Source organism: Microchirus variegatus (genome assembly GCF_963457635.1).
Source record: "Microchirus variegatus genome assembly, chromosome: 14".
Classification (NCBI taxonomy): Eukaryota; Metazoa; Chordata; class Actinopteri; order Pleuronectiformes; family Soleidae; genus Microchirus; species Microchirus variegatus.
In genome coordinates, this window is record NC_139815.1 from 12,374,172 (window position 1) to 12,483,704 (window position 109,533).

The following is a 109,533-nucleotide window of genomic DNA, read 5'->3' on the forward strand; positions in this document are numbered from 1 at the left end:
CACTGTGCGTGACACTCCATATTATCCACTGTGGTCCATTTGAGCTATAACCCTCAGGCATGCACTAGCTGAGAGAAGAGTTGGACAAGCTTGATGATATACCTCCTCAGAGTGAAGCCTATCTGATTGCAACTATGTGAGGGAGCTGCTGAAGTGATCCCTGTAAGATAAACAGTCGGTACAGGCTAATATGACACCCATCAGTGAGAGTCAGGCTTTCACAGGGGCTTATCCAAGCACATGAATTTGTTTTATGAATGCAGCTCCCATGCTTGAGGAGTTATGGCGAGTAATGGTGGTACCACTGTGTTAAAATGCAATTTGTTATGAGTTATGGTGAGACATGTTTTACTACAACACATGGAATCCTTTATTTTGGCATAAAGTAAAAAAAAAAAGGAGTGATTATTATTATTATTATTATTATTATTATTATTATTATTATTATTATTTCTCGGTCAGTATTATCGGCAATGTATATCCCCTCTGATGAATTATGACCTCTGAGTCAAAACTTCCTGCCTGTCACTCCAGTGGTGTGAGAAATAGGAGTGGACGTCTTGGTGTGAGTGGGGAGTGATCTTCCTTCTGACGTCCATGTCCCATGTAAAGACATAGAGGTGGTCAAATGTCGTGGAGGAGCGAATCAGTGAAGAGATTCAGGGGAAAAAAACACAGATCCCACGTTGGCAAACAGCTGCAGTTGCTGCCAAAAAAGTATCAGGTGTCCAGTATCTAGACAGCGAAAATATACATTTGACTGACTACGTCCCGGGCGAACTCGCACTCCAGCTTGGCGTTCAGTGTGGTTCGGACGCTCCGATCCTGTCTTCCAGTTTCTTTTGTTTTTGTTTTTGTGCGCACACCCCCGCGACGCTAAGCAGCCATGGATGCCATCAAGAAGAAGATGCAGATGCTCAAGCTCGACAAGGAGAACGCCTTGGACAGAGCCGAGCAAGCCGAGTCAGACAAGAAGGCAGCGGAGGACAGGAGCAAACAGGTCAGCGTCGCTCTGGAGCCTTTACGCACGCGGGTCGGGTGCCAATGGCACAGTGCGCAATAGCGCTGCGTGTTCGTGCATTGTCCAGCGTCTTGTCACTGAAGACTCATCATTAATGAAATGTACAAATGTAATCATATGATTAGAATCACCTTATAATTAACTAATTGTTATAATTATATCTTATATTTACTGATTTAATAAATAAAAATGTAATTATAATGTCAGCTAACGTGCCTGTTTTAATAGCCCAGAATAAACGTCTCTCTCTATTATTAAGGTTATTTTACAGACACTATGTAGTGTATTTGTAGTTATGATGTCTTTCATATTTAGTACACACTCTTCACTTCACTGTGTCCTAGCTTGAAGATGACCTGGTAGCACTGCAGAAGAAACTGAAGTCAACTGAGGATGAGTTGGACAAGTACTCCGAAGCCCTGAAGGATGCCCAAGAGAAACTGGAGCTCGCTGAGAAGAAAGCCACAGATGTGAGTTTGGATTGACAGCACCAGAGTGGAGAATGCCCGTGTTGGGTGACCCTAATGGTTTGACCCTGACCCTGGGGGCATCCTAGATTGCCAACCCCTATACAGATCTTATGTGACTTTTAAGTTATGCAATAATCAATTGTAAGAGGCCTAGGGACCTTAGACCATGATTATAGGGATAGGTAAATTTAGCTCTTGTGCTGTATATGGTAAGGTCACAGCTCAGAGGCCTACCAGTGCATTCCACAACCATTTGGACAAATCTTAGGGCCAGTATAGGGTTTCAGTGGGGCATTTTACAAGCATATTTTGGGCTATACATCCCCTAACAGAATTGTGGTCCTACTGGTTCCAGTAAGCTTTCTGCAAATAGGCCTGGCTGCGCTTAATTGCTTCACAAATGATGCCTAATTGACTATGTCACTCATTATTGATAAACCAGGAAAATATAATGTGATCTTCTTTGACCCTGAACATGGATGGAGGATAAAATCAGGGCACTAATACGTTACATTGAACACAAACGTAAACAAAATGAAATATTAACATAACTTTAATATTAAATAGAATTTATCACACTCTTGAGCTCCTTATAAACATTTCTGCCCCCTGAATGTCATTAAATCAGGGGTGTCAAACTCATTGTTCTTCAGGGGCCACATACAGCACAACTCGATCTCAAGTGGGCTGGACCAGTAAAATAATAGCATAATAATCTATGAACAACAAGAACTCTGAATTAAAAAATTTATTTAATGAAGTATCTTTTTACAAAACATGAAATTTATGGAGAAATATAAGTGCAATTTCAACAATATTATGCCTTAATGTACCATTTACACATCACACTGGATCTATAAAGGCACAAGCATTTAGTATTTGACATTGTCATTTTAACAAATTCATCCTGTGGGCCGGATTTGGACCCTGTGGCGGGCCGTACATTTGACACCCCTGGTTTAAATTGAATCCTCAAACTGTCCTGACAAATCCTTTGAGATGTACTGAATAACACAAGTAACATGCATACAATATAATAATAATAATTAATATTATTATTAGTAGAAGTAGTACCAGAAGTAGTAATAGTAGTAATAGAAGCTCCACAATTATAACTTTGTTATGTTTTCATTTCTGACTGGACTCTGTGATGTCTGGCGCTGACTCTCATAGGGTGAGCTCAATTTATCAGTAGGGGATACACTCAACTCAGTTTATAGTTTGAATATCTGCGTAACCGACAAAAAAACTATAAAGAAGTGGCGTAAGTGGATTTAAAAGAAAGGTCGAAATAAGCAAAACCCTCACATTGTTTTAATACATTTTAGAAAATTCACAAATTTCCCGTGTAAAATCATTTACTTCCGGGGTTTATGGCACGTCCCAATCCTCATCAGCCGTTGATTAAAGGCGGTGGGGGCAGGGATCAAACGCGCCGCATCTTCAACTGTGTGTATGTGTGTGTGTGTGTTGGGCTAGCCCGCACACAGCAGAGGGACAGCTACCTTGGCTGAGAAGGAGGTAGAACAACACTAAAATAATAATAAAAAATGGCCGGTGCGAGCTCCCTGGAAGCTGTGAAGAAGAAAATCAAGTCTCTGCAGCAGCAGGCCGATGTGGCGGAAGACCGAGCGGCGCTACTACAGCGGGAACTGAACCAGGAGAGGAGGGCGAGGGAGTCTGTAAGCTAAGCTGCTGCTAATGATTGAAGGCAATTAGTGCTCCGGCTGCCGTCGGCATTAGGTGTAAATCTGGTCAAAAAGCGTGACGGCGCGGCCCAGACAGCGACGATGCATGTCTGTGTTCGATTTATAACAACCACGTTAGCAGGTAGATGTGTTTGATATTAGCCTAGTGCAGGATGCTAGAATGGGTGGATGGTGCGTGGACACCACCCCGCTGCATCCCCAAATAAACAACCCGCCCTTTTTTGTAACAAGTGCAGGCTAAACGCTACCGCATCAGCACCATGTTCAGCAGCAGGTTATTTGATATAAACCCATATCGAACTCCAGCTGAGATTTAGCTCGTTGACTACAGAGGTGCTTTTGTTTCCCTCAGAATCGCTGAAATGTAGCCATGTCCAGGGGCTTATTATGGGACAAGGCAAGTGTATTTGTGTAGCACTGTATCATACACAGTGACCATTACAGTGTGCTTCACGTAAATAAAAGAAGCACAGGAAGTGTGCAGGAAACAGACTAATATATTTAATGAGTCATACAATGTGGAGTATCACATTTGGAAACGGTTAGACAAAAACTTGTAAACAACCGGATAACTTTCAACAGTCTGCTTAGTAACCTCTTTTAACTGGAATATACCTGTAGCCATAGCAGGGCCCATTAGCAGCGTCATGCATGGATCAACTGAATAAGCGAAAAAAGCTATCAACAAATCACAGATTAATTGGAAATAATTTTTAAAATTTCGATTTGAATGCAATATAACTATAATTTATTTCAACATATGTTTGCAGGACACTGATCAGTGAGCAATTTGTAGACGAGTGTAACTGTAAAGAGAACAATCAAAGTCATATGGGACCTGACAATTGTTGAGATTTAAGTTTTGATCATCAGTTTTATAGTGATTTCACCTTCTTAAATGTAAATATTTTCCGGGTTATTTGCTCATCTTTACTTTCTGTGAGACACAGTAAGATACTGACATGAGCTAGGCTTAAACTGTAAAGAGCCTTTTAGAGCTGTTCATTGGCTCCTGAGCCCAGGACATGCTCTCTGGAGTGATTATAATGGGTTGGGGAAGTTGTAAGCCTGCAAATCTGATTTAAACACGCATGTTTTTGCGGTGTTGTGCTGTCTTAGGCCGAGGGCGATGTAGCTTCCCTGAACAGACGTATCCAGCTGGTTGAGGAAGAGTTGGATCGTGCACAGGAGCGTCTCGCCACAGCTTTGACCAAGCTGGAGGAGGCAGAGAAGGCTGCTGATGAGAGTGAGAGGTGGGTATCTGCTGTTGTATCTGATGTAAATGTATGGGAAAAGTATCCCTATGAAATAAAATGAGCTCAAACATTCCACTTGAATATACACTACTCCATAGTTTTAAGGTTTGTTTTCAGAACCTTAACAGTATGGTTTCTGGATGTTCAGGCCAATCAAAAAACAAATAGTCTTTTAAATGGGCCTGAGGTAATATTGCATATTTCAGGCAGAGCCTTAATTACGATGCTGCACAAAGGGCAGTTTGAGATTAATAAAGACTGTCTATCAATCATGCTAAGCTACTCCATAGTTTTTTATAATAAACACGTAGAGCTTGAAATTAGCATAATAGGTTGCGTAGAACTACAAAGTCCCATATCAAACTTCAAAATCAAAGATTGCCTGATAAATGTACATCCACCAGTTGCTGGAGATTAAGTACCTAAACTGAAGATTTGCATGACTATAAAAAATGCTTTTTATTTGTTACAAATGTTTTGTTATTGAGAGAGAGTTGCTCACTCTGTGACGAGCAACCATGTATAAGCATTATGATTATTTTTTTTTTTTAAGAAATCCATTTCCAGACCTAAACTACTCCATTTATTGTCGTACTTGTTGAAGCGCTTTTCCTCACACTCCTGCTGAACCAAGCTGCTAGGTTACTGTACTGACCTGCTCTACTGTTCTCCTCCCCTCAGAGGCATGAAGGTCATTGAGAACAGGGCGATGAAGGATGAGGAGAAGATGGAGCTGCAGGAGATCCAGTTGAAGGAGGCCAAACACATCGCTGAGGAGGCTGACCGCAAATATGAGGAGGCAAATTCTTCCGCTACTCACTACATTCTGAACTTTGAGCTCTGCATTTTGTGCATTCTTCCACTTAAATGTCACATCAGTGACTCTTAGTCAGACTTATGCTATTGCCATTTGGTCAAATAATTTATGTAATTACAACCATCAAGGATTTAATTGATTTGAGTGTGTATCCATTTGAGGGGCTAAAGTTTGCTTGTTGTGGGATTTCAGGTGGCCCGTAAGCTGGTGATCATTGAGAGCGACTTGGAACGTACAGAGGAGCGTGCTGAGCTCACCGAGAGGTAAACGTTTCCCACCTCCTTCGCTCTATCGTCTCTTCCCAACAATGACAACAATGTAGTTTTTATTTTCTCAAGTTATCTTTCGTTTACTTTCTCCTTTTTTATATTTTCAAACGTGACATGAATCGATAGCAAATGCTCTGAGCTTGAGGAGGAGCTGAAAACCGTGCAAAACAACCTGAAGTCTCTGGAGGCTCAGGCAGAGAAGGTAAGACAGCTGACTGAGAAGATTCACTCATTCATAATTAAGTTTGAAACTGCCCTGTATTAATTTAATGCTTCTCTTTGTATGTAACCACAGTATTCACAGAAGGAAGACAAATATGAGGAGGAGATCAAGGTTCTCACAGACAAGCTGAAGGAGGTAATGTCTATAATAAGTATTTTAAATATAGTTATTCACCCTGCACATTTTCAGAGTTACTTTGTGCATTAAAAGTAATTGATTCAGTAGCAGCTGGACTTGTAGATTAAAGAAATCTACAATTGTCCAGTTACATTGACTATTTTGAGAAGTGCAACTTGAATAACTGTATCAACAGCGATATTTAACTTAAGCTGACTGTGTGTTTTTATTCTAAGTGGTTTGATGCATTTAAGTGGTTCAAGTGTTGTCGGCTTGTGGTTATTAATATAAACCTCTTATTGGGAGTTGCTAATGTGTGCCTGTATCCCCCTCCACTCAGGCTGAGACACGTGCTGAGTTTGCCGAGAGATCAGTCGCCAAACTTGAGAAGACCATTGATGACCTTGAGGGTATGAATCTTAGTTTTTCTTTCCCCATATTTCAACAAAATGTAAACTTTAGCAGTTGACACAAAAACATTATATTTTGTGAACACAAGACTTTCATAAACGAGAAAACCTCCTCTTGCCTGTGAACACAGTAAGTGTATGGTTGTTTAACTGGTCAGCAGGTTGTTATAATTAATTAATATTTGCACTGTCAACCAAGCAGTGACCCACAGAGTTGGGCATGATATTATTCATGTTAGCAAGAGCATTTCACACGACAGTGTGGTTTGGCATTCTAGTGTAGTGACTGTTCAAGGCCAGCGAGTCCTCCACACAGGGTCATGGAACGTATGAGGCAGTTTCTCTGTGACTCCTCAAGAATCTGACACAATATTAGCAGCTGTTCCATGCTCCCTTCCTATTTCTGTCCTGCCCTGTTTTTTCCTTCTCAGTTTGTCCATTTGTTTTCTTCTTTGACTTCAGTTTTCTTACTACTGTTATTTTTTTTTTCTGTCTTTCTGTTTTGTTACAAATCCTTCACTTCCACTTCATAATAATCGCCACACAATAGATGAGCTGTATGCCCAGAAACTGAAGTACAAGGCCATCAGTGAGGAGCTGGACCACGCCCTCAACGACATGACTTCCATGTAATTCACCAAATGCTTGCCTCTGCTCTGTACCATAGATGTGGACACCTAACAATACTTACCAACACAGTAGCTCCCCCTTGTGGCATGTTTGGGTGTAGTTTAAAAAAAAAAACTTTGTTAAATAGATGTTTTTGTTTCCTAAATCCTCCCGTTGCATACCACTATTTTTCATACGAACTAAATGGCTTTGTAGGAAATGATAAGGTCCTAAAGTTCCCTTTCCTCTTATTTCTTGAGCTTTTCTAGCCTACATCTGCATCCCTTTTCCGACTTTGATTTTGCATGACATGCATCTTCCATTTCTCCTTTTTGTTTCGTCCTCCAACATCTTTATTTTGTTCTCCTTTTTTTCCGCAGCTAAATGTTTACACCCTTCCACCCTCCAGAAGCTGGTTGAGCGTCCTTACCTCTGCACTTTGCAGTGCAGCCCGATTCTGTTTTTCTTGTTGCTGTATTTCTTTACTGCCCTGCCACTACTGTACAGTGGGCTGTTGCTGCCATCTTTTTCATCATTTGTCCACATCTCATACAGAGCTTTGAGCTGTGAAATAAACATTCTTCCATCCATGTCAACCCTTTCCCTTTTCTCCACCATTGTTTCTTCATTTCCATTGCATTTCATGTCCCATCTTTTTCTTTTTGGATGTCTTCTATGTGTTTAATTTATTTTATCGAGTGGCTTTTGAATAAACTCTGAAGCTCCTCTCCCATTCACTGCTCTCTTTTCTCTTTGAGAGGACTGTTCACTTGGCAATCTTGGAGTTTTAACTCATTCTGCAAGCTAGTCTTAAAATATAACGGATAGCTGTTGTCTTCTCGGTTTTTCTGACTTGAAAGCCTCTTGGAAAAGTAACCAGGCATGACTGTTTACTTGCTTTAAAGTCAGTTTATTCAGTCATTGTGCTTTTGTCTCCAAGGATAAACAATCTTTGTTTTTGGTCACAGATGTGGTTAAAACATAGCAACAGCAAATGCAGCTTAATGCGATTGCAGTTATTATTCATTCTAAGAATATAGAGGAAAATATTTTCAGTGTGATGCAACACAAGACACTGAATGTTTGAATTGCAGATATTGGTCAGATATATCAGTAGTGAAAGCAGCTAAAAGTAAATAATTGAGTTGGGTAACTAGGAGAGTGGCATAGTGACAGCTTGTGAAAAACTGTGAATTTACTGTGAAGTCAAAAGTTGAACAGTTTGAAAACAGACACTTGTTTTATACTGAGCTTCAAAGCAGCACTAACTCTTTGTCGTCTGTACTAACTTGCCTTCTGTGTCTTTTCCCTTTCTCTTACCTGCTTTCTGACTGTCAAGACCATCTATACAAGCAGCTTGAGAAAAACCGCCTCCTGTCCAATGAGCTGAGAGTAGCCTTAAACGAGGCATAAACTGGAGTGGGCTCATGTATGCTTTACGTTTTTCAAAAAAAAAAAAAAAGTCTATTGCTGTTATAGAAAATAAGCATAGACAATTGTGTCCATGACACAAAACTTAAACCAAGGTTTTGTTCGCCAAACGGTACTACAGATGGAAGAATTTCACATTATGCATGTTCAAGCAGCCGATTCAGAGGCTCGATGACCTCAGGTGACGAACGTCGCGGAGAAAGTACTTTCTCAGTCATTTTCAGGGCTGTAGCTCATGCGTCTGGTGTGAAGGCTGGTCGTGATATTTGAAGCCCACATCTGAGGAACATTTTAAATCTTGTAAGTGGTCCAGAATTCCAAAATCCATGTCTAAAAAAACCTGTGCGAAACAAACAAACCCAGAAATAAGAAGTGTTCATAGCTAAACTGAGAATAAAACTACACATTTGTTTTGTTCCATAGTACATTTGACTTTTTTGGTGAAGTGGTTCTGGGCCCTGTGATCCTAGAGCACAATCGGAGTGAGTTTGATAGGCTGCTGTTCTCACAAACGCATTTTGGCAGACCACTGACCAGATCGTTTTGTTTGTAATCATGCCATCAAGAGATGGAGGAAAAACTAAATCTAAGAATTTTTTCCCCCCTAAATTTCAAGTCACTTTATTTATTGTTAGAAACCACAGACGCAATGGGCCACAACTCATTGGAGCAGATGGACACTTCCTGTGGGCCAATGAGTGAGTTGGATAAAGATAAAATAAAGGGAGAACTTTACATAAGGGATGATTTAATTTTGGGTCAGATTTATGGATTGGCCTGTCACTGTATTGGTGGGTTGTTTGAACACTAAAACTATGAGCGTCATTTAAGTCGGTTTTCAAACCATGGACTTGGGGAAAAACATTAGCCCTAAACACAGCCCGTGCAGCCATGGCTATAGCCCTGTCTGTAGACTGAACATAATATTTACAATATCATTTGAATATGGTATACCAAACTGGAAGATGAGTTTGTGGTTTTGGCTCAATATCTGAATTGAAGTTATAGATCTGCTTACTGAATGCTAACTTACACAAGGCTGAAATGTCTCCCACTCGAAAGGTTTGCCAGAATAATTCAGCCAATGTCTAACACTGTTATTAACCTGAATTAGAGCTTTGTCTGTTACAGTCTGAATGTGACCCGTTGTTGCTTCTGTGATTGTTAACCACTGCGATGCTGTAATTAACAGATAAACTCACAAGTGCTAAAGAAGAAGGCCTGAAAATAAAACAGACGCTGGATCAGACTCTAATGGATATGGTTAACATTTGACCCCCCCCACCTCTGTTCTACTCCACACATTACCCTCATCTGCTCTGAATGTGGCTGGCTGCCATAAACGGCTACGACAGATAATGTGTGGAGTTGTGTTCGTACGTCTCCTGACCTTGTCGTCCTGAAGAACCAAGCTCTTCTCAAGGTAGCACAGCTTCTAAAGCTACAGTCAATCTACACTGTTTTTGTCTGGAGGATTAGCACTTTTTTTGGGGGGGAATACTGCACACAACCATCATGAACAAAACCATTGGTTAAGCAAGGGTTACATAAAAGGTACTTTTATTATGTGTACTTCTGTAAAATTGCTACTGTATTTTTGTTTCTTCTGTATTGCAAACATTTATTCAGTGTTCAAGGAATAAATTCTTAGCACAGTTGCTCGAATATACTGTTCTGTTTCAGCTGATTGAAAGAATGTGCACTGTTCTCCCTTTTCACTGTTCATTTTGAAACCGTTCATTACATGTTTGTCCTTCCCATTTTATCTTGGAAATGTAAAGATCATAAATAAATGGTTCAAGTATAATTTACCCCACTGTGGCATTATCGCATGTTTATTATTGTGAAGAATGATTACTGTGGCTCTTAAAATATAAGTTAACTTTCTCATGCTATTAGTATGTGTTGAAACTGAAGCGCCACTAGCATTTTTAATAAATTAACAATCTAGTATTGTGAGCTGCTCGGGAAAACACGTTTTATGCGAGTTCAAATGTGTAACAGGTCAACATTTAGTAGTGATGGATAGGTGATTTTCAATGTCTTATCAATTACCCTATTATGTCAGTCGTGGACACAAGCAATTGAGCCAAAAGAGACTTTCATCTCTTGACAGAAAAAAATAAAGCTGTATTCAGAAAAATCTCTTGAACGACAGAAAACATTAAGAGAGCACACATTTTCACCATGGCATACAAGTTTCTCACATTTTCAGTATACTCCCCTATCTTGCAAGGTTAACAGGAATCTGGATCTTTATTGGCATCAAAGTCTCACGATTTCTTCGTTGGTCCATGACCTACATCCCCAGAAAATGTTATATAAATCTGCCTCTTACTCTTTTAATTACGGAAAGAAATGTGGCCAAAACATCACATCTTGGCCAAGAAAGTAACAATATTGTGTGTGTGTGTGTGTATATATATATGTATGTATATATATGCGTGTATATATATGTGTGTATATATGTATGTATATATATATAATGTTTTTGTGTAAAAACCATTCACAAGAAATGTGCTGTACTCTGCTCTTAATGAACAATATTGGGGTTGGAACAATATTGGAGTTACAGTTGCTGCGCGCCCCCCTGCCGCAGGTGGCGCTGTGACAATACAGTCACCTCGGCAGCGGTGGAAAAACAGAGGTGAAAGTTCGTATACGAGCGACCGACGTGCTGCTGTGGAAATCCCAAGACGTGAGAAAGAAACATGGATGAAAATGAAGATTTTACCTTTTCTCTACAAGGCAGCAAGGCCACATATGTCCTCAGCAATGTCGCCGAGGTGGTTGAACGTATACTGACTTTTTTACCAACCAAATCGCTACTCCGGATTGCAAGGTAATGGAAACTGGTAAACAAGTGAACTTAGCTAATGCTAATGGCTGTTCAGTGGAAGTTAATGCATTCTCACACACAAGTGGAGGAGTTAGGAATATAGTGAGCTGCTGTACCTGGTGTGTACTTGTTAACGGTTACTCTGTTGTGTTTGTGTAATTGTTTTTATTATTTCTGACTGAAACGCGAAGTGACGCGCTTTCTTGAGGAGACGGTGCTAAGCTAGCAGGTGAAGCTGACTGTGTTTGTTTGTGTTGTCTCAGTGTGTGCAGGCTGTGGAGGAACTGTGCTCGCAGGGTGCTGAGGACTCAGCAGCACCTGGCCTGGGTGTCTGCATGTGGACCGTCCAACTCTGAGGTACATGCCCTGTGCAGCATCCTGACTGAGGAGGTGGAGGTAAGTCACAGCACACTGGATAGTAGAGGGGGAGTAGATACTGGTGTGTGGGGGGCTTGACTCACGTACACAATAATATGCCCAAGTATGGTGTACACCATTTGACAGTTTCACATTTGCTCAACTATTATTTAATAAGGAAATACTCATTGAGAGTTCACACAATGTTGAATAAGTCTTATCAGCTCCACATTACTCTCTTGTTTGCATGCCAAGACGGATGCATAGAGCACTATGGCTGAAAACACCAAGAAGTGCTCATCAGAAGTTTAGGAAGTAGATTCTGCTGTTAAAATAATGCTGGACATTCAATAAAACCACACAGCCACAGTATAGTTCCCAGGATGCAGTGTGAATTTGTTAATAAAGCAAATATACACTTAACTTACTTAAGTAGCTCAAAAACGCACATCATAAGACTGCATCACTTCTATCTCATCTGTCTCCCACTCTGTGTGTGAGTGGGTACAGCAGGGAGCAAAAACTAGGTCAAAGAGAGACTTCAAACTGTTTTGGTATTTCTTCAGAAAACCACAGGGAGGCTGTAGAGGTTCTGCACTGGATTTTCTGGGAGCGAAGAATTGTAGATAAAAAATATGCTAGTAGGCAATGCTGTGCAAGTGCAGGAAATTTGTAAGGAACAACAGAACTCCATAATAGACTGTGTCCTGCAGGTATAAACCCTGGGAGAATGCTAGCACACAAACAGTGTCACTGTAATTCAACACAGATGGACGTGAAAGGGCCAGTAGCAAGTCTTGTTTTGTCTTCAAAAGAAAAACAATACCCGACTTAAACAAAGACCCAACATTAGCTTTATTTTATTTTTATTTTGTTATAAATTGGAGAATGTGAGGTTTAAAAGAGAGAAAACCATTTCAGTTTTTACACCATGGAAATTAAAAGGAAGCTTGAGAAACACTTTTTTTTTTCTTCATGGTTGGCTAAATGTTGTCATTAGCCATTTAGACACATTGAGCACCTAATGAGTTGTTTTGTAATGGTCAGTTTTATTCATTTTGTCTTGCACTGTTTTAACACATGGCCATTGAAACTTCTTATTTCCAGAAAGTATTTCTCCTGCCTAAAATGGTTCTGGTGATGGTTGACTGTGAGGCTTTTACTGGACAAGCTTATTGCTACAGACAGAGTAAAGGTTGGTATTAAACTATGTAATGCAGTGCTTTAGAATGTCATTATTTGGTGTTAATTAAACAGATTATGTCTCCCTTTGATCATGTACATGTATAATAAGGTTTAGGATCTGCTGATTAGTGGTCTAACACAGTCCTTAAGATTTTCGCCATTCTCATGCTGGATCATATGTTTGTATATGTGGGTTAGTTACACATGTAGAAATACATTATGAACTCAAAGTGCACACCGTATTTCAATAATCTGTACACTGTGCTGTGTATTGACATTCTAAATGTGTCCCTTTTTGGACAAGGTTGTGCCCTCTTGAGTACATGCTCTTATGGTTTGAAACTCAGGTGGAAGTTGTGAAGTTTAAAACACTGGCTAATATCAAGATTTGCTCTCATGTCTCATAATTTTATCTGCCCACCAGATAAATGGTATTTATCACAACTTCCTCCATCCACACAGCAGGCCTGTAATAACAATTTCCCTGTTGTTAGGTTAGGCCGTTAGTCTAAGAGAGTTGTGGACATCAATATTTGAGATTTTTTATAGCTTACATCCACAGCCCAGTCCTACAGCAGCTACATTTGGGGTACAAAGAGGTGACTTGCCCTGCATGTTATTGCTTTCACAAACCTCATAGCACAAAGTATAATATTTATGGAATGGAAATCAGCAACACCACCAAAAGCATGCTTTTAAAGCTTGAAAAAAAGAAAAATATATATATATATATTTTTTTTTTTTGACAAGCTTGCAAAACTTCCTTCACAGTAATAGAAAAGCACCAGAACTACATAATTAATCACCATTAGAGACAAAGTTTAAAAAAATATATATATAGTTCCTTCTTTGGCATAAGGGGTTGTTGTGGGTTCGACGGTTGTTATTTAGGTGACATGAAGATATTATTTTGCATATGATGCATCATAAATTGTATTGTGCACCTTTTTTTAAATTATAAACATGGGGGTTAAAAGCACATAAGCCTTTCAATACAAAAGACATTTCTGAACAGCATCCACATTGCTTTGCTACTCTTTTTTTCTACACCCACCACCCAAGTATGGGGTGTTGGATAGCACTTTACCCCCATACTGTATGTAACAACTGAGTTGATGCAGTTTAATTTACTTTGCACACCAACTGACCTCCTCATCAACTTGAAATATTGTTTTTATATACTGTCGATCTTAATTTATTGAGTGTTGCAACATTAAGAGTCTCATCATATCACAAAGTTGCTTGACTGGTATAAATGTCTCCAAATGTTTCAGTGTCTGAATGCTTTACTTGTGACTGAATTGATGAGAGCGTGAAACATTTCTTTCTCCAACTTCTGTGCAGCAAAAAAGAGTCGCCACAGTCCAGACACAGTCGAAGAACTCAACCTGCTCTTCCCCAAAGGTTGTGACATTATGGGCGTCGCTACACCAGGAATAGTCCGTAAGTGATCCTCTCTCTACTCTCTTCTCGTTCATATTTCGCCAACACCAATTAAACATACAACTCATCTTTTAAATTCAATATTAGTCGTTTAATATTATGCATATAAGAAGCTCTGACGAAAACCAGGTTTCTTTAGTTCATGCAAGAGGAACGGTTCACCTTGCAGCAATGGAGACTATGTATTAATCCCTGCTGCTGCTGCCTAGTTGGAGAGCATCACTGGTGGTTGGCACTTCACTCCCTCTGCTGCTGATAGATTGCCTAGTCTGCCCGGTGCAGCGCTCCCCATTTCTCCATGTAATCACAACCCTCCGGAGAAGCGACTCTCCATCAGCTATGCTCTCGTTCTTCAAGATGATGGCTTATCACGCTCCCCATCGTCTATCAGGTCTAATGGCAGCCACGGCTGTTTGTGATAACAGTCGTTTTGTGATATTGCAGCTGAGGGTCATCGCGGGGTCACGACTCGCATCCAATTCAGTTGAATTAAATCTTAGATTGGATGAGGCTGAACCTATAGATTTGTTGTAATTGGTTTGTCAAATAGCCTCGAGTATGTCTAATCATTTATGCATGTTGGTTGTGTGGCAGCACAGTATTAAAAAGATGAGTTATGACACACCTAGGCATAAGATTTCTGTAATAATTCTTCATGAATTCCGTAAACTGTAATGTGGTGGTGGAGGATGTGGATACATTATTTACTAATGTGCAGTGTTTGCTCATTTTGAGTTCAATTCAAATCAGGGGTTTATTACATCATCATCATTTTAAACGCTTAAAACTAAAAAGAGTGAATAGTGACTGAGACTTTGTTTATGATATTACTTTATATAATTTAGTTTGACTTACTGAACCATTCGCGCTTTTCTCATTTGGAAGTTCATCTGCCTGTTTGTATTCAAAATTATACAAATGATTAGCCATTATCTTGTGTGTTGCTTTTCCTGAGGTTTATATAACTTACTGCTCCAAACTGGTGTTGTGCCTCTTTTGTCCATGTTTGCTACAGCTTTGTGTGGTTAGTATTTGCTGTCTTGATATTAAAGGGGAATAAAATCCCAGTGCAGTGGGTAAAACTACATTTAACGGTCAATCCTGTGCCCACTGTTTTGAGCTGCAGTACATCCAATGGCCACTAGATGCCGACTCATAGGTATCACTGTTTTCCACTTGCTTGTTCTTAAAACAGGGTTTCCACGGGTCCTTGAAACCTTTGAAATTAAGACCTAGTTTTACCTTATCATCCAAACCAATCACTTGTGTCCCAAAATACTGGCTTACTTCAGTTACCAGGCTCCTCTCCTGTGGAACCAGCTCCTAATGACAGTTCGGGAGGCAGACACCCTCTCTGTGACCTCTCTAAGCTCAAAACCTTCCTTTTTGATAAAGCTTATTGTTAGAGCTGGCTCAGGTAAACCTGAACCGTCTCTTAGTTATGCTGCTATACATAGACTGCAGGGGGAAATTCCTGTGGTTCACTCCCACTTGGTATGAATATGACTTCATTATATGTCATTAACCTTGTTCTTTATCTGCCTAGTTTGTCTTTCCTTCCTTTCCTATCTCTCTCTGTCTGTGTCCTCATCTTCCAGGTTGCAGGATCCAGATCCAGTTTCGAGGCTACTACTATTATTATTATTATTATTATCATACACGCCATCACCATTATTATTATGCTATAATTAAAAGTCGATATCAGTATAATTTTTTATCAACAATATCTGCTGCTGCTTACTTAATTTACATTGTAGTTCTATAAACATGTCATCACTGACTCAGAACTGTCCTGTATAAACTTATAACATTATATAGTTGTTATATTTCTGCTCCTGGTCTCTTTCTTCTGTCTCTATCTCATCTCCCTCCTTTCCTCTTGTCCTTTCTTTCCCCCATATTTCCTTTCACCCGAATCGGTCGAGGCAGATGGCTGCGCATCTTTGAGTCTGGTTCTGTCCACGATTTCTTCCTTTTAAAAGGGAGTTTTTTTCTCTCCACTGATACCTAATTATTGCTCATTTTGTGAATTGTTGGGTTTTTCTGCTCTGCATGATGTTGTCTATGTACAGTGCCTTGAGACAATGTATGTTATGATTTGGCGCTATACAAATAAAATTGAATTGAATTCACTGGGGTAACAAAACCTTACTTGGGTAAATTAAATTAATCGTTTGTACGTTCTTGTTCTTCATATTTTTAATGTGAACCAATTGTGTGCAGTTTTCTTCATCATGACACGATGTAAAAAAGACACTGGTCAATGTTGCCCTTTTTGTCTGTGTGCAGTGACTCCCAGTGGCTCTTATTCCAGCCCACCTCAGGAGTACCAGGAAGGAGAGGCAGGCTTTGCAATCATGTTCCCAAGCATGGAGGGTGTCCGCATTAAGCCCTTTCACTTTTGTAAGAAGTCCATGTCACCAAGTGCGCTGAAAGAAGCAGGTGAGTTAAGAGACATATTCAGTCATCTTTTCTTTCTCGAGTCCTTCACAGTTTTTTATTTATTCATTTTTAATTCTTGTAATTGCTCTATGTTGTCTCCAGGACTAGTTGATAACCCAGAGCTGCGTGTGGTACTGCTGTTTGTCTATGAAGCATATAAACCAGGAGGGGCACGTTTCCTCAACCAGATGCTGGAGCTCCTTGGCAAAAGCAAAGCTCTCATTGCTGGAGGACTGGTAGAAAGTGTCTTCTCTCCTCCCAGACACTGGTGAGTTGATGCCCTAGCACCAAAATGATTTGTAGACAAACTAGGTATGTAGTTTTATTCTAAAACATAACAAGCAAGTGGACGTCTGGTCATCCACACCTCACCTCCCTCTACTTCTCTATGGACAAAGAAACTATATGTTGTGAAATGGGATGCTATTTTTACTTGCTAATAGTAACCCAATATAACTCGGTATATTGCATTGTCACCCCTGTGTTGGGATTTGAATTGTATTGCCAATATAAATCCCTAGTCAGCAGTGTTTTTTCCCTGTTCTTACCCTATGTGCCTCTACCCTCATCTGTCACTCTGTAGCTGTAGCCAGGGTTCATACGGTGTGGTGGGCCTGGCCCTGAGTGGTCCAAAGGTGCAAGGAGCGTCCGTGCTCTTAGATCAAGACATCAGCAATCCGAAGGCAGCTGAAGCCACAGTGCGGAGGCTAAAGGCAGCTAAGCTTCCAGAAAGGAACACCCTTGGGTTCATGTTTGCCTGCGTGGGGAGAGGCCAGAACTTCTACAACAACCAGACCAACGTCGAGGCTGACGCTTTCCGCAAGGTGTTCCCCAACACTCCGCTCTTTGGCCTGTTTGGCAACGGAGAGATCGGCTGCGACCGGATCATCAAAGAAGACTACACGCTGTGCGACGCCGACACGGACAGCCTACAGCACGAGTACACCACGGTCATGACCCTGGTCCATCTAGGTTGACGGATCGACCTTCAAAACACTTTGGACAAACAGTAAGAGTGATGACCGGTCACGCTCCTGTTAGCAACAGCAGTCGGGAACAACGAAACATTCCCATACTCATTACTCACATTGTGGTTCAGAGAATCTCTCCACCGTTTCCTGCTGATGCAGCAGGAAATTAATCCTTAAGCTATTCATGCATTGGCGTCTTTTGGGGAATTACAGTATATTCCTCCGAGACCGTGTATGAAAACAACTTCATTTTAAAAGTAGTTTCACAAATTGACCTTAAAAGACAAACTGATGATCTCTGTTAAGCTGCAATATACTGTAGCACCCTTGTAATATATATACAGTATATATATATATATATATAAGTGGATATATACTTCTCAGATTGTGCACAATGATGGCATATCTTTCTCACCGTCTGATATGAACCCGATAGTTTGTTTCTGCTTTGCAAGTGAGTAAATTATACACACTTGAGTATGGCGAGCTCTTGTTATAGTTGGCGATTCAACAAAAGCACTTATTATATGTGAGTAGGCCTGTGGTTCTTCTTTCACAGAATCAAGATGATCTTGATTTGAATGTTCTTCCTCCTTTAGGTTTTACACTTGAGGTTTTTACACTTGTCTTATCAACGGGAATATCAAACTCCTACAAATGAACAAGTAAGATACCTCCCAACTGTGGTTCAGTTTGGCACCGTCTTATGGTGCTTCTTTTCTATGTCGGGTCATATGTATGACTTAATGTAATGTACCTGTGAGCTGTGAGACTTATTGGTCACCTCCAACCCCTCTTGAATCATGCTGGTGCTTAATGTGGAACCAGTTCCTCACATTTACACATAAAAAAGTCTGGCTTTTCCACAGAATTTAGTTGTTGAAAGTTGCAACCATAAAAATCAGTAGCTACGGCAAGAAATGATCAACGTGAGCAGCAAAAAAAGCTTTCCTTGATTATTCCTTGGTAAATTTTTAGTAAGAAAAGTAAAGGCAAAATAATAGTAAGAACCTTAATATTTGGTTGACACAGGTATTAGTTTTTCCAAACTCTGCACTGTCAGAGAAACCTGAATCGGGAAGAGTCAGTACTGGATGTAACCAGTTATTGATCTTCTACAATATCTGACTGACTGAAGTGTTGGTTGTTGGAATTGAATTGTTAAAGGTTATGGACTTGGATTGGATTTGATGTTCTTCACTTAAGTCGTAAATAGTCATTTTTGAAATATAGAAGCAATCTTCACATTTGAAAAAGCTTGTACCCCTTATACAGGAGAATACTATCTCAGTTTAAATGCTGCTCATTTCACTAATCTTTTTTTTTTCTCCCGCTCAGAAGTAAGTTGAGGTGATAAGGTAAAGTTTCTAGTTTATGTTATGTATGTCCTTGTTGTTGTTTAAGTTGGATAATAACTTTAAGTTTAGAGTTTCTGTAAAATCTGCAACAGTAATAATTGTAAAATCAATATTTTTGGCAAATATTTCCTACATTTTACTTTTTATTATTGGAGGTCAAACGGGCAAGTGCTTCTTTGCCTGCTTTCTTTCATCATACATGTATACATCTGCAATTAAAATACATGTTGTTGGTTAGTTTAAACTAACTAATAAATGAAACAGTGTTTTTTTCATGTGCCAAATCATATCGCTTTTGCCCATTTTCCTTAAATAAAATAAAGGCATTCGGTTCATGCTCTTCGTTTTTCGTATTTGTGTTGAAAACTATGTAAGCCCGTTTCTGCCACTTGGGGGGGAAAAAGTAGCCAGATACCAAGTCGAAATTATGAGATAAAAAGTCGAAATTATGAGATAAAACGTCATAATTATGAGATAGAAAGTAGAAATTAATTATGACTTATCTCATAATTATGATTTTATATCTCAAAATGTAGACACTTTATCTCATAGTTATGACTTTTTATCTCATAACTACTACTTTTTTATCTCACAATTATTACTTTCTATCTCATAATTATTACTTTTTATCTCACAATTATTACTTTCTATCTCATAATTTAGACTTGGTATCTGGCTATTGTTTCCCCCAAGTGGCGGAAACGGGCTTCCATAGAAAACACTACAGCAGCATCTTTTAAAACAGGCACTTCCTGAGTCCACTGGGCGTTTACACACGTCCTTCCTCGGGTTTGTAACTACACGCCTCCTCGGATCCAGATCACCACTTTCCCCTGATTTGCTCACACAGCCTGAAACTCCATTCTCCGCCTATAACATCGGCGGCAGCTCACGTCCAGGCGTGTTTAAATAAAAAAAGAGGAGATGTTTGCGATTGATTGATGTGTGCTTTAACCATCGACTGGCAAATCCCGGTGAATGACAAACGGTTAAGCCAATTGCTGTGAAGGCACTTTATATTCCCATAGTATCTTTATTTTGGGAAACCAGAAAAAAAAATAAAAACACGGAGAGGGACGAGCAAGCAGGCGCAAAGCTAATAAAACCATCTGTGGCGATAATAATCCCTCACATTGGCCTCGATTGAGAAGTGGTGGCGGATCTTCTCTCTCGGGCTCTCTCTCTCTCTCTCTCTCGCGCACGCACGCACGTTCACACTACGACCAACATGTTTAGATTGCTATGTCGTGACCGGAGCGACGCAAAAATGTCACACGATTCATTGGCTGCTGTCAGTCTCCGGCACCGAAACGTCAGCGATTTGATGGCGTTTGCCTGAAAAAAAAAAAAAAATCGCCTCGTGCTGTTGCTGTGGAAGGAGCCCGGAGCTTCAGCACCTGGACAGCTCCTGTGGCTGGACTCCCCGCTGCGCTCGCCGCGGATCCACTGAGCAGCAGGAGCCTGGATCTGGAGAACCAGTCACAGCCAGGGTCTGATAGCGTCTATACAGCTAATGTGCTCTTTCCGAGTGACTGATGCTTGTTTGGTTTTTGCACTGAAATCCAAGCAGCGCAAGTGGACACAGCAGCAGCATCAGCAGCAGCGGTGGTGGTGGTGGTGGTGGTGCTCGTCCAATGCAAAAGTGCTAAGGAAAGCTGCAGCCTACACACACTGCGAGTCTCCTGCTGCTGCTGCTGCTGCCTCACTTACTCATCACCACCGAGGGAGACATTACTATCAGCAAAGGGGGCAGCGGGAGGCACAGTTTACCCGTCAACAATGTAAATCTCACACAGGTAGGTCCTCTGCTTCACACAAATAACTCACTTATGTACAGATTGCAGCTCTCGCACAACTTCTAGGTTATAGTTTCTACTCTGGAATCTGATCCAGCAAATGAAGTCTTTATCACAGATGCCATTTTTGTTTTGCTCTCATGTATCTAAATAGTAAACAACTCTCTTGAAGTTTGCTTTATACTGGATTGTTGTAATAACATGGATGTAGGTTTTTCAAAAGAACACCACCTAAAGTTTGAGATATCTGTCAAACACGGGACAAGCCCTTATTCAATATCCTGATTAGCAGTGGTCTTTGCAGAGTCACATTTTTTAAAAAGCACATTTTTCTAAAAATCTGATATATGTCAACAGGTGAGCAGGATAGACTTCAACCTCCAACCTCTAAGTTTCCAAGAAGCAGATTTGAATTATATAAACAAAAGTTATAAACGTGAGTCATCAGTTTAAATTGATATTAAAATGGAACAAAAATGGTGTCCAATCTTCTATAGCCTATGATGTAAATCAGGTCTGGGCTAAATTAATACATACACTGTCTCCACGTTCAGTCGTCACTGCTTAGCATAAGGCTCAACAAAACTGAGCAGGCGATCAGTTCCATCATCTATCAAAAGATCATTTTCGTGTCACGGTGTTGAAAATGTTCCACTTATGCCCATTTTTCCTCCCCCAGGTTCATCATGAACGCGGCGTCTATCAGTTGAAAAAGTGAACTGCATCTCTCTAACAGGCAGAACTGAGTGGAAACCCTGTGACAGGTGCGATACGACGTCGCTCTGCTCTCCATCACCCAGCATCATGGCTAATGCTGAGTAAGTACGGACCACACGTGTGTTAACCACTGACTGAAGGAACGACATTATTAAGAGTTTAGTTTGTACAGTCAATGTGTTAGAAATACAGAATTGAAATGTAGGTTAAGTTATTATAGCATGCTTTTAACTTTTCTTGATCTTCTAGACATTTTTTTTGAGTCATATTTCTTATATTTCCCAGGTGTCTGCACTTCATTTTTTTTTTTTTTTTGCATTAATGACCCGGTTTCAGTTAGACTGCTGCTACAGCTGAGATGTCTCTGACCCTCATTCACTCTAAATGCTAATCACAGACATGCTGAGATGCAGATTCATGCAAACACACCTGCGCGGTCGTGACTACAGACAGAGCATCCATTCTGCTGCCGCTAACACAGTTTGCGATGTTTATTTGCTACGTTGAGTGCTCTCTGGAATGCTGTATATTGATGATGATTATTATTATTATCCATAAAAAATAATAGAACTTAACACCGTTTCCTTTTCCACCTACAGTTTTCTTCCAGCATTCCATTTTTAATCTGCACCCTCTGTGTGGGCACTGAGAACAGCTGATGCATTACTGAGGGAACATGCTGTAGCCTGTGTGTACGTTTGTGTGTGTGTGTGTTTGTTTGTGTAAAGAAGCTACAGGGAAAACAGTGAAAATCATTCTAATCTGTCAGCACGTAATTCTGCTGGCATATAGCATGACTCCCTAATTTGTCGCGTCTTAACTAGCTGCGTTTATTCTCTTGACCCAGATGAATAGCACTAAATCAATGCTTCATTTGTGCACCAGTTCTGCTCCTCGTCCCATACTGCGCTCAGCTCAGTGGGTCTCAACAGTAATGCCATGTCATGCTGTGTTTTAGCTGAAATGCTTCCTAAAACATGTTCGCTTTGCTCTCGTCACCTAAAGGAGAGCTGATGATCACGTCATTAAGGGATATATAAAAAAAGAGAGATATAAGTGTTTCATTTCTAATTTGTATCACTAATCTTTGTGCAGAAGTTCTCTTTTGACCTTCTTAAAAAACCTTTGTTAATTTTTGTCTCATGTCGCTTACTCACTCTCAGCCAAACATGTCCTGTCTGCATAAACTGCAATCAAACAGTTGTTTTCCTTTAGGTGAATTGAAATAAACATGACATAAGACCCCCAAAATTAATGAATTTTCAGTATTTTTTGAATAGGTTTCCATCGGGCATTTATAGTTAGGATTACCAGGAAAAAGTCAAACTGAGTCAAGATAATGAATGGTAAAAAAATATAAATTTGAGGCTAGGACCTCAGAATGAATGAATAATAGATTAGATTCCCGTCAAAACATTATAAAACAAATCAGTTTTAAGTGACTTTTGCTTCTTTTTCTTTTACAACGTTTCTCAAAAAAACAAAAAAAAGCAAATATAAATATTCAAATAAAAGCTCTCACTCATGTGACTGATGTAGTGTATAGACGGCAGACTGGTGATCTGTCTGCTGTAAACCCTGGTGTTGGCTGTAGCTCCTTTTGATCCTCGTGGTCAAGAGACAAAGTGAATGGATTGATTGTCTATATTGTTTTATCCATGTGAGTAGCATTTTATATTTGCGGTTAGTTGGGGTCGAACTAGTTTTGACAATTTGGTAGTTCAGTGATATGATACTCGACTCACCTCGGCACAGCACGGTTATTTTGAGTTTCCACTAGCGATAGTACCTGGTACTTCTTACATCGCCAGACTGCCGGCCGCTGATTGGTCAGAGTGCCGTCACAGGAAGAGGCATGAGCAGGAACACAGGCTATCAGGGTCACACTCTTGATGTAGTGGTTAGCACTCTTGCCTTTGCCGTCAGGACAAGGACCTTTCTGCCTGGAGTTTGCATGTTCTCCCCGTATGTGCGTGGGTTATCTCCGGGTTCTCCGGCTTCCTCCCACAATCCAAAGACTTGCAATATGGGGATTAGATAAATTGGACTTTCACAATTGACATTAGGTGTGAAAGTGGATGGTTGTTTGGCCCTGTGAGGGACTGTTGATCTGTCCAGGGTGTACCCCGTCTATCACCCGTCTATTTTCAGATTGGCGCAGCACCCCCTCATGTGGAGGATAAAGTGGTAGAAAACGGATGGATGGATCATCTTCATCATCTTGTCCAGGTGTTACATTGCCTCATTCACTCTCACTGAAACAAACATTCAGAATTAAATGCAACAACTGCTGCTTCAAATTCTGCTTATCATGCATCCCAGAGTCCCTCAAACACAGACATTGCATTTCTTGCCCTATATGCGAAAATGCAGTGCTAGGGAGAGAAAACAAGCCAGTCAGGTACAGTGTGTTTCACAACTCTTTTCTCTCATTAAGTCTTTCAAGGCCCACATTCCATTAAGTGGCTGCTGAAATTAAAATAATCTATTATTGGACACTGACACATAGTAGAAAAGTCTCTCCTTCAGTGCGTCTCCTGTCTTCTCTCCGCCCCACAGTAGTCTCAATGTCTCCTGTGTCTTCCACAGCTTGTATCTGTAAAGGTCAGATAAGAGACTGGTCACACCAGGGCCAGAACACGCCATTGTTCAGTCCACCAATTCATCAAAGTTTAATCTGGAATATTCTTAATGAGCTAAATGTGCCTGACGGACTTCATTAATATCCACTGGCATTAAATCACAAAACTTTCCCCTGCAAGCTGAAATGTGTATTCTACGAAATTACCTGGAGCAGAGTGTGAACTATGTAGACATGACAGGTGTTGAGTCAAACAACGTTCGAATTTGTGTTAAACGCCACATTTTCCTTTGCCAAATAAATGCCTTGAAAGACCGAGGAGATGAATAGAGTGAGGAGCCGAATGCACACGCACAGTTAGAAAAGTGAATCTCCTTTTTTTTTTTCTGCTGGCATCACTGTTTTAGTGTAGTTTGCTGGATGCAGATAAAATCCCTGAGGTAAAACGTGAGAGAGACTTTATTTTGCCTCATTGTCATCTTTTGATGTGAAATCCATATTATGTAGCATGTGAGTCAGCAGCAGAGAGCAACATTATTCACTGTCTTTACTTTCATAACGGCAACAGAAAAGGCTATGATGAGCTTATGATGCAAAAATATAACGGGTAAAATATTTACATTTGGGCATGTAGACATGGTCGGGGTGAGCTGAAGTTCAAACCCGAGAGAATCAGAATGGCCGTGAATGTGGCTTGGCTGTTGGTGCCAGACGGGGCTCGTCTGAGCATTTCAGAAACTGCCGATCAACTGGGATTTTTACACACAGCCGTCTCTAGAGTTATAGAGAATGGTGCAAAAAAAAGAGAGAGAAAATATCCTGTGAGTGGCACTTCTCTGGGCAGACAAATGCTTTGTTGATGCCAGAGGTCAGAGGAGAATCACCAGACTCTTTCAAGATGATAGGAAAGCTTCAAACTTGAAGCAGATGGGCTACAGCAGCAGAGAACCATGGAAACTATTTCTACACATAATATCTAATTAAGTGGCCGGTGAGTGTATTATGCTACTATGGACAATAAGCGCCCCTGTCTGGTAACTCTTTACATTAGAGTACAGTAACAGCATGGTAATAGTATGGTATTAACTTTGTAATAGGGACATAGTATTATGAAAAATACCTAATGCAAAATTGCATGTAATAACATTGTTATTGCCAATGTAATAACATTGTTGTATCACTTATTAACAGTGTGTTCATAAGGAGATCAGGTCAGGGGGTCTGCAGCCTGCGGCTCTAGCTCGTCTGCAGTGGCTCCCTGTAGCTTCAGAAGAAAAACAAAAACATTAACATTTTTGAATTTCAAAGTGCTCTTATTAACGATCAAGGCAATAAATGAAAGTGTCTTTATATATCGTCAACTAAAAATATGTGCACATGAAGGAAGTGCACATTTGAATCCACATGGCATGTTTTCTTAAGCGTGAGCTCCAGACCATCCAAACATCGATTTTTTTATTTATTTTGTCATAACAGGCCTATATGTGCCAACAGTTTGTGTGTGTTTTCCTTTGTCAACAACTACCCTCTTAGAAATAAGGTTTCCAAAAGGGTCCTTCAACAAGGGCTGAGGTTCTACGTGGAACCATTTGCTTCCTAAAAAAAAGGTGTTTTCAAGAGTTCTTGGTAACACTTAAGGTTCCAGGTGTCACAAACTTTATTTATTATATTTATTTATACAACTTTATACATCATGTTATCTTCATTTCATGGGTCACAGACCTAAAAAAAATGGCTCTTGTGATACTAGAGGTTGGTTACCATCAGTGTAAAACCTTCTTGTTTTTTTGATGATTTTTGAATCATAATTGATAATTACCATAATATATACATTTGAAATTCATCCTCACTCATGATCCCACATAGATTTTCCATTGACATTATCAATCCATTATTATAGACATACTATAGACACTTATTACAATTGCAACATGATTACCACACTATGACCTTTAGTATTTAGACTTTAGATTATAACTTAAAGAATAGTTGTTTTTTTTTTCTTTTTAAATCACCTTGAAATGATAATAAATAAACAATTTCAAATAGTTGTGGCAGTATTTACCTTCTCTGTACTTTGACTTTTAAAGATCATTTAAGTTTAAACAGTTGAGAGATGACACCTGATGACCCACATAGAACAACAGCTTTTGTCTGTATGTGTATACAGTATCTGTATGCCTTTTTTTGTTTATATGTTTATACGCAATGCTACAGGGCAACCTTGAGAAACAGAGAGCTGGCTTTTAATGGCCCACAGAGTGATGATGATGTTCAGCAGGTAGAAGGTCTGGCTTATTTTTACTACATTAGTTACCATATTATCTTCATAAAATGTCCTCATGGGGCGAAACAAAATGAAATTATTCCTTCAGTCTTGTTGCACAGAGGTCATGGAGTTCACGAGTGAGTCTGCGTTCACTTTTCCGAGGGAGAACATTCTTCATCGCCGTTGGCCATAAGTTACATGTGTGACCTTCTGCTTTGGTCACTGAAATCCCTTGAGCAACTTTTGTCACATAATGACCTTTTCTTACCTGGCCCATATATTCACCCTCCACTATTTAATTTTATCTGCCACCCTCAAGGAATCCTGCTCCCCTTAATATCACTTCTTCCCTCTGGGTGCTCGTCTGCAGTTGCAGTCTTGTTGGTCTTTCCATTGAAAATGATTTTTTTCTGAGAATTTTCGCTGTTGCCATTCTGTGTTAGATAAGAACACCGCAGGTGCTCAGAAAGGTCAGTATTTGTATTTAAACGGCATTAATATTTGGACAGAAATAGTCAGTGACAGTGTTTATATTATAGTAAAGTGGATATAGTGAAGAATATGGTGTTATACTGAAACGACGAGGTGTCCATTCACCTATTTTGTCCACATACCGGTCGCTGGCTTCCCTATTTAACGTATCCCGGTAAATTCCACATACTTTTCGGGATTTTAACATCTTTTTTCTTTATGTATTTCTTTTCTTTCTACCAACTATGCTTCTTCTCCTCGTTCACTTGCTGTTTGTTTACGTTCGCGAAGTCATCAACATGGCCGCCACGTCCCAGAATGCAATGCGGTGCCCAAGCCCTATGCGAGCACATATTTATTTAGCATTAGCATGCTACTACTTAGTGGCTAACTTGGCGAACATGTTTCCAAAGGTAAGCTAGCGAGGCTATGGTTAGCATTAGCGTAGGGCTAACATATTACAAACACTGTGCAACCTCATTAGGCACAACGCAATTTTTAAAATTTTCGATTAGCACTAGCGTAGCTAGCTGCTGTGACTGCCATTCACGCCAGTGTTTGTATTATATTAGCTTTTAAGTTCCTGCATCATCATGCATTACCATAACGGAAAAATCTTCTTCAGCTCCCACTGTAGGAATACATACTTCCTACGGGCACTGCACTAATAAATAATAATAACAATAACAATTTTTAATTTTCGAAAATGAAAACTCAAATCATGCAAAAACAAAAACACTTTGAACATTAAACCTTTTTTAAATGTAATTTAAGCACCATCATGTTATGTATCAAAAAAACTTCTCAAGAAAAACAGAAACTGTTTATTCACTGTTTTTTTTCCAACTCTGATGAACAATGCGTTTGACCTCTTTTAAGCACGAACACAACAATCTTAAAAAGATATAATGGATAATATACTGTATAATGTCATGATTGCATTGCATAATAGCAAAAGAGACATTCAGCGTAATTTCACAACCACTACCACGTCTCTGAAAATGCACGACTCTCACCGCCGCGATGCTGAACATTGTACGAATCCATGTGCTGGGTCAGTGTTGATAACTGAACTGGCAGCGAGGCAGAGTGCCAGGAATTATTATTGCAAGCTGCGAGGCACTAGATTCTCTGGACAGCTTGTGTCTGTCATGAGTTGTTATGTGTACAGTCCTGATTGTTTGGGAACAGAGCCAAACATGCTGCTGTGTGCTGTAGATGAGCGGAGCTATGGATGAGGTGTTGTGTGTAGGAGAATGTATCTATTAGAGTATCAACCCACTGAGGCATGATACTGCTGCTGCAGATCCACGGTCTCAGAGAGAGGGAATCAAACAAAGAGAAGGACAATAGCTTTCACAATAAAATGAGTATGGTGAAGATCAGAGGTGGAAAGTACATTTACTCACAGTACTGTGATTGAGTAGGTTTTTTTTTTGTGTGTATTTGGGTCATTTGTAATTTTACTTTTCCTGAAGTATGCTTTTTTGGAAGTATTGTACTTTACGACATTTTAAATCACATCCGTTACTGAGAAAAAACACTTTGGCCTCAATTAGAAATGTGTGTGTCCCCTTGTCCTTGACTCAAGAAAGAACCCCAACCTTGTTAAAAAAGTAACTAAGTAACTTAACATGAGTACATTTTTAGACTAGTATTTTTACTTGTACATAAGTAAAATGTTATCAAACTAGTGGCACTGGTATTGATTTATAGTATAAAACAGACCATCCTGACATACATTTAAAGGTCCCATATTATGCAAAATCAACTTTTTAATCATGTAAATCCTTATATTTGGGACTCTGGAGGCCCTATCAGTCGGCAAAGTGTGAAAAAAGATGACTCACTCATGTTTTTGTGGTCCTCCTCAGTCTAAGTACAGATGAAACATGCGATGTTGACTTCCGCGCTCATTGGGACGTCACAATGCGCTAAATTCCTGGAATTGTTGTCTCGCAGAGCTCCGCTTTGTCTGTAAAACACGTGAGAGTGCTGGCGAGAGCAACAGTATCCGTAAACCAGATGTCTGTGAAAAGTTCTAATCTTGGCTCCACAGTGCAGCACAGAGTTCTACACAACCTTCCAGCCTCAGAGGATTTATCTATCCAGTGGATACATGTTATATATTATAGCACTGTGCCTGCTAGAGCCTCAATGAAGAACCCCAACCTTGTTAAAAAAGTAACTAAGTAACTTAACTTGAGTACTTTGTTAGACCAATACTTTTACTTTTACTTAAGTAAGATGTTATCAAATTAGTGGCACTGGTATTGATGTATAGTATAATAGACTATCCTGAAATACATTTAAAGATGATCTGTCTTGTTTGACATTTGACAATTTTCAAACTTTTGTCTTTTTTTTATGTGGGACACACATTTGACCAGTTTTAATTGTTTTAGTGTAGCTCTGCTTGTAAAAACAAAAATGATTTAACCCTTTAACACCTGACAATGTATGTGAGTAAGTGCTTTTGCCCAGTTTTCCAGAATAACTTTCAATATCTGGCAGTTATTTACAATTTACTGCATGTTCATGTTCAAATAGTGTATACAATGAAGAAAACAAGTTCTATTTAAAGAAAAGCAGTAGTTGCAAATGAACACCAGATGTTTGTGTGTTAAATTTGAACAGTGTAAAACAAATTTAAAATAACACTTCTTGAGTTTTTGTTTTAATGTCCAAAAACAGGCCCAAAATATGGACACTTTGCACAGGTGTTTTTCCCACTTTCCCCCTCTCTGGTGACAAAGACGCTGATATGCTGGCTTCCTGGAACACAGTGAGTGGAATTACCGTAATAAGCACATGTTGGCTTTGACGTGCAACTTCTCAGCTTTCAGAAAATCAGATTTTTTTTTCTGATAGCATGAACTGTTGCGTGATTACGGTAATGCAAAGTGCACTTACGCTATATGTTCGGGTGAAAAACATAACTAGTGTGTATTAGAAGGTCATTAAAACATTGCTTCTAGCTGTATTTTTTACTAGTCATTAAGAACATCCTCAAATGTATCTTATTTTCTCGTTTAATTTCATTTTGTAAAGGTCATTAAAATCACGCAGTTGCTATAAAAGACGCAGAAAGTATAGAGTCTTACTCTGATATTTCCTTAGCTCTCATAGTACATGAGTTGACAGCACCACAGCCTCTTTGGACCATATGGAGTTTGTGTCATCAAAGACATGCAGTGCCCTCTTGTCAAGGGAAATAAACACATCAAATTAGGAAGACTGCAGCAGCTCTTGAGACTAGACTGCAATAACATGTATTCCCTGAAAGCAGAGGGATTTTATTGATGAAATACAAAAAATATAACACTGCTGTTGTGAGATGATAGACTGTGCAAAGCAAGAGCTACGTTACCATCGACCTCCACTCTGTAGAAGAAGCCTTGTCTTGCACCATTATTACAGGAGAAAGATTAATTAGTAAGTATTGTGGGTTATGTCATTTATCTTAATGGTAGACCGTCTTCCTGTGTGTTTTGTGTTTTGAACTGGGCACTCACTGAAACCCATCCCTTTTGGTATGTGAAGGCCACCATAGTTCCTTGAAGCGCTTGGTAACGGGACGGTTGAGAAAAAGAGTCCTCAGTTTTTTGTCAAGTCCTCAGAACAGAATCTCATTTTTGAGGAACTGTTGTAAACTTGATTAGGCAGTAACTGGTTATGGTTAAGTTTAGGGATACGGTTAGTGGTCTGTGTTTGGCCGTGATGAGAACTCAAAGCTGCGCAGACATTCATGCACATGTCCTCATAGGAGAACCCTTTTTATAAAGGTTCCACCAAGAACCCTTTTAAAACCTTTTATTCAGGAAAGGGCTTTTAAAGGGTTATCTAGCTCAAAATGGTTCTTACCATTAGTGTTACCAAGAACCCTTGAAAAACCCTTTCTTCGGGAAAGGGTGTTTCCAGGTTTCCAGGTAGAACCTCAGCCCTTGTAGAATGACTCTTTTGGAACCCTTATTTCTAAGAATGTATGTGCGTTTTCTATCATAAATTGTTCATACCCATTCATGCACTGCCATCAGGATCATTTTGAGCTTAAGTGTCTTGCTTCAGAACACATTGGCACGTTACTGGAGTCAAACTCTTGACCTTCCAGTTGAAAGACAACTCTCTCTACCTCCTGTATGAAAAATATCCCCATTTAATACAGGACTTTATGTCTTTTTCCCTCTAAATAGTATTTTTTACCTTTGGTAAAATAAAAAATAGAGGCATGATCTTTTTTTCTCACACTACCATTTCACTTTTTTAAATTTACTTCAGTGTCTTTTCTTTCCTACTTTAAACACATCACCTCCACATCTCACCTCCCTTTTTCCCTCTGTCTCTTTTCGGTGTCAGCAGCCAAGTATCTAGTAGGGTTCACCTCCTCTTCCTTTGTTGCTCATCACTTCTTTAGATTTTTTATTGCTCTTCTCTGTCCTCGTCCTTGATATCCTTTTCACCCACACCTCTGTAGTCCCCCCCTCTCTCTCTCTCCATCCACCTTTTTCTGACTTCCTTTGACGTTTGAAGGAGAGTGGAGATCCACTCAGCTGACAAAGGGAGAGCGGGATGACGTCACGGCAGATATGATACACCAGCATCTGCTGTGGTCTAAAAATAAACACCACATTGCACGCACAGACACACACATACACGCACACACAGCGAGTGAGTCTGCAGCTGCACACATTTGTTTCCACCTCCATGCTCTACTGAGATGCATGGCCCAGGTTTTACACAACTGGAGCTTGTGGGCACGCTGGCTTACATGCTGCTGACCCACAACTGAGCAGCCTCGGCACAGTTTACACACTCTGACGCTGTGTGACGGCGTCGAGTGGAGGTTTTACTCCCAACAACACAGAGGAAGGTGATTATTATGAGGATTATGAAGGATGTTGTATGTGTTGAAATTCTCCTATAACAGAACAAATAAGTAAAGATGTCCAACACCTACATGGCATTTTCGGGATGCTTGTTATTATACAAAATGGACTAGAAGTGTATGTCAGTTTTTGTGCAGTTGTGAGAATAGTTTTTTTTGTATAAACGCAACATTTCTTGCAAGTGAATAGTTTGACGTATGCAATAGTTACGTGGTGATTTACACACAAAACAATCTTGCATTACAGTCTAAGTCAGGGGGTGTCAAACATGCGGCCCGCAGGCCAGAACTTGCCCACCTTAGGGCTCAATCTCGCCCGCAGGATAGAAATTGTGTAGGCTACTGTACCTGTGGCTAAATGTGTTGTGCCTCTGTAGATCCACTGTTGTAATGCACATACAATTGCACTTATTTTATTCACTTGTTTTTCTGGTTGTTCATAATATGTTTTGTAAAAAGATACGTCATTAAATGTTATGTTACGTCATGAAATGATTACTAACATGCGTTTGATGATATGGTGTAAGAATTGTGGTCATTCTTTAATTGAAATGTGTCTTTCTCTTCCTTATTTCTTCTGTTTTCTTGTGTGGAACTTTTGGCTGCTGCTGCTGCTGGCGTGGAACTAGGGAGGTCGGGCCAGCAGGTCTGTCAGACTTGGAGATCATCTCCCAGCCGGTGGAGGATGAGAACCAGTGCTTGGCTCCTCCAGTCCAGCTGGTGAGTTTCGGCTACAGAGATCTGCCCCTCGCTGCTCTGGACCTCTCGCTGGCCGGTTCGCAGCTCCTCTCCAATGCAGACGAAGATGAAAACAGAGATGGGTGAGTGCAACGGCTCTTTGTGAGCGTTCGTTTAATGTGATACAGACGCATGTTTAGATCACGGGTGAGAAACTTTCATTCTAATTTACACAACCCAACAAGCAACACTTCTGACAAAATGTACACATTTAAATGTAGATAAGCTAGAGTGAGATATAAGCTCTACATATGACCAATACAAATCATTTGCTATACGTTAACTTTTTTTGGGGGGTAATTGGTCAACTATGCATCTGTGACTACTTTAAAGTAAAGCTATGTTTTATCATTCAAGATGGAAATGCAGCAATAGAAGCGGAAACTTTTAGTCTGCACCAGCAGTAAATGAATAGAGCACGATGCAGATACTCAGCATTATCTCATCTTATGTCGAGTTTATTCAAGCTGCTTCTCTCTGAGGAGATAAAGCTGGGTCATACGTTGCCCATTTATGTGCTTTAGTTTGTCTCTAAGATAAAAAAAAGAAAAGTGGAACCATTACACTCTCATTCCCATGTTGAGCCGACAAATTGTGTTTGTTTAAAGTAAACACAATGTAGAGGTGTCAGTAAAGTAAAATGGCACGGACCCAGAAACCAGAAATGACATTGTGTCAGATATTATTTGAAGGTTGAAATCCTTCTTTGTGTTTTAAAAAAGCTTTAACAAATCCGGAAGTAAAATCACTATTTTGAAGAGCATGTATCACAAATGATGTAATATCCTCTTTTCTTTTTATATCTGAGTCACTTTAGCAACACAAGGTCAGAGTATGGTTTTTACTTCTTTGAAAAACTAATTTTGTCATATTCATGCATTTGTTTTCTGGACAGTTTTTGACTTCATATCAACCCTGTTAGTATACCCTGGCACTAAAAACGTTTATTAGGCAACTTTCAATTAAACCAGAAAAACATTATAACTGATGATAATAGACGATAAGGCCCAATTATTTTGTGCTGGTTTAAAAAGAAAACACTACACTGATGTCAAGAGTTGTTGTATAGCTGCTTAAATGCATATACAGTATGTGGTGATAAAAATAAATCAATAATTCAGAACTCATTCTCACTATGAGATGATTACAAACCTCAGCCATTGTTTTTTAATTTTTTTTTTTACCATTTTTACTACTATCCAAGCCCAAACCACCAAATGGTTAAATTTGAACATCACTGTCTGTCTGTCTCACGTTTAGAAAACATGCTCACCTCATCATGCTATCATGCATGATTGTCATTCATCGTGTGTTAAGTCCTTGACTCGGTGTCCCTGTCGCTCTAGGTAACGTTGATTTATCATGACGTGACAACTTCTTTGTCCATAAGTCGACTGAGATCAATTCATCAATTAAAACTAAATATCCACCCTTGTCCTTCCACCTGAATCTTTGTTGCAATAGTTTATAGCCCATGAGCCAGGAAACAATAATATCACACATTTAATGTCCTGTATGTCTTTTATTATGTCTGACTACACATGCTGCCACATTTAATCATATTTAAGCAATTTTCTTCCTTTTTTTAAATTCTTTTTTTATTATTTCCTCTACTTGGCTGTATTTTAGTCAAGAGCCTTGCTTTTTTTTTTTATTTGCTTATTTTAACCATAAAAGTGCCAGAAAATGTGCTGTGATTAAGTGCTTTTGCCCATTTTTTTCCAGAATAACTTTCAATATCTGGCAGGTATTTACAATTTACTGGGTGTTAAAATAGTGTATTAACATTTCAAAATGAAGAAAATGTTTTATTTAGAAAACAAACAAACACTAGTAGTCGTACATGAACACTAGATTTAGCGTGTTAAATCTGAAATTTGAACAGTATGAAACATTTCAAATCACATGTGGTCGAGTCTTTGTCTCAATGTCCAAAAACAGGCCAAAAAATGGAAACTTATGTACAAGTCGTAGCGGCGTTCCTTCTGGACGTCAAAAAAGCCACTCGCTCCCAATTAAAGGTCCTGTATGCAAGTTTTATTTTTCATTCAATCTTTTAACATGATTTATGTAAACACATTAAATCATGATTTATTATCATATTTTTATAAATTGAAATTCTCATGTTGTGGCTCTTACACGGGTGTTTTTTCCAACTCTCTCCTCTTTGGTTGTAAAGACTCTGATTCTCTGGCGTTCTGCAACAGTGCAAGTGAAAGTACCGCAATAACCACATCTCCGTCTGGTACTTACGGTAATGCTGTCGTCTGCGATACGCTCGGTGTTAAATACTTAGGTGAAAACTTACAATGCAAATAGGGAAAAAAAATACGTTCTGCTGTCTCACCGTGAGATGTCCCAAATTCTTACACCCTGGATCCTTAAACATGATGATATTGAATCCTGGTATGGGCATATGGACACCAGGTCAAGTCACAGCTGTTATTTTGATTAGTCACCATATTAACAGATTTTTATGTCCAGGCTTTTCATTCCGTTCAGCAAACCTGACTCAAACTGAGCTCTGAGGTGCTTGCTCTCTCACTAGGATGCACATCCACACCATACGCTGAAGCACGGGCTACTAAACACACGCACGCACGCACGCACGCACGCACGCACGCACGCACGCACGCACACACACACACACACACACACACACACACACACACACACACACACACACACACACACACACACACACTCCACCAGGTCCTCAATTTGACACCAAATCAAGCCTTCCTCCATTGGTTCCCTTCAGTTGTCGAGTCATGGCCAGAGACAGATGGATGTCACAGACGCACCATCAACAGTGGGCGATGCTGACGCTCACGCTATTGCTGTATCACAGCCAGTAAACCTCCCGTGTGTCATGGTGCGTACCAGGGTTAGCGTTATTTGGCACATGTTTTGATCCGTTTGCAGAATGTATATCCAGTGTGTATGTTCCACGTGCTCCCTGTTATGGGTAGGTGTTGTTATGAGAAACCATGCACGCTGCTGTTGTTCAATGGGTATATACTTCCTGTAAGTGTGCCGTAAGTCCGCCGATATCTGGGTCACTGGCTTGCTGTTGTTGAGTAATTATAAAATATCAGTATATTCAAATGAGCTTGGGTCTGAGGGCAAGAAACTAAATTTCTCCCTCTGGTCTCAGAGGCTGAAAAACGGAGCCAAACCCCTGCTGCAAAAAGCTCTAACAACAGATTTACCAGTCACTGCGGTGAAGGTTATTTTACCAGTGAGCTCAATTTACTCAAACTGTGCTTAGTGCGAAGGGGTCACTATTTCATATTCAAGTCATTAGTGCAAAATGTCTGGCAGTAAAAACGCTGCCAGTGGGAGTTGTAAAAGTCATCCTTCTTTCTTTTGGCTCTAATGAAATTCCGTTTTATTTCACCGGCCATGAGAACGTTACATCTTCACCATATACCGTAAATGCTTAAACTAATCTTTCAAATTAATCGCTATTATCATGCTGCATTATTATTAGTTTTTTAAATGTCAAAGGTGAAATAGATAAGATCTGCACCTTCCTGTGATGTTTTTAAAGAACCAGTGCTATGATACATTCAAACAAGGCCCCACATGACATCACAGCCGCGTCATTAGAATCAGAGCGATTTTGCACAATGAGAGCTTCTCACTGAACGTGTCAGTCTTCTTACCTGCAGGACCCAAGCCTATCTTATTCTGTGCAATTCAGCACCATTGGGGTTTTGGTAATTACGCTTGTGCCTCCGTCTGCTCATTACTGTATCGATCCACCTTTCAAACAGACAGATGCCGCCAGCCTCCTTAAATGACATTCACGGATGCCACGCCCCTTGCACCATCATCATGTTTTGCAACACCATGGTTTCCCATGTCAGCGCTTTTAAAGGAGACATATTTTACCCAATTTCTACAAGTTAAACTAGTTCCCTGGTGCCCTAATGAACATGTCTGTGACATGCTTTGGTCAAAATACCTGCCAAAACAGCTCTGTTCAGAACGCTTTTGAGTGCCTTTCTCTTTAAATGCAAATGAGACGCAGGAAGCTACGTCAGCATCACTGAGGCTCCGGCAGCTAACAGGAAGTTTGCATTTGGAAAAGCAATCATTTGCTGACTCTAGCCGGCACATTGCCGTCATATATAACATGTATTCACTGGACACGAAAATCCTCTGAGGCTGGACGTTTGTGTAGAACTCTGTGCTGCACTGAGCACTGTGGACAAAGCGGAGCTCTGCGATACAACTATTGCAGGAATCTCTCATTGTGAGCGTCTCCAAAGTCCCAAATATATGTATCAAAAATTATTAAAAAGTCGATTTTACATAATATGTCCCCTTTAGCATTCGCTGTATGTGAGTTGACTTTGTTGGGCCGTAACAGTATGTTAGCACCGTCAGGCCCATGTCTGTGTCCACCTGCAGAACGCCTGGAGAAAACCTGAAGAGCATGTAGCGTGGATGGATCGCTAAACTCACCTTTAGGGAAATAAAGCAGAGGAAATGAATCTTTTTATGGGTGTGTGGAATGATAAAGTGAAGTTGCGATGAGGCAAGATGTGGACAGCAAGCCACAGTCATCACAATGGAAATGTGGCAGAGGAATCTGCTGGCAGACACTACCAACCCACACACACACACACACACACACACACACACACACACACACACACACACACACACACACACACACACACACACACACACACACACACACACACACACACACACACACACACACACACACAGAGTGGCATTAACTGGCTCATTGGTTTTCTGAGACAGTGAAACAGCGTTGTGCACGGGAGAACGCTTAGACATGTGGTCGCTGGTGATGTTTAACAGACGGGTCTCGTACGCTTCTAAAACATAGGAAAGTCACAACCTTGGTCGAGGTGTTGCATTGCCATGGCGACAGGTTGTTGGGTGAGAGGTGGAAAGTTATTTTCACAGCCAATTTGGGAATGTTTCCATGTCAGAGTGGGTGTAAATGAAAACTATGCAAACTAAACTGGGATTTTCTTCTTCTTTTTTTACTGTAGCAAAACGTTGTGTAATATCAATAGAAAATCTACTGTTTTTACTTTTAAAGACTACCCAAAGTAAAATAGAATGTCATTGAATAAACGTGCGTTTAAGAACATCCCATTTACATGGTGGGTACAGGAAATGTGACATGTAGCCTGTTAAAACAGCTTTTTGCTATCGCGATTTTCCTTCAGCGTGAGGCTGCACAGCAGAAGTGAGCAGAGGGGATTAATCAAGAGAAAAGGCTCCTGTGTCAAACTGCCACCGTGTGATGAAGCACCTACTGTCAGCCATGTTTGCATATCATGGCCTGTAGCTTTGTGAAGGTGGAGCTGACCTTACTGCGCTATCTCGTGTAGAGTGTGCTAGCCTCACTTCACATGATGGCAAAGTATAGTCTCGCACACGCACACGCACGCACGCATGCATACGTATACACACACAGCACTTAGAGTATTTATACATCGAGAGAGAGAAAGAGAGAGGGAGAGAAGAAACAAGGCCAGGCCTGACAAGCTTTCTTACTGCTCTGCATAGTGGTTGTTATCTAATCCTCAGTAATCATGGTTCACTTCATATCCCGGTTTATACTGGACTGTCACACCTCATTAGAAACAATCGCCTTCCTTCATTGATGCTTCTGCACACTTTTTTTTTCTTCTTTCATCACCTTTCGACACATTTCTGTAGTTCTACTGGTGTTTCCTCTGTTTCTTTTTCACTTTCTCCTTAAATATATTGCTGCCTTTGGTTTTTCCTTATACTGAGTTCTCTCTGATACAAATTAACTGCCAAGAATCTTTTCTTATTATGTTGCCCACACTTGCCAGTACATCAAATCATCTGACCAAACCTAGCGCAGGCACCTTCACAGGAAGCTTTCAGAGGTCTCAAGGTGAAGATAGGCAAACAGGTTGACTGGAGATTACCAGCGCCTGTTTACGACATCTTTGCCAAACACTGTGTTTTAGTATCGGTAGAGATGTGGGCGACAATGTGGGTGGTTGTTCTATCTACCATCGGGGGGCAGTTGCAATGTTAGCAGTTTAGGCGCCATGGTAAGTGGAGTGTGCTTATTAATAGAGTTGGGCCCATCCATCTTCCTGTCTAGGAAAAATGCTGGGAGGACCAAGGTGGCACGGGCTTGTGTTCAGCACTTTCATGGCCGCCCACTCTCCTCCTAGTCATCAAGCTGCTTTTGTTTGTTTGCTCACTTTTTTTTTTTTTTTTTTTTTCGGTTGAAGGATTTTGGTGTATTTCAGCTTGTTTTGTGTAGGATGCTGCTAAGTGTGTGACTTTGTCGGGGGGCAAAAGTCTGGCCTCTCATTGAAGTTGCTGCTATGGCCCATCTGCTTCATGGTTAGATGTGTTGTGCGGGGATTTGATTTACTGTTTCCCTCTTATCATTTCAGATCAGTTTGGCCATTCTCCTTTGACCTCTGGCATTAATTAGCGAGGCATTTTTGCCCAGAGAACTGCTGGATATGTCACTGGATCTTTTGTCTTTTTTGGGACCACGCTCTGCAAACTTTAGAGATGGTTAAACGTGAACATCCCAGTAGATCTGCAGTTTCTGAAATACTGAGATCGGAGTCACCTTCAAAGTCACTTAATCATCAGTTAAATCACCAATTTCTTCCTAATTTTGGATGCTTGGTTGAATTGAAATACAGCTTGACAATGTCTAAAAGCAGTCAAACATGCACCAAACTTGTAAGCAACATAAACTATGTAAACAAGCTTACTGTAAACCTGCATCTGTGCCGTTTACTCTGTTTACAGGAAATGTAGTATGAGGTGGTGAAGGTGCCACTGCATGTGCACACCTGAGCATTTGATGACAGTGATGTCACCTCCCGTCCTAGGGTTTGTGGTTGACAGACGAGGAAATGGAAGCATATGTTGCCTATGGTGCTCTTCCAAATGTGCAAGGAGTCCAGGGTTAGGTACCAACACCAGATGGTTCTTCCAAATCTGTAGTGGGCAAGAGGGAACAACAGGAGCTCATGCACTGAGCCACCAACAGGCTTTAGGCCAAGGGTCCAAATGTACCATTTTGAAATAAGCACTGCTCAATTTGCAAATTTGAGAAAGCGGTCAGTGGAGGGAAATAAGCATGGCTTCATCACACAAACACAACAGGTTACTACCACCATTATTTGGTGGAAATTATACTTATACTAACCCTAGATAGATAGATAGATAGATAGATAGATAGATAGATAGATAGATAGATAGATAGATAGATAGATAGATAGATAGATAGATAGATAGATAGATAGATAGATAGATAGATAGATTTGCGTTAACGCCGTTAATAATGTGTTTAACTGACAGCACTAGTTTTTACACATATGTTTTTGGTATCCACACATATTGCAGTATCAGTAATGTGTTGTACACTCTTAGAAATAAGGGTTCCAAAAGGGTCCTTCTACAAGGGCTGAGGTTCTACCTGGAACCATTTGCTTCTGAAAAACCCTTTCCCGAAGAAAGGGTTTTTCAAGAGTTCTTGGTAACACTAATGGTTCCAGTAAGAACCATTTTGATCCAGAGAACCCTTTGAAACCCCTTTCCCTAAATAAAGGGTTTTAAAAGGGTTGTTGGTGGGAACCCTCCAAAAGGGTTCCAGGTGGAACCTTTATAAAAAAAAGGTTCTACCTGAAGCCAAAAAGGGTTCTCCTATGAGGACAAGCCAAAGAACCTTATATGGTTCTAGTTTTTTTTCTTTTCTTTTATTTCTAAGTGTGTATAATATTAGCCACATACAACTATTTGTTGCTCCATTTACTCCTCACCACACTCATCGTCATCTAAGAGAGGGAGAGCATAAACAATAGAAGAGAGTGGTTAATATTCAGTGACATGAAATGTGAAAGATTGCTTTCCTAGCCAAAGTGGAAAGGGAATCAAATTCCAAAAAAAAAAAAAAAAAAGTATATACGTATATGTTGTTCTCTCTGTGATAACTTTTGCATTAAAAACTAACAAACACATCCATCTCAACACATACATCACACACCTTTCACACTATGTGAGCTTGGTAGCTGTTAAAAAGGTTGTTGTATCCAAAAAAACATACCACTTTCTTGATAAATCAACTGACATATTCTTCTATCTATCTATTGGACACTTAAGAAACTTCCAAATCTGAGCTATTAAACTGTAAAAAATCAATAGTCACATTGTGTAATTAACACATTGTAATTAATATCTGCCAAATAACCACTTTATGTTATGAAAGCATATCAATACATAAAGCTGTGGAGAGGTGATTTATGGCTCCTCTCGTCCTCGATGACATGACTCGGAGTAAGACTAAGAAGCAGTTATATAAGTGCTGCACATAAACGGATGGAGTATTTGAATTAATCATGTGGTTGCCTAACAATACTGTGACTGTAAGAAGATACTATGCTAATAATCCTTTTGTTAAATCAAAGATTTATAATTTCTTTTCTTTTTTTAAAGGCCAGCCAGCTACTTCATGAGGAAATTGCATGTTAAATTGTGGATCCTGCTAAAAAACAAATTCGTCTTTCATGGGATATGATAGGAATCTAGTGTCCAGTTTATCATAATCTGGCAGGTAACCCTGATTTGCAATTAATCTTAAAAAAAAAAAAAAAAAACTTGTACTGAACATTGATCAGTAAAAAGATGATTTTAAATCTAAACAACATCTAAATTTGTGAAAAATAATTTTGACTTTTTAGTGTCATAATTATGACACTTTTTTTCATCTCATAATTTCAACTTTTTTTATCTCATAATGTTAACTTTTTATCTCATAATTTCAACTTTGTATCTCATAATTATTACTTTTTTAACCTCTTTTTTTATGGCAGAAACAGGCTTCCATACAGATTAAGACTCAAATTAAAACTTAAAATAAAATAAAATACAACCCCCTCCCAAAAAAAAACAACAAATAAAAAAAAGGAGAATGAGTGGTATAATACAAAGCTTGTCTTCCATTTTCTATTCATGTCGACTAGATGAGCATGAATAAATGTTTGAGCAAAAATCCCCTCTTTCACTTTATCTGATGAAACCATTGAGTGCTGTGAGGCTGACGGTCTCCCAGTGTGTGGTGGCTCTCTCTCTCTCTCTCTCTCTCTCTCTCTCTCTCTCTCTCTCTCTCTCTCTCTCTCTCTCTCTCTCTCTCTCTCTCTCTCTCTCTCTCTCTCTCTCTCTCTCTCTCTCTCTCTCTCTCTCTCAACATGGTGGTATCGATTACTTTCCCTGATTAAATCTCACTCCTCTGTTTCCCTGTCCAGCTCCGATCAGTCTCACCGGCAGTGGAAGACACTGACAGCTGTATCAACCTGCTCAATACACACTGGCAGCAGAGAGATAATAGGTGGACAGAGAAAGTGACAAAACAAGAGAGAAGAAAAATCAGAAATATGGAGGGACGTGCAGAGCTTTTTCTAGGGTCTCTGGGGGGCCGAGGAAAAGAGGGACCTATATACTGACCTTTAGATACGCCAGACTTTTGACATGTTTTATTGTTCTCTGTAGTGTCATTGGGCCTGTATCAGTTGCCTACCTTGTTGTTATGGCTCTTCATAATGTGGGAAATCACTATTTAGTTGTGGCAAAATGTCACTGAGAAATTCCACGGTGCCAAGTTGGAAAACAAAAGATGACCTTGTCCATGAGCAGCTCATGCCTGGTGGTTCTTTCAGCCTGTCAGGACCAACTGGGGTTAAGGAAACAACATTTTCCTCTCTCCTCTTGCTTTAATAAGACTCATTAATATACTGTGTGTGTCACTGGCAGTGTCGGTCTGTGTGTCCCTTCTGGTCTGGGCTAGTTTTTATCATGACATGAGCCGAGTCTCCATGGTGCCTGCTGTGATGATTATGACTCATTTTAATATCAGATGATAGACGCGACCTTACTACAACTCCATGGTTTAATACTTACAAACACACGTATGTACAGGAGACAGACACAGATTTCACTGTATGAGGTTTTCTATGCAGTTAATGTTTTTTGAGTAAGCTGCAAAAGTTGAGAAGTTGAGACACAGAATTGAAAGGAATATTATTATTATTCATATGTTTGGAATAGCATGAAACTTGGAGATGAGAAACACTATAAACTTGTCTTGGAATGCTGTTTTAATGACTTGTGCTTGTTAGCTGGTTGGTTTGAACAGATTTCTGACCCCACATGGTGTGTCGGTAAACTACAGTATGCTTTAGTGCTTGTTAATGTTTTTATACACTTAACATAGTGTATATTTTCACATACTCTTGTCAAGGTTCTTTCTGCATAGAGTTTTCATGTTCTCCCCATGTGTGCGTGGGTTTTCTCCCAGTTCTCCGGTTTTCTTCCCACAGTCAAAAAAAAAAAAAAATTGCAATATGGAGATTAGGCAAATTGGTCACTCTAAATTGACTGCAGGCGTGAGAGTGAGAGTGAATGGTTGTTTGTCTCTATGTGGCCCTGTGATGGACTGGCGATCTGTCCAGGGTGTACCACGCCTATCGCACTCAGCTGAGATTGGCACAGCACCCTCTGCAACCCTCTTGTGGAGGATAGCTAGAAAATTGATGGTTGATTCAGTTCTAGGGTGTTAACTTATGCTAATGGTTGAATCATACCAGTAACACCAGTGATTCCCTAATTATGACATGTCAAAATGCCTGCTAACCTTATAGGGAACATGTTTAGAGTCCATGTTTACTTGTTGTATGGCACTGGCCTCATGGTTTTGTCTATTTTTTTTGCTTCCTTTCAACAGACAAATAAGGCATGAAATCATTTAATGTAAAATGGATTTCAGTGGCGTACTACACTCTACACTCTTAGAAATAAAATATAAGGTTCTTCGGCTTGTCCTCATAGGAGAACCCTTTTTGGCTCCAGGTGGAACCTTTATAAAAAGGTTCTACCCTTTTGGAGGGTTCCACCAAGAACCCTTTTAAAACCCTTTATTCAGGAAAGGGATTTTAAAGGGTTCTCTGGATCAAAATGGTTCTTACTGGAAACATTAGTGTTACCAAGAACCATTGAAAAAGGGTTTTTCAGAATCAAATGGTTCCAGGTAGAACCTCAGCCCTTGTAGAAGGACCCTGTTGGAACCCTTATTTCTAACATGGTACTCGGGGTGGATGCATGTGATAAAGCGTCCTATAACCATGGAGGTTGTTTGAGCCAGTGAAATTGAAGTTCTGATGATGTCTCAAAGAGTTTAGACATTTCTTCCATGCATTACACCTGAATCAATTAGAAAAAAAACGTGTGGGAGGAGAGGGTGAATGAGAATCTCGCCTCACCCTCATCGCTTAGTGGCACCAAGGCTCTAATGTCCAGCTGTGCCGGTGAAACAGATCAGAAGCAGCCAGTGAATATTTGAATTACACCCTGAAGGAAAGTCATTCTCTCATTCCGTGCTTAAAAGGAGAAACAAGACGTTTTTAGCCCTTAAACTTTATTACCACTCATTCAGTTTATGGTTTAAAGAGGAAAACCCCACAATTATTGATACTATGGAATCATAATACTTGTAGAATAAATCAGAAACTCAATACAAATCTAAAATACAACTTTGAAATGCACACCTGTTGTGACAAAAACACATTTTATCATGTTGCCATGATTGAAAAATGTTTCTGCAGACCTCCATTGTAATGATTTCAGACATTTGAGGTAACACCACCCATGTCATCTTGCAGACAAAAGGCCTATGTGTCCTGGCATGTAGGGAGGAACACAGTATGACAACAATATGTGGCATCCACTGTCTCGCCAAGACCCCGGTGGAGCCGATTCTGCACCATCTGGAGCGTGCACACTTGTTCCACCCCACGCAAAGCCAAGAAGATGATTGCTATCAGCATGATTACACCTCTATTAGATTAGCCTTGCATTATTTACTGGAATGTAGCGCCGCTGCATGCCAGTCTTATACAAATAATTCCATCTGAGAAACCAACAGGAGGCCGGAGTGATCGACTTAACATCCGCTGAAAATGTTTACTTTTTTTTAAACGATGTTTAAATGTGTTACTGGAAAATCAGAATCTTAATCAAACATATTTCCATTCTAACGCTGTGCAGTTTCTTCTTTCTGCAGAGATGTGTCTTTAGTAATGACTAAGTTATGGTTAGCGCATCATTCTTCACATTCCAGGCCTGAAATGATATGAACTGTTTGATTTGAACAGAACCTTCAAATCATCAAAAGTGCACGATATGGAATCATGATGACACAGATGCTGAATTCATATCATCCCATTCAAAAGCACATCTCGGATCATTTCATGGACAGGAGTTTCATTTATGCCAAATCTTCAAGGAGACGCGTAAACGTGGTTCAATTGGCTATAACTACGTTCTAAAACGGGGGGAAAACATTCTCATACTTCTGTGATGAGAGCAACATAATCAGTTTTGCAACCACGGTGAAAACTGTGCCATTTTGCCACCGTTGCAGCCCAAGTTAGTGCCACGCCAAGGAATGGAGACATGATCAGAGGAGGGAGAGGCTCTGCCAAAGTCTGTCTCCTTGTGCCAGTGCATAGGGAGAAGGGAAAGGTAGTGGGCAGATCCAAATTTCCACTCCAGCTGGAGAGCTGGTGAGAGACACCGTTTCTCTTAGCTCCCACTGTCAGCCCTGCTCTGTCAGACTTGCCCACTATTTCAAAATAGCATTGAGCCATGTTGCCAAACCCTTAAATGGTCTAATTTCTGTTGTCATTTACACTGTCTGGCAAGATAAAGATGTCTTTGTCCTGAAATATTCACCTCTCAATTGACTGTAGGTGTGGTCATTATGGTTTGTCCTGTGATGGACTGGTGACCTGTGCAGGATGCACCGCACCTTTTGCCTTATGTCAGCTGGGACCGGCTCCATCCCCCATGTCATGTGGAGGATAAAGTGGTAGAATAAATGAATGGAGTATCTGATGTAGACTCTTTTTTTTTTACAAAATCACATTTTCCACATGTTTTAACAAACAGTTCTCACTTTGCTATGTGGATGTAATTAGGTCTTTTATTCATATCTCACATGCACACAGTGGTGTCTCACACCACTGATTTATCTGAACACAAAAGCAGCTTCCTCTACAGTGGTTCCCTTCATTGCCACAGTAAAAAGGGAGTCCATCACTATTCTGGTCACACCTACAGCCAATGGTCAAAGTCACTAGTTCACAGAGCTCCACTGTCTCTTTCTCTGTCAATATACGCCTCTGACTGCACTCACGCTTTCCCCTCCGCCCATCACCAAGTCTCTGTGCCTGGATTTTTATAAGACATCACCTTTGATAAGTGTAAACTACCACCCTCTGTTGGCCATGAATAGCCAGAACAAACCATCCACACACTACTCAGTATTTCACTCAACAATGTGAAACAATCTGAGGTTGGGAAGGAGTACTGAAATGTTCTACTCAAGTAAAAGTACCACTATTTTGATAACATTTTACTTTAAGTACAAGAAAAAGTACTGGTGTAAAAATTTACTCAAGTTAAAGTAAAGTATATATGTAAATATGTAAACACATAATGTATCAGTCAAAATGGATCAAATATCACAAATGGTTTAACTTTCTCAGTCACTCAGGGACCTTAATTAGCGCCAAATCACCTGTCCTCATGAGTCTCTGCCAAAGTTTCCGGTGCATCAATTTATTTAACTCAGTTACAGATGTGATTTAAAACATAGCTGATTATCAGGAGATTTGATTATCAAGTGAGACAGCCAAGGACGGAGTCAGAGATGAGTTAAGTTGAAAAGCTTTATTGGAAACAGCTCAGATCTGAGGAGAACTGAGACAATGCCAAACATGAATAAGTAGATGTTAACAGTTGGGCATCCTCTGTCAGTCTGCCTGTGAGTCCCAGAGTTAGGGTTTTGGAGGCCTTTCTCTGCTGATACGGTACCTAGAGCTGAACTTTGGGAGGACTGCATAGTTGAGTTCATCAGTCCTCTGCCCCAGTCAGGTTAGGCACAGCGAAAATATGAAGAGGCACATTCTGTACAAATGACTGGTGCCAGTGCTACACAAGGCCTTTGTTATTAGCAAGTTGCAGCTGGCACTGTCCTGAGTTGTTTGGGTTTGTGCTTAAGAATGTAAGCTGCTAATTTTAGAGAAGGCCGAATCATTTTTTTTTCTCTTACGATAAAAAAAACATAGACAAGTACATAAAAAACCTACTCAATTAACGCAAGTCAATGTAATTCATTACTTTCCACCTCTGGAAACAATGACATCATGATTCCTTCATATCTATCTTCCATGATCCATCCATCCATTATCTACCGCTTTTTCCTCCACCAGAGGGTCACGGGGGGTGCTGTGCCTATCTCAGCAGACATTGGGCGATAGGCGGGGTACGCCCTGGACAGTTCGCCAGTCCATCGCAGGGCCACATAGAGACAAACAACCATTCACTCACACACTCACACCTACGGTCAATTTAGAGTGACCAATTCACCTAATCCCCATATCGCATGTTTTTGGACTGTGGGAGGAAGCCGGAGAACCCGGAGAAAACCCACGCACACACGGGGAGAACATGCAAACTCCTTGCAGAAAGGCCCTTGTTCCGAAGTTGTCCCAAACGGGGCTCGAACCCAGGAACCCGGGTCTTCTTGCTGCAAAGGCAAGAGTGCTAACCACTACACCAACCGTGGCCCCATCTTCCATGATGTGGTGTGAAAACACTGAATTATTCTTGTGTTTGTCGTCCTCAGGTCTAACTGGCTGAAGCCATGCTGCGGTCGTCGCGTGGCCCTGTGGCAGGTCTGTCTGCTCAGCGCTGGCTTCAACTGTGTCCTGGTGGCCTGTGTCATCCTGGTGGTGCTTTTCCTGTCGTTGGAGCTGCTCATAGACACCAAACTCCTACAATGTAAATAGTCTGCATGAATGGCTGCTCATGTACTTACTCCTATTTTGACCTTTATTCCTATTGAGGAGTTGTTCGCCGAGCCTGCATAGTCTACATCAGCAAAACAATGGGTGATGATCATAGAACATCTGGGAGGCCCTTCAGCTTTTAACAGAATGTTTTTTTTTTTTTGTCTATAGTGCTAGTCTTGCATTACCACTTACATATAAACAGGGTCATCACTGCAAAAGTCTTAGAGTAACACCAGCTTTGTTGTTTTTAAATTCTGTGATCTTTGACATTTTAGATTGGAATGATGTGACTAAAAGTTGGTCTTATATATTAGATATATTAGATATCAGTGAGTTGAACTAACATTTGTTATAGACCTGGGATAATGCTATACTATGGATAACATTCACATCATAACATTTCTAAATCTTCCTTAAAAAAATCATTCCTTTTTCTTTATTTTATGTCCAAACTTTTGCAAAAACAAACAAACAAAAGTAATATGAATGAGCACAGTTTTAGAGCGTCAACTAACCATTATTTTCATAATCGATCAATCTGTCGATTATTTTCACGATTTAATCGAGTAATCTTTTGGTCCATAAAATGTCATAAAATGTTAAATGTTAAATGTTAAAAAAGTGTTCGTCAAACCTGGAAATGATGATGTTCTCAAATGTCTTTTAACATTTAAGAAGACAATTTAAGAAGCTGAAACAATCAATCAAACATCTTGCTTTAATCATGCAAAAAGCTTCAAACCGATGGATCGATTATCAAAATTGTTGACAATTAATTTAGTCATCGATTAATAATCGATTAACCTCTTACAAGAGGTTTTAAACTGTATCACACTGTACACACCTTGTATATAAGATAGATGGACTACACTTTTAGAAATAAGGGTTCCAAAAGGGTCCTTCAACAAGGGCTGAGGTTCTACCTGGAACCATTTGTTTCTGAAAAATCCTTTCCTGAAGGGAAAGGTGCTTTGGTGGAACTCTCCAAAAGGGTTCCAGGTAGAACCTTTATAAAAAGCTTCTACCTGGAGCCAAAAAGGGTTCTCCTATGAGGACAAGCCGAAGAACCTTATCTGGTTCTACTTAGCACTTTTATTTCTAAGAGTGTAGCTTTAAACTGACATGCTACAGTCGATCCAATGTGGTAACATCAGGTGTAAGACGTATCAATAGTTTTTGATTCTCTGTATTTTTTAGGTGGTAGCACTTTACACCACTGGCCTTGTGCTGCCACAGTCACTCGTGTCACTGCTGTGTGCAGTCATGTCAGTCACAAATGGGGGGGGGGTGGCATTTGAGCTGGACGGTAAATGTTTGTGATGGCAAGTGATGGAGAGAGGCGATAATGAACAGAGTCTCTTGTCTACAACAGCAGGCAAACATTCTCATCAATTACTGGCTAGTGTCCAGTCTGATGATACCTGAGTCTCAGTGGTGTGAACTAGTGTTTGTCCGCTGCCAGTCCTGCAAGACAAATAGAGGAGAAGGCAGAAAAATGTGGGAGGAAATGAGCAAGAAAGCACACACAGAGTTTAGTGGGAGAATGGGGGGGGGGGGGTAAATACAGGTTGGCACTGGAGATCGATGGATGAGCTCTGAGATATGGAACGACCTAAACATGCTGTTGGACAGTTTGTCAAAGTGCTGTAAGAGCATGGGATAAAATAAATCCTGACAGGAAATAGATTTCACATGACTTTCTGCTCCATCAGAAGAAAATAAAAGCAAGTTTTAACTCAACTCAGGTGATAAAACCTTCAATTAAATTAGATTTTTTTCTGTGAAATAAAAACACTGTGTCTTCTCTCAACAGTTTCCAATGCTTTTCAATTTGCCAGCATTATCCACTGGATTAGCCTTATCATCCTGTCACTCTTCTTCTCAGAGGTAAGATGTGTGTATCTAACTCTGTGTTATATAGTTTGTATTTAAATTCTGTTGTTCTTGTGCGGTATTAAACGATCATCAGAGCACTCCAGGGACAAATGAAACTTTCTTTAAACTTAAAATTATGACCTGCTAGAGGCCCGAGGGAACTCATGTAGGTGGCTGTTATTTAATTTCCATTCTTGACCATTATCCTTCAATCTTTCATCTTGTCAGTATTCAGCTTTAGCTTTAAGGATGCTACCTTGAGGCGGACGGCTGAAAGTTTTAACCACTGTTTTAATTAGTCTTAATAAAATTTGAGTCATTGTTAGATAAAATAGTGTCTTATCATCAGTCTGGAATTGTGAAAAACAAAAATGGACAGTGGAGAATTTGGCCCACAGGCCACTCCAGTGCAAACCAATTACCCCAATGGCCTTAGCCCTAATGCCCTAAAAACCAAACATTAATTACCAGGGAGCCAGCAGCAGCAGCAGCAGCAGCAGCAGCAGCAGCAGCAGCAGCAGCAGCAGCAGCAGCAGCAGCAATAATTACAGCTGAGCTTAATGAGCAGTGGGGATGGGGTTACAGTAATATGAGCCATCCAAACATTCCACCCACTGACACCACAGAACAAGAATCATGTGGGAATCGTGTTACATACTGTAGATGTAGCTTATTACTAGGTGGTCCCCGTGCACCAATCAAGGAAGAGGATGTGAACATGTGGGCAGAGCCTCAGCAGTTCTCATTTAACACCGCGCTGTTGTCCAACATGTGCTCCACATGATGGATTAGTGGCACCACTTGTACATGACTCTCCATGCTAATTGGATTGTAAATCAATGGGGCTTTTTCAACAAAGAAGCCCACTACTACGGGCATTCATAGAGAAGAGTGTAGGATCTTGACAGGCGATCACATTACAAGTGTTGTGCCTTTTGTAGGTCACTTATCAATATCAGGTTACAGGTTTGCAACTGATAAAGTCTTATTAGGGATGATTGCTACAGAGCTAATTTAGCAATGAATACTTAATACTTGCAGGTTAAATAATAATAATAACAACTCTTGTGTCTTTTTCCAGATGTTTTGGTGCATCACAGTCAAATAAATGTCATTGTGTGGGCTCGTTTTATTTTGAATTTAAGTCTAAGACATGAGTCTTAAGATTCAGGTATCGTTTTCTTGAATTATTACTGTTTCTGCAGTATAAAGGAGATCCAAAGAAGAAAAATGGATTGTGCCCAGGGTCACATATCATTTTTTTCCCCTACCTATTTTAACGTGTCCATTTATCTCTATCCCGTCTGTCTCAGACTGTCTTCAGAATCGTAGTGCTCGGGATCTGGGACTACATAGAAAACAAAGTTGAGGTGAGTACGCCTGTTTATTATTATTATTCTAATGTTGTCCTTCCAAGACCCCAAAACCTTTAGATATACAGCCAGTTTAGCTGTTTCTTCCCATTCCTGGTGTTTGTGCTAAACTAAGTGAAGCAAACATGCTGTTGGTGGCAGATTCATTTTTACGGCACGCAATCACATAATTGAGGTCATGGCTGGAAGGTTGTTCACGGATTTGGGAGGGGCTTGTAACCGACCACATTTCTACATACAGTATATGAGATGTGTGTACACTCTTAGAAATACAAGTGCTAAGTAGAACCATATAAGGTTCTTCGGCTTGTCCTCATAGGAGAACCCTTTTTGGCTGCAGATAGAACCCTTTTGGAGGGTTCCACCAAGAACCCTTTTAAAACCCTTTATTCAGGAAAGGGGTTTTAAAAGGGTTCTCTGGATCAAAAAGGTTCTTACTAGATCCATTAGTGTTTTCAAGAAGCCTTGAAAAGCCGTTTCTTCGGGAAAGGGTTTTTCAGAAGCAAATGGTTCCAGGTAGAACCTCAGCCCTAGTAGAAGAACCCTTTTGGAACCCTTATTTCCAAGAGTGTACTGTATGCCTGTATGCTGCTCCCCTCAGGTGTTTGATGGCGCTGTGATTGTGCTGTCGCTGGCGCCCATGGTGGCCTCCACCGTGGCCAATGGGCCCAGCAGCCCCTGGGATGCCATTAGCCTCATCATCACTCTCCGCATCTGGAGGGTCAAGAGGATCATCGATGGTGAGTAGGGCCAAAAATCTGTCCATCAAAACTGTGTGTGAGAAACTGATACTGTACGTACCAAGGAAATACGCCATCTCTCCTAACTCCGAAAGATCACGCGGGAATCAGTTGGCTCAAGCTAAATCATCCCATTTTCTCCATGGTTATACATATTATTTACTATTCAGAGCAATATGGCTATTGATTTAGCCTCACACTAAATTGCTGCCACTCTGCTACTCTAACTTGTATTGATTGCAAGGGGCTGGTTAAGTAGATTCAGACAGGCTATAATGAATATAGTGGTCGCTCTCCTCTATGCTAATACAGACAGGTTCGATATGCGTGCGGAGGTCACCCTCGATACACGCGCCTCCGCCTGCATACAGGATCAGTGGCATTGAGACCATAAATGAGGTCAGTGTCATCTGTCCAGTGACAAAGTGTCCTGATTAAAACTATTTCCTGCACTGGTTAATTTCAGGTGACTGGTCCAAACTCTTATTCAATTATAAAAGACACACAATCAAAGCATGAATTACTTGAGGAGTAAAATGCACTATAGTGTTCATTGTTTCACGCCACTGAGAGTTTCAGGGGAAAACGTGCTTCTTAACATGCAGTGTTGGTTTCCAGGGAAAGGACTTATGGACTGATACATCTCGACCTGTTGACTTTGATCATTGTGAGTGATTGAGTTTTGTTGTTAGGCAGGCGGCATCACACCTCAGAGAGGGGGAACAAAAAAAAGTCGCACACAAACCAATGAATGTACAGCTGAGGGACGCGCTCAGTTATCACGGGAGAGAGATTGAGTCTCGCGCATGATTAGCTTGATGTGTAAAGAGGAGATGTTTGTGTCGTGGAAACGCCGAAAAGTGAACAGCATCACAATGTGTCAGGACCAGAGAAACTGAGCTCAGTTTCTTAGCAAAGAGATACATGTCGTTGTCGATTGGAGAAACCAGGCTCCCAAAAAAATCAGAAAATGGATCCAATAAAAAGAGATTCACTGTAATCACATCGCTGTTGCTTTGCAGCATAGAATACATGTCTACATGGCTTTTCTCTGTGTACACCAGAGGTTAATAAGACACTCTAAATTACCCCGAGGTGTGAATGTGAAAGTGAATGATTATTTGTCTCTGTGATGGACTGGCGACCTGGCCTGTATGTACCCTGTTTTTCGCCAGCTGGGATTGGCTCCAGTGAGCCTTGACCCACATGTGGAGGATAAAGCGGTAGACAATGGATGAACTATCTGTTGTGAATAATCATCACCACACACACACACACACACCAGGACACACCGCTTTGTTATTCGGATGACTGAAAAATGTGACAACAGGTATTGAAATTCACTCAGAGTACCCTGTTTGAGACAAGCTTTCCGTCATGTGTAAATAAAATGTGGCGTGAAATTGTAAGAAGAGGAAATCATCTTGTCAACCTGCAGGTTTGTCTGAAAAATAGAGACAGATTTAAAACAGGTCAACGTGTATTGGCAACCCTACACTCTTAGAAATAAAAGTGCAAAGTAGAACCATATAAGGTTCTTCGGCTTGTCTTCATAGGAGAACCCTTTTTATATAGGTTCCAATTGGAAACCTTTTGGAGGGTTCCACCAAGAACCCTTTTAAAACCCTTTATTCAGGAAAGGGGTTTTATAGGGTTCTCTGGATCAAAAACGGTTCTTTCAGGTAGAACCTCAGCCCTTGTAGAAGGACCCTTTTGGAACCCTTATTTCTAACAGTGTAAGTGAGATCATGTCAGAATCCGTTGGATAAACAAATTAGCTTTGAGCTGAAAAACGTTTGTGCCAAAATGCCTTTGCTGTGGATTGAGAATATATCAGATACACCAACAAGTGGTAACACTTTATAACAAGTAAACACTATTAGCATTAGTGAAGCATGAATACATATTGAACGCATGAATACTCATTAGTATGTATTTTATAAACACAGTTATACATGTTTTACACATACAGCTGAGGAACAGTGTCCAAATAGCTGCTGTACTCAAGCAGCCAATCAGCATCCACCTCCAACAAACCATCTCTTTGATCGACTTCTTTTCCAAAGTGTCTCACTAACTGACACTTTATAGGTATTGTTCACAGGTCCCAGGTGAAATGATGACTGTATAAACTGGAGATGCAATATTTTTCATGAACCATTGTCTCTGTGAAACTTTCCCCACTTTGTTATTTTAATTGAGTGCATGTGTAAGGTTTCTAGCTTTAACAGTGACCTTTGACTTGACCCCATTGTGTTTTACCATAAGTATTAAATATAATACCATACGCTCTCTCTCTCTCTCGGTCTCCCGTGATAGCATACGTGCTACAAGTCAAAGTTGAGATGGAGCTGGAGATTCAGCAGTGTGAGAAGACCAAGGCTGTGAGAGAGGAGCAGCTGGAGCGTCTCACTCAGATCTGCCAGGAACAGGCTGTGAGTACAAAACACCTTAGAGTTACAAAATTAGCTCGTGAGCTCACAAGGGGCAAAACCAAGTGGTAATGTTAGTCCAAAAAAAAAAAAACAACAGCAACATCTACATATGCAGGACAAGTGTGCCTGCTAAAAAACATCAGGTGTTGGTGAGGAACAACAAGTAACAATAGCCTATGGTTCAAAAAGTGCAAGTCAATCATGTATTTATTGATTTCCATTATGCTCTTTTAGCACCCATGTCACTACACTCTTAGGAATAAGTTCCAAAAGTGTTCTTCTACAAGGGCTGAGGTTCTACCTGGAAGAACCGTTTTTGATCCAGAGAACCCTATAAAACCCCTTTCCTGAATAAAGGGTTTTAAAAGGGTTCTTGGTAACACTAAGGGTTCCAGGTTCTCCTATGAGGACAAGCGGAAGAACCTTATATGGTTCTACTTAGCACTTTTATTTCTAAGAGTGTATTGGATTCTCTAAACTTTCCATAAATTACTACAAAACCTTGGCAGCCACAGATAAGTCAATGTAAAACAAAGTTTAAAATAGGCCACTCAAACAACTACAAAAGGATTACTTGTGGTCACACACATTATTTAGGTTTAAGGTTGTTTAAGTGTTTCTATACACAAAATAAAAGTGCTAAGTAGAACCATATAAGGTTCTTCAGCTTGTCCTCATAGGAGAACCCTTAGTGTTACCAAGAACCCTTTCTTCGGGAAAGGGTTTTTCAGAAGCAAATGGTTCCAGGTAGAACCTCAGCCCTTAGAAGAACCCTTTGGGAACCCTTATTTCTAAGCGTGTACCACATAGGGTTCTGACTTACTGCTTGAATTCAAGTTACACTACTGTCATCAAATCTGAAAAGAAAAAAAAGTCTAGAATTGTCACAGTGTGTAGTTGATTACAACGACTCTATGTGAAGCTGCCAGCTCACCTGCCACCAGAAGAGGGCAGCAATACCTCATGAACAGGTCAAATCTTTCCACTGGTTTCATGACACATCATCCTCAGCTCTCTCACACACACTGATAACACGATGGGGAAGATCAGACTACACTCAGTTTAATCATGTGTAGGACTGGCACTCGACACAACTAATAAATATAGTTCATGTAAAAGTTTCTGAAGGACATGATTTGATTTTTTCAAAAGATTTTGTTGATCAAACTGGCAACAGATGTAATGTACACTATCGTAATACTTTGTAGTACATTAACATATTTCCAGCAAACTTGATCATTACTGCCTGTAAAATTGTTTTCCTTTTACTATATTTAACACTGCAACTCACTGTTTCCTCTCAGAGCGATGAAGCATATGGATACACAAAACAGCATACAGCTGAAATACTAAAAATAACTTTCTTAATAACGAACTTTGATGTTTTGCAATAATAACCCATGACCTATTAAGTCAAGGGACCGGATATACAAATACAGACTGTTTTTCATTCTTTGTGTTTATGGTGAGCTATGACTCACAGGCCCACAGTCCTTTTTCTATATAACGTTTCTGTTCACTGCTTTTAAATGTATGCAGATCACAGTTAGTCTTTTTTTGTATTTCCCCCATATTTCACATTCTTTCCCCTTGATTTGTTCGTCTCTTTCCTTCCCATCCTGTTATTCTTCTTGGTACCACTTTAGATTTGGGAACACATATTCACCATTAACTAGGTGCTTACTAACATGCGTATAAGTAGCATACTATCCCTTAATTAGTAAATATTAATATTAATAATATGTATTAACACCTTATGTAGGAAAAACCTTAATTCATGTGGTAATAGAGGTAGAATAATGTGTCAATTATGTGCTTAGTATTTATTTATAAAGGGCTAGTATGCTACTTATATGCATGTGTTCCCTGATCTAAAGTGTTCTCATCTATCTCTTCTCTTATCTGTCATTTTTCAAATACCCTTTTACTTTCCCCCGGATCATTCACACTCCTGACCGACTACGCTTCTCTCTTTTTGATCCACATGGACGCGCTCATGCAACTCAAAATCACGTGCAGTTTGAGATCAGGCAGCTGAGGGCTCATCTTGCGCAGCAGGACGTGGACATTGCAGCAGAGCGTGAAGCAGCCATGCAAATCCACCACGTTTGGGGGAAACAGGGCAGAAGTTTCAAGGTTGTCGAAGGCTTGACTCCTGGGGAGTCTGATGATGAAGGTGGCCAGAGAAACCCCAGGGAGTCCAGTGCGACTGCAGGTACAGTACGGTGTCTAAAGCAGTATGTTTGTATTCTTGGTTGAACTGATTGAAAAATGGATGATTTTATGAACTGAAAGTAGGTTAATTTAAGACAAAAAGCCCATGTCATGACAGTCCTGAGACAGGTGCAGCATAAAGTATGTACATAATCACGTGGAACAAAAAGTCTTAAACAGCGTAACATCAGGTGAACTGAATGCCACAGCAGTGTAGAGTTAATCTGAAGCAGTAGCCCTGGGGCATCTCCGAGGCCAGGCTCTTAGCGCCTCCATGCTCAGACACAACACCCATCTGACCGCAGGCGCACTGGGATCAATATGAAGGGCAAAAAAAGCTTTTAGGATCTGGAGAATTCTGGAGAAAACAAGCATGTTCTCCGACACCATGTCACTGTCTGTCACTCCCCAACTATCTTTCTTACTTCCCGCCTTGTGGCAAAACCAAACCAAACCAACGCAGGCCACTGGGGCTATTTCAGGTACAGAGTGCTCTGTGAATTGGGTCTTGTTAAGAAGGAGTGGGCTGCTGTCAACATCTGTTCCCCTTCACCTGCAAACCACAATAGGACACCAGGAGGCTCCATAGTGGCCACAAAATTACCCTGAGGGCATAGTGGAAAATCTGGCTCTCAGAAACAAGTGGGGAATTTTACAGAAACATGGTCACTGGGATGAGCACTTAGACCATGCAGCTTAAGGCAAGTCAGGTCAACTCAAATCAAGCCAAGTGTGTTATGTGTACTGCCCAGATCTCAACGGGCCTCGCTCTCACACACACACACGCAGCGAGCCACCTCACTATCAATAACTCTTATCAACTGTAGGAGACTCACAGATGGTTTTAAACACCTCAAAGTACTAAAGCATGTCAATTTAAATCACATCCAGTGACAATCAATGCAAATCAATGAGCCGGTGGAGTTTTCTCTCAGACGCCAAGAGACGACTGTCGTCACAAAGCACTTAGTCCTGCACGAGTACAATAAAAGAGATTTACTGCAGCAACGAAAGATATACGCATGTTCGGTGAGCAGCAAAGTTTGAACTTGTGCTTTTGTCTCCATAAAACGACACAAAATTAAAGCTTAAAGGATATGAAACATGTTTAAAAAGTAGCAGGATTGCTTCTACACTCTTAGAAATAAGGGTTCCAAAAGGGTCCTACTTCAAGGGCTGAGGTTCTACCTGGAACCATTTGCTTCTGAAAAACCCTTTCCTGAAGAAAGGGTTTTTCAATGGTTCTTGGTAACACTAATGGTTCCAGTAAGAACCATTTTGATCCAGAGAACCCTTTAAAACCCCTTTCCTGAATAAAGGTTTTTAAAAGGGTTCTTGGTGGAAACCCTTTATAAAAAGGTTCTACCTGGAGCCAAAAAGGGTTCTCCTATGAGGACAAGCCGAGGACCTTATGTGGTTCTACTTTTATTTCTAATAGTGTAGGACTAAGCGTCTGCAGTCATCATATCAGTCTGTGAGGTTTCATTGATTGGAGTAATGGTCGGATCGATGCTAACATCAGCACACAATGACAATATTGGACCATTCTGACTTTATAAGGCAATAACTGAGATGTTTAAGTCGGGACCGATATTGTGGAACCAACAGATCAATAACAGAGTATGGGGTACAGATAAACCAGTCAATATCCCAAACCATGACGCTATTATCTAATCAAATCTAAAATATGAATGATTTTGTTCACTTCATTCTTACTTTTAGTATTAGCAGTAAGAATGAAGTGTATTAGTATTAGTAGGTAACCATCCTGGGTTCTACTCTCCGCTTCTTCATGTGTGGTAAAATGCTGGCTAACATCTGAACTTAAAGGACCTCATCGTCCTCATCGTGAGACAGATGACAGGCTGCTAACTTGACTTTCTCAGAAAGAAGAGCAGAGCCTTTTTACGTATGCTGGGCAGCCCGTTCTTTCTTTCTTAAGACTCATGTGTTATTAATTGTGGAGTGATTGTCTTAGTCTTGTTTTAGTGAGTGCAATGCTTCCTCTCCAGGGGGTGGCCCAGGGATTAATATTTTAGCCTGAAAAATAAATGAAATTACCCATCAGAGTCTGCAGCATGTCCCCGGGGGGGAAGGGGGCTAGCACTCAGGCTACTCTGGGTTCGCACTCAGCCAGCGGACAGTGAGCTCAAGGCCAATCAAGCGAAACAGAAGAGCACGGCAGATCACAGCCAGTCACCACACACACACACACACACACACACACACACACACACACACACACACACACACACACACACACACACACACGAACAAAGAGCCCCCATTCCCCTCATCCCTGTAACCAACCCCACCCCGCCACTGTCCACATCTATATATCTGGTGCACTAAGGTGCAGCTAATGCAAAGCGAAGCTGTCAATATTGTGTTGTAAACATAGGAGATATTCTCCATTCGGAGCAGTTTGCGGCTGTTAAGACTGAAACGGACCAAAGTACGTACAGAGGAAAAGGTGTGAAATGCAATTACAATCATTTACACTTGATGTGACCCTGTATATGAACAGTCACCGTTGGTTGCTAATTCATTACAATTATCGTGTGGATGTGTTTGTCTATTTGTCATAAGGCGGAGGTTTAAAATCAATCAGTATCAGTATCAACCGCAGGTGTCTAAAATAACATTGATTGATTGACAGAGAAAGGGAGTTAATGACAAACGGAAACGATCATGGACATAGAGGCGTCTATGAGAAACTTACCTATCAATATGGAAGAAGAAGCAGCGTTTGCTAATAGAAGCAGAGAGATATGGTACATGGGCAATTCGATGATGCATGTGGAATTTTATTTTGTTAACAGGCACAGAGATGAGTGGTTGTTGAGTTAAAATGAGTCAGAAATGTGCAGATATACACTACTGTTCAGGTAGGTGATCGTACATACTTCTCTGTGTAGTGTCAAGGTTTTGTCTCACCTATACAATTTTATTGTGTTTTCCATTAAAAGTCACACTTTTATTCATCAAAAGAGTTGCAAAATGAATAGAAAAATATAGTCAAGACATTGACAACATTAGAAATAATGATTGTTATTCAAAATAATAATTTTGCCCTTCAAATATTGCTTTCGTCAAAGAACCATCAAAACAGTTTTCAGCTGTGCTAACATCATTGCACAAGGGTTTTTAAGGGTTTTCTAATCATCCAATAGCCTTCTAACGCGGTTAGCAAACACAATGTACCATTAGAACATTGTAAATGGGCCTCTATACACCTATGTACATATTCCATTAAAAACCAGACGTCTGCAGCTAGAATAGTCGTTTACCACATTGACAATGTATAGAGTGTATTTTTGATTCATTTAATGTTAAAGTCATTGGAAAAAAAGTGTTTTTCCTTCAAAAATAAGGACATTCCTAAGTGAGCCCAAACTTTTGAACGGTAGTGTATAGAAAAAAAGATACTCAGATAAACCAACATTTTGTCATAACATGTTGTGAAAAATGAGCGTCTCTTCATTTTATTTATTTTGAATTGAACTCAGATCCTGTTGGCCACGATGACATGAACAACTACATCAGCCAATACTACAGCGAAGCCAGCAGTGGTAAGAGACGATGAACACTGAGATTTTGTGAATGTATTCTGCAACAGTGATTAGCATTAGTTAAAGGTGCATTATGTAATAAACCTAAAGCAACTGGCCATAAAATCCTCCTAATATGTCAGAGACTTAGGAATAATGTTCATATAACAAACTGAACTCACCAACAACAACAGTACAGCTAAAATATTTACATTTAAAAAATATTTTGGAGACTGCAAATCATGTTTATGTTTTGAAATCATGTTTTGGCATGTGGCGCCACCTACCCATTCTACCAATCATTGCAGTCTCAGCTGCCGAGCAACCACGGGTTGCCAGTTACGTCAGAAAACGAAACCTAAAAGACCTCGGTATTTTGAATTTGAATGTAGTTTTTGTCCACATTCTTACAAATGGCACCTTTAAGCATTAATAAATACTGAATTCATCAATTATCAGGCGTGAATACTCATTAGTTTGTAGTTTATAAACACAATTATACATGTTTTACTCATCCCATCAGCTGAGGAACAGTCTCCGAATCGCTGCTGTACTCAAGCAGCCAATCAGCATCCACCTCAAACAAACCAGCTCTCTCATTGACCAAGGGACTGCTGTCTCACCTCTCTGTGTGTGTCCAGCAGTCACTCAGTACATGAACAAAACATTTATGTGTGTACTTATTATAAAGTGTTACCCTCATTGCATTTGCATAATATTATCTCACAGTATTTGCGTTTGATCTATTTTATCTGTGATATGGCTGTCTTTGAAGATCCCGGGGGTCCTGGCTTAGGCACTCGGGTCATCACCATGGCAGCCATTGACGTTCACCTCCCCACCGGTGTGAATCCCATCCAGTCAAACCCAGTGCTCGCTGTGGAGCGGGTGGGCAGTGCTGTAAGTGAATCCTCCGGCAGCGTGCTACAGTCCAGTGGCAGCATGACGGCCCGGCCTCACAGCCTGAGTAGCCACACCCTGGCGTCATCTGTGACAGACTGCAGCAGCAGCAGCACAGCTCACGACCTCAGTCTGAGTTACAGCTCTCATCGCTGCTGCCCTCCTCCATTCTCAGGCCAAGACCCCAGGGACCCCAGCATGGTTGTTCAGGAACTGCTCTCCTCCCTCTCCGAGGACTCATGTCTGGCCCAGAAGGGCCTGGCGGTCGACCCTGTCAACCTAAAGCTTCCCAGCCCCACAGGCTCAGAGAAGGCCAGCCCTGAGCTGGACAACAGAATAAACATCTTCAATCGCAGGAACCAAGAGGAGAGGCGTGGCCAAGGAAGAGGCTGTGTGCTGTTGCAGACCAAACCGCTGATCCATCTGCAGAGCAGCAGCAGCACTGAGCCGTCGCTGGAGGAGAAGTACCGGCTCCTGGGACCAGCTGACACACCTCTGGGACACATGTCTAATACATAAACTACACTTACACAGAAACAGGGAGCTTTTTTTTTCTTTTTTTTTTTTCTCCTTTAACTGCCACCATGTTTGGCAAATATCTGAACTCTTGTGGCAGGTTAAACCTTACTAGAGGGACCACATAGGGTATAAAACGTTTCTCCTGCTGTGTGTAAAGCCAATCTTTGCCAATCCAGAGCATTCTTAAGCCTGTGCTTCGAGCTGACGCTGATGCTCCTTAACGTGACATGTTCAGAACACTATAACAGATGATGATGAACTCTGACCTCCCCAGTTCCCCCCCCCCATGATTTCAATTTAGAAATGCCCTGGAATAGCACAAAAAACCCCACACAACTTACCTTCCAGTAACATGGGAGATGAATGTGTTCTTGGACACATTTTCATCAGGAATTCTCACTTTGAATAGGTCCTAAATGCACTGAACTGAACATGAATTAAAACCAGCAATGGGCCATTTTAGCCTACACTGAATAAAACCTACATGCTGAACAAACAAGACGCCATTCTCTGCAGTTACAAGCAGTGTTTTAATGGTGTTTCTCTTGTTATTCTGTTATTTCTTTTAATTTGTATTATCAACTGTTAACATGAATCATAAAGTCTGTGTTCAAAGAGCCACAGGGTACATAAGACTGGCTTGACTGCGGTTTTCAAATCGCCAATTTTCTTTCCTTTTTGTTTTTTTTTAACCTCTGGCTTTCTGTTGCCTAATTTGTTTGGAACCATGAAAATTTGATTTGATTGAGTATTGTTTTTTTTTTGTTTTTTTTCATGGGTGAATTTGTATGATGAAAAGATAAAAGTTAAATGTCTGGATTCTTCATATAACACTAGACTGGAGTGCTTGTAGCATGAACCTTTAAAAGACGTGCCCTTAACGGCGAGCAAATTCTTTGCACTTTAATGTTTACAAACACTTTTGCAAACCTAATCTGGAGGAAGTCATTGCCAATCGCAGGTGTTGTCATTTGAATGAAATTAGCAAAAATAAACGTTAGTATTTCTCTAACTGATCCTCATTTCCTGATGTTTCCTAACATCTTACATTATTTGAGCAACATATCCCCATTTACATGCAATTATGAATTTCTTTGAATTATTTAAGGTTATAAACATTAGAAGGCCTGTCACAACAAGTGCTAATTGTGAAGCCATTATAAGTGTCATGTTAATTACCCACTCCCCCATTATTATTTTAAGAGGAGATAAACCGCTGTACCGTTTTGTTTCTCGTGAAACGTTTGCAATTATCCAGACAATGTTTTAATTGTTAATAACAGACAGCTGCAGTTTGTCCGTCAACATAAGTGTTACTTATTTGCACAACTGTTACTGAGAATAGTTTCATTAATAACACGGGGTAATTACAGGGGCTATTTCACATACTGCTACATAGAAAAATAGGTAACACTTTATATTAAGAAACACATATTCACCATCAACTAGGTGTTTACTAACATATATAAGTAGCATACTAGCCCTTTATTAGTAATTATTAAACAAGTATTAACACCTTACCTTATTCTACCTCTATTATCACATGAATTAAGATTTTTCCTAAATAAGGTGTTGATACGTACTTAATATTTACTAATAAAGGGCTAGTATGCAACTTGTATGCATGTTAGTGGTGAATATGTGTTCCTTAATATAAAGTGTTACTGTAAACTATAAGAATTGAGTCTGCCTAACTGAGCACATTTTTTCTTGACCTTGACACTTTATTTCAGTGCCGATAACTAACTCTGAGGCTGATTACGTTGGGTAAAGACCCATACTTTGGGAACATTACGTCAAACTACAGCTTTGAATAACAGTGAGTGCAGCTCAAAGATGGCATTTCAATGCCCTCTGCCAAATCTGTCAGTGTCTCACTTCCTATACCTATGATGATGTTTCATTTCCTGGCATGCTTAGCAAGTTTATTTACGACGATAAAAAGGACAGGACAAACCTCTTCTCTCATTTATAGGCTCGGGAGCCAGGGATGTGTCCATCGGAGACCTAATGAGGAGATGACGCTTGACGGGAAATTGGAAACAGGAAATGGAGCATCACTCAAGAGGCGTCAGTATGTGGAAAAAGAGAAAAGTTACAATTTCTCCATGTCTTCTTCACCCTATATCACCCTAATATTAGCAGATGCACTCATTTCGTATTTGCATAAAATATGATCGTACATACTTCTCTGTGTAAGTGACAGTAATACTTTATCCAGCATATTATCACAGGTTAATGATGATGGTTATACACACACACACACACATATACACTATATGGAAACTTGGATAATCAACAGTGAACTGAATGATCTTCAGTACACAAACATCAGGCTCAAAATACCAGTTAGATTCAAGAGTATACACGCGTAGAAATAAAAGTGCCAAGTAGAACCATATAAGGTTCTTCGGCTTGTCCTCATAAGAGAACCCTTTTTGCTTTAAGGTAAAACCTTTGTATAAAGGTTCCACCTGGAACCCTTACTGTTACCAAGAACCCTTTTAAAATCCTTTATTCTGGAAAGGGGTTTTAAAGGGTTCTCTGGATGAAAATGGTTCTTACAGGAACCATCAGTGTTACCAAGAACCCTTGAAAAACAAATGGTTCCAGGTAGAACCTCAGCCCTTGTAGAAGAACACTTTTGGAACCCTTATTTCTAAGAGTATAGGTGGCTTTATGGTTAACAATCTCCCAGTTGATAACCACAGAATAGTCATCGTAAATAAATCGATAATATATCGTTCACATTTAAATATTTTAATGAAAGTCACTGGAATAGTCTAAATGTTCAGTAGAGCGTAACAGTGCGGAGACTTATTTGCTTTTTCAATTGTTCATAGAGGCGTTAGAATGGAATTTGGCATTGGCAACTAGGATGAATGCAAAACCATGGCAAACATTCATCTGTAATTATTACAAGAAGGTTATTCAAAAACAAGATTTTGTTCATCTTTACACCTAATTTCAGTGATGATAAGATTGCAAGTAACTGACTCAAAATGCTAATAGTTAATAAATTGGTATTTTATTATTCATATTTAACTTAAATTGTACTGCAACAGCATAAAAACAGAATATATCGAATATAGACCCATACTATGTGGAGTCATTGTTTGAAATCATCATTTTCAACTGTGTTGTGTGGGTGATTTATAATGAAGCAACATATAAATTGATAACCTGGATCTCCAATCTGCTGGAAATTACTTGACCCATCACATCAATCTAGTTTACAAAAGCTTAAATCCCCTCTTACGCCACGGAGTGGAGTAAATAAATAATGATCTGCTTGGCTCTCGTCACGCACAATGGAATCCTGTTGAATATGGGCGCCGAACCTTGGCTCAGCCTCTATCTGTCATGGCCGCCTTGGTATTAATATCTCAAGTGAAAGTGCAGTGCCTTCAATTTGAACCTTTTCCCGGCACAGCCTTGAAAAAGCCGGATAATTCATACTTTTCAAACTTCCACCTCTGTCCCGAGCGTCGCCCACTCGGCGATCAAGGTCGGCGACTTGTTTGTGCGAAGCGACGCCGAGGAAGTTCATTTTGCAAAAATGCGTTTGAGTCAAACACATCATGTGAGATGACTTTCCTTTCGCCTCTAAAAAATGAATGAAAAGTCTGTCTAAATGATTCATATGAACCCAATTTGCCAATACGTATCACAGTGTGAGTTAAGCGTTGAATTTTGACAGGCGAGGCCACTGAGCAGACCTTTAGGAGAAGTAAATTGCTTCTGAGACCTCTCCGGTGAAAGCAGGAGTGTAGTCACTGTCACACTCACAGGAAGCTCAGTTAAATAGCAGTGACCATTAGACACTTAATAATTGAAATGTTTTAATAATGGCACAGAGGAAGTCACTTAAACTGCATTAACATTACATGACCATTCTTTTGGTTCTCATTAACAAAGAGAAAGTGATGACCGCTGACCTCCTTTCTTTCTTTTCTGCAGCATATATATGCTAAACTAGACCTTATTCATTTATGTTTTCTATTTAACATCATTTCTTTTATTACTACTCAACTTCAATCCGGGAAGGTCCAGGGCTGATGAGCAAGGCACCCAATCCCCATTGTTTACTGTAAATTGGACACTCTAAATCGGGGGTCTCAAACTCAAATGACCTGGGGGCCAATGTGCATCTATTGTGGTCAATAGGGGGCCAGCCTAGAGGAATTAAAGTGGGGGAAAAAACAACTGTTCACAATATTGCATCATGATATCACACGTATACTTAATAATACTATTTATGAGGCAATAGTACATCATAAAGGTGTGGGCGACTGTAATTAAAATTTGTACCAGGAGCCGTAACAAGCGTGTTTATATATGTAACTGAATGTATGAATGTATTTTAATAATGGGATAATTATGACCAAATGTCTTATTATTACTGTTATAAAAACATTGCTAGCAAACATATATTATATTCTGTCACCTCGCTGGCAGCTGTGCCTCAGCTACACACTGTGTTCAAAAGACGGCGAGGTCGAGGGCCATGTTCACATTATATTTAGTGGGGGGCCGCATGTAATCGATTGGGGGATCGCATGTGGCCCCGCCAGTTTGAGACCCCTGCTCTAAATTGACCCCAGCCATGATCTAGTGTATTCCTTCTGCCAATTCCAAGACTGGTAATGAGCGGTTTGCATCAGGAGGGACAACATCCGGCGTAAAAATCTCTGCCAAATCAAATATGCAGATCATCCTAAAGAGAGAGAGAAGCCAAGAGAGAGTAAGAGAAAAAAATACTATCGATTCATGAAAAAGCTCAAACATTTTACACCAAGTCTCCTCCTCCTTGGCCACAAAAGCAACTTTATTCCGCAACTTGGAAAACAGGCCGTCTTTGTTTTAAATAAAGGTCCAATATGTAATATTTCTGATGGTTTATTGGCAGAAATGGTGTATAAATATACTACTATCACCACCAGCTACCATCTTGTGCAACTATGGTTGTGTGTACCATAGTTTTGTGTGCTTCGAAAATTGAGACGGTTAGTGCAGTCATCCATTTTTTTTGTGCAATCCGCAGTCTCACCAATAGATGTCACTCATTCTGCGACAGTTACAATACAGAGCCAAAGTGCAGGTACAAATCTAAAATCTATCCATCCATCCATCCATCCATTTTCCACCGCTTATCCGGGGCCGGGTCGCGGGGGCAGCAGTCTGAGAAGGGACGCCCAGACCTCCCTCTCGCAGGACACTTCCTCCAGCTCTTCCGGGGGGACCCCAAGGCGTTCCCAGGCCAGCCGGGTGACGTAGTCACTCCAGCGTGTCCTGGGTCTTCCTCTGGGTCTCCTCCCGGTGGGACATGCCCGGAGCACCTCCCGAGGGAGGCGTCCAGGGGGCATCCGATTCAGATGCCCGAGCCACCTCAGCTGGCTCCTCTCGATGTGGAGGAGCAGCGGCTCTACTCCGAGCTCCTCCCGGGTGACAGAGCTCCTCACCCTATCTCTAAGGGAGCGCTCCGCCACCCTGCGGAGAAAACTCATTTCAGCCGCTTGTATCCGGGATCTTGTTCTTTCGGTCATAACCCAAAGCTCATGACCATAGGTGAGGGTAGGAACGTAGATTGACCGGTAAATCGAGAGCTTTGCCTTTCGGCTCAGCTCCTTCTTCACCACAACGGACCGATACAACGACCGCATTACTGCGGCCGCTGCACCGATCCGCCTGTCAATCTCACGCTCCATCCTTCCCTCACTCGTGAACAAGACCCCAAGATACTTAAACTCATCCACCTGAGGCAGGATCTCTCCACTGACCCGGAGGGAGCAAGCCACCTTTTTCCGGTCGAGAACCATGGCCTCGGACTTAGAGGTGCTAATTCTCATCCCCGCCGCTTCACACTCGGCTGCAAACCGCCCCAGCGCATTCTGGAGTTCCTGGTTCGTAGGAGCCATCAAGACCACATCATCTGCAAAGAGCAGAGATGGAATCCAACCGCTCCCGAACTGGACCCCTTCCGGCCCCCGGCTGTGCCTAGAAATTCTGTCCATAAAAATAATGAACAGAACCGGTGACAAAGGGCAGCCCTGCCGGAGTCCGACATGCACTGGGAACAAGTCTGACTTACTGCCGGCGATGCGAACCAAGCTCCTGCTCCGGTCGTACAGGGACCGCACGGCCCTTAGCAAAGGGCCCCCGACCCCATACTCCCGGAGCACCCCCCACAGAATGCCACGAGGGACACGGTCGAAAGCCTTCTCCAAGTCCACAAAACACATGTGGACTGGTTGAGCAAACTCCCATGAACCCTCGAGCACCCTGCGAAGGGTATAGAGCTGGTCCAGTGTTCCACGGCCAGGACGAAAGCCGCATTGTTCCTCTTGAATCCGAGGTTCGACTATCGGCCGAACTCTCCTCTCCAGTACCCTGGAATAGACTTTCCCCGGGAGGCTGAGGAGTGTGATCCCCCGATAGTTGGAACACACCCTCCGATCCCCCTTTTTAAAAAGAGGGACCACCACCCCGGTCTGCCATTCCAGAGGCACTGTCCCCAACCGCCACGCAATGCTGCAGAGACGTGTCAACCAGGACAGCCCTACAGCATCCAGAGACTTAAGGTACTCAGGTCGGATCTCATCCACTCCCGGTGCCTTGCCACAGCTTTCTAACCACCTCAGTGACTTCAGCTTGGGTAATGGGTGAGTCGACCCCTGAGTCCCCAGCCTCTGCTTCCTCTGGGGAATGCGTGTCAGTGGGATTGAGGAGATCCTCGAAGTATTCCTTCCACCGCCCAACGATGTCCCCAGTCGAGATCAACAGCTCCCCACCCCCACTGTAGACAGTGTTGGCGGAGTACTGCTTCCCCCTCCTGAGGCGCCGGACAGTTTGCCAGAATCTCTTCGAGGCCGACCGGTAGTCCTCCTCCATGGCCTCCCCGAACTTTTCCCAGTCCCGAGTTTTTGCTTCTGCGACTGCTCGGGCCGCCGTCCGCTTGGTCTGTCGGTACCTGTCAGCTGCCTCAGGAGTCCCTCGAACCAACCAGGCTCGATAGGACTCCTTCTTCAGCTTGACAGCATCCCTTACTTCCGGCGTCCACCACCGGGTTCGGGGATTGCCGCCACGACAGGCACCGGAGACCTTACGGCCGCAGCTTCGAACAGCCGCGTCCACAATGGAAGTGGAGAACATGGTCCACTCTGACTCAATATCTCCAGCTTCCCTCGGGATCTGGTCAAAGCTCTCCCGGAGGTGGGAGTTGAAGACCTCCCTGACAGGTGATTCCGCCAGGCGTTCCCAACAGACCCTCACAACACGCTTGGGCCTGCCAAGTCTGTCCAGCTTCCTCCCCCGCCAGCGGATCCAACTCACCACCAGGTGGTGATCGGTTGACAGCTCAGCCCCTCTCTTCACCCGAGTGTCCAAGACATGCGGTCGGAGGCCAGATGACACGACCACAAAGTCGATCATTGACCTCCGGCCTAGGGTGTCCTGGTGCCACGTGCACTGATGGACACCCTTATGCTTGAACATGGTGTTTGTTATGGACAAACCATGACTAGCACAGAAGTCCAATAACAAAACACCACTCGGGTTCAGATCGGGGAGGCCATTCCTCCCAATCACGCCCCTCCAGGTCACACTGTCATTACCCACGTGAGCATTGAAGTCTCCCAACAGAACTACGGAGTCCCCGGTTGGAGCACTTTCCAGTACGCCTTCCAGGGACTCCAAAAAGGCCGGGTACTCCGCACTGCTGTTCGGCCCGTAAGCCGAAACAACAGTGAGAGACCTACCCCCCACCCGAAGGCGGAGGGACGCGACCCTTTCGCTCTGCGGGGAGAACTCCAACACATGGCGGCTGAGCTGGGGAGCTATAAGCAAGCCCACACCAGCCCGCCGCCTCTCACCTTGGGCAACTCCAGAGTAGTAGAGAGTCCAGCCTCTCTCAAGGAGTTGGGTTCCAGAGCCCAGACTGTGCGTGGAGGTGAGCCCGACTATTTCTAGTCGGTATCGCTCCACCTCCCGCACAAGTTCAGGCTCCTTCCCCCCCAGCGAGGTGACATTCCATGTCCCCATAGCTAGGATTGTTGTCCCGCGATTGGGCCGTCGGGGCCCCCGCCCACGACTGCCACCCATATCACATTGCACCGGCCCCTTATGGCCCTTCATGTGGGTGGTGGGCCCACTTGAAAGGGCGCCCACGTCGCTCTTTCGGGCTGAGCCCGGCCGGGTCTCGTGGGCAAAGACCCGGCCACCAGGCGCTCGCCTGCGAGCCCCCCTCCCGGGCCTGGCTCCAGGATGGGGCCCCGGTAACGCCAGTCCGGGCGACGTACTCGTCTTGATGTGATTTCTTCTCATAAGGGGGTAAGTGAACTGCTCTTCGTCTGATCCGTCACCTAGGACCTGTTTGCCTTGGGAGACCCTACCAGGGGCATTAAGCCCCGGACAACGTAGCTCCTGGGATCATACGGATACTCAAACCCCTCCACCACGATAAGGTGCCAGTTCAAGGAGGGGCTAAAATCTAAACTGAATTAACTCACTGAACTTTTAGACCACCGTGCAACTCATTAAAACATTGCCTAATGCCTAATGATTAAAAAAAATCTTAAAATAAATAAGTACAAAATACAAACACATTTTCATATAGCCTATACTCTGCTTCTTGTGAGATGTAGCAGAGGCTTAAAATGTGACTACGAGAATCTCTACCTACTCATTCATGCAAACAACGCCAAGCTCGTCTTGTTTGTGAATGTGATTTCTTCTCAAGTGCATGGAGCAGATTCTGACTGAGCGCAGCTCTGCGGCACCAAACAGCTGGGCATAATGTTAAAAAAAGGGTCAATCTCATCGAGAAGACATAGACGCCGGGGCTACGACCGCATTACTGCTGCGCTCTGACAGATTCAGAACACATCTCACACTTGACTCTGGTTCAAGAAGCTGGAGAAAAATACAAATGAATTATACATCGTTCTTTAAAAAGCTTCTCAGGTTCTCTTTTTGAAACATACTTCTTAAGTGCAGGATCCTGCCGCTTACTTGGTGGAGGAGATCCACTCAGGAGACTGTTGTCATGGCTACAGAAGTTTTTTTTATTTATTTTTTTTAAATCTACATACAACTGTGGTATCTTACCCTCATATGCTTGTTGGGCTTCTTGGGTGAAAAGTGGGTCAGTGACAGAAAAACAAGAGAACTATAGAAGCAAAACCAATGGCGCGACAACGATAAATCACTTCAGTCCAAAAACCACAGGTAATATCACAAGCATAATTTGTTGTTTGGATTTAAAAAAAAAAAAAAAAAAGAGACATTAAATATAAATATAATTTCTCTTGTTGTGCCTGCATACAGTGCTTAACAAATGTATTATGCCCTTAAATGAACAGCATTGGTAATTATACAAATAATTTTCACATTTCTGTAATTGTTAATACACCAGTTTGTAGAAGCTCTTTAACAGAAATGGTATAAAAACTGAAAAAAAAAAAAAAAATGCACATTATTATTTCTCGATTAAGATGTCAAATTATAGTTATTTAATTTTGACAATTCATGAGTTCTCAGCATATACATATCATGAGTTAGAGCCTGCTCAAATGTAGGTATAAAAAAGCAATACTAAAAGATTCATTAGTTTGGTTATTTGCCAAATAAATAACAACATTTTTAGTTTTTGAAAGATCTCTGAAATATTTCTAATTTCTAATTTTTTTATGATATTTATCATACAGTTGTTTAGCATGTTGTAAGAAATGAAGAAATGAAGAGGGAGAGTTAGTCATGGGATGAACACGAGTCCATGACTTGGTCCTGCGGGAGACGAGAAGCTACATCACTGATGAGCCACAAACCACTGAAACTACACAACATGGAAATTAATTCAGCTTACAGACTTTTAAATGTAGTTGTTTTTTTCTATCTATCTATCTATCTATCTATCTATCTATCTATCTATCTATCTATCTATCTGTAAATCAGTAAATTCATTTGTTAAACACATGGTGGTGGATGTTTAAATTGCTCTTTTCCCTTTTGTCCTTTTCCTTAAGTCTTAGTTCTTCTCTCTTCATCCACAAATGGTTCGGAGCAAAAACCACGGCACCAGGACAGACACTGACATCAGCGCTTCCTGAGCTCAGTAACCTTCAACTGTAGTCTGACTCAGTAGCCTCGGCGAAATCACAATCTCTGTCCCGGCCAGTGCTTGGGCTGTGTTGCCAGCGCATGCGGAGGCCTTGCAGCATTTCCATCTGGCCTCTGGGGAGTCGCACATCAATTGCTCTCAGCTAAATGCACTCACATATGAATATTTCAGTACAATTTAATGTTTCAGCTTCAGCCCCCAAGGAGCAGAGCATCAATTTGTGAACACAGTTCTCCTGGAGTTAAAAGCCAGGCTGGATAATACAGTAGAGGGGCCTTTTTTTCTCTCACTCGAGAGACAGAAATAAAAGAAAAGCATGCCCTTCTCCCTCCAGAATCCAGCAGTATACTGTAAAAAACTGGTAAGGCAACTAAGGCAGAAGGTTTTGGTTCACAAGTGTCACCACTGAATTTGCCAAGCTCACTCACATCTACATGTCTCTTTACCACATTGTGGGGACCACATTCGGGACGGGGCATAATGTCCCCAAAAAGAAAAATGTCCCCACAAAAAGGGTGTTTTGTCAGAGGGTGGTCCACACAAGCATAGAAAGACAAGAGCATACACACAGACACACACATCTACATGTCTTTACCACATTGTGGGGACCACGTTTGGTGACTGGGCGTGATGTCCTCAAGAGGAAAAATGTCCTCACAAAGAAGGTGTTTTGCCAGGGGGTGGTCCACACAAGCATAGAAAGACAAGAGCATACACACAGACACACACATCTCCATGTCTTTACCACATTGTGAGGACCATGTGCGGGACGGGCATAATGTCCCCAAAATGAAAAATGTCCCCACAAAAAGGGTGTTTTGCCAGGGGGTGGTCCACACAAGCATAGAAAGACAAGAGCATACACACAGACACACACATCTACATGTCTTTACCACATTGTGGGGACCATGTTCTGGACTGGGCATAATGTCCCCACAACGAAAAAATGTCCCCACATAAAAGGTGTTTTGCCAGGGGGTGGTCTATCACATGTTTATACCCCACAAAGAAATGTCCTTTATATCTGCACATTAGAAATAAAAATGATTAGAAATAATGTATGCCTTTCTCATTGATTTGCATGAATACAACAGCAAATAAAGCTAAGCTAGCAAATAAAACGTTATATTGCGAACCTCTGCCTCAAATAATGTTTAATGAATTGATGAAATAACATTTGTTGCTGCAAAACATGATAAACATTTGTATTTTTCTGTTTGCTTTCAGACCAAGTATCTTGTCCTCGCGTGCTGATTCAGTGTGAGCCGAAGTGATAGATTGTTTTGACTGGTCCAGAGATGCATCTTCATTTCATCCTCATTTAACACATGTGACACAGCGTCTTGTTTCACCCGCTGATTAGCAACAAGACTTCTGCAGTGCAATAAGGAAATACAAAATGTGCATTTGTAAAATAAAGCAGGCGACTGACAGTTACACTAATACGGTAATAATGGCAAGGGTTTCTCAGCCCAACAATGCAGAAGTGCCCCGAGGCCGCAAATCAAAAATTAATACTAATTATCATGTGAATACTGCATTAACCCAGAAGAATGATGAATTATAAATCTGCGACATGGTTCCCCTCTCAGAATGGCTCCACTTGCATGAGGATGTGATTTTCTTCTTCTTCTTCTCACCAAGACATTTTTTCAGCACCTGTCGCAAAATAAATAACTGTGCATGCAGACATACCATCAGTGTTGTGCTCTATAAAACATTTCTTAACTATGTAAAATACTGTATATGTCTTAACCTTTGGCCCGTGAGTCATTACAGAATGATATGACCGCATATCTGTTTACACATTTTTAAAACATTATAACCATAAGTGCTTATATTAATTTCACTTTTGGCTGACGCCGGACACAAGAGTGGACTCGGAGCACTTAAAGCCAAAGTCACTATTGGTTCTGGGGAATCATGCAGAGCTTTAAACCATTTACTCAGTTTCAGAAAGTTCTAATGCTGCTCAAGTGTCTGCGAGAGTGAGAGAAAAATGTCCAAATAGATTTATTCAAGGATTGATTCAATAAGTATAGTATGTCCCAGACTGTGACATTTTGAAATATCATTCATGCTCGTCGTCTAATAATGTTCATGAAGATGTTTTTAATACTATTTAATATAGTGAATATTGGTGCCAGTATTGATTTTGTTGTTTCGACCAGTCTGATTCAGCTAGTTAGGTATTGTCAATTAACAAAAATAAATATTTTAGATAAGATTTTTGCTTATTTTAACCACCAAAAGGACCAGAAAATGTGCCTTTACCCATTTTTCCAGAATGACCTTCAATATCTGGCAGTTGTTTATTTACATATAATTTACTGCAAGTTAAAATAGTGTTTTAACAATTTAAAATGAAGACAAAAAAATTAAATTTGAACAGTGTAAAACATATTTAAAATAACATTTGTTTTTGTCTCAATGTCCAAAAACAGGCCAAACAATGGAAACTGTATACAAATCCTTTTTTTCCAAATCTTTCCTCTCTGGTGACAAGTTGACGCTGATTTCGCCGGCTTCCTGCAACAGTGTGAGTGAAATTACTGTAATAAACACATGTTGGCTTTCACTTGCAACTTCTCAGCTTTTCAGAGAGCCTTGGAATTTCTCCGATAGCACAAACCGTCGTGTCACTACGGTAATACTCGTGTGAACGTGTCGTCTGTGATACGGTCGTTGTTAAAGAGTCACTAAGTCAGGTCAAAGTGAAGTACCATTGAATATTTTCCCTATTTTCGTCTCAACTGCATATACTTGTGCTGTTTTAAAGGCGCCATATGTAGGAATGTGGCCAAAAACGGTTACTACACTCAAATTCAAAATACCGAGGTCTTTTAGGTTTCGTTTTCTCCGCCATTGTAGCTCAGACGTAACTGACAACCCGTGGTTGCTCGGCAGCTGAGACTCTACTGACTGCAATGCTTGGTAGGTGGCGCCACATGCCAAAACATGATTTCAAAACATAAACATGCTTTGCATATTTTGTCTGTACTGTTGTTGGTGGTGAGTTCAGTTTGTTATATGAACATTATTCCTGAGTCTCTGTGACATATGAGGAGGATTTTACGGCCAGTTGCTTTAGTGATTCAGTCCAGAAAAAGCCCCTCTGAGTTCTAAACAAGAAGAACATTTGGCTCTTGCCAAAGTTTAAGTGGACAGTTTCAGTCACACATCTATATTTCATGAGGTTAATGGGCCCCATCAGATTGTGATTGGGGGAGGCTTTTGTGCCACAGTGACAGCCATGGCTGCTGTTTGATCTAACAGTCACCAACAGGTCACAAACAACCATGTGACATATATATCACTGTATTTTATTCCACGTAGCCCGTGTATAAAATCAGTGTTGATATGTTATTGCTCTGTTGTCTCAGTAAACCTCTCTCACCGCACAGGCTGCACAATGTGGTAAATGCTATCCCCACTGCAGTTCTGTGATCCGTCTGTACATTTTCACACCGTATACACTGCATCGAACGCAGCCTCACCAGCATCCATGTTCCTGTCAGGAGTGTCCTGGGATTTGACCTCAGCGAACGTTGAAACGCTTGTCGGTCGGGCCACATCCTGCTTCGCTCAGCAGAGGAGATTATATTTGAGGCTTAGAAAGCTCTCACAGATCTGACAGAGACTATAAAATCAGTAACGTCTGCGTAATTAGCTCGCTCTGAGAGCGCCACGAAAACATTAGGTAGACGGAGGAAGAATAAAAACACTCAGTCAAAAGATTACACTTGTATTCAGTCTATTTTTACACTGAACAACAAGAGGAAGCCGGCTGAGAGAGAGCAAAGCTCCAGAAAGGCTGCTGTGTCAACAAACGTTTCTATCTCTCTAAAAATAAAGATTCCAAAAGTGTTCTTCTTCTACTAGGGCTGAGGTTCTACCCGGAACCATTTGCTTCTGAGGGTTCTTGGCAACACTAATGGTCAGTTCCAGTCAGAAACATTTTGATCCAAAGAACCCTTTAAAACCCCTTTCCTGAATAAAGGGTTCCTTTATAAAAAGGTTACACCTGGAACCAAAAAGGGTTCTCCTATGAGGACAAGCTGAAGAACCTTATGTGGTTCTATTTAGCACTTTTATTTCTAAGAGTGTAGGTTGTCCTCAGAATATGTCATCTTTGCTTGAGTAACCCTACTCAAAATTAGACAAACAAAGCCAAAAAAGCATGTCATATAGGGAACTTGGCTTGTAACCGGAGGGTTGCTGGTTGAAGTCCCCACCAGATCAAAGGGCTGGGGTACCCCTGAGCAAAGGTACCCAACCTCCATCGCTCCCCAGATGCTGCTTGGTGTGGCTGCTCCTATAGAGTATGGGTTGAATACAGAAAAGAATTACCCATAGGGGATTAATAAAGTATATATACATACATATATATATGTAATATATATACATTTTAAACTAACTGATGATTGTGAGTTGTTTTCATTGAATCACCACAGGGGAAAGTCTTACCTAAGATTTATTTAGTGTATCCTAATTGAATTCAAATGCCATTAGTTGACAGTCCTATTTGTCAATCACAGATTATATAATGATGTGTCTCATTGAAAAGAATAATAAAATATGCATTAAAATTTCAAATGGTTGAACTTGCAAAAAAAAATCCACTATGCATTATACAATATTATTGGATTTTTCTTTGAATGCCCAAACACTTAAACCATTTACGATTTAAGTTGGATCAGATGATTCAAAGACGCCGAACAACTTGATTTTACTTTTGATCCATAAAATGTTCAATATTAATGTATTCAAATAAAGTTGAACTTAGTTTATGTTCTGATATTATATGTAAAAGTCACTTTTTTCAGACTCTAAAAACAGTGAATTTGTGCTTTTACTCATATTTCCAAACGCAGATGCTCCTGCACAAAGTTGTCTCAGAATAACTGATTTTTGGTTCACAAATCCCGGTGCAAATTTGACAAAATACCCACAGAGAAATAAAGTCATACACCAAAGTCGGATTTTAAGAATTACATTCATGTAGAAACACAACAGCTGGTACTGAGCGCCTTGATATTCATGGTGTTATGTCACTCTGGTCTCCTCTTAACCTCTTGACCTCAGTGAAGTGAAGCCGACTCATACATGTGAACTGGACCTGACTTCATGTCAGTGTGGTCAAGTTAGAGCAATTCTTCTTCTGTTATTTTCTGTAACTCTCTAACTTAATTTTCTGTATGTCATTCCTTCTTTTTTTTGGTCAAGTGTTTTATCAAAGACACATCATAAAGTCTATGTTTTCACAAAATACTTAAAAAAAAATATATATAATCATATATATTTAGGGTGAATCTGCTCTACCCAGACTAAAAGTAAATAATTATGTAAAGTGCATGGAAGATTTGCTACTGTAATATGATGACAATAATATATCTCTATCTTTTTTTTATATATATATTTTTAATTTTTTTAAATTAAGATCATGAAGAGGTGCCCTTCAATCACAGCTCCTGAAATATCTACCTACTCCACTGCTTTTGTCTGTTCTGTGACCAGAAAAACGCTGCCCATGTGTGGTGAGTTCAGTTTTGTTTTTTTTACCTCCAAAAATAAATGAATACATGCAGGAATGCATACAATTTGCCTTAGTTATATTTTGAATGTTAAATCGCACAGATTTGATTTGAAAAAACACTGTTTATAGACTTTAAAATAATATGTGAAAAGCAATGACAACATATCTATCATTACATGGATATCTGTTGTGGGAGGAGTTTTGATAATGTGACTTCAGTTTTGACCAATGCAGGTTAAAAATCGAGGGGGAAACAACTGTAACTGCACGTAAACCTGTGTGCGAGTTGTTGTGACCTAAGTGAGGTGTGAGGTTAATGTGGGCGACATTTATCACAAGTTCCTCTTCAGTTTTCTTCTGCTTTTGATAACATTGTGCTCGTCTTTGCTGTCTGTGCGCACACGCGCGCGGTAAATTGAGCCAAGCAGTTACAGAGCACACATGATGTGTGGATTTTTATTTATCAGTCATCATATTTGTCTGATTTGATCCCCGTATTGTTGGTTTGTTTAAATAACTGTTCCGTGTAGAATAAACAAAGAAATGTGACTAATTACTAATTACTTTTGTCGTTAATCAAACGAGCCAAAGCCAACATTAAGATGTCTATCTAATCTAAATCCACACATATCATATTTTCCTATTTCATTTTCATAATGTTGACATTTTTATTAGGTGGGTTATTAATATAAAACATATTGTTGACATGTTTTTTTTTTTAGTTTTCATCGCATTGTCCAACTGTCTTTTGTTTAAAGGCCTATATCAAATGTAAATCTCTATTAATGCATCTTACAGAGTAAATAATGTTGTAAATAATGTGCAGCGATGTGTTTTTATACACAAGTTGACGGTTTGATTAATAGGCTGAAATATTATCAGGTCTTTGTCCAGAACTTACTTTTGGCCTCAAACCTTCTCTAATACAGTAAGTGCAGTTGTGGTTTTCTTCCAGTAGATGGCGCTGTTCTCGAATAGATGAGCAGGCAAAACAGCGCTTCCTCAATCTGCTGCATTCATGACCAAAAACACACACACATTTCTGCAGGAATTGTACAATTTATTATTAGTTTTTGCTTTGAACTGAATGGAATAATATTGTAAAATAAAGAATTGGACTAACATTCTTTGATTTAACGTCAGAGACAAACAATCTGAGTCTTTCCTACGTCACGGGATGTGACTTTGATATGGAAGAGGTAAAACTAAAACTATTATTAATTTAAATTTATAAAAATAATTGAGCAGACGAGTCATCATTAAATGGTTTTGTTATTGTTATTTGTTATATTTTGTTATTGCTTCATTGTTACTATGAAATGAAAAGTTCTAGACTGAATATTGTAACATGCAGAATTACTTTTTTTCCCCCTCATAATAAATAACAAAATAATAACTCGTAGAGCTATCCTTTTTTTAAAAAAAAAATCTGTATAAATATGAAAGATATTGTGCTTTTGTCTTTCATAAACACACACCTCCAGATTGACTTTATTTATTCGCAGGCTGAGTGTGATGATTGGAGCGTTCGCTTGTGCGAGCGTCATGACGTCAGAGGAGCGAGCAGCGCGTGGGACCCTGCAGCAGCCTCCTCGCGCCCCTCCGGTCCGGACAGACACAAGTTATTAGGGAGGCAAGCGAAGGTCCGGTCAGCTGCTCCCCATCTTTTCTGCATCTACCACCGTGGCCGTCATCCTTCCTGTATGGTGGATATTATTTTCAGCTCTTCTTTCTTGGGTGATATGGGGGATCATTCCAAAAGTAAGTATAGCACGCGCCAGTTGAGGAGTTGGAGTGACAGATTGTGTCTGCGTCGCAGTGTCTTGTTATGGACTACATGATGTATTCAGCAGGGGGATCGATCACTTTAGCCATGTTTTCCTGATAATTATGCTGCGCACAGACGAATCTGGCTGTCACGGTTTTTGTCTTCTGGAAATGAAACTTAAATTTGGTTTTACGCACCAAAAAAAAAAGTGTCTAATCTGTTACATAACAACCAAGTGTTGACCCGTGAGGAGATCACTGCAACACTGACACAATCTGAACATCAACATTTATTTATTTAATTTTATTTTATTTGTATTAATGCTGCATTTGTTTTTTTTATTGGCTGTATTTTTTCTATCTGTGGTAACATTGTTTTTTCTCCCCCACTTTTACAGAGAAGCCAGGATTCGCGATGTGTGTAGGATGTGGAAGTCAGATCCATGACCAGTACATACTGAGAGTCTCTCCCGACCTGGAGTGGCACGCAGCCTGTCTGAAGTGCGCAGAGTGCAGCCAGTACCTGGACGAGAGCTGCACTTGTTTCGTCCGCGACGGCAAAACATATTGCAAACGAGATTATGTAAGGTAGGAGTTTTGGGTGGAAATGATCACACACGATTATCGGATTATTATTATTATTATTTTATTAAATTCGGCCTCATTTGGACAAACTGCATTATTTAATGTAAATATCATATACATTAATTCTCAATATTCAAATAGTAATAAAAACAACTTCAGGGAATTTAAATTGACTGCATGTCACAAGTGTAGGAACCGAAAAATTCCTTCTCTAATCTTTCTTCATTTTGTTTTTAATTTTCTGAAAAAAAAAAAATGTATAGGTTGTTTGGGATTAAATGCGCAAAATGCAACCTGGGATTCAGCAGCAGCGATTTGGTGATGAGGGCCCGGGATAACGTGTACCACATCGAGTGTTTTCGGTGCTCGGTGTGCAGCAGGCAACTGCTGCCGGGAGACGAGTTCTCTCTGCGGGAAGAGGAGCTGCTGTGCCGGGCGGACCACAGCCTGCTGCTGGAGAGAAGCTCCGCGGGGAGTCCGATCAGTCCCGTCCACATCCACTCCAACAGACCACTACACCTGGCAGGTCGGTATTACTATTATTATTATTGTTATTATTATTATTGTTATTATAACAATTATTGTTATTATTATTATTATTATTATTATTATAATATAACCATAAAATACTGGACAAAAAAGTATAATCCAATCCCAAATAAAAGTCTTATTTCTAAACCGACCTAGGCTTCTGGAAAAATTATATAAATGTGACAGCGAGAGTTTATATATATTATATTATATTTGACCATTATTTTGTATGATTTTATTTTTCCTCTATCCCTTATAATATTCATGAATTGTGCAATGTGTGTGTGTGTGTTGTGTTTCCTTAAGCTAATTTCCTATAATTGATCCCATTAGTGATAACCACATCTGTGACCATTTATTTGAATTATACTAGAATACTATTAATAATATAATACTAAGCTTCGCGGTGTGTGTGTGTGTGTGTGTGTGAGTGTGTGAACCGTCCTGGTGGCACGTGCCATCACAACACGAACAAACCAAATGTGTGAATAATGTCCAAGTTCCTGCTAAAGCCTCGTTTAAAATAACAGCTCAGTGCAGTGACACTGGCCTCGTGACGTCATGCTTTTCAAGTTTGAGAAATTTGGTATAAAAAATTAAATGAAATTTTGATATCTAAAAAAGTAAAACAATTCAACCAATTTCATTAAAAAAATATATATTACTAATAATATATATATAAAGAGTTATTTTAGTTTCTAAGCTTTTATTCAGGAATTTTCCTGAGTCTGTGATTTAAACCTTAACCATAAAAAAAAAAAGGTCATCTCAAACTCGAGATCATTTGACTGCTTTTCCTGACACCGCTCTCCTCTCTGTGCTCGCTCCTCCTCAGATCCGGTCACGGTGCGGCAGGCCCCGCATCGGAACCACGTGCACAAGCAGTCGGAGAAGACGACGCGGGTGAGGACGGTGCTGAACGAGAAGCAGCTGCACACGCTGCGGACCTGCTACAACGCCAACCCGCGGCCGGACGCGCTGATGAAGGAGCAGCTGGTGGAGATGACCGGCCTCAGTCCCAGGGTGATCCGGGTCTGGTTCCAGAACAAGCGCTGCAAAGACAAGAAGAAAACCATCCTGATGAAGCAGCTCCAGCAGCAGGCGCACAGTGATAAGTCCGTAAGCATCTTCGTAAGTCGGACCCACTTGATTACTACCAACCAATTGATATGTTTGTGTTTGAATGTTTTTTTTATAATCATGACTGGGCTCAAAACTGTGAAACGACTGTGAAATATAAAGTTTGATATAAATGACATGTTATGTTTTTAGTAAAAATATGTTCAAATGGCTGGATAATCTAATGTAATCTAATAATTCAACCCCATTTATTATAACAACAACAACAATAATGATGTTACTTTACTCATCCAGCCTGTCCAGTGGGCTCTGATCCTCTCCTGTATTCAAACTTTAAGCCAATGAATAATGAATCAACTGCTTTGGCTTCAATTGCTTGACCTGAAAGATAAAAAACATCCATAAAAAAACTTGATTTGCATCAGTGAAACAGCTCCTGCTTTAATATGCCAACATATCAATCACTCCTTCAACCCCTGAGGAAAAAGAAATATATGAAAGCAGTGTTTCTGCAGCCATGCATCAGCACTCACACTTTCACATTGTTGGTCACAGATTTGAGCATGGAAATGAAACGTATAGGATTCAGTCTGGAGGTGTTGTGTCAAAAATGAGAGCTTGGCGGTGACAGATGCTATAATTTTCATTTATCGCTGTGTTTGTGTTTGAGCAGAACCTGCAGGGCCTCACAGGGACGCCTCTCGTGGCTGGGAGTCCCATTCGGCACGAGAGCACGGTGCAGGGAAACCCGGTGGAGGTTCAGACCTACCAGCCTCCGTGGAAAGCACTGAGTGAGTTCGCCCTGCAGAGTGACCTGGACCAGCCGGCCTTCCAACAACTGGTGAGTGTGTGTGCAGTGCATGTGATCTATCTATCTATCTATCTATCTATCTATCTATCTATCTATCTATCTATCTATCTATCTATCTGTCTATCTGTCTGTCTGTCTGTCTGTCTGTCTGTCTGTCTGTCTGTCTGTCTGTCTGTTTATCTGTTTGTCTTTCTCTGTTTGTCTGTCAAGAAACAGTTGCAGACAAATATACTGATGATCTGCATACAAATGAACACAAACAACAATTTGAATTTTATTACACACACACACACACACACACACTCTCTCTCTCTCTCTTCCTCTCTCTCTCTCTCTCTCTCACACACACACACACACACACACACACACACACACACACACACACACACTCACTGGCACTGCACTAAACACAGTGTGTTATCTATAACCCTAACCATAACCTGTAAATGCATAGCTCTAACATTAATCAAACCAATAATTCAAATCAGTTCACACAGTTCTTCCCCCCCCCAAAAAAAGTTCAAATTCTGGAGCGCAATTAGGACCAGATTTTGGTCTTCATGTGGATCAGTGTCCATGAGAAGGTCAGATTTTATGTCACAAAAGATGACAAATACAATTATACAATCACACACACACACATGGATATATAGATATATATATATTTATACACACATATATATACACATACTCATATACACACACACACACACACACACACACACACACACACACACATATATATATATATATATACACATATATACACTGACTTTCATTTCCTGGAACTAGTCCAAACCTAATCCTAATCTTAACCTAACCCAAACATGCATCTTAACCATCTCTTCTCCAAAAAAAAACATGTTATGGGGAATTCCTTTTTGTCCCCACAACATGAGTTATACCTGGAACACACACACATACACACACTCCTGAATTTGTGAGGACATTCATAGACCTGCATTCTAACCCAAACATGGACATAATTGGATTAAGTTTTGGTTTTAGTTTAGAAAACCGGAATGGTCCAAACTTTGACCCTAATTCCCAAGTTTGAACCAAAAAATGTGTCTTCACATTAACTAACATGCGTCTTCCTCCTCTCCTCAGGTGTCTTTCTCTGAATCGGGATCACTCGGGAACTCCTCGGGCAGCGACGTGACTTCGTTGTCCTCTCAATTACCGGACACTCCCAACAGTATGGTACCCAGCCCGGTGGAGACGTGAAACGGGGCCCTCAGACCTGCGGGTCCCCCACACACACTCTCATCCCTGCAAGGACAGTTGCAGCATGTTCCCCCCCCCCGTGCCCCCCCCCCCTGTCCCCCACTGCATGTGACATCACATCACCCAGACTTCAGCGAGGAGAGAGATTTCTTTTAATTTCTTAAAATGGAAGAAATGGAACGTGTTTTTTTTCCCCCTCTCCCTTTTCAACCATCTCTTGGAAACTTCAGTGAAAGAAACTAAGCAGAACAACGTGTTTGCATGACTTGATGCAGAGACAGACGATGTACAGAAGACTTCCCGCTGGATATACCGCAACAGACCATAATAACACATTATGGGGGAAAACACCGACATGGACATTGTGCAGTCTCATTGTGTGTCATATATGTGTCTTCAATCTGGCAACATTCTTTTTATACGTTTATTGCGCCCGTCGACTCTCATTGTCTTAAAGGTCATAGCATGATAATCTGCTAATTATTCGTGTTGTTAAAAAAAAAAAAAAAAAAAAAAAAAAAAGTCTTTATGTTAAGGGCAGGATACAGGTTGTTTGAGCTTCTCGAGCAAAAAAAGTAAATTATTGTTATTATATTATTTATTAGTAGGAAAGTAATTCGTAAAGGGATTATTAACTGATAAAAAAAGAATTAAAAAATCCTGAATATATGCATTTTTGTTCAATCTTTGTGAAGGCCCATATCAACTGTGGAATTCAATTATTGTTGCACTAAATTCAAATACCTTTGGGCAGATGCACTGCGTAAATACGTAAAAACACTCTGTTTGCTCTGACCCTATATGTTGAAGTTGCTCTGCCTGAACTGAAGCTTGTAGAAGTTGTCGTTATCGCTCTCCTCCATCTCGCGGCGTTTCCCCCCTCGGTTATGCAGCAGGAATCGGCCAGTGGTCATTTACTATCTCCGGGGCAAAAATCTGCTGTAAATTGTGCTCGGTCCAGTTTCTCTGGTCGAGTCACAGGCCTGGTCTAGACAGCGCGCGGGGATCGGCGACCTCTTATCTAGTCCTGGCATCACCTGCAAGCGATACACTGACTGAAGCCACAACAAACCAAACACACACACATACACACACACACACACACACACCCCTCCACCACACACACACACACACACACACAAACCCCCCATAAGTGAGGGGAGCAGTGAGCAGCAAGGGTCACGTCTCCTCTTCAGTTTATTTTCCTTTTGTGAATTGCGTTATTGCGCACGGGGGTCAGCCAAAACCATGGCGCGGACTAAATGGACTGACCTCCACACACAAAGCTTCCACTGAAAACCTCTGGATAAACGTGTTTTCATGTTACAATATCGATACATTCTTAATTCTTTTACATGATTTGGTTTCTTTTTAAAAGCACATATATGTTTTTTGTTTTTTTTGCGTAAAAATCTGGTGAAATTGTAGTTTACATATATATAGTCAATTTAAACAGAATTTTAACAGCGCTGGACGCGCAATATTTTGACATCCACACCTTGTAGTGCAAAGTGTAACATGACAACACAACCACCCCTCCACACACACACACAGCCTTTCGTCGGAAGTTTGAATGACAAAAGACAGATAATAGATTTGTAATTGAGCTATTTCAAATAAGATAAGTTAACAATGCGAGCAGATTAAGATAACAAGGGGGGGATAACAATGGCGTTTACAGACAAGAATGCAGGCCGATTAAACTCTAATTCTCCAGGACAGAAACGTCATGGGGGCCTCACACATGTTTCCTAGAAGAGCCAATATCCACGTTTACTAATTGATCCCCCGATGTTCCTCAATATATGATCTAAATTAAATATAAAATATTTCCCCAACAATTAAAAACAATACTTAAGGATAAGGATAAACTTCAGTTTCCCACATCATCATCAAACTCTAATAATTAAATAATATTCTAATCATTTTAATAATAAACCTGCTTACAAACAGGTGGAGGTTATACAATCATTTAGAACCTTAACGGATCATTTATATTATTATAATAAGTCGTGTACATGTAGTAAAAACATTATTTTCAGGAAAAACAGGCGCTTTTATTTGTGTCCAAAAACAATAATTAAAGATGCGTCTCACTATTTTGGAATTTGATTGATAGAAGAAACGAATGACAAACGAATAGTTAGGTGTAAAATGCACACAATCACATTCGCAACAACAAATGCATGGCAAAAGAAAGAATCTGTGCCGTTAAAGTTTATTTTCCATTTCATGTTGTGCGCTTTAGAGTGAATATATATATATGTGTGTGTGTGTGTGTGTGTGTGTGTGTGTTGCTCGTGCAGCTCAGAGATCACGCCCTTTGACACTCATAAAGTGACTGAGTACCCACGGGCCATGCGATCCTCTCCACACACACAGTCCATCAATGGGCGTTTCCCTCTCTCTGTGTGTTAAACAAGAACCAAAATAAACGGCAGTGATCCCTGAACACACACGCACACACACGCACGCACGCACGCACACGCACGTGATTTTATTCAGGATCATACAACAACAGCGACACTGACTTCCACGCATGATTTTATATGTTAAAAAAACCCCCCACGACTTTTCAATTAATTTATTCCCTCTCGTCATAATAATGATCACTTCCCTCTCATCGTTTAAGATGGACTCATCCAAAACTGTGTGTCTGCGCGTGTCAAGTTGCCACACACTGCAACTGGACGCGGTGCGTGGGAATGACACCGTGTCATTAATGATTAAGAGGTCGAGTCCATTTAGAGGTGTGATGTAATTCTCTAATTGGCAGGAGGGGGGTGCGGTCGTAATTAGATCACCCGGTCCACTCGGGATCAGGACTCGGCAGTGGCGCCCACTGCGACCACGAGTCACACATGAGCGCTGAGTGAGCAGCATCCGAGCTTCACACACTAACATGTTCCTGTTTTTAGTTTGTTTCAGGAGGTGCACATGCATGGAGACTCAGGAGGAGGCAGCTGCAGCTGCAGATGTGTGTTATCTAAACTTTAAACCTAATAAGGTTAATGATAAGTATTCAACACATAGTTCACTTTCATAGATGTGCAGTTTCTAAAGGATATCTGAAGTCTAACACACAGGACACACAAGATAATGACTTGGCAACAGTTTGGCCTTATTAAAATGATACTATACCCATCATTGTTGAAGTGTTTCCAAAGGTTATTGTTATTGTCATGTAACTGACCAGATGTCATCCGGTCACTTACATCTAGCAATTTTAAGTTAAATCAAGCACTCAACATGTGATGGAATATATGGAAATTAATCCATTTATACATGAATATTACATATATTATGATACGTTAACTCATATCGAACATTTAAGTAATTTCAGCAAACAAAAAGGGTACATTAAGAGGAAACACTTCAGGCTTAAGTAAAATGTTATTCTTTAATCGGACTTTTACATAAATGACACTTTCTCTTTGTGTTTGAACTAAATCAGCTGATTCTGACTATGCAGTTTTATCTTGATCTTTGGTCTTGATGTGTAAAAAAACCCCAAAACATTTGTTACTACTAAATCATGCAGTATTTCATTTGCTGCTAAACGTGAGTGAAATATTCACTTATCTTGAAATACAGTGAAATTCACACCATTATTTTTATTATTCTTTAGCACACAGTAAAAACTGAATACAAACACCACATTTGAATTATCACCAGTATTATTATGATTATTATCTTATTAGTATGATTTATTTATTTAGAAAATCCTTCCAATAATCCACAAAAATATGCCACATATATTACATTTCCCTATTAGAGTCCACATTTAATATTATGATCTATTGCACTTTTTAAATACATAATTAAAAACAATGAAATACAACATATTAGGAAGGTTGCTCTTACAGTGCAGCCAAAGGATTCTGGTGGTTTCATCAATACAAACATATTTTTGGCAGAAAAAGCGATGTGTTTTCATTGAGTTTATTATCTTAAGTCATTTTTTTTGCCTACGATCCCATCTGAACCACCTTAGCGCAATTGTCCTCAGACTATTGAATTAGCTTTTACCGACAAACATTGTGTAAAAAAAAAACAACTATGTGTGCTATTCCTGCTGAAGCTGCGTGTGAAAATGTCCACACTCGGGCCCACTGTGACCTCGCTCCTCCAGTGGGGGGCCACCAGCAGAGGAACCACCGGGATGAACTTGAAGTCCAAAGCTCTCCAGGGAAGCCTTCTGACAGGCTGACTTAATGCAGAGACTGAACTGTGAGCTTTTCTTCTCTGCAAGAGAAACACAGGGATGTGGTGAGGGCTGGTGGTGTTGCATAAAAGTGTTAAAACAATGAGTGGGCCGGAGTGACATTCACTTCACACGGCCGCTTGTGCAACATGAAATCATACACTATGTCATGGACGTGTATGAAGAACAGAGCTGGGCTCAAACGTGAGTTTGTCCCTGAGGCCAAAAACTTACAGCTGTAACAAAGTGAAACAACTCTTTCCCTCACACTGTTGTTTATCTCCGTGTAAACTACAGCCAAACTGATCGTTAACACTAGATCACGTTTCAATCTTGTCAGGTAGTTGTAATGTGGGGGGGAAATTTAAGGAGCACTTAATCTCAGATGGGTAACGGCCAATTCGGTGAGAAAACTTTAATCACGTCTACTCTTAGGTTACACTTAGAATGAAAGGGCAATGTCCACATCAAGTGTGTCGTACCGGCCTATTGTGTACCATCGATCCTGGGGAAGGGAATGTTGTTTTTATGGGAAAGTGACACAATGAGTAAATATCCTTATACTGTATAATACTTCAAAATGTTACAAGACACTGGGGCCAATATAGGGCACAAGGCAGTGTGCGAAATACCCATTCATAATCGGGGGTGTGTGTGTGTGTGTGTGTGGGGGGGGGGTTCCCATGTCCCATTTGTTGTGCAATACTATTTCACCACCTATCTTCCCTGTCAGATGTGGGCCTTTTCCACAGCGCCGTTTGGAAAGCAATGAATTAAAACATTAATTTACATTTTGTCTGGTTTTGAGGGATAAGAAAGCATGCAAAGTGTATATGTAGATCAAATACTGTATGTAAAACTGAAATGATAAAAATCTTTAGGAAAAAAAAACTTGTTTTCGAATTACAACGTGTTTAGACCCCACTCAAATTTTGCCTTTGAGGCTTTCAGGGGGTCTCGAATGTTAATCAGGGGGTCTAGCCCCCCCAGACCCTCCTGTATTTCGCACAGTGGCACAAGGTATTTTAGAAAGCAGTAAAATAAATCAATATATATTTTTTTTATTTTTATGTGTTGTGTTAACATTTATTTTGAAAGCCACATTTTGTCTGGATTTCAACAAAAAAAATACTTTCTGTATAGCTGTTCAGCTGAAGTGGCTTTAAAAAAAAAAAAAATATATATATATTATGCATTCACTACCTGCAGGGCACAGTGACTCTTTTATGCCACTGTACTTCAGGTGAACCTTTACAGAGGAAGTTGCAGCAGTAGTTGCGTCTTTTTACAGTGTTACACCACAGAAGCTGCAGAGTGTTTCTGGCTGTGTGTGTGTGTGTGTGTGTGTGTGTGTGTGTGTGCAGACCTCAGGCTTTACCTGGAACACACACACAGAGAGCTGCAGTCAGCTCTCTCTGGTTCCTCTGCTGAGACAATGTCAGAGCTGTGTAAATCACAGTGCCACACCCACACATAAATCTACAGGCAAAAAAAAAAAAACACAACACAACACACTAACGCCCATTAGGAGGAAAGAGGAAGGCTGGAGACGCCCCACTTGACAATGACTCGCTATAAAACACAATGAGGTTTCACCTGCACTTGCCCCCCCCCCCCCCCCCCCAAGTAATTGACAAGACCAAAACTGTCATTAGCCGACGAAGAAGACAAACACGTGTCACTGGAAGCAAACAATCACACAGCGAGTGTGTGAGTCACCTCTACATGAGAGAACAGCGTGGACAAGGTCTGACAGGGAGACACTGTGGCGTTCTTCAGGGTCACAGAAAGTGTCAGTTCAGGAGTTCAAGAATGTTTTCAGGAAGTTTTTGTGTTTTAAAGTAAGAGCTGAAGTTTAATTAACCCTCCTGACTCACAGGTTGGGATGGAAGACAAACTTTAATTATAGCACGCGGGGCAGAAAATCAAACGTAAATGACACTGATTACTGCTCCTGTCAGACGAAAAAGCGGCGGGCGAGTCAAAGACGCCATTGTTTCAAAGAGACAGGAAATATGACATCCAGTTTGTATTGATGAGTGTCACTGTTGGTGCACGGTTATTATAGGTAGTACTGTAGGACTGATTTTTAAGAGAATCAGGAAGTACATCTGCAGAAGCCACACAAACAAACGCAGAGGCCAGGCAGTTCAAGAAATGATCCAGAGCAGAGAGGGACACAAAGCCTCCCCGGTCACACAGAGAGAATAAAAAAAAATAAAAATAAAAGAGAGCGATGGTAAAAAAGGGAGGAGAGGGCTCTGCCCCGGCAACTGAAGCTATCCCCACGTCACAAGGTGTTCCTGCCACTTTAAGAAATGAAGCAATATCATTAATGGAGGCCTCTGAGGGCTGACATCCTGCTCCGATTCACCAGTCCCCGTCCATCACACCATTACAATGGGCCCAGCAGTATTAAAATCCAATCACTCCTCTGGCTAGTTTGATTAAGGAGGGCAAGCATACAAAGAAGGGGGCTGTGACCCATTGTTGCCTCATGCCAGAGAATCCCCAGAGGCTCCTGGACCCAGACAAGGCCTGGTCTCTGCAGGAGCATTCAAAGTGTGCTCAAAGTTACATGTCATGTCTGCATCGATGTGAACGAAAAAAGCAGCAGGATATATGAAGACAGCTTTATATAGAAGTATGAGTAAAAGATTAAATCACTAGTGGTGCCAAGACCATGAAGTGCAATGTTTTTTTTTTTTAATGATCACATAACTTTTCTGCTTAGAAATAGGTTGAAAATTGTGGTTTTGAGTTAAACGCACAATATGACATTTCTGCCACTAGGGGTCTCTCAATCAAAACCGTATCAAAACGTTGTTTGACGATGATGGGAAGCAGTTTTTGGTAAAAGATCGCTCAGCAAACGGCAACAAGTCGCGATCCATTCGTGACAAATACACATAAATACAATGACAATTAAAAAAATATTTCCTTCCTTACTTTGATTTTTCATTTGGTTTGAACCAGACGTCACTATTATCTTATCATTTGCAATTTTCCCCTGTACAGTCTCTCAGCCCACAGCTGCCCAGATGTGCTTGGATGTTTACACACTCCTGCTTCTTTGCTTTTGACACACATGTACATGTACGGACACAGGTCCCAAAGAAAGAAAGAAAATGTTTTTTTTTTATGATTCTAATTGATGCAAACATTTTCATTTCAATTTCCAGCAGCATCTTCCCATCTTGAGGCTACTGTGGCCCCACTGAGGGGGGGGGGGTCACATTGGTCAGACGGTGTCTGGGAAAAGAGGCAGCATCACAGGTAAGAGACCCCGGCGAGCAGAGGCTAAATCAAATTAAAACCAGAAGGCCTGGGTGAGCCTCTTCACCCACAGTGACATAAATTACTGGGATTTACAAGATTTTTTAAAACACTTTTAACAATACTCCCCTTTTAATGTGCTCTCTGTTTAATAATGCACTTTAGGCTTTAAGAGAACGATAAACAAACCAATAATTCACTTTTTTTTCCTTCATCATCTGAGGGTGAAGCCCTTCAGGACCGCGTTCTACAGCAGCGTTCAAAGGAGCCTTGGACGGATCAAATGAAGGGCTGTCACACGATGTTTTGGACAACGGTCAAGACGTAAGTGATGATCTCTTTGGTCTCTTGAGGATAAAAGTAAAGCCAGATTCATCGTCCACAGAACTGGGCATCATTTAAAAAAGTAATAAACAAAAAGATTTCGTAACAAAGGTTATTGTGTCGTGGGATGGGGGCAGACAGAGTCATGAGGATAGCACAGTGGTTTTTCCAACATAAAACGGTTTAAGTTAAGGCTCTAAATGAATTATATAAAATAAAAACGGGAGCAAAGGATTGCCCATTATAAAGGATAGAATGATTTTTCTTGGCTAACAGATTATGCTCTTTGTGCACCCGTTTGCGTGTTTGTCAGTAAAGACTGTCGGAGTGCAATCTGGGAAAGCTCACAGTAGCATTTGGCTGAGGGTTGAGTGTGTGAAGCTTCACAGGAAAAGTCAATGATTCTCCTGGCTGCCAAGACATATAAAGATGACTCGGCAAGAGAGGGTTTGTCATAAATCTTAAAACAATGAAAATTCGACGATTATTAATCTTTCAGGAGGCAATGAACGTTATAATGTGAAAAAGCTGCAAACGTGTAACACATATCTTCCTCCAGACGTCGTGGAACTACCGCCTTAAACGTAACACACATGGAGACACTTATCAAAGCTGACACACGCGGACACTCTATATGTTTGCCCACACGCTCTCTCCCTCACGTGCACTGACACAAACCCCAGCCCCACTACCAGCCACCACAAATCACCGGGCCCATCTCATATAATCCCCTCCACCAGCGCAGTGCCACAACATTCACCATCCAAACAAACTGTCCTTCGTCAAGTGCTCGCTTTCAGGAGAAGACCGCGAGGCTTAAAGCGGGAGAGGTGGGCAGGGAGCGCTGTAGAAAGCTCGCTAAAAGGATGATGATGATGCCGTCGTGGCTGCTCTCAACCTGTCAGCCCGCATTAAACCGCGGCCTGCAACTTTTGAGAAAGAGATTTCGGGGATAGCAGAGGCACTGAGAGCCACTCAGTAAGACAAATGAGCATCTTTGGTTTCTGCCTTTTCTTTTTCATCTTTTTTGCTCTAAATGTGTTTTAGAGCTGAACATAAACCCATGCAGTTGTTTCAAGTGAGTACAGCTGAATTTTACAAACAACTTCCTTTTCAGAGTAGATCAAATTATACCATATTCTTTTTTTAATGTGATGAACTGATAAACGAAATTGTTTCCTTGTTAAAATAAGGGATCTCCAAAACGTATTTAGGTAGTTTATTGAGTTTTTAACACATATTCACCATTAACTAGGTCAGGGGTGTCAAACTCATTTTCACTGAGGGCCACATCAGCATAATGGTTACCCTCAAAGGGACAGATATAACTGTAACATTCAGAATAAATGTAACTAAATGTAACCAAATATAATTTAAAAGAAAGATAACTACTCCGTATCATATTGCTAAATAACTTTCTGTATTTATTACTTATTCAATTTCACTCATCGTTTCATGATGCATATACAATGATACACTGCGATCTAGTGGCAGGATGCCGTCACTTTGCGGGTAACACAATCGCCATGCATTGTGGTCAACGCACGCCTTAAAGGTGCATTATGTAATAAATCTAAAGAAACTGGCCATAAAATCCTCCTAATATGTCACAGAGACTCAGGAATAATGTTCATATAACAAACTGAACTCACCAACAACAACAGTACAGCCAAAATATTTGCATTAAAAAAAATATTTTGCAGACTGCAAATAATGTTTATGTTTTGAAATCATGTTTTGGCATGTGGCGCCACCTACCGCCGTCTACCAATCATTGCAGTCAGTAGAGTCTCAGCTGCCGAGCAACCACGGGTTGCCAGTTACGTCAGAAAACAAAACCTAAAAGACCTTGGTATTTTGAATTTGAATGTAGTAACCGTTTTTGGCCACATTCTTACATATGGCACCTTTAAAGCAGCACAGACCTATTTTAACACAGATTTTTAAGACCAATTAATCAGTCGCAGGCTGAAATGACGTGGTGGGCCACATCTGGCCCCCGGGCCTTGAGTTTGACACATGTGAACTAGGTGCTTACTAACATATGGAAGTAGCATACTAGCCCTTTATTAGTAATGATTAAACATGTATTAACACCTTATTCTACCTCTATTACGACATGAATTAAGATTTTTCCTACATAAGGTGTTAATACGTGCTTCATATTTAATAATAAAGGGCTAGTATGATACTTAGATGCATGTATTCCCTAATCTAAAGTGTTACTGATTTTTTAAAACAAGAAATACACATTATATCAGTTTATTTAAAAAATAAATAAAAAAATAAAAAAAAGTCCAATATGGAGATACCTATATAATGACTGGAGAGTAATGACGTGTAACCTCTGGAAAGGACAACTTAATTAAACAACGTATCAGTGGAAAGAATTGACACGTGATTGCACTAAGTGGCTTCACTTCCTTGTCGAGACACCTTGAATGTCCGTCACGGAGATTTTAAACGTGTTAAGCACTGGACACACTGACAAACATCAGACACACACACACACACACACACACACACATACACCAGATCTCCATCACAAGCCGGAAGTGAGCACGGCCATGTCCCCTGATAAGAGCGAGGGCTCAACTGTAACTGGGAGATCTGAGAGATGCCGAGGCTCTCGTATAAAGGAAGCTAGACGTGAGCTGCTGTTGGGACTTATCTTTACAGTTTCCTATACCTCCTACTGACAGATCCTGAGACTGTGTAAATTCCTCTGCCCCTTAAAATGACTGTGTGCAGACAATGAGACGACACTTTGTGTACCGACGTGTACTATAACTGCTGCGACAGAGGAACAGAGGAGATTTTTACAAGGTATGTGGGAGACAAAGACAAACACAAGTTTCTCATGTTGCAAATTGTGTTTGAAATTGGACATTCTCGAGTAAACCAATAAAGGTCGCTCTCTCTATATTAACTGCTTCTATATGGTTCAAATCCCGCAGAAAACATTTTAATTGCCACATCTATTAACCTCTTTAACGCTCGATAACGAGTGACACATTTGACTCATTGTAAGAGGTTGTCTGCGCTTGACAACATTCCTGGAAAACACGTGAGGAACGGCAGCGGTGGAAATGAATCTCGATGTTATTTTAGAAAATGACGATGTATAAGTCACCCCCTGAGATGGCTTTTGTACAATTGGAAAGAGTTATTTATATCTGAAGAACAGGGGACATTTATCATGCAGGGATAGTGGTTCCCCTTCAAAGTCCTCCTTTTTTATGACCTGCATTATTTCTTGTGCACACACATAAACAAAGCCAGGGCTGCCGGCACTGAATCAGCAGACTGTGTCACCGTGTGGCCCCTGGGTCAGGCCAGCTTTCTTGTGCCGCCAGTGCTTACATTAGCATGTGAAAGGCTAAAGCTGTTCCAAATATTCCCCTTCAAACATTTGTCCTGCCTGATCCCCACATTGAAAAATTCAAAGAAGCGGGATGGAGTTACGGTACAATGATGGGATTTGAACTGCTAATACTGTTTTGTCAAGATACGCCAATTAACACAATGGAGAAATAAATGATATTTACCTCACAGTTTTTTTCCCTCAAAGTTTGGTGTATATGGGACACTGTGGTCTGTATGTTTGCATTTCAAGTCTTCAAAAACTTAAAGGAGCAGGACAGGTTTAGGGTGCAATGAGAGGATTTGAAATTTGCTAATAGTGTTTTGTCAAGATATGCCAATTAACACGACTATGAAATTCATATTTGTATTGCAGAAATTAAGACATTTAAAAAAAAAAGAAGTTCTTCCTCAGAGTCTTAAATTTGCAAGGCATTTGCAAAGTGATGTTTTACATTTGGTTTGACTATAGCATTGCACTGTGGGCTCTTTGCATTTAATTTCAGGATTTTGTCATTTTCAAAATTGTTTAAACTACACACCATGTGTCTTTTCCCAAGACAGCCTTCACGAGGAAGGTAGAGCCTGTCCATAGAGTGTCAGGCCGGCAGGCACCAGGAGTCTGTGTTTACACTGGAAGTGCCTGGAAATGAATTTCCCCACACTAGTCTCATTTGTCTTATCTGTCTGTAACGGTGTTGCCTCAATGATGTAGGAGCACATTTCAAACATTCAACACGAAATAAAGTGTTTCTCACATGCACAGCGTTGCCCCCATTGTGCTGTGCATGCACAAGAGTGTGTGTGTGTGTCTGTGTGTGTGATCGGTGAGAAATATGCAGAGGTGAAGAAACAGCATCCTGTGACTCGCGAGCATCCGAGTTCAACGGCTGCACTGCTGCACATTTTTTAAATTAGCAGAGTGCGTCTGTCGGGGGGTGGTGGCGTACATGGTGGAACATATAAATATTCAAAAGATACATGTGGTATTCCCAGTCTGCCCATTCTGTTAACTTTTCCTCACTGAGCTGAATCATCTATCATTCACCCTAATTTAATCATCAGCCACTCTCATTCAATTATCCAATATAATATGCAAATGATGTCAAATAACGGCCGGCTCATGCTAATTACGTACATCAGAATAATTAAATTGGACAGAGGTGGTGGAGGGGAGCTGAACTGTCGTAAAATGCGAAGCAGATTCTTTAAGCCTGCAAAATATTTTATTAGAATCTGTAATCTGCCTGTAAATTGCTGAATGTGGCCATGCACTGGAGGGACATTACTCTTATTGGAAAGTGCTCCCTGAAGACTTGCTGGGGGGGGGGGGGGGGGGACACAGAGGGACGTGGATCATATCAATTTCTAAAATAGGATTTCCATTTATTATGGCAATGATCTTGGACTGTGAGCATGAACAAATCATAAAACTGTTAATATACTTAAGAAAGTGACTGAGAAAGGCAACTGGTCACAGTTTTTCCCCCCTCACCCGTGTATAAATGTTTGCAGCATGACAAAAAAAAAAGCAACATCTCATCCACAGTCAGACCTTGGCTCTGTTCCTCGGTTCAGGACGAGGTTGATTCCAAACTCTGATGTATAGTCCGAACTCCATTTAAACCAGATTTTCACTGTGCAATAAGCAGAACTAAATGATGTAAATCGTATCTGCCGTGCCAAGGCGGTGGAGCATGCCTGGCAGCCAGTTAGACACAGAGAAACATCAACCTTAATCCTCTCCTCTGCTACTGCATGCATGCAGGCACCGCTGACTCCCCACAACAGAGCAGCCATGTCCAGCAGCACCCGGCTGCCCTGGGACACACAGTGGTTCATTCTGAGGACCAGCGGAGAGCAAGCAGCGAGATCTGAGGTCACTGAAATATTTACAGAGGTGTGTTTTGTTGCTTTTGTGATGCAGTGGTGGGGGCTTGTCCTGACAGCGTATGTGGCTTTGATGGCACAAATGTAACTGGTGGTGTCACACACTGTGAAGAAGAAATGAGGACAAAAAGCTTCAGGCAGACACACGAGAAGCCCCTAAACAAAAAGTTCAACAGTGGACAGGGGAACATTTTATTTCCTGTAATAATACATATAAATAGCTAAGATAAATTACACACACAAAGTCACGTTTGTTACACAAAGGAAGTCATTAATATCGGGAAACGACGACAAACAAAACCTAGGTTTCAAACTGTGCGTGCACGTGTTTACATTTGAGGGAAGAAAAGTGCTACGCTGTTTTTGAGGTTTGAAGAATTTTGATAAGAAAGCTCGAAGTACAAATCCATCACTGTCTGTGCGGCAGGCATCGACAGCTCTGTGACACCGCGGTGGATCCTGCTCTGTGCCCGGACAGTATTTGTTAAACATGTCAGTGTGACAGAACAGCAGTAGGTCAGGAGCACAATAGATTAAAGTGGCAGTGAGTTTGAGTGAGAACGTAGAGACATGGAAACTGACACACGGCACAACACACACACACACACACACAACGGTGAAAGCGAGTTATCTTGTTATCTCTTCCTTTTCTGATATGTTTACACTAGGTGTGCACACAAGGGAGAGAACGCTGTTAACGCTGTAAAATGTTTATACTTTTTTATCTGAAATTTCAGCGCATTATAAACACGTTCACCGTCAATCCGACCATTTCAAACGTGCCACCTGTTTCTCACACTATGTTTGGTGTTGCTGCTTCTTGTTCCTCTTGATGAGCAGAAACGTTGAATTAATTACTTTCTTGAAGAAAAAAAAAAAAAAAAAAAGAAAGAAAGAAAGAAATCTTACAAAAAAAAAAAAAATTATAGAAAACCTACAAACTCCTGGACTCTTAGAAATAAAAGTGCTAAGTAGAACCATAAAAGGTTCTTCGGCTTGTTCTCATAGGAGAACCCGTTTTGGCTCCAGGTAGAACCTTTTTATAAAGGTTCCACCTGGAACTCTTTTGGAGGGTTCCACCAAGAACACCTTTAAAAACCCTTTATTCAGCAAAGGGCTTTTAAATGGTTCTCTGGATCAAAATGGTTCTTACTGGATCCATTAGTGTTACCAAGAACCCTTGAAAAACCCTTTTTTTGGGAAAGGGTTTTTCCGAAGAAAATGGTTCCAGGTAGAACCTCAGCCCTTGTAGAAGGACACTTTTGGAACCCTTATTTCTAAGAGTATACTTCAAATAAATCCAGTAATTAAAAAAACAACAACAACAACAACAAAAAACTAACCAATTCGCTGAACCTCTAGCTTTAAAACCAGTTGAGATGTGACATAATCATCTTGAGTGACATGTTTAACCTCAGACTTAAGGTGAACAGAACAGCAGGTTCATATGAAAACACCCCTCCAGTGTCAGACTCTTCACATACATCTTCCTGCAGGTCAAGGTCAAATATCCAGCAACAAAAAGCAAAACACACTCCTGAGTGGAGGAGGACGTTAAATAATGTGGCTTAAATCCAACCTGCTAATGCTTGGCAGGAAACCATGCAGTGCAGTGGACTGCAAAGCGGAGGCTGGTAGAAAGAGACAGTTTACTGTTTGGCTCTGGGATATAAAGTATGTGGATGTAGTGACTGAGCAAACGCGGGGCTGGAGAGTGTTTCCTGTAGGTGCTTTTGTTTAGTTGTTTTCCTGCAAGATTCATCTTATTCTTTGTGAATTCCATCGCAGGACAAACAACCACTGAGTCTTACTCCTATACAGAGCAATTTAAAGGGGACCTATCATGCAAAATCAACTTTTTAATAATTTAAATCCTTATATTTGGGACTCTGGAGGCCCTAACAGTCGGCAAAGTGTGAAAAAAGATGACTGACTCATGTTTTAGTGGACCTCCTCAGTCTAAGTACAGGAGATGAAACACACGATGTTGACTTCCACACTCACTGGGACGTCACAATGCGTTAAATTCCTGGAATTGAGTGCTGGCGGGGCAAGTATCCGAAAACCGGAAGTCTGCGAAGTCAGCGAAACGTTCTATTCTTGTTCAGCACAGAGTTCTACACAAACGTCCAGCCTCAGAGGATTAATCTGTCCAGTGGATACATGTTATATATGACGACAATGTGCCTGTTAGAGCCTGCAAATGATCACTTTTCCAAATACTAACTGCTGTTAGCTCCCAGTAGCGTCTGTGGCTGATGTCATTTCCTTTTCCTTAAGTTTTGTTTTACTATTTATTTATTTTTTTTTTTAAGGTGGACCTAAAGAGATACTACTAAACAGAGCGTTCTGAACAGGACTGTTTTGGCAGGGTGATTGAACTGCTGTGGTGCTTCATTCTGAAGGTATTTTGACCAAAGCATGTCACAGACATGTTCATTAGGACACCAGGGAACTAGGTTAACTTGGAGAAATAGGGTATAATATGACTCCTTTAAAGATGTACAATAAATGTGATCATGGTTTTGGACTGTGTGCTGCCAGAGAAAACACAGGAAAAACAATAACTCCACACATAACTGTGATTTGAGCAATGCAAGCCACTGCTCTGTCATGTGTACCAATTTGTGTGCATTTAGCTGGAAATACAGCAGAGAGCAAACAGAGAAAAAAAAAACACGCTTTGATTTATGTGCATTACAAACACCGTCTTTTCCCACAAAGTGACTTCAAGAAGACAAATTATTCCCTTCTGATACATCATAAATGTTTTTTTTCTCCAGACAACAAACAATTTAGTCATCCTTCATGAGTCAGCACACCGGTATCTATCTATCACCTTATTTAATGTTCCACCCCGCCGTACCTAGTTAGACGTGTTTAGTTTTGTCATCATGATGAAACTCGGAGTCATGATTTTGGTGTCATTACTCACTGGACCTTGTTTTTATTTGAAGGAGAAGAAGAAAAATGTATCTGTCTGCTGAATTAAAACTGAATCATCAACTGCACTGGACTGAACTGCTTTGTACCAGAGGGTCACGACATCTTCTTTCTAAAGGACAAAAAAGACTAAGACAAAGTCAGTGTTTAAATGGGGGAAGAGCAGCATGTTTGCTAAATTTAGCCCTTTCACAAACAAACGCAATCTCTTTCCACAGGCTTGTCTGACTCCATGATGGAGGAGCCGGGGATCAAAGATCGCTCTCTCTCTCTTATTCTTGTGGAAGGAAACTTCCTTTCCTAATGACAGTTTAAATGTGCGACGAGAACGCTTGTCATATCAGGTGTTACCGTGTTCAGTAAGCTGATTAAATGATCATGATGCATGGTGGTGAGAAGATGATGAATTAGATGCTCTGTACAGTAGGGCTGAACAAGTCAATGTTTCTCAAAGTGCAATTTGAGATATATTCAATAAGAAAACTGCACAAGCTGCCGTTTCATTGTTATATATTTTACTGTTGACTCTGTTCAATGCTAATTTTCAAAATTACATACATGTTGGAACCAATTTATCTTTAAATTCCCATTCTTGCATTAACATATAGTAGTTTATATTATGATGGTGCAAGGTGGTAATGCTCTAATCTTTCGAAATCTCCAACAAAGTAAGTATTGAACTGAAGCTTGTGCTTAAATGAATATGCTATGTTGACTTTGTTAAAGCTCCCAAAGAGAACATATCGCACATATATGTGAGTTATGGAGGTCTACTTACATACATTAACATGTTTTTATGGTCAATAACCTCCTAGTTGCTGTAAATGAGCCGATAGAAATCTCTCCTCACTGAAGCTCTCCTCAGTGCGGTGTTTCAGTCCGAAAGGTCATCCCCAGAAGACAAAACCGTCTTGTGATTGGCCAGCCAGCGAGAGCTTTCCCAACTGTCTTATGATTGGTCAATACCTGGAAGTGACGTAATCAGCACACCAGCTCTCAGAAGCGCAGCTCCCCCTCTGGAACGGTGGATGCACTGCTACTCATTATCAAAACATTGTCACCCCAAGTCAGAAGACACTGTCGCTCATGAAACACCTCCACAACGGACGTTCTTCTTCTTCTGCGGTTCAATGTATGCAACCGGATGTACCTGGACTATAGTGCCTGGAGCAGGAGGATCCGCTGTTCAGGAGAAATGCTGTTTACGTAACCAGAACAAGTTTTTTCAGACATCTTGCTGAGCCCGAGATAACATAACAACACAGCGTTCTCAGCAGTGGCTGAACTGTTTGTTTTGAACCTTCAGGGCTTCATAAACGAGTTAATGACTCAGATACACACAAAAAAACCAGCGTTAATTGGTACTTCCGTTCTATGGGAGCTTTAATAAATGGATTGAGACTGGTTTCAAAAGGCTCACATGGTGGCACAGTGGTTGGCACTGTTGCCTCACAGGGTTTTCTTTGGTTTCCTCTCACAGTCCAAAACATTCAGAAGCTAATTGGACACTCTGAAATTACAGTAAAGGAGTGAATGTTTTTTTAATTTTCTCCGATTGGCTCCAGTTCCTCGCTACCCTCATGTGGAGGAGAAAGTTATAAAGTGAAAAGTAACAACTGTATTGGTCATTTATAAGTTGTTGTTTTTTTTTTTTTTGCTTAAATGTGGTATTTTATATCTACTGTATATCTACATAGAGTACATGTGTATTTGTATCACTATCTGTATTATGTTGTAGTGTCACCTATGTATATATAATCATTAAGGGTTTGGTTTATGTTTATTTACGTGTGTTTTGACTGATGCATGTCATGCTTATAAATATATGTGTACCTCTACATTCTGTGAATAATATAGGTCCTGTGTGTGTTGTGGTGTTTTTGTTATTTTCTTCTTCTTTTTTATTATTATTATTATTATTATTATTACTGTCTTGCTATTGTGATGGATGTTTAATGTAATTATGCACTGCAATGTATATATGCACAGGTGTTGTATGGACTCCAGGAAGAATAGCTGGGGCCATAGCCACAGCTATTCTTCCTGGAGTCCATACAACACCTGTGCATATATACATTGCAGTGCATAATTACATTAAACATCCATCACAATAGCAAGACAGTCCATACAACACCTGGAGATCCAAATAAATCAAATCAAACCAACAGTATAATCTGTACCTTTATCAGGATTTATCTGTTCCTAAACGTTCCTTCATTCATGAGCGAGTCACTTCTGCTCACTTCTGTGTAACCGATGATTTCTGCAGCATACCAAAATGACTGGCAGCCTGTCAGCTGAGCAAATTTGAATGTTCAAGGTCTCGCTGCACGAGTCCGCATCCTGAAAAGAAGCCTTTATTCACAGATGAAAGCAAGCGAAGCCACATGCTGGAAAGGGGATGATTTAACACAATTATCTCTAATAAACTCATTACGTAAATTGCCTTCGATCTCCAGTTCAACTTAATAAATGTTAAAGTTGTTCACGGCAGGTAAGCAAACAAACACACAAACTCTCTGATCTCTCAGAGTACTGCAACTTAAATCTCTGTGAGGACTAATAATGAGTCAGCAAACATTTTCTTTACAAATTTGTACCACTTTCTGCTCTAAATGGGAGAGCCGCACTTCCTGTGATAAATACCATGAGCAGGTATCTCTTACTCAGTGGCATGCTTAGCACAGGATGGAGACCTGTATGCCATTACCTCCACAGTGTGAGGGCCTGATTGTGTGTGAGGTTCCCTGGTCACTCTTAATGCTGCACTCAGATACCTGAGCATGGAGGATGGACACTGTAAATGTGCCAACGCTGATCTATGGTGCTCCTGTTCTCTAATCCAAAAGAGGAGAGAAGGCTAACTTCCACTTTCTGCCTCTAAAATCAGTTCAACTTGGACAACACAGGGTCTGGGCTGTCAGATGGCACTAAAGAGACACAGTTAGGTCTCCTAGAGGCTACAGGTTACTTCTGGACATACTCATCTGAGACAGCACAAAAGCCAAATATGCCTCTGTGCAAAAGGATGGATGCAAACCAGAGGAAGAAGACTAAATCTGGATTAAATGTAGAATTAAGTGTCAAGTCAAGTCACTTTTATTTATACAGCCCAACATCACACTATTTATCCTTAGAAACATAGGGGGAAACATCAAGAATCGCCAATAGGACAGACAGATATGCAGTAGATGAACATAACTAAGATCAGCAGCTTTACAAAAACGTCAACATTTACATCCATCCATCCATTATCTACCGCTTTATCCTCCACCAGAGGGTCGTGGGGGGTGCTGTGCCTATCTCAGCTGACATTGGGCGATAGGCGGGGTACACCCTGAACAGTCCATCACAGGGCCACATATAGAGACAAACAACCATTCACTCACACTCTCACACCCATGGTTAAATTTAGAGTGACCAATTCACCTAATCCCCATATTGCATGTTTTTGGACTTCACAGAAACACCAAATGTACAAGATAAGAATTATAACAGAAACTATAATAGAAGAGAGGCAATTAGCAGTTAATGCTGTTTCTCTTCTCTTCTCCCGTCTGCCGTCCTCCTGCTATTACTGAACACAGTGAAAAAAAATTCCCAGACATTTAACTTTCTCATATTATCCACAACTACACGCTGCATTTACTCGCTACTGTGCAAACTGCAATTATGGTGCGACTGTGGAATGAGTGAAGAAAAAAAGCGACAGGTTTCTCACACATATTCAGTGACAGGCACGCAGCCGATCAAACAGCTGGCTATCATTAGAGCGCGGCAGCTGGGGTCGACATGACCACACTTACAGCGAGAGAGAGCTGACACTAACACAGACAGGAGTCAGTCACATAGATGTGAGACATGTTCAGTTTGGTGCAGCTTCTCTAAGAGCTGCTGGGATTGTTCAGAAAGTAAACACTGACATTAACTGGAGTGAATGATACAGTGATATAAACGCACGCCACATGTCATACATTGCCTTTAAAGATTGTGCCAAAGTAGTGTTGGGTACAAATACACTCATACCCAACACTCACTGCATTTGATTAACAGGATTTCCCTTTATTTTTTGAAAACTGTTAACCTGATGAAGGACATTTCATTAGAAATGCATCAAATTGTCATGAAATGTCCTTTGTTTGCCCTTTTAGACCCTCACTGCTATTAAAAACGATTAACTTCTATTCATTTTAGTTAAAAAAAAAAAAAAATAGATTATCAATTCTTTGATGGCAAATATCATTGATACCATTAGAAATCTTGATTTTTGAGAATTGAATTGTTGGATTATGTAACTTACTTTCAACCAACCAATTTCTGTGATCCAGAGTTCATGCTGAATGTTTGAGAGGGCAGACTGTATACTTGCCGCTAGCACCTTGCTGTCATATATAACATGTATCCACTGGACATCCTGTGAGGATAAATCCTCTGAGGCTAGACGTTTGTGTAGAACTCTGTGCTGCACTGTGGAGCCAAGAATAGAACACTTTGCATACTTCCACTCTTCCTATTATTATTACTACTATTATTATTCCTACTATTGCCCTCACCTGCACTCTCACGTCAAGTCAACATCACGTGTTTCATCTCCTGTACTTAGACTGAGGCGGACCACAAAAACATGAGTGAGCCATCTTTTTTCACACTTTGCCTACTCATAGGGCCTCCAGAGTCCCAAGTATAAGTATTAAACTGATTAAAAAGTTGATTTTGCATAATGTCTCCTTTAAATGACATAGGACAACAATGAGAATATCTAAACGTTCTCTAACTAAGAACGTTTGTGAATCCATCCAGATTATAAATACACTAAGGGTGAATCCACAATGACAGTAGATTATTGTGATATTACAAATTTGTCTGCATTGACAGGTCTGTAGAACGTTGTCCCTCCACCCACTGCTGTACAAATAACTGGTAATTGGCCCATTACTCTGTCGCCAGGTTTTGCTTCAGTATCGCAGCTCACTGAGCCTTGGGAGGAGCTGGTGGAAGGATCCGTCTCACCTTGTCTGAGTGGCTCAGGTATGTCTACCCCGGAGGGACTGCAGCCCACTTCTCTTGAAGGGACATCCTGCAGAGAGCTGTCCATCACCAGACCTCCCACTGTGTCAAAGTTCTTCCAGTCCGCTTTGGAGTCCGAGCAGCATACGGCGATCAACGCTAAGAGCATTTTAAAGAGCCTTTCTTCTGCTTTCCCCTTCTCCAAGACAATCCCACTCCTCTTTCACATCTTTGTTAGAGCTGTCAGTCACTGCAAGCTTTACATATACCAGCAATTATGATTTCAAACTGCTAACAGCCATACTCAGTGTGTCACATGTCACTTGGACTTAAGCTTGTTGTTGTGACATTCTTTGCCTAAATGGCTTCACTAAGGCATCTTTTGTTAGTCTGTCAGTCTAAGACCTTGGGCTCAACAGTGCAGGCTGAATTTACCTGAAGCCACAATAGACTGTAAAGACGACATGACTTTTACTCTCACCTGCAGATATTTAATGTGAATACACATCAACTGTAATTAATACTTACTGATATTATACAATAATATCAGTAAGTATTAATTACAGTCTGTGTTCTACAGAAGCAAACCTGGCGACAGAGGAATGGCCCAATCACCAGTTATATGTACAGCAGTGGGTGGAGAGGGAACGTTCTACAGAACGTTCTAAGTTTGGACTAAAAAAATGTTTCAAAAAAATTGTCAACTTTTTGATGACATAGTATAGTATGACATTTGGTCAAATTCTGGACAAAATTTGTTTTTTCAAAAAAAAGGTCAGATTTTAGACGAAATACTGTAGTATAACATTTTGGTCGATGACATAGTATAGTATGACATTTAGGTCACAGTTTGGACTAAAAACAAATTTTTCAATTTTGTTTTCCAATTTTGGATGACATGTATAGTATGACGTTTTTGTTAAATTCTGGACCAAAATAGTTTTTTCAAAAAAATTGTCAGATTTTGGACGAAATAGGTTATCACATTTTGGTCGAAGACATAGTATAGTATGACCTTTTAGTCACATTTGGACTAAAAAAATGTTTTCAAAAAAATTGTCCAATTGTGGACAACATAGACTGTATGACGTTTTGGTCAAATTCTGGACCAAAATTTGTTTTTCAAAAAAATGGTCAGATTTTAGACGAAATAGTGTAGTATAACATTTTGGTCGATGACATAGTATAGTCTGACGTTTTGGTCACATATTGGGGTAAAAAATTTTTTTCAAAGAATTCAGTGAGGCGTATAGCTCATTTGGTAGAGCTGCAGTCCCACATCGAGGCTATAGTTCTCACTACAGGCGGCCCCAGTTCAAATCCCGAGTCGGACAGAGTGCATGTCTTTCCCCTCTCTGTCTCCCCATTTCCTGTTTATCTCCACTTACCTATCAATTGAAGGCAATAAAAAGCTGCAAAAATGTGTCTGATTTTGAACGGCATACTATAGTATGACGTTTTTGTCAAATTCTGGACCAAATTCTTGTTTTTCAAAAAAAATTTCAGATTTTAGACAAAATAGTGTATTATGACATTTTGGTCGACCACATGGTATAGTATGAAGTTTTGGTCAAATTTTGGACTAAAAACACATTTTCGATAAAATTGTCGGATTTTGGACGAAATACTGTAGTATAACATTTTGGTCGATGACATAGTATAGTATGACGTTTAGATCACAGTTTGGACTAAAAACTAATTTTCAAAAAAATTGTCCAATTTTGGATGACATTGTATAGTATGACGTTTTTGTCAAATTCTGGACCAAAATAGTTTTTTCAAAAAAATGGTCAGATTTTGGACGAAATAGTTTATTATCACATTTTGGTCGAAGACATAGTATAGTATGACGTTTTGGTCACATTTGGACTAAAAAAATGTTTTCAAAAAAATTGTCCAATTGTGGACGACATAGTATAGTATGACGTTTTTGTCAAATTCTGAACCAAATTTCTTTTTTCAAAAAAAAATTCAGATTTTAGACAAAATAGTGTAGTATGACATTTTGGTCGACCACATGGTATAGTATGAAGTTTTGGTCAAATTTTGGACTAAAAACTAATTTTCTATAAAATTGTCGGATTTTGGACGTCATAGTATAGTATGACGTTTTGGTCAAATTCTGGACCAAAATTTGTTTTTCAAAAAAATGGTCAGATTTTAGACGAAATAGTTTATAATCACATTTTCGTCGAAGACATAGTATAGTCTGACGTTTTGGTCACATATTGGGGTAAAACATTTTTTTCAAAGAATTCAGTGAGGTGTATAGCTCATTTGGTAGAGCTGCAGTCCCACATCGAGGCTATAGTTCTCACTACAAGCGGCCCCATGTCAAATCCCGAGTCGAACAGAGTGCATGTCTTTCCCCTCTCTGTCTCCCCATTTCCTGTTTATCTCCACTTACCTATCAATTGAAGGCAATAAAAAGCCCCAAAAAATTGTCTGATTTTGAACGGCATACTATAGTATGACGTTTTTGTCAAATTCTGGACCAAATTCTTTTTTTTCAAAAAAATTCCAGATTTTAGACAAAATAGTGTATTATGACATTTTGGTCGACCACATGGTATAGTATGAAGTTTTGGTCAAATTTTGGACTAAAAACAAATTTTCGATAAAATTGTCGGATTTTGGACGAAATACTGTAGTATAACATTTTGGTCGATGACATAGTATAGTATGACGTTTAGATCACAGTTTGGACTAAAAACTAATTTTCCAAAAAATTGTCCAATTTTGGATGACATAGTATAGTATGACGTTTTTGTCAAATTCTGGACCAAAATAGTTTTTTCAAAAAAATGGTCAGATTTTGGACGAAATGGTTTATTATCACATTTTGGTCGAAGACATAGTATAGTATGACGTTTTGGTCACATTTGGACTAAAAAAATGTTTTCAAAAAAATTGTCCAATTGTGGACGACATAGTATAGTATGACGTTTTTGTCAAATTCTGGACCAAATATTTTTTTTCAAAAAAAATTTCAGATTTTAGACAAAATAGTGTAGTATGACATTTTGGTCGACCACATGGTATAGTATGAAGTTTTGGTCAAATTTTGGACTAAAAACACATTTTCTATAAAATTGTCGGATTTTGGACGACATAGTATACTATGATGTTTTGGTCAAATTCTGGAACAAAATTTGTTTTTCAAAAAATTGTCAGCTTTTTGATGACATAGTATATAGTATGACGTTTTGGTCACAGTTTGGACTAAAAACGAATTTTCAAAAAAATTGTCCGATTTCGGGCGACATAGTATAGTATGACGTTTTGGTCACAATTTGGACTAAAAACAAGTTTCAAAAAAAAGTTCAGATTTTGGGCGACATAGTATAGTATGACGTTTTTGTCAAATTCTGGACCAAAATAGTTTTTTCAAAAAAATGGTCAGATTTTGGACGAAATAGTTTATTATCACATTTTGGTCGAAGACATAGTATAGTATGACGTTTTGGTCACATTTGGACTAAAAACGAATTTTCATAAAAATTGTCCGATTTCGGGCGATATAGTATAGTATGACGTTTTGGTCACAATTTGGACTAAAAACAAGTTTCAAAAAAAAGTTCAGATTTTGGGCGACATAGTATAGTATGACGTTTTTGTCAAATTCTGGACCAAAATAGTTTTTTCAAAAAAATGGTCAGATTTTGGACGAAATAGTTTATTATCACATTTTGGTCGAAGACATAGTATAGTATGACGTTTTGGTCACATTTGGACTAAAAACGAATTTTCAAAAAAATTGTCCGATTTCGGGCGACATAGTATAGTATGACGTTTTGGTCACAATTTGGACTAAAAACAAGTTTCAAAAAAAAGTTCAGATTTTGGGCGACAAAGTATAGTATGATGTTTTTGTCAAATTCTGGACCAAAATAGTTTTTTCAAAAAAATGGTCAGATTTTGGACGAAATAGTTTATTATCACATTTTGGTCGAAGACATAGTATAGTATGACGTTTTGGTCACATTTGGACTAAAAAAATGTTTTCAAAAAAATTGTCAGATTTTAGACGAAATACTGTAGTATAACATTTTGGTAAAAAACATGTTTTCAAAAAATTGTCAGCTTTTTGATGACATAGTATAGTATGACATTTTGTCAAATTCTGGACAAAATTATTTTTTTCAAAAAAATTGTCAGATTTTAGACGAAATACTGTTGTATAACATTTTGGTATGACGTTTTTGTCAAATTCTGGACCAAAATTTGTTTGTCAAAAAAATGGTCAGAATTTAGACGAAATAGTGTAGTATAACATTTAGGTCGATGACATAGTATAGTATGACGTTTTTGTCAAATTCTGGAACAAAATTATTTTCAAAAAAATGGTCAGATTTTAGACGAAATAGTGTAGTATAACATTTTGGTCGATGACATAGTATAGTATGACGTTTTGGTCACAGTTTGGACTAAAAAAATGTTTTCAAAAAATTGTCAGCTTTTTGATGACATAGTATATAGTATGACATTTTGTCAAACTCTGGACCAAAATTTTTTTTTTTTTAAAAATGGTCAGATTTTGGACAAAATAGTGTATAATGACAATTTGGTCGATGACATAGTATAGTATGACGTTTTGGGCAAATTTTGGACTATAAAAATGTAGGTGAGGGTAGGAACATAGATTGACCGGTAAACATATATGACTTTTTTTTAGTTATAGTTTTTTTTTTTTATCACAAATCATGACACTCACTCAGGCCACTCAATCAGGAGCAATATTTTGATATTTAAAGCAGACGGTACTATTTTAGAACTATAATAGCTGGATTTAAGTGTTTACACCAGAAATCTCTGCCCCTGCAAGGACCCAGTGAAAAGTGAGCTCAATTAAAATTCCTTCATAAATATTAAACACTATCTATGAGCAAGTTATTCATATAAATGATTTATCCACTTGTAAGCATGGGCTATCAACATCGGCGCATCCTCTGTAAATACAGCTCAGTCATGGAGTCCTTCCTCTGCTGTAATTCCAGAGCCAGCCATGTTTAAATGGGCAAAAGGCCAGCGCAGCACTTCGCCATGCTAGCTAACAGAGAGGAAGCAGTACTAATGTTTGGCTCCTGCTCTGATGGTAAGTGATCAGTTTCATCAGAACAGGGAGAACAGAGCTGATTCATCTGTCAGCAGAGGGAAGGAAGCCTGTTGAATGACACAGAATGTTTGCAGGAAAAAAATTAAAGATTGCCATAATAATTATCAATAACCTCCAATGAAGAAACCAGACTTTACATTGTGGGCATTTTTTTTTTTTTAAATGTAATATCTGAAGCATTTTGTTGCCGCTCAGATTTGATTAGCCTCAGAGAGAATCCCACAGCATTGTAGCATGAATAATAGTACACATCTCTGTATTATTCATCAGCTCGGGAGTGAAGTTGGTCACTTGAAGTCACCGTGACAGATGCTTTCTGGTCGGATGCCAAATGCAGGCAAGTGAGAAGTCTCGGAAGTGTTTGCACAGGGTGTGAAGGAGCCATGCAGGTCATGTTAGTCCTGTTCAGATAACCATGGCTAAACACTGGGGCTAAAGCTTGACAATGAGAAACCACCGGTGTCTCAGCACGACCTCACTGCGGTGTGATTGAAGAAGGAGGTTTGGTGGACAGAGAACGGTCGAGTGGGTGAGGAAAGGACATACACGAGGAATACACTGATGAAGAATGAGGCAATACACATATAAATAAAAACTATAAACACAAAAGTGACAATTTAGGGAAAAAGAGGGGGGAAAGGTTGAGTAAGAGCTGTGCACATGATTATCTTAACAAATCTAAATGTGAGGAAAACTGTTTTAATTCAATTTGTTTCAATTGTAAGCAAGAGATGTGACATGTTTGGGTATTTTATGCATTTTCTTACAACTGCATTGCATACATACACTTTTGTTGTTTCCTTTTTGAATGAAGTTTTTCCACAAACTGCTAAAAAGCAAGGATTTGAAAACATGAAAA

General features: G+C 40.4%; 4 protein-coding genes across 4 annotated transcripts; all 4 read left to right on the forward strand.

Annotated features, from left to right (window-relative positions):
* The first annotated feature begins 745 nt into the window (after positions 1-745).
* LOC310936631 (tropomyosin alpha-1 chain-like) lies at positions 746-7,502 on the forward strand. The gene is made up of 10 exons (XM_083900716.1): positions 746-1,000; positions 1,366-1,491; positions 4,320-4,453; positions 5,138-5,255; positions 5,466-5,536; positions 5,669-5,744; positions 5,838-5,900; positions 6,223-6,292; positions 6,843-6,921; positions 7,282-7,502. Exons 1-10 carry the CDS (start codon positions 887-889, stop codon positions 7,283-7,285), a joined length of 855 nt encoding a protein of 284 aa, XP_083756842.1. The 5' UTR covers positions 746-886; the 3' UTR covers positions 7,286-7,502.
* Positions 7,503-11,043: 3,541 nt separating this feature from the next.
* Positions 11,044-18,051, forward strand: fbxo22 (F-box protein 22; the record flags this gene model as incomplete). Its single annotated transcript, XM_083900413.1, has 7 exons — positions 11,044-11,174; positions 11,435-11,567; positions 12,636-12,723; positions 14,058-14,156; positions 16,446-16,598; positions 16,701-16,866; positions 17,182-18,051. The coding sequence occupies 7 exons, from the start codon at positions 11,044-11,046 to the stop codon at positions 17,573-17,575; spliced, it is 1,164 nt and encodes a 387-aa protein (XP_083756539.1). The 3' UTR covers positions 17,576-18,051.
* A 13,864-nt stretch (positions 18,052-31,915) lies between these two features.
* LOC310936474 (transmembrane protein 266-like) lies at positions 31,916-60,897 on the forward strand (the record flags this gene model as incomplete). The annotated part of the gene is made up of 10 exons (XM_083900547.1): positions 31,916-31,980; positions 32,276-32,467; positions 47,125-47,279; positions 49,104-49,177; positions 50,479-50,535; positions 51,140-51,278; positions 53,598-53,713; positions 55,733-55,928; positions 59,437-59,499; positions 60,254-60,897. The coding sequence occupies 10 exons, from the start codon at positions 31,916-31,918 to the stop codon at positions 60,895-60,897; spliced, it is 1,701 nt and encodes a 566-aa protein (XP_083756673.1).
* A 17,356-nt stretch (positions 60,898-78,253) lies between these two features.
* Positions 78,254-82,551, forward strand: LOC310936657 (insulin gene enhancer protein isl-2a; the record flags this gene model as incomplete). Its single annotated transcript, XM_083900764.1, has 6 exons — positions 78,254-78,311; positions 78,716-78,905; positions 79,166-79,428; positions 80,269-80,552; positions 81,187-81,354; positions 82,435-82,551. 6 exons carry the CDS (start codon positions 78,254-78,256, stop codon positions 82,549-82,551), a joined length of 1,080 nt encoding a protein of 359 aa, XP_083756890.1.
* Positions 82,552-109,533: the final 26,982 nt, after the last annotated feature.

Excerpts from the sequence above, each read along its gene's own strand:
- LOC310936631 (XM_083900716.1), top strand. The coding sequence starts at position 887 with ATGGATGCCATCAAGAAGAAGATGCAGATGCTCAAGCTCGACAAGGAG. Across the intron at positions 1,001-1,365 it reads CGGAGGACAGGAGCAAACAG|CTTGAAGATGACCTGGTAGC; the intron begins GTCAGCGTCGCT and ends ACTGTGTCCTAG. Across the intron at positions 5,537-5,668 it reads CGTGCTGAGCTCACCGAGAG|CAAATGCTCTGAGCTTGAGG; the intron begins GTAAACGTTTCC and ends ATGAATCGATAG.